At 46.6% G+C, this 126,336-nt stretch overlaps 6 protein-coding genes and 1 long non-coding RNA gene across 19 annotated transcripts in view; 4 read left to right on the top strand and 3 right to left on the bottom strand.

The window, feature by feature from the left end:
• The window catches only part of PPP1R26 (protein phosphatase 1 regulatory subunit 26), a 7,452-nt gene extending 4,355 nt beyond the window's left edge, over positions 1 to 3,097 (top strand). For all 3 annotated transcript variants that reach the window (XM_083423476.1, XM_083423477.1, XM_083423475.1), the window contains exon 2: positions 1 to 3,097. This exon is cut by the window's left edge and continues 1,730 nt beyond it. In XM_083423476.1, the coding sequence (XP_083279602.1) occupies positions 1 to 1,742 (1,742 nt within the window). In that variant the 3' untranslated portion in view covers positions 1,743 to 3,097.
• Positions 3,098 to 3,898: 801 nt separating this feature from the next.
• Positions 3,899 to 6,877, bottom strand: PIERCE1 (piercer of microtubule wall 1). The gene is made up of 3 exons (XM_083424087.1): positions 6,599 to 6,877; positions 5,915 to 5,993; positions 3,899 to 4,417 (listed from the first exon to the last, which is right to left on the bottom strand). The coding sequence occupies exons 1-3, from the start codon at positions 6,742 to 6,744 to the stop codon at positions 4,229 to 4,231; spliced, it is 414 nt and encodes a 137-aa protein (XP_083280213.1). The 5' UTR covers positions 6,745 to 6,877; the 3' UTR covers positions 3,899 to 4,228.
• Positions 6,878 to 8,257: 1,380 nt separating this feature from the next.
• On the top strand, positions 8,258 to 13,760 carry MRPS2 (mitochondrial ribosomal protein S2). Its single transcript, XM_083422747.1, has 4 exons — positions 8,258 to 8,375; positions 9,933 to 10,037; positions 10,615 to 10,744; positions 11,741 to 13,760. Exons 1-4 carry the CDS (start codon positions 8,336 to 8,338, stop codon positions 12,276 to 12,278), a joined length of 813 nt encoding a protein of 270 aa, XP_083278873.1. The 5' UTR covers positions 8,258 to 8,335; the 3' UTR covers positions 12,279 to 13,760.
• A 3,235-nt stretch (positions 13,761 to 16,995) lies between these two features.
• Positions 16,996 to 21,144, top strand: LOC310669184. Its single transcript, XR_014507070.1, has 3 exons — positions 16,996 to 18,184; positions 18,352 to 18,517; positions 19,103 to 21,144. It is a non-coding gene; the product is annotated as an uncharacterized lncRNA (long non-coding RNA).
• A 550-nt stretch (positions 21,145 to 21,694) lies between these two features.
• DIPK1B (divergent protein kinase domain 1B) lies at positions 21,695 to 39,934 on the bottom strand. 2 transcript variants are annotated; one of them, XM_083422761.1, is made up of 5 exons: positions 39,801 to 39,934; positions 26,364 to 26,498; positions 25,347 to 25,454; positions 23,705 to 23,881; positions 21,695 to 22,753 (listed from the first exon to the last, which is right to left on the bottom strand). In XM_083422761.1, exons 2-5 carry the CDS (start codon positions 26,418 to 26,420, stop codon positions 21,941 to 21,943), a joined length of 1,155 nt encoding a protein of 384 aa, XP_083278887.1. In that variant the 5' UTR covers positions 26,421 to 26,498; positions 39,801 to 39,934; the 3' UTR covers positions 21,695 to 21,940. The 2 variants fall into 2 exon arrangements, with proteins under 2 accessions (XP_083278887.1, XP_083278886.1); XM_083422760.1 differs by lacking the exon at positions 39,801 to 39,934 and adding an exon at positions 30,614 to 30,962.
• A 1,357-nt stretch (positions 39,935 to 41,291) lies between these two features.
• Positions 41,292 to 73,492, top strand: AGPAT2 (1-acylglycerol-3-phosphate O-acyltransferase 2). The gene is made up of 7 exons (XM_083424026.1): positions 41,292 to 41,583; positions 42,647 to 43,180; positions 62,362 to 62,495; positions 64,345 to 64,520; positions 66,353 to 66,448; positions 68,029 to 68,101; positions 68,749 to 73,492. Exons 2-7 carry the CDS (start codon positions 42,984 to 42,986, stop codon positions 68,913 to 68,915), a joined length of 843 nt encoding a protein of 280 aa, XP_083280152.1. The 5' UTR covers positions 41,292 to 41,583; positions 42,647 to 42,983; the 3' UTR covers positions 68,916 to 73,492.
• Positions 73,493 to 74,326: 834 nt separating this feature from the next.
• EGFL7 (EGF like domain multiple 7) lies at positions 74,327 to 95,387 on the bottom strand. 10 transcript variants are annotated; one of them, XM_083424029.1, is made up of 10 exons: positions 95,099 to 95,387; positions 92,452 to 92,523; positions 83,416 to 83,598; positions 82,662 to 82,784; positions 81,852 to 81,967; positions 79,651 to 79,746; positions 78,573 to 78,728; positions 76,814 to 76,884; positions 76,057 to 76,219; positions 74,327 to 75,350 (listed from the first exon to the last, which is right to left on the bottom strand). In XM_083424029.1, exons 3-10 carry the CDS (start codon positions 83,493 to 83,495, stop codon positions 75,328 to 75,330), a joined length of 828 nt encoding a protein of 275 aa, XP_083280155.1. In that variant the 5' UTR covers positions 83,496 to 83,598; positions 92,452 to 92,523; positions 95,099 to 95,387; the 3' UTR covers positions 74,327 to 75,327. The 10 variants fall into 10 exon arrangements, with proteins under 10 accessions (XP_083280155.1, XP_083280156.1, XP_083280153.1 ...); XM_083424030.1 differs by having other exon boundaries at positions 95,103 to 95,350; XM_083424027.1 differs by having other exon boundaries at positions 92,452 to 92,526; positions 95,103 to 95,350.
• Between the last annotated feature and the right edge of the window lie 30,949 nt (positions 95,388 to 126,336).

Below are 126,336 nucleotides of genomic sequence, written 5' to 3' on the forward strand. Positions count from 1 at the left end.
CTGGGCAACCCTTAAAACTGTCACCAAGTCAAAAAAGGAAACCCAAGGCAGGAAGCAAGCGAGACCAAAGCACACAACTGATGCTGTCAAATACACCCCAAGGGGAAGGTGGTCGGAGCATACTGAAAAACAGTAAGGTTGGAGGGGCAGTGGCTAGCTGCCAACAAGATGCTGTATCCATTGCCAGTTTAATAGATTTTGGAAACCCTTTGTCACAAAGACAGCTTGGTGCTAGAGAACTTTTTAAAAGCATGGCATGGGAACAACAGAAGTACATCATAGAGGATAAGAGCAGTTCTTTGGACAGTGATGAGGACCTGGACACAGCTATCAAGGATCTCTTGAGGTCCAAGCGAAAGTTAAAGAAAAAACCCAAAGACCAAAGAATCCCGTGCAAGAAGAGAGTCCGGTTTAGTGAGACAGAGATGCAGATTCTGGAGGATAAAGAAACAGACTGCAAACCTAAAGCTCCCACCTTGCTGAAAAGTTGCCTCATGAGCCCCAGAATAAACTTTGGGGAAGAGGATGCAAAGAAAGGGCCCCGAAGTATCATGAAGTCCCAAAGTCCAAAAGCCACACAGTGTGTGTTGGAATTTAAAAAGGAATGCCACACTAAGTCAGTGGCAGGGCCCAAAACTCAGGATGGAGCAAAAAGCAATCAGTGTCTTTGGGCTGCCACATCCCTGACAGACAACAGCAGTTCCATGGATAGTGATGACAGCATTGAGCAAGAAATCCAGAGGTTCTTGGCAGAAAAGGCTAAAGATTCCACAGAAGTACCCAGAGCCAATGGGATTGTTGAGAACTTGCAAATTGATAAACCCCAAACATCCATATCTAAAGCCAAGCGCCAGCTGTTTAAAGATGGAGGCAATGCCTTGCTGGGATGGAGTAAAAAAGCAAAGAAGGCAGGTCCACTTATGGTTGTGTTGAGAGGTTCTCTGAAGGCTGAAGAAGAGACAATTCAAAATTCTTCTCTTTGTGACATGCAGGTGGTCTCATCTGAGTGGGATCTGTTTAGTCAAGGTACTATGCAGACAAAACGATCCGGTTTACCTGCAAAACAGGCAGTGGTTCAAAGAAAGGTTGGCTATGATAGCAAGCTTGACCAAATAAACATTCCACCTGGGAAGGGCAAATCTGAGAACTTTAAATCACAAAATTACTTTAAGCCATTGTCTTCTTTCAAAAGGAAAAGCCCATATGAGTTCAAAGTTTCCAGCAAGTTTATAGCAGGCATCAAAAGAACTCAGAATAAAAAAAACCCTATGCTTGTGGGGAAAGGGCAGGGTGAAGATCTGTCATTCAAGAGGCAGGGAGGTGTCCCAGTATCAGATTTGCTTGGTAAGAGGCAGGTGGTGAGACTGCAGAGAGGGGGGGTTCTAAGATCCAGGTGTCAGGCAAGATTTAAAGAGGCAGATTTATCTTCAGGAGGGCCTTGTCCCTTTTTGACTGAGAGGCAAGGGGAAACAGAGGAAGATTATTTATGTAATGAAGCAGTCAACCTAGCAGCTAGTAAACCTTTGGAGCCTTGCTGCAGGAGGGACTCCAGCCATGGTCTTCCTTTGCACGTACGCAGCACAGCTAATGAGCAAGGGGTCAGAGTTAGCACAGTGTCCCTGCGTGCTGAGTTCCCTGATGGGGTAGAAGAAGGGAACACCCAGGAGCTTCACACCAGTTGGGAGGAGTGTAGTAAAGTTCCCAGCAGCTGTTATAACTTGCAACAGATGGAGAATCCTTGATTGGCCAGGATAGGATAGCAGAGGAACAAGCCCAGAAAGATTTAGAGGAAGGCTGTGCAGAATTTGTAGGTGTAACCCCAATGGAGTATGCACACTGGTGAAAAGCAAGGACTTCAGTTTGTAAGGGCTTTATTTTTTACAGCATCCGTGTGTGGTGTGTTTTTTTAAGGTAAAAGCCTGCATTACAGTTAGGTTTTCTGACATCTTCATTAATCTCCATGCTGGAAGGGGTGAGGATTTTGTTACAACATTATGAAGACTGGGTGAATGTTCTTTTCCTCACCCTCCCCTGCATCATCCTTGAGTTACAAGGACAGAATCTTATAATTGTAGAGTTTGAAGGAATCCAAAGGGTCATCTAGCCCAACCCCCTTATCTACTCAGCACCTCACGACTCATCCACAGTGGAAAACTTATGCCTCCCTCCCCCTCCGACCAAGAGATTTATCCTTATCAGCTAAAGAAAATGTAATCTTTATTAAGCAGCCCAGAGTGTCGTGGTCTTCAAAGTATTCAAAATGGAAAGAGAATTTGGGACAAATGCAGACAGTATATCTTTCCATTGAAGGAATCTGTCGCCTATTACATGGACTTGATTCCCCTCCCCTCCCCACTTTTTTAAAGACTGTTCTAAGTTATTTTAAAAGTGCTTTAAGTGAGTCTTTTTGTAACAGTTTATAGAGCACCCCTAACTGCAGAGAACTGTAGTTCATGTTCATTGTACTACATCAAGACGGGAAAACTTGTGGGGTCTCCATATGTTGCTGGAGTAAGACTCCCATCATCCCCAGCCACTGGTCATGCTGGCGTGGAGCTGATAGGAGTTGGAATCTAACAATATCTGGAGGGTGCAGGAGTTCCCCACCTACTTATCACAGGCAATGAAGATAACTCTGGTCTGAGACTTTCGACTTTATTCTTAGAACAGCCTTCCCCAACCTAGGGCCTGTGCTTCCTGGAGTTGATGGGAGTTGTAGTCCAGAACTTCTGGAAGGCACCTGGTTGGCGAGGGCTGTCTTAGATGCTGCTTTTTTAAAAAATGCTGCTTTCACATCTCATTTTACATTGAAACCTCATGGCAATCTGCCTCTTCTCACTATAAACCTTTACTATACATTCTTCTATTGCTCTTTAAATCCCCAGATCAGTTTATGGGGACCCTCGGGGTGGGAGGCAGGGAGAGAGGGTTCATCTGTATTCATCAGTCAAATTGCAGTACTTTGTAGCTTGTGGTTTCGATTCTGTCTGACTGAAAAAGCACTTTTGAACTTGTTTTGTATATAAGAAATGGTGTACATTCATACATTTATAAGGTTTAATAAACTGGGATCAGAGTTTGAACCATGAAACCAAAAGTGTTTTCTTTTTTTATGTCTCAGGTGTTTCAAAGAGATTTAGGTCCACAGCCACCACTTGGTCCTCTGTCGTTTATCTTACTCAGGCTGTTTCCAAAGGGGCTTTGTCCACCCTCTTAAGGTGTCAGCGGAAAGGAACAGTTGTATTCTGTACCCCAGTCAATAATAGAGCCTACTAGATCAGGCCAGAGGGGTCCCATCTAGTCCAGCATCCTGTTCTAACAGTGGCCAACCAAAACCCCAATGGGAAGAAGCCCACAAGCAAGACCAGAGCAAGAGAGCAACTCTCTCCGCTTATGATTCCCAGCAACTGGTATTCAGAGGCATTCTAGCTCCCAACAACAGAGGAAGAAAAAAAGAAAAGCCTGCTGGAAAAGCACCTGTCTGGTATCAGTAGCCAAGGTGTTCCAGAGTGTAGGTGCTGCCATACTAAAAGATGGATTTCTTACAAATGGGGAATGAGTATTATGTGGCACCTCTAACAGTGCCAATTTCACAGGTTGATGTGGTCGTGTGAGCATTTACGGAGTAAGGTAAACCTATCCCAAGTTTCTGGACCTCATTGTTCTTAATTAAATAGGAACATAAGTGGCCATATTCCAGCTCTGACTGTTGGTCCACCTAGCTCAGTATTGCCTACAATGACTGGTCTTCCCAGAGTTGCCAAAGTCTTTCCAGGGTTTCAGGCAGGGCATTCCCAGCCCTAGCTGGAGATGCCAGCAGGGATTGAACCCAGGACCTTCGACATGTTCCACCAATGAGCTACAGCCCTTCCCCAAGTGTGAAGTCAGACAATACATGCAGATTGCTGCAGATTCCCAACATTTTAATGATGGACACAATACTATTGTTACACGGTAACCTTAATTAAACCTAACAATGATATTCTCTGCAAGCTCTTTGCCATGGATGCAATCCAAAGCCATTTAACCCCACTTGTTGATGCCTACAAGAGTTTTCTAGATAGAGAGGAGCAGAAATTGTTCACTGAAACTAGATGGGAGCCACAGGAAAAAAGTTGTTTTTTCAGGAGCTTCAAAATAGTCGTTTCCATAATCATTCCTTGGTGTCGTTCGTTAGGATGAAGGAGTGAAAGCTTAAATGGGCAGCAACTTGGCTTCCAGGTGTCCCCTACTCGCAAAATGATGGACCCCCAGTCCTGTAACTGGGATGGAAATTCAGTGTGTCAAAGCAGGTGATGAAGTTTTCTGCGCCGGTCACATAGCTCTTCTCTGTGTTGGTGTTGATCCCAGTATTCCGGTATGGGCCAAACTTCACAAGGTGGTTTGAGAAGGCATGTGGGGAAACATGGAAGCTGGTCTGTTGGGAAGAAAGTGGGGTGTGAATGATTATCTGGAACCCTGAGGCTAGTGAGTTAACTTGAGTAGCTCAGACCACAGGCAACCCCATCTAGGCAAACAAAATGAAAGTTTTGTTTAGGAACCTGTGCACTAAGGACACTGACTCCTGCCTAGAAGGCAGGGAAGTCACCCTGCAGTCTATATAAGAACATAAGGAGACCCTGCTGGATCAGAACAAAGGGGGCCCGCCCAGTCCAGTTTCTCATTCTCACAATGTCCTACCAGAGGCCCACTATGGGAAACTCACAAGCAGAATTCCTAGTGTTAAAGTCTTCTGCCAGTTGGCAATTCCCAGCCATGTGTTCAGAGGCATTCTGACTCCAGCACTAGAATTAGCATGTAGGACCTAAGAACCTAAAAAAGAGCTCTGCTGGATTAGGCCAAAGGCATATCTAGTCCAGCATCCTGTCATCACAGTGGCCATGCAGATGCCCACTATCAGAACTTCCCAAGCAGGACCAGAGCACAAGAGCAACACTCCCATCCTGTGGTTTCCAGCAACAGGCATTCTGAGGCATTATTGCCTCTTAGCTTATAGAGGCAGAGCATAGCCACTTTGGCTAGTAGCCTTCAATAGCCCTCTTCTCCATGCACACTCAGTTGTCCATGTACCTAATGATCAACTCACCCACAATTATGGCACGCCAGAGGACTATCATAATGAGGATAACTTCTCTCAAAGAACGGGTCCTTTTCTAAGGGGCAATTTCCCTCTTTCTTAGGGACAATTAGAAGTAAGATTCCAGCTGCATTTTGAGTGCTCTTCTCATGGAGCAACTCACAATATTTTATTCATTATTATAATATCTGTAGGCCACACTTCCTTTAAAAATGCAGCAATACAAAATTGCTGGTGTTTCTGCTTATCTTCTTGTAAAAACATCAATACATACTGATTGCGGTTTTTTTAAAGCCATGCTCTAAAGGCCTGTCTGGATAACATCATTTTAAGGAGACATCTAAAAAAAGGAAAAAATGATTCCTACCAAACCTCCACTGGCAGGGAGTTACACTGGGCAGGGCCTCCCTAATAAAGGCTGAATGAACCAGTGTTGTGTAGTGGTTAGAGTGCTGGAGTAGGACCTGGGAGGCCTGGGTTTGAATCCCCACTCGTCATGAAGCGCATTGGGTGTTATCTTGAGCCAGCCTACCTCAAAGGGATGTTAGGAAGAGAAACCGGGGACATGTACAATGCAGTGCCAGGCCCTGCCTATCACCCAAATCTACATTGCAGGGTTGTTGTGGAGATTGAGCAGAGGCAGAACCAAGTATGCCACCTTGAGCTCCTTGAAGAGAAAAAGCGGGATATAAATAAAATACATAACTTCAGTGATTAAGGTAAAGCATAAAAGGATCAAGTGGTTCTTAAGGTGTACTTAGGCCTCATGATTTCCTGGACTCTGGACCATGAACCTGTCTGGGGCACAACTTAACAATTCAGCAAAACTGCTCATACCGGCATTTCATGCACCGTGGGGGGTTTCCCACCGTAGTCCATGTTGGTGGTCCTGAACAGTGGGTTGGGCTCTTTAAATCTGAAAGACAGGGTTCCAGTTGAATGTAGGTAATCACACGTTTCCTATTACTATTAGAACAACCAATGTTGGCAGAAGAATTGGTCATATATATGATCTTGGCAGCTCGGACAGTAATTGCAATTAGTGGGGGGAAACCCCCAAAACTGGCACTGGACACTCAGTGCCACTCACTCTGGAAGAGAGCTAAAATGGAGAAAATTACATATAATTTGAGATTCCAACAGGGACTAGAACTTCCAGACACCTTTTATATGATTTGGCATTCCTTTATGACGTAAACAGCAGAACCATCTCATCACAATCCAGGCAAATGTGGAAGTAGTCTTTACTAGCAGTTGTGCATCTGGATTTGTCATGTGCCTACTTTGTAGTTCCATTTTTCATGTTTTAATTTGCATCTGCTGTAACTGTTCTCTTTGTTTTATATACATGATAAAATGATATTTATTCATATTTACAAAAAGAAAAAACCAGGCACTGACTGGCAGCTGCTTTCCAGAGTTTGAGGCAAGGTTCTTGTCCCCCCCCCCCCAACCTGGTGATTCCTTGAGGGGAGGGCACATCTGTTTGCAAAGCAGGTTCCCACCATCCATCCCTCTCACCTGTAGCCCCGGAACCATCCAGGGTTGTTGAATCGGCGAGGCAGGGTTGGCTCCACTCTGTAGTAATCAGAGGTTCTCTGGCCCACCTCCCCATCCTTTTTCTCAAGGGAGTCTGTTGCATTTGGGCAAAGCTGTTCCTGGGACATTGCAGAGAGAAGGGGCTGGGGGGGTGGTGGTTGTAACTTTCTGAAAGCCAGCAGTGAGGGCGGGGGAGTGGCAGGAAAGAACCCAGACCTCAAAGATGGTGGTTGGTTCTTGTGTAGAAACAAAGCCACTGGGTTGCTAGGAGACCGTACCAAACAGGAACAGCTCTTAAAGGGACCACCGTCCGATTTGGACACCTTTCCAAGAATATCAGGACAGATTTGACACCCAGTAATACTAGGCAGTGTTGTGTGGTTGGTAGAGCAAGGTTCAAATCCCCACTCAGCCAGGAAGCTCATTCAGTGACCTTGGGCCTGACATACTCTTAGCCCAATCTACCTCATAGGGCTGTTGCACACCACCTTGAGCTCCTTGGAAGAAAGATGGGCTGTAAATCAAATACATAATACATAGGACAGGACCACCAAGTCCCACCCACCTCCACCTCTGGATTGATAGTGGGTCAAACCACTGGTTCATCTAGCTCAATATTGCAGATGCTGATTGGCAGCAGCTCCCCAAGGTTTCAGATGGGACGTTCTTAGCCCTATCTTGAGGTGCCAGTGGGGACTGAACTTGGGACCTTCTGAATGCAAAGCAGGGGCTCAACCACTGAGCTATAGCCCTTCCCCTGAAAATAAAGTAAAATTCTAGAGCTCCTAGCCCGGAAAAAAGCCTGCATTAGAAAGGAGCATGGTTCCATATAGCTGGGTGCTGTCTGCACTGAGTGGCAGCAGCTTCTCAGGGCTTCAGGCATAAGGCATCCCCCAACCCTACCTGGAAATGTTTCAGTGGGCATTGAACCTGAGACCTTCTGCATGCAAAGCAGATGCTCAACCACTGAAATATGGCTTCTCCCCTGAAAATGAAATAAGATTCTAGTCCTCATGGTTCTGAATAAAAGGCTGAATTAAATAAGAGCATGGGAAGCTGCATTAAACCAATCAGGACATTTGTCCATCTAGATTAGTATTGTCAGCACTGACTGACAGAGACTTATTTATATACCGCCGTATACCCGGTTGCTGCTGATCTTTTAGTGGGGCAGGGTTGAATTGGATCTGCTTAATAATATATATATTAAATTTGGGGAAGAGTTCTAGTTTGGTGGTAGATAATCTGCTTTGAGTACAAAGGGTCCCAGGTTCAGTCCCCAATAGCATCTCCAGGTAGCGCTGAAAGAACCTCTCTCTCTGAAACCCAGGGGAGCAGCTGTCAGTCAGTTGTCAACACAAAGCAAGATGGAGCAAAGTCTTGATTGAGTATAAGGCAGCTTGCCCTGTTCCTATCAATAAGATGTATTATTTGATTACCCTTTCGGGTTGTTTTGAATGCTTGTTTTTCTAAGTTAGGTCTCTGAGCCAGGCGTGACAAAAAAAGGGGGGGGGGCTTGGAGATCCGCATTCACCGCGCACGATTCACTTCGTTCTGTAAAGCTGCATTGGCGGGGAGGGAATTGCGTTTGAGTCCGCTTTGCGCTTTTGCAACAGCAGGTGGAGCTGCTACGCGCAGAGACAGGCGGCTTCTCCCTCCCTCCCTCCCTCCCTCCCTCCCTCCGACCTTCCTTCCTTCCTTCCTGCGGCCAGGAGAGGCATGATGGCGGCGCCCAGGCTCCTCCGAGGAGCAGCGGCAGGTAAGAAAAAGGAAGGGCAAACGCGGCGGGCAAAGGTTCCCCCCCGCTGGGCGCCCCGCGCAAAGCAGTTTTTACGCCTGCAACGCAGGAGGAGGAGGTGCAAAATAGCCTGCCTCCAAGCGCGATTCAGAACCCAAGCCCCGCGTGCACGCGTGTACGGAAAGGAAAAAAGCACGTTGTACATGCTCCAGAACTGCTGAATCGGGGTTAGGGGGGTTCTCATACTCTTCTGTAGGGAAGGAAATTGGAGACGGGGCTACAAACCATAATCCATACTTGACGACTTAAGAAGTGCCTGGTTGCTGGATTAGGCCAAGGGGGGCCCATCTAGTCCAGCATCCTTTTCAGGCAGTGGCCAAACTTCCCTAAAAACCTAGGGAGCTAGATAGACTCCCTCTGGACCTGGACAAATATAAGATAAAGGACACCTGTCTTGCCAGTAGTATGTGTGAAAAGGAAGACTTATAAGACTACAAGCTGAACAGGAGTCAACAGTGTGATGCAGCAGCAAAAAGCACTAATGCTATTCTAGGCTGCATCAACAAAAGTATAGTGTGCCGACCGTAGAAAGTAATAGTCCTGCCTTATTCTGCCTTGGTCGGACCACACTTGGTGTACTGTGTCCAGTTCTGGGCAATATCATTTAAGAAGGATATTGACAGTGTGCACAGAGGAGGGTGACCAAGATGATGAAGGGTCTGGAAACCAAGCCTTATGGTGAACAGTTGAGGGAATTGGGTATATTTAGCCTGGAAAAGAAACCAAGAGGACATATGATAGCCATCTTCAGTTATCTAAAGGGCTGTCACATGGAAGGTGGAGCAAGCTTGTTTTCTCTTGCTCCAGAGGCTGGGAACCAAATCAATGGATTTAAGTTTAGCAGAAAGACTAAACATCAGGAAGAGCATTGTGACTGTAAGAACTTTTCGACAGTGGAACAGACTTCCTCAAGAGGTGTTGGGTTCTCCTTGGAGGTTTTAAAGCAGAGGTTGGATGACCATCTGTCATGTATATTTTAGTTGAGATTCCTGCATAAATTCTGTGCTGCGCCAAGAAGTACAGTGGTGCCCCGCAAGACGAATGCCTCGCAAGACGGAAAACCCGCTAGACGAAAGGGTTTTCCGTTTTGGAGGTGCTTCGCAGGACGAATTTGCTATGGGCTTGCTTCGCAAGACGAAAATGCCTTGCGATTCCTGGGTTGTTTTTTTCGCTCCCCACCCCCTTTTTCTAAGGCACTAAGCTGCTAATAGCCTTTTAGCAGCTAATCCGCTAATCCCTTAAGCCTTTAATAGCCGCTAATAGCCGCTAATAGCGCTAATCCGCTAATGGGCTTGCTTCGCAAGACGAAAAAAACGCTAGACGAAGAGACTCACGGAACGGATTCTTTTCGTCTTGCGAGGCACCACTGTACTTTTATCTGTCCTGAATCTTCCAACAGACTTAGCTACCATGCCCGTCTATTTCAGAAGTTTGTTGTGACTTACCTTCTACAAAATTGTGATGTGTCCCCCACCCTCACCCCCACCCCGGTTTCTTTCTACTCTCTGCCTGGATCAGTCCTCCCCAGACTTTGCAGCTTGGGCGCTTGGACCAAGAATCCTCCCACCCTTCAGAGGCTTTATACGACTCTTCCAGCAACAAGTCCAGAAGAAGCTCCCACTGGTGAGCATCGCTGGGGAAAGAGGAGGGTGGGATTGCTGCTGATGGGAGTGCTGGGTTTGGCCCTGGGATTCAAAGCCACTCCAGTCACAAGTTGTGGCTGGACTGAGGTGGGGGAGGGATCCTAGGCCATTTCAATCCTCTCTTCCATTCAGAAAAGGGCGGGGAGCGGGAGGTGTTGACGAAAGAAAAATGGGGTGAGTGACCCTATGAGAACTGGTCCTGCTGAATCAGGCCCAAGGGGGCCTGTCTAGCCCGGCATCTCTGTGGCCAACCAGATGCCCCAACAGGAAGCCCGTGGGCAGGACCCAAGCACAAGAGCCCTCTCCCCTGCTGTGGTTTCCAGCAACTGGGATTCAGAAGCTGCATAGCCATAATGGTTAGTAGCCATTTCTATGAATTTCAAAGCCACGGAAAGGTAGCCCTAAAGGGTGTGGGGTGAATAGCTGGCAAATCAAGAGGAGCTGTGATGTTTTTGTGCAAGGTTTTGATGCAATTCCCAAAGATTTCCTCTGCTCCTGTGCTATGTCATTTGGCAACTGAGTTTGAGCCAATTAGCCACTTTCCCCCCCTCTTTCAGTTGATTATGACAGGCTCCTAGGGGAGCCCCTGAAAAACCCTGATTTCTTCAACGTGCAAGAGCTCTTCTCCTTAAGGGACCTCTTTGATGCCAGAGTCCACCTGGGCCACAAGAAGGGTTGCCGTCACAGGTCAGTGATTCTACCAGTTTTCTTGTAAACAGTGGTTTAATAGCATGTCAGACCCTTGATCCATAGCTATGGCTTGTTTCCCAAAAATAAAATAAGATTCTAGTCCTCATGGTTCTGAAGAAAGGGCTGAATCAAACAGAAGCAAAGGTCCATCTGGCTTAGTACTATCAACACTGCCCACTGCCTACACTGACTGGCAGCAGCTCTCCAGGGTTTCAGACAGGGGACATTTTTGGCTGAAAAGTGGCCCTTCCCCTAATAAGAAAATAAAACTCTAGTCCTCATCATTATGAAGAAAAAGTTGGATGAAATAGGGATATAAGAACTGCGTTGTACCGAGGCAAGCCAGTTGCCTATCTAGCTAAGTATTGTTTACACTATCTGGCAGCTGTAACTTGCCAGGTTTTCAGATGGAACATTCCCTTCCCTACCCAAAGATGCCATTGGAGACTGAACCTGGGGCCTCCTGCATGCAAAGCAGATGCCATGGCACTGAGCCATGGTCTTTTTCTTAGACACTAAGTAAGATTCTTATCATTCTCAATAAAAGACTGAGTTAATGGATTGCAGCCTGTGGCAGTTTTTCTCGTCCTAGAACCACAGAAATGAATGGGCTCAAACAGCTCCTCCGCATTTCATCCTCACGAGAACCCTGTGAGGTAGGTTAGGCTGAGAGCGAGTGACTGGCCCAAGATCACCTGATGGCCGAGTGCGGGGGGGGGGGGCGGCCCTTGTCCTACACTCTAACCACTACACCACACTGGTTCTCATGCATTAAGACACCCTGCAGGTTGACTGGTCCCAAGTTGTGAAGGGCTTTATGTTCTGATAGATAGATAGATAGATAGATAGATAGATAGATAGATAGATAGATAGACAGACAGACAGACACGAGAGAGAGAGAGAGATTTTGAGATGTGTCAGGTCTCACATGGCTTTACGAAGACCAAAAGCCAATCTGCACCACTGCTCATGTTTGGCCTCTCTCTCCTACAGATTCATGGAGCCATACATTTTTGGGTGCCGCCTCGATCAGGACATCATCAACCTGGAGCAGACGATGGTACACCTCCAGCTGGCTCTCAACTTCATGGCTCACGTCGCCTACCGCAAAGGCATAATCCTCTTCATCAGCCGGAACCGTCAGTTTTCCCACCGGATAGAGACCACCGCCAAGGAATGCGGCGAATATGCTCACACTCGCTACTGGCAGGGTGGCCTGATGACCAATGCCGATGTCCAGTATGGTCTGGGTGTCCGCCTGCCTGATCTCATCATCCTCACCAACACCCTCACCAACGTCTTCGAGCCCCACATGGCCATCCGGGACGCAGCTAAGATGAACATCCCCACGGTGGGCGTGGTAGACACGAACTGCAACCCAACCCTTATCACCTACCCCATTCCGGGTAATGACGACACCCCCTCGGCTGTCGAGCTCTACCTCCGGCTCTTCAAGATGACCATCATGAGAGCAAAGGACAAGCGGAGGCAGATGGAAGTCTTGTGCAGAGGGCAGGACAAGCCTTGCTAAGGAGGCCGGAGCGGCTTGGTGGGAAACCATCCCCACCCCACTCCTGAAAAATTCACTAGCTGGTCCCAGGTGCAAAATCTGTCAGACTGTCTTGGCTACAGGCAACTGAGCCACATTCACAGCATGTGTTTAAAACACCATGGTGCCATTTTAAAGCCATGGTTTCTCAAAAGAATCCTAGGAACTGTGGTTTGTTAAGACTGCTGAGAGTTGCCAGGAGGCTTCCTATTCCCCTCCCAGAGCTACAATTTGCAGAGTGGTTTAACAGTCAATCCCTCTTCCCAGGGAGGTCTGGAAATTATAGCTCTGTGGGAGGGAAGAGGGGTCTCCTAACTCTCAGCACCCTGAACAAGCTAAAGTTCCCACGATGCTCTGAGTAAATCCATGACTGTTTGAAGGGGTATCACAACACTTCAAACATCTGGTGTGAATGTGGCTTGTGTTAGGTCCTGTCCATACATTTCAAAGCATTCTTCACACCACTTCAAACAGCTGCGACTTCCCCCAAAGAATCCTGAGAACTGAAGTGTGTTCAGATTGCTGTGAGTTAAAAAGAGACCATGCTGTTCCCCCTCCCAGAACTATAATTCTCAAGCTTTCCCTGTGAACAAGGATTTATTGTTAAATCACTCTGGGAATTGTAGTTCTGAATAGGGTGGAGGGTGTCTCCTAACAGCTCTCAGCACCCTTAACACACTATTGCTTCCAGGATTCTTTTGGGGGAAGCCATGAATGTTCAGAGTGGTAACAGAGCGCTTTAATTGTGTGTTTTAAGCGTGGCCTCAGGTTGTGATTCAAAGCATGCTTGCAAGAAAGCAAACGGATGCATACCACGTATAACTCTGAGGCTATTTTCCCAGGAAACTTCGCCCTAGAATGCAATAACTTTCCTTCAACCCCACAAGATGTGCCATTCCACCTCACCTTAGCTGTACGTCTTGACCAGGCTTCCTCAACCTCTGCCCTCCAGATGTTTTGAGACTACAATTCCCATCATCCCTGACTACTGGTCCTGCTAGCTAGGGATCATGGGAGTTGTAGGCCAAAAAGCATCTGGAGGGCCAAAGTTGAGGAAGCCTGGTCTTGACTGTCCCATCATCAGTTTTAAAGCAACAGCAGCTCTGAAGCAGGACGTGTATCTGAAAAAGTTAATTGTGAGAAGAGGATAGCTTACAGCATTTCCTAGGACAGCAGGAGTGGGAAACATCTGGGGCCGTGCAGGTGCTTCTGAACTACAACTCCCATCATCTCTGACCGCTGGCCATTCTGGCTGGGGCTGCTGCAAGCTAGAGTCCAGCAACATCTGGAGGGCCACAGATTCCCCAGACATCCCAGACTGTCCCAAAGTATGGGTAGAGAGCAGTGGTAGACTGGGCCAAATGCCTTTGCTTCTGCATTGGAAGTTGTTCCAATCTCGCACCCTTTTTTCAACTTCATGTATGTTTTCCCTTATAAAAAATAAAGATATGTTTGCAAACAGAAGCATTTATGTATTTAATTAACAACATAAAAAGAGCCCTGCTGCTGAATCCAAAGAGGCCCATCTAGTCCAGCATCCTGTTCTCCCAGATGCCACTTAGATGCTTATTATGGGGAGCCCCCAAGCAGGATCCAAGCCCAAGAGCAGCCTCTCCCTTCCTGCAGTTTCCAGTGACTGATATTCAGAAGCATCACTGCCTCCAGCCATGGAGGCCAAAGGATGGCTACCATGGCTAGTAGCCACTGACAGCCATCTCCTCCCTGAATTTGTCCAGTCCTGTTTTAAAGCTATCCAAGTTGGTTATCAATACCTCCTGTGAGAGCAAGTTCCACAGTTTTAACTGGAATAATTAATCTAATTAGTTTGGGGGGGGTTAAATACCTTGTCCTTTCTCAAGGCAGCGTTGAAATAAGGAAGCAGGGGAGATGTGCCAGTTGTTTTCAACATTGTGTATTACCTGGAATTCCTTCTCTCATTTTATACCTGCTGACCAGAAGCCTGTGCTCCTCTTTCTGTTTTCCGATTCTGCCTTCTGTTTATCTACTCCAGCGTCAAATGGCTCTTAGCACCAGAAAGTTACTCCTAAGGTTTAGTTGGTTGGAATCTCCATTCTTGCAATTTGGATCAGTTGGTTCAGGTCCTTCGCTCTGGAGCAGCAGGATTGCTGGGAGTCATTTAGGTATTGTTACAGTATTCCATGCACTCTGGTTTCCATCACAGTGTTCTGTTGTGCCAGAAGCGGTTTAGTCCTGCTGGCCACATGACCCAGAAAGCTGTCTCTGGGAAAATGCCAGCCCCCTTGGCCTGAAAGCAAGATAAGCACCACAACCCCATAGTCGCCTTTGAGTAGACTTTGCCTTTTTACCTATTACAGTAGGTGTCTGAACCCACCTGCATGTCCAAGCACTCATGTGTGTTCATACACACACACTTACAAGAGGTTTAGGATCCTGTCAGTTAGGACATGCACTTGTTATGAATATGTGTTTACCTTTAACCTTATGCCAAAAATTAAGCTTTCACACTAAAGGAATAAAAAGCTTGGTTTGTTATATGAAATAGAAGTGACAGAATGTATATAAATGCTGCTTCAGACGGCTAAATATACAATTTGTGAGGCAACATCTCACAATAAATACATACACACCTTGATGTAAAGAGTAACAGAAATACCTAATTTCAAAAAGCCTGTAGAAAAGTGAGCTTGGCAATTTTGCCACTGAAACCCACACTAAATAGCAAAGCAGAAATGGAAAGGGAACACTGTACCTGTTCTTAAGCACGTGTATGCTGATCTTGAGAGCCTTGCATAAGTTCTGTTGAAGCTAGCAAACTGACTACTTGTGGGTTTAAAATACAATGGTACCTCGGGTTAAGTACTTAATTCGTTCCGGAGGTCCATTCTTAACCTGTAACTGTTCTTAACTTGAAGCACCACTTTAGCTAATGGGGCCTGCTGCTGCTGCCGCACCGCCAGAGCACGATTTCTCTTCTCATCCTGAAGCAAAGTTCTTAACCCGAGGTATTTCTGTTTTTTTTTTTTGTTGTTGTTTAGTCGTTTAGTCGTGTCCGACTCTTCGTGACCCCATGGACCAGAGCACGCCAGGCACTTCTGTCTTCCACTGCCTCCCGCAGTTTGGTTAGACTCATGTTTGTAGCTTCGAAGACACTATCCAACCATCTCGTCCTCTGTCGTCCCCTTCTCCTTGTGCCCTCCATCTTTCCCAACATCAGGGTCTTTTCCAGGGAGTCTTCTCTTCTCATGAGGTGGCCAAAGTATTGGAGCCTCAGCTTCACGATCTGTCCTTCCAGTGAGCACTCAGGGCTGATTTCCTTCAGAATGGATATTTCTGGGTTAGCGGAGTCTATAACCTGAAGCCTATGTAACCCAAGGTACCACTGTAATATTGAACTAATGCCTCCTAGTAGGGAAGTGAGGGGCTTTGAAATGAACAGTTCCTGCCCATTTCTCGCCTTTGTCCATCCTAGTGAAAAAATGGCTAAAACTGGTCATCCAGTTTGCTTCCCACTCTGATGTTTTGCTTAACAAAAGGATGAAAGCCTGTGATAGTGAGCCATTAACTGTACCTGGCCATTTCTTCATCTGCTCTCTGGCTTATCTCTTTCCTGCTGGTGAAAGTGCTTATACACGTAAAAATAATAGTGCAACACTTTTGAGTTTGTGGGGCTTACCCTCAGGTAACTGTCCTTGCAGGATAGCAAGAAATGGCGAAACTTACCGAAAGAATAAGCAATCAAGATAACAAACTTTTTATAAAAGAATGGAAATTGAATATTTACAGATAAATTACAGATAAGATCATTCATTGGCAGGATAAGATAACAGATAAGATCATTGGTAGGATTATTGTAATAACCTGCATTTTTATAAGAGTATATATTTAAAGTAGATGACTAAATGAGCAAATTAAGTTAATTTGGATATGCAGAGGATATTAAAAATGAATTTAAGGAACCGCAGAAAGAGGGGGAAGGAAGTCAAGCTTTTAAATGTTAAAATGATTGCAAAATTAGTGAAATGTATAAAACTAGTGAAATGTTTAAACTTGAAAAGTATAAATAAAAATTGTAAAATTCAGGGGGTGGGGAGAACAGGCTTCCACGCTCGGCCAGATTTTTCCCACCTGGTAACTTGGAGGCTGAAAAGATCTGGTTCATCCTACTAGGCTTTTCAGGGCTGGCCCTTGATGCCTTGCTGGATTCTAAAATGGCATCAACCAATCGTATTTGCAGCATGTCCTGGAAGCCTTACCTGTCTCCTTGTTCACAGTTAGGGGTGTAGCCTTTCCCTCGCAACATTCCTGGTTTTCCTCAGTTTCTTCAGGAAGGGATAAATAAGGAGCTTAATGCCAGCATCAAAAACCAGCCACACAAATACAATCACAAACAACACGCCTTAAGTTAATTATATGTTCCAAAGTTACTCTCACTGGTTTCTCAAAGGTGATACTTCCTTGCCAGAGGTGACCTGATTAAAGCGCTCTGGCTGATGTGCCACAGTTGTGTCAGTAGGTGGCAGAAAGGAACAGACTGTGTCTACGCTCAGTGTTCTGCAACCTGTGAGCATTCAGAATGATTAGTAGCCTGACAGGTGTCCCCAACTTCCTCAAATGTGATGTTAAGGTTCCTGAAAAAACAATGTTCTGTCTGTCCAAAATTGAGGGGTCTTAGCAAGTTTCTAGTCTTCATGGTTCTGAAAAAAGGGCTGAATTAGATAGGAACACAATAAACTGCATTCTACTGAGTCAGCCCTTTGCAGTCCACCTAGCTCAGTAAAGTCTGCTGTGATTGGCAAGGGCTGTCCAGAGTTTCAGGCAGGGAGTCTTTCCCAGCCTTTCCTGGAGTGGTCAGGGATTGAACCTGAGACAGACATCTGCACACAAAGGAGATGATCCACCACTGAGCTCCAGGCAGTGCCGCCCACAATTTCCCCGCCCAGTAGAGCAACTTTCAGAGCCTGAAAAAGTTGCAAGTTCACCTCTCTTCCCTCTTGTAAAATGCATGTTGCTGAGTTTAACCTGGGAAGTTTCTGAGTTAGTGAGGAGAAAATAGTGTTTTTATAGACTGTGTTCCAGTAGATAAAATGAGCAGACAACAAGGACCTTTTATAATGCAAGGCTGCAGATCTAGCTTGCTTTCACCCAGGCACCAGAGTTGTTAAAAGTCCACCCGCCAGGGATATTTGAGCTTCATTCTGTATAACTACAAACTAAAGCAGGAATATCTGGCTTGCTCCAGGTCAAATAAATAACCACATATGATTTGGAATGGGGATGCAGATTTCTTGTGCTTAATGCAGCACAAGCCTTCAGCGGCCTTCAATTTCAGCATATAATTTCAGGGTCTATGGATTAGTTAGTTTAATATCCTATTTTCTTCCGTTCAAAGGAGAGTTGCTGCTGGATTTCTGCAGCGGATATTTTAATGCACAAGGTAAGACTGGCAACAGGTTCTCCAGACACAGATCGAAGAACTTTGCTGCCAAGCAGCAGCTTTGTAGAGTTTGCACTTGTAAGATTAAAAAAATACCAGGGTTTGTTTTAGGGTTTTAGGGTGTGTGTTTTTTTATAGTGACCCAGATACATGCAGAGTGGAAGCAGCCAGGTACACTTGGCCCAGGCCTTGGAGGGCTAAATTGGCCAGGGGCATCACTAGGGGCCTGCCAGACTTATAATGTCATGCCAAGAATGCCCTATGCCTTCCAGGCAACCGGGGACTTACTGGGCAAAACAGCCATGGGCAAAGCACCACGCCTGCCTGCCTATATACACTGCAAGGCTTTGACAGTAAAATCTGGACCTGCATTACTGTATACAGTACTAACGTGTAGCATCAGATCAGATTAGCCAACAGTGCTGCAATATCACATCTCATGTTTGTCAGGGCTTGGGTAAGAATGAGGAGTGTAGAGTTAGTTTTCAAGCATGGTTGAGAAGTGCACAATACTTGTTAAATCAGTGTAGAATGTACAAGGTTTCTGAACTTCCATTTTTTCTCTGTTTAAATTTTAGCTCAGCTGGAACAATAAAACAGGTACATCCATCAGGGGTGCAAAGGAGGGGAAAGAAGCAGATGCTCAGAGAGCAAGTCAGTTGCTCTCACACTGGATTCGTGCTCATGGGCAAGACCAGTGTGACCAGGACAACTTCAACAGCTGCACCCAACAACAATCCACAACAAGGGACTAATCATGAAGAGTCTACTGAATAACCAGAGCCGTTTGAGAGACCTGATTCTGGTAATTTTGGGTGCGTCGATGAAAGCGATATAGGTTAGATTCTCACGTGTATTCTTCAAGATATGCATCTTCTTGCAGAGCGCAGTCAGACAGGAACGAAGAATACAATTATTGTTTTCAGCTATATGTTAAATAGAATTCAAAATGAGTTGATTGCAGCATATGTGGTGAGCCTATTGCAAAAGGATTTGGAGATTTCTACTACTACTATAGCGTCATAGTTGATGGTATACCTGATTGCTGTCACAAGGAGAAGCATGTGTTTTGGGTTCATTTTGTGGTGAAGATCAAAGAGCAGTGAGGAGTTGTCGAGTGTTTTCTGTGCATGGAAGACTGTAGCAATAAGATTGCTAAAGCTATTGCTAGTCCAGGGCATGGACATTTCCAGAAGGCATGCCCGGGCCAGATATTGCTGCAACCATGTTTTGAAGTTCATAAAGGCATTCAAGCACGAATTGTTCAGAAAGTGCCCAAAGCTTTCTTTTCAAATTCTGTAATGCACTTAATTTTTCAGTATGCCATGATGCACAGACCAGTATCCAAACGAAGTTTTTTCAACTATGTGCAAAATACATTCACTTGCAGTCCACCACTTTGAAAAATACTGGAGCGAGTCCTCAACACATCACTGCATTCAGCGAGCGCAACTCGTTGGAGTTCATGCATCAATGCTATGTGACCAGTGTATGAAAAGCCAGCAAATATAACTAGAAAAGATAACTTCATTCACCAAACTCTCAACTGGAGAGCCTGTTACTTCATTGAGTGACAATGTCTTGAAAAGATCTATCTACTGATGTGTATCAGATGACACATAAGGACAGGAAAACTTCCCACAGATTTGGTCCTTCTTGAACTTGCTCCAGTGAGTCATTCAAAGTGGTTAGGAACAGCAAACAGGCTTGGTCGCACATGGGTTTCAAAGCATGACCTTAAAGGCAAAACCCTCCACAACTTAAGACTGATAGAGGAATACATCTTTTGTGTGTACTACCAATGCCGGTTCAACATCAAAATAAAATACTCTTGGGATGGAATGCCCACATCTTGTTTCAGGTGCAGTGAGTTAGGCTGCAAAAAAAGGTTATAGTGGGTGCTGTTTTGCCACCCATCCAACTCTCAGCATGGTATGCATTCAGGAAGATGGTAATTCAGACACTCTTGTGCTCAGATGACAGTGAGAAGAGCTGGTGTCCGAAAGATGATTGACTTGAGGGGTGGAGATCATGACACTCTGGGAGATCTTTCTGTAAATCTCAGGAAAATATCTTTCACAAAGCCCAAGTGTTTTGTCCCTGTTGGGACTGATAGATGAACCAATGCAAGACTTGATTAAACTTGTTTAAGTTTCTTATTAGCTGATGTCATTACCTTGTAATTAGAAAACATTAGAAAGTAATGTTGTATGTTTAGTAGGATATGTTTTATGTAGAGAAACTAAAGGTTTTATAGGATTACCAGGCACTTTCAGAAGTTAAACTTAAACTGCTCTCAGAAAACCAAAGAATTTTATGTGCTTTTTAGTGAAATGTGGATTGATCAAGCTAAATGTTGTCCAATCACAAAAATAATAGCAGATTTTAATTCCCCAGACCCAAAAACATATTTTTAAGATCCCTCACTGAAGAAATTTGGAAAAATTAACTTTCAGTCCTTAAAATGACATGCCCTAAATTGTGGTGGGCAGCTTGCAGCATTTTGAATTGTGATGCTTTTGTAAACTATTAAAAGCACACAATAAAATTACTAAAAGGGGGGTGGGGATGGGGTTGCATAAGCAATCATTTTATCCCAGAAAGCCATTGTTGCTCTGGGGGAGACCAGAAGCCACCTTCACACCATACTTTAGTATGCTATGATACCACTTTAAACAGCATAGCTTCACCCAAAGAATCCTGGAAGCTATAGTTAAGGGTGCTGAGAGATGTTAGAAGAACACCTGTCTCCCTCACAGACCTGCATTTCCCAGAGTGTGTGGAATAGGGGCCTCCTAATAACTCCCATACTCTTAAACTATAAGTATGATTCTTTGGTGAAAGCCAAGACTGTTAAAAGTGGTATCCAGTGCAGTCATAAAATTCTAGGAGCCCCCAAAGAGTCCTGGAGTTTGTCCAGAGTTGTTAAGAAGACCCCTATTCCCTCCCCTCCCCAAGCTACAATTCCCAGGTGGTATACAGCAATCCCACATCCCACAGTACTTTGGGAAATGTAGCTTTGCGGGGGGAATAGCAGACTCTCTTAATTCCCAGCACTCTGAACAAACTACAGCTTCCAGAATTCTTTAATGGAAGCTATAACTATTTAAAGTAGTATCATTGCCTTTTAAATGTCTGGTATGAATATGGTCATATGCACAAGCAGACAAGAAGAGCTCAGATAGGTTAGTCCAGGATCTGGCTTCTCCCTGTTTTTGTACTGGGACTCTAGCAAAAGAATTCCCACCCACCACCCCCAGTGTTGTTCTGCTTGCATCAGTTGCCAGCCATCCCTTTTTGGGTTTCTCTTGCAGGGTGAGATGTTGTCGCCACCCAAATATTTGAGAGTGCAGCGGTGGTGTTTATGTGTCATGTGCGGCATGGATCTGATTGTCAAAGCTCCCCAACCCCCAGGCAAAATTAAAAAAGAAAAAAATGTGTTGATGTTGTAAGATGTGACAAGACTGGTAAGATTGGGGAATTGCCCAAACTAGCAAATTCTAGTTTCTAGGAGTGAAGCATGCTAAGACAGCATTTTGCAAAAGATCTCTGCACCCTGTCCAGAGGCCATGAGGTTTGTGGCTCTCTTGGAGCTTGTGAAGACCCAGACTCAAACCCTGGCATTGCCAGCAAGTTGCTCGGAAGCTGGGGATGGGTGGTAGATCAGTGGCCCCGGGGTCAATCCCTTGGAGCATCTCCAGGTGAGACTGGGAATGTCCCCTGTCTGAATTGCTTGGGAGCCGCTTCCAGCCCTTCTGGACAACACTAAGCTAGATGAACCCAAGGGTGTGACTCTGCATAAGGAGACCAGGTTTCAAATCCCCTACTCAGCCATGAAGCTCACTGGCTGACCTTGGGGCAGTCGCTTGCTTCTTAGCCTATCCTGCCTTGAAGGGTGGTTGTTGGGATAAAATACACTTACTACCTTGAATTTCTTGAAGGAGAGGTGGGGCATATAAACCTAAGGATGAGGCCAAAGAGATAGAGAGAGCACTATTTATTTACATCAGAAGCTGTTCATCCAAAACAATTTCCTTTGCTTCACTGACAGTCTGTCCATCCAAAAGGGAGGAGGACCCACTGGTTATTCCACTTGTCCTTTCCCCCCTGGTGCTAAAACTTCCTGCTTGCGTACTTTTGGGGGCGGGGGGGGGGGAGAGCAGAGTGCTCCCTGGCCCTCTTCCTATTCTGTGATCCTCTGTGTGCAGTGGTTTTCGGCATCCCACACCTATGAATATTTGGTATTTGAGATTTTCTTCCACAAGAGTGTCTTGAGGCTGCTGAGCACCAGTGAGTGGTGGACCTCCATCTGGCTAGCCAAGCCGCTGAGGGTTGTGCAGGTCTTGAGCTGCTTCTGAAGCTCATCTTTCAGATCGGAGGGCGCCCCGTGGAGCAAGTACTCCTGCAGAAGCCCGCACACCTTGGCCAGGTTGGGCTGGACCACGTCACTCTTGCACTGCTTCATGAGCTTGTCGCAGGGGGCCACGCAGTCCCTCCCATAGGTACAGTCCACGTTCTGCTCGCAGTGGCGCCCTTTGAGGAAGCCGCGGATGGTCATCTCTGTCGCCACCTTCCGGAGGTCCACCATCTTGAAGTCATGCCTGTCGTTGTAGCCCATGTTCTTGAAGCCCGCCTCGCAGATGTAGAAGTTGCCGTACATCCCGTGGAAGATCTCCTCCACAAACTCCAAGAGGCCAATGGCGATCTTCGCTCTCTGCGGCCAGGCTGGGGAGAACCACCGGTGAAGGACCCTGTGGATGGCCGCGGGCAGCAGTGGCTGCAGGAAGCGAGGGACCTCCACAGTATAGAGGGAGGTGTGGCGGATCTTCTCGGTGACGTACAGGTCCCCACAGTGCCCCAGCAGTTGGGAGGTGTGCTCCTTCTCATGCAGGGAGAGCGTCAGCAAGAAGTCGTTCAGCTGCAGCAGCGCCCAGATGGATTTCGCCTCCGCCAGCGACAGTTTCCCATCTCGACTGACATCCGCCATGGCCATTATCTTGTTCACTAAATTGGTGAAGGAGACCTGGTCGCCTAGATTGGACTGCAAAAGACAGATAGTTTTTCATTTCATTTTACACTCATACCTCACGTTGCGTTTGCTTCAGGTTGAGCGTTTTCAGGTTGCGTCCCGCGGCGACCTGGAAGTACCGGAAAGGGTTACTTCTGGGTTTCGCCGCTCGTGCATGCGCAGATGAGCAAAATGACGTCATGCACATGTGCAGAAGCAGCAAATTGTGGTCCGCGCATGCGCAGATGTGGGTTGCGTTCTGCTCATGTTGCGAACGGGCCTCCGGAACAGATCCCATTCGCAACCAGAGGTACCACTGTACTTCATTCCTTTTTTCTATCCTTTCCCCCCCTTTTGCTTCTAGCCTTTATTACCATTACAGTGGTGCCTCGCAAGACGAAAAGAATCCGTTCCGTGAGTCTCTTCGTCTAGCGGTTTTTTCGTCTTGCGAAGCAAGCCCATTAGCAGATTAGCGCTATTAGCGGTTTAGCGGCTATTAGCGGCTATTAAAGGCTTAAGGGATTAGCGGATTAGCTACTAAAAGGCTATTAGCAGCTTAGTGCCTTAGAAAAAGGGGGTGGGGAGCGGGGAAAAAAACCCAGGAATCGCAAGACATTTTCGTCTTGCGAAGCAAGCCCATAGCAAATTCATCCTGCGAAGCACCTCCAAAACGGAAAACCCTTTCGTCTAGCGGGTTTTCCGTCTTGCGAGGCATTCGTCTTGTGGGGCACCACTGTATTAACAATCCTAAAATTGCAGTAGTAGGGTATTACATCATCCCATATCCAAAGCAGAAAAACAGGAAATAATACTGTTATGAGCTCGCTGGCTTCCCGCCGCTAGCCCCACCCCTGCTGGCAACAGCCCCACTCCTTTGCCCTCCTCCCAGGACTTCCAACAGCTAGCTCTGTTGTTTTGGATCCTCAGCCCCCTGAAAACAAGAAACCCTTTCCCCATACCCTGCTGGTGCAGTGACAAACTCACTTTTAAGAAATTCAGGAGCATCTCCTTGAACTCATCCATCGATGTCCCCCGTGTCGGCTTGCTGAAAAGGACCACATCTCTCCTGGGGGCTGAGTCAGGGTTGCCATCGGCTTTGAGGGCCTCTTCAATGCCACATTTGATTATCACCTCCTTCTCTTTCCAGAGGCCGCTGTATACCTGCACCGAAGGAGAGGAATGTAACTTAGAGAGACAAACTGGATCTGCAGGACACAGATTTATTTGACAGGTGCCCAAAGTTCACAGAATGTAGCATTGGAAGGGAAGACACACACACACACACACACACACACACACACACACACCACACACTTAGTCCAACTCCCTGCATCGCAGGATTCACAGCTATGTTGACCATCTGAAGTCTGTGCCTGTCAATATCAGAAGAAAGATTCCAAAAAGGGTGGCCTGAATGATCAGGTGGATGCAGCTCAATGTGTAAAGTGATGCAGGCTGGGGCAAAAAAAAACTTTATTCAACACACGCGCTCCTGGGGTCTAAATTGGACGTGGCGGACCATGAGCAAGAACTTGGTGCCATAGCAGAGAGCTCGATGAAGGTGTTGGGCCAGTTTGGTGGTCATGAAAAATACAAACCAGGCCTAGGGATCATCATGGAAGGAATTGGAAATAAACTGCCAGTGTCATTGTGCTGTTATACAGATCTAAATTGCAACTGCGTTTGGAATATTGTGTGCTATTCTGGTTGCCTTGCCCCAAAAAGGATATTGTATATTATTATTATTTTAGAAATCATTTTTATTGGCTTTACAAATACAAAGTACAAATAAACAGAGAATAAAAATGTATATATAAAGATATTCTCTGAATCTCAAGACTTCCCCTATCCCCACCATGGGGTATCATTTTAAATAGCTACTACTGCATATTCACCAATACTCCATTTTTTATATCAAATCATATTATCCATCATAATTTTTACACTACAAGTGAAATCAAAATCCTGCCTTTGCTTCCATCTGCTTACAGTGGTCTCCTAAATAATTTATAAATTTTTCCCATTCTTTTATAAAGTTTTTGTCCTCTCGGTTTCTGAGTTTTCCAATCATTTTTGCCATCCCAGAATAGTCCATCAGCTTGGTTTGCCATTCTTCTCTGGTAGGGAATTTGCAAAAAGGATATTGTAGAGTTGGAAAAGGTTGAGAAAATGGCAAGCAAGATGATCGAGTTGATGACGGAGCAACTCCCCTCTGAGGAAAGGACTTTTAAATTTTGAGAAAAAGATAGGCAATAAGATAAAAAAATTACAAAATTATACATAGCATGGAAAGAGGAATGGGTTTTCTCCTTCCCTCATGGACATTCAGTGACGCTGAATGTTAGGAAGATCCAGGACAGACCTAAAGTCTTTCATGCAGCACACAATTAAGCTTTGGAACTTGTTCCCACAGGAGGCAGTTGCAGCTAGCAACATGCATGGTTTTAAAAAGAGGATTGGACAAATTCACCAATTTAAATGACCACCTTCCCACCAGCATACAGCGAGACTTAAGCAGCCTGCCCAGCACTGTAATGTCTCCACCTCATCCCTGCTCCCTGCCAACAACTTGTGCCAACTTCAAAGTCTTTCCATTGCTCTAGCCAATGATGGAAGGTCAACCTACCTGCTGGGTGGGAGAGGACGAAAGGCAGTGCTGGAACACCAGTGTATGATCCTTGCAAAGGTCTTTACACGTCGACCCGGAAATTATTCCTTTATTATATTGGTCACACTGGAAAGGAGAAGGGGGAAAAAACAAAGGAATCAATAACTGTTAGCTACCATATCCCACCTTTCCTCAAAGGAATGTGAGGTGGTGTATGTGGCTCTGCTTCCCCTGTTTACCCTCCCTGGGATAAGGCTGAGAGACAGTGGCTGGTCCAAGGTCAACCAGTAAGCTTCATGCCCTGGGGTTGGTGTCCCCTCAAACACTGCAGTTCTATGATTATACAGCTCAGTTTCTTCAGCAAAGCAATGCGTTCCCATGTTACTTCCTTCCCTCCTGAACCAGGCAGGAAAGAGGATGTCATATTTGTCAGGGGAAGGAGAATCTCACATTTCTTCACTGCGGCCAAAAGCCCCTCCTGCTCCTTCCCCAGCAGTCTGGGACCATTCCTCATTGAACCATCATTAAATCAGAGCTCAGAGAACTCTTCATTAGAAGGCACCACTCTGGGCAAATAGCAGATGGCAAACAGCAGCCATCTGGCCATCGAAGTTCCTCTGGAGGCTCCTTAAACAGCAGCCAAAAGTTCCAGGCTTCTCTTCTGCTCACTCGGCTTCAGATCTATTATAGGTCCAAGTCCATGCAGCACCCCAGCTGAAAGGGAACTTTTTCCAATGGAAATGCTATCACCATAGACCTTAAGAGAAGCCAATGGCACATCTAGCCCACCATCCTGCTCTCACAGGGGTTGACCAGTTGTCCCGAAAGGAAGCCCAGAAGTAGGACCCGAATGCCTAGGACCTGCAATTCCTAGCAACTGATATTCATGCAGTCCTAGAATTGTAGAGTTGGAAGGAACCCCAAGGGTCATCTAGCCTCCAGCAAAGGAGACCCCACTGCCTTCCGATGTAATATTAACCATAGTAATCATAGTAATAATAAATAATTTTGCAGATGTGGATGGGGGACACTCACGATGATCATCTGGCAGACATGTCCTCTGCAGAGTTCTGAATAGGACGAGTAATGCATGTAGACCACCCAGCTGCCCACAAAAATGCCCAGCCAGGCAAAAAATAGGTACTTGACCTTGATGCCAGGAAGACGGCTCTGCGGGGTTGGGAAGAGAGAGCAAAAGAAATTTAAGGAGAGCCAAAACAGGTATGGAAGGATATACCTATATATACACAAAACCCACATCTGTTCACGGGTTACAGGCAAGGTGAAGGTCCCAACCCACATACAGTGTCCCGGGCCCAGGAAAAACCCTGCTGGCACCACAACAGCTCAGGAGTAAACCCAGAGTTTCATTTTTTCTTTTCCTCTTTCAAAGTCTGCCTGGATCGGCACCTGCACATGCCAGTATGCCAGTTTGCATGGCATATTGGTTAGAGTGTCAGACTGCTAGTACCTGGGAGAGACCAGGGTTCAAATGAGAAAGAGGTTCCCTGTCTGAAACGTTGGAGAGCTTCTGCCAGTCAGTGTAGACAGTACTGAGTTAGATAGAACAATGAGCCCAGCTTGATAAGAGGCAGTGTCTTATTTAAATTGGCTTATTATTTAGAACATGAGGACTAGAGCCTTATTTTTTAGGTAAAAGGCTCAGTGGTAGAGCACCGGCTTTGCCTGCAGAAGGTCCCATGTTCAATTTCCAATGGCATCTCTAGGCCATGCTTGAGAAGACTCCTTGAAACCCTGGGAATCCACTGCTGCCAGTCAGTGTAGTCGATACTGAACTAGATAGACCAATGGTCTGAGTCGGTTTAAGGCAGCAGCCTTATTCAATTCACCTTCCTTCAGAATTTTAAGGAGGAGAATTTTGCCATGATTGAGGAAGAGAGGGCCATAGCTTCCTATGTTCTTGTGTTAGAGGACTGTAGCACAATTAGTCCTTGTGGTTCTAAACAAAGTATTGAATTAAACAAAGGTCTGAGAGACTAGAGGTTTGAGTTTCCAGACAGATTTGGGACGCAATGGCTGTTTTTCTTATAAACTCTCCAACTTCAGTAATAATAACAACAACTCTTAACATTTCCACCCCTAGGAAAGGTAACCATATTTACATTTTGAAATCAGGAAAGCTTGCACACTATGTTGTGAAGTTTCTGGTTAGCCTAATACAGATTTTGGATTTATTTTTACAGATTACCTTTATTTTACTTTGTGACTCTTAGGTTGGAACTTGACTGTGCTGATTTCTTCATGTGAGTTTTGGGACTGGCGGTGGCAGGGGAAGTTGTCGAGCTATCTCAACCTTCACCAACCTGGAGCCATCCTGATGTTTTGGACTACAACCCCCATCAGCACCAGCCAGAAACACACAAACATCTGGCAGGCAAAGGTTGAGCTTAGATGTATAAGTTCTGATGGAAGAACTGGTTGGTTCCTCCCCCAGTGGAGAGTCAGCACTCTGGATTGTGGACTTTGCAGTTATGTAATGCACATTTTGCCTCTTTGGGGGCTTACTGGATGGAAATTCATGCCGCTCTCACTGATAAAGGCCATCTCAGTCTTGCAAAGCAAAGGTGAATTATAATATTTTCAGCAGCAGGTTGGGAGTCCTCTATTCCCAGACATTTGGTGGGATAGTTTTTTAATCTTGGCTTTGTGTTGACAATTATTCCTGATGTGTTTAGCGAATAGGAGGGCTGCTTTGGTTTTAACTGTCTGTATCATTTTAAAAATTTGTGTATTTCAATGACAGAGATTACTTGATTCTTTTCCTGAAAAAGGCATCAAAGAAATTAAACTGGCAAAATATTCTACTGAGATGCTCCCAATGCAAACTGATAAGTCTGATTTGGCTCTGGGGCTGTGAACATTTCTTTCCTTACTCGATAAGTACTCCTTACTCCTTTCGACCTGAGAGTTAAAGGGCACCCTAGCCTAACCTTTTCAGGTGAGAAAGAAAGTCTGTTGCCATTTGGCTAATTGAAGAATGGAAAGGAATCCCACCAAGTTTAGTGGGTGTTACTCCCAGGTAAGTATAATAAAAGATTTTGGCCTTTCTCTTTAACCATGACCTCTACCTCTTCAGATGAAGTTCCTAAAGCATCTCAAGAAGGTAGCCACTATTGAGGTTTTCACAATAGGCAAAAAATGTTGTTGTTGTTTAGTCGTTTAGTCGTGTCTGACTCTTCGTGACCCCATGTGAAGCTTAATTCATCTGCCTTGTCACTGTTTCATCAGCTTAAAAAAAAAATCCAACACGCTTGATTGACATGGCCCAGATTATCTCGATTTAGTGAGGGGGGTGTGGGGAGAAGTTGCAAAACAGTTTTTAAAAAATGTCCCTTACAATGCAACCCTATATTTGTTTAGTCAAATGTAAATCCCCTTGAATTCAATGGAGCTAATCGTCCAATGTGCATCTAGTCCAGCCTCCTGTTCTCACCATGGGCAACCAGATGCCTCCTCTGGGAAACCTGCAAGCAGGATTTGACCATAAGAGCACCTCTTCCCCTCCTGTGGATTCCAACAACCAATATTCTGAAGAATCATTACTGCCCCTAATAATAATAATTGATAGCCCTTTCTTCCATTAATTTGTCTAATTCTCTTTTAAAGCAATTTAAGTTGGTCACCTTCCTTTCTGTGGGAGTGAGTTCCGCAGCCTAAATGCACTGGGTGAAGAAGGATTTTCTTTTCCCTACCCTAAACCTTCCAACATCCAGCTTTGTTGCATGCCCACAAGTTTTAGTGTTATGAGAGAGGGAGGAATTATGCTATGCATAATTTTATAAACTTCTATCATGTTGCATCTTAAACTAAAAAAGCCCCAACCTTTCCTCTAGGATAGTTGCTCCATGTCCACTTTCAGTTGCCCTTTTCTGAACCTTTTCCAATTCCCAGGCCAGAACTGTACACATGATTCCAAAACCGGTTCCCCCCCCCCTTAAGTCCATTGGTCTTTGCACTTGGGAAAGAGATGCCCCCTATTCTAATACATGCACAGACCTGCCGGGAGGAGAGCAGCCTAGCCACAGCCATGCACTATTTCTTACCATCGTCTGCAATGGATGTTGGGAACACAGGAAGCTGCCTTCTGCAGGGCCAGACCCTTGGTCCATCTACTGTACTTCAGTATTGTGCACACAGACTGGCATTCACACTTCCCCACACTTCAGGCAGGGCATCTTTCCCCAGCCCAACCTGGAGATGCCATTAGGGATCGAACCTGGGACCTTCTGCATGCCCAGCAGCTGTTCTGCCACTGAGTAGAAATCCTCTGGAAATATTTTCAACACTGACTGGCAGCACCTCTCCACCCATTCTGGCAGGAAGTCTCTTTCCTTTGCCCTACTTTGGATATCTGGACACTACTGTCCCTCTCCTGAGAATGGCAGGATTCAAGAGACGTCTCACTGCCATTTCCAAGCCAGTTTTCATTCTTCACACACACACACACACACACACACACACACATCCTTGCTTGATTTGAAGGGCACTTTGTGTTTCCCTGCTGCAGCATTTGCCTGGCATTTGGGCACCAGAGATGTTGCAGTGCAGAATGCCCCCAAACTCTTGGCCTTTTGCAATTGCCAGCTGGCCTGGCTGATTTGCATGGCTGCCTCCAAATGGGCCAGATATTATTCTCCAGCGCTCAGAGGCATCCCACAGTGTCTCTGGCCTTTCCTCAATATCTCTCTCTCCCCCCAAAACCAGTCCCCCAGGTTCATTAAAAATAATAAATACACGTGCTTCGACAGTGAACACACTTCTTGCAGAGGCTTCTGCTTGTAGAAGCTAAAACCCAAAAACCAGAAAAGGACGGGCGGGTGTACTAGAAAAGCAGATGAACTGGTGCAGGAGTTCTCCACCTGCTTGTGGGGCCAACCAAAGGGGGTCCTCCTTCGCCCCCAGGAGGTTCCTCCTGCTTTTTTTTTTACCTGCTGCATCAGGTAACGCCCAAGTACCCCTTTGGCGCTTAAGCGGTAAATGGTCCAGTGGTGGGGAAGAAGCTGCCTTTGACATTGACAAGCTTGTCAATTGCAAGAGGCAAAGGCGCGTGGCGCCCCTGTATACAATCTCCAGCAAGAAGGGCGGCATTTTTTTATCGTTATTTTTTTGCTCCGAAGCCTCATCCCATCTTGAGAGATCAATTCTCCGCCCCCGCCCCCACGCAGTACCTGCAAAAGGCACTGAGCTTCAGCTCGGAGGCCAGAGACACACAGCTCTCCCTTTCCATCGTTTCTCTCTCCATCCGCGCCCGCCTTCGCTCTCACCTGCAGCCCCATGGAGAGGGGGCAAAAAAGTACCAGCTGCACAACCCTTCTCATGCTGGGCTCCGGCAGTGCCGTGGGGGGTGTTTCTTTTGTTCCAAGCCCCCCCTGGAAAGAAGGGGGGGAGGCGCTGCGCTCACGCCAGACTGGACAGGGCAGGGACTAGGGGGCTCGGTGGGTCCAAGGCAGTGGGTCTTCCAGGCTGGCCGAGGTGGGGGCCCCTGCTGCCTCCCCGTTTCTGCCGCATCTTCCTCCTTCTTCCTCCTCCTCCTCTGGATGATGCTGCGGAGACGCTCCTTAAAGGGGACGTCTGCCCAGGCACATTTCTGCCCGCCGATGGAAAAAGAGACCCGAGGGCGAGCTTCCCCCCTCCCCTTCTCCTTCCGTCCACAATCGGGTCTCCAGCTTCCGCTTATAAGTCTTTGTGGCATCTTCAGGCAGGAGGCAGGAGGCCTTTTTGGGGAAGAAGGGGAGCCCAGGCCCCCCCAAAAACATCCCTGGAGGAGAGAAGGGGGTCTCCCAACCCCAGGAAGCGCAGCTGGCTTGCCACATTTGGAAATGGATGAAGTGGCGTTGGTACCTTCTGCATAACACACTTGGCATCCTTCAACCTTAAAACTCGCTCCTGCAAGAGGCTAGGAGGACCAACCACCTGGGCAGCGATGATCTTATTACTCGCCCTTCACCCTAAAGTCCGAGGGCATGTTACAACCATTTAAAGTATAATTTTTAAAAAAGGAAAAAAATAAGAGCATTTCTGAATCAGGCCAGTGGCCCACCTAGAGCAGCATCCTCTTCTCAGTGACCAACCCAGTGAGAAACCTGCAGGCAGGACCCAAGCAGAAGAGCAACATTCTCCCCTAATGTGGTTTCCAGAAGCATTGCTGAAGCCATTGTGGTTAGTGGCTATGGATAGCGCTCTCCACCTCCATGAAGCTGTCTAATCCTCTTTTGATGTCATCTTGCTTGGTGACTGTCACTGCCTCCTGTGGGAGTGAGTTCCACAGTTTAACTATTTAAAAAGTTTTCCAAAACTTATAGTTACAGGAGGTACTATAGCAAAAAAAAAAGCATTAAATAAAAATAGCATCTAATAAAAATTAAAAGAAGTCCATACAATTGCTTAGATTTTAGATTTCCAATCTTTCTGCATCAGAAATCTACAAAGCTTGAAAGAGGGTGAGACCAATTGGAGGAGGAGGCTACTGATAGCTACTAGCCCTGATGGTTAGGTTTTGTGTGTGTGCAACAGGTCCTCCACTGCAGGATGCTCTTAAGACAGGATGCTCAGTCTAACCCACTTGTGCAGAAACAGAGGAAGCTGGCTTAAACTAAGTCAGGCCACTAGGTCCATCTAGCTCAAGACTGTATACACTGATGAGCAGTGGCTCTCCAAAGTTTCTGGCAGGGTTTCTTTCCCAGCCTTGCCTGGAGATGCCAGCAGGGATTGAAGCTTGGACCTCCTGTATGCAGGACAGGTGCTCTGTATCTGTATCTACAGCCCTTCCCCTAAAAATAAACTTAAGGTTCCAGACCTCATGATTCTTTTTTTTTTTTTTTTTTTTTTTGCAAATTAAATTTTTATTGATATTGCATATATTTACATAGGAACAAATACAAAATTCATAGCATAACCTACGCATATCACATCAAATCCACAAATCATAAATATAATACAAAATTCTTTTAGGCTCTGCCGAGCCTTAGACTTCCTTCCACACTTTTGGTAAGTATCAAATAAATGTTACAATCTTGTATTTTGTCTCTTTTATTCTAGATTATTTGCTGTTAGAGTTAATTCAACCCCACGAGTGTCGTCTAGAATTTAGTTCCAAGATAAGTCAGATATTTATTCCAATTATCATGAAATTTCTGTTCGTCTTGATCCCTTAGTCTTCCTGTTATTCTAGCGAGCTTGGCATAATTTATCACCTTAACCTGCCAATCACTTATACTGGGTATATCTTCTGTTTTCCAATTTTGTGCTAGCATAATTCTTGCGGCTGTAGTGGCATATAGAAATAGTATCTTATCTTCTTTTTTGATTTCTTTGCCCGTCATTCCTAGCAGAAAGGCTTCAGGCTTTTTGGGAAAGGTATATTTAAGAATTTTTTTAAGTTCATTGTAAATCTTTTCCCAAAAGCCCTTCACCTTGCTGCATGACCACCACATGTGGTAGAGGTCCCCCTCTGCCTCTCCACATTTCCAACAACTCTTCTTTTTCAACTTGTAGATCTTGGCTAACTTCACTGGCGTGTGATACCATCTATATATCATTTTCCATAGGTTTTCCCTTAGTGCCATACACGCCGTGAACTTCATGTTAGTGTTCCACAGTTCCAGCCACTTCTCAAAATCAATATTATACCCAATATCTATTGCCCATTTAGTCATAGCCTCCTTCACCTCCTCATCTTTTGTATACCACTCCAATAAAATATCATATAACCTAGTGAGTATTTTATTCTTACCTTCTATAATTTCTGTACTAAATTTAGATTTTTTATCCTCAAATCCTAATTACTTTTTGTCTTCTTTTAACAGATCATTTACCTGGTGGTATTGTATCCACCCAGTAAATGAGTTTTTAATTTCTTCATATGGTCTGAGTTTAATACGTTGATCAGTTTTCCGTATAAGTTCTTCATAGGTGGCGTTCTTCCCTTCCATATTAGTTTTCTTAACAGTTAGGACCTCTATTGGTGAGATCCACCAAGGTGTCTTCCTTTCCAACAGATTTTTATTTCTTTCCCATACTTGGAATATTGGTCCTCTAAAAATATGGTTCAAGAAGCCTCTGTGAGCCTTCACCTTTTCGTACCATAGGTACGCGTGCCACCCGAACCTATTGTCGAAGCCCTCCAAGTCCAAGATGTCTCTATTTTCCAGTCTTATCCAATCTTTCAGCCACAGTAGACACGCCGCTTCATAATATAGACTTAAATCTGGTAGGGAGAAACCCCCTCTCTCTTTTTTATCTACCAATATTTTCATTTTTATTCGCGGTCTCTTTCCCTGCCAGATGTATCTCGCTAAGGCTCTTTGCCAGTCTTTGCACTGCTTTAGCCCCTTAAGTACAGGGATAGTTTGAAACAAAAATAACATTCTAGGCAGTATATTCATTTTAATGACCGCTATCCTCCCCAGGAAGGATAATTTCATTCTCTCCCAAATTTCTAGATCTTTCTTAATACCCCTCCAGGTGACCTCGTGATTCTTAGTGAAGGGCTGATTTTTCCAGAGCTTTTTGGCAGAGGGTCTTTCGCCAGTACTGTGTGCAGATGTCTCTGGGGACTGAGCCTGGGGACTGAGCCTTCCATGTGCAAAGGAGATACCATACTCTACCCCTTCAACATAAAATACGATTCTAGTCCTTGTAGTTCAATTGAACAGGAATGTGGGGACCTGCCTTCTATCTAGTCAGACTGTTGGTCCATCCAGCTCAGTACTGTATACACTGGCTTGCAGCAGTGGCTCTCTCCAGGGTTTCAGGCAGCGGTCTTTCTCCCCCAGCCTCTGGAATAAGATGGATCCAGAGCAGAATGGATTCTGAGTAGACTCAGTTGCCTCTGGAATAAGACCTCAGCCAATCCTCAGTCTGATGTTTTCTTTTCCTTTGAAATATTTTTGCCCTCTTAAGTGTCTCATCTCTGCACACCACAAACTGAAGGAGCTCCCAGGAAAGGGTGCACAGGTCAAAACCACCACCCACCCTTCAAGAGAACAGCTGTGTTGGAGCGCATCTCCCACAGAGGGGTTGGCACACCTGACATAGCCAGTAGGTGGCATGTTGAACACAAGAAAAATAAAGTCTCCACCTGCAGATAGTTTGGAGTTAAAAGGAAATAACATATTTACTCAAGTCTAATGTGCCATCGAATCTAAAGTGCACCTTAATTTCCACAACGTAATTTGGCCAAAAAAGGTGAGCATTAGATGTGAGTAAAAATGGTAGTTGTTATGTTTTTCTGTTTCTACTTCTGATGGTTATGCCTTAGAAGTATAAAATCTCTAATAAAAGCAAAGTTAATAGGAAAGAAGGGGAACATTGGTGCAACTTCAGACAGACTCCAGCTCCCAGCAGCCACTGCAGATCATCTGCTTTGGTTGCAGTCAGCCCCAAGTTTCACCAATCGCATCTCCAGGTGTTCCCTGCCCGAAACCCTAGAGAGGCACTGCCAGTCAGTGTGTGCAGTGCTGAACTAGGTGGACCAAGGGTCTGACATGATCTAAGACAGCCTCCCTTTGCCCCTGAGATTCTGTTTATTAAAAGTCACCTTATTGTGATCTTTATCAGTGTAACATTCAGAACAGCCTAAGGTCACCAACAGTTCTGTGCCCCAAAGATCATACAGAAGGCATAGCAAACTCAGCCCTCCAGATGTTTTGGGACGACAACTCACATCATCCCTAGCTAACAGGACCAGTGGTCAGGGATGGTGGGAATTGTAGTCCCAAAACATCTGGAGGGCCGAGTTTGCCTAAGCCTGTCATACAGTCTACATGAGGAAGAACTTTCTGATGGCAAGAGCAGTTCAACAGTGCTGTGGAACAGACTCCCTCAGAAGGTGGTGGACTCTCATTTCCTTTGAGGTTTTTAAGCAGAGGTTAGATGGCCATATGTCAAGGATGCTTTAGTTGAGATTCCTGCATTGCAGGGGGTTGGAACAAAATGACGCCACTGCCAAAGTCCTAGCTCCACAATCCATTGGAGGAAAAGCCTGACCCCATAGACGCAGGTTTTGGACCACTTCCAACATCCCCTCTCTCTTCCAAAGGAGGCATCCTTGATATGTGCATAGCCAGTCAATGGGGAAAGTGGTTTCTGGGAGGGTTTCAGGCAGGGGACATTCCCATTCTCACTTGGAGATGTGAGGGGTTGAGCCTGAGACCTTCTGCATGCAAAGTGAGTGTTCTGCCACTGACCTTCCTAAGGGAATGGCCCAAGCACAAGAGCATTCTGCCCTTCTTTGGCTCCCAGGAACCAGGATTCAGAAGCATTACTGCCTCTGATTGTGGAGGCAGAGCATAGCCTTATCCTCCATGAATAGCCTCATCCTCTATGACAGGGATGTCCAATTTCCAAGAGACTGCGATCTACTCCCACTATAAAAACACTGGCAGTGATCTACCCATTCGATTGACCAAAGTTGTTGAGCTTTTCTTGGGGGGGGGGGGGGACTCAAAGTTGTTGAGCTTTTTTGGGTTTGTTTTGTTTTTTGGTCAATCAATCAATCAGGATTAAGCGATCGACCAGGATCGACCAGGAACACCCCACGATTGACCGGTTCATCACGATTGAATAGTTCTATGACATAAGAAGAGCCTGCCGGATCAGGCCAGCGGGGCCCCACCTAGTCCAGCCTGCTCTCACAATAGCTAATCAGGTGCTCCCATGGGAAGCCCGCAAGCAACAGCAACTCTCCTATTGTTATTCTCCATTATCTGGGTATTCATATGTAGACTGCCCCTGGGCATGGAGGTTCTGCAAACACAATAGACCTCCTTAAGAAGAGCCTGCTTGCTGGATCAGGCCAGTGGCCCATCTAGTCCACTGTTCTCACAGTGGCTAACAGGATCCCTATTATGAGAAACCCACAATCAACACCTGAGCACAGAGCCCTCTCCCTTTGTGCGGTTTCCAGAAACTGGTATTCGGAAGTGCAACTGCTTCCTACAGTGGAGGCAGAGCATAACCACCATGTAGTAGCCACTGATAGCCCTCTCCTCCTCCATGAATTTGTCTAAGGCTCTTTAAATGCCATCTGCGTTAGTTGCCATCACTTCCTCCTATGGGAGCGAGTTCCATAGTTAAACTACATGCTGCATGAAGAAGGACTTCTTTTTATCTGTCCTGAATCTTTCAACATTCAGCTTCACTGGATGCCCACGAAAGAGGAAGAAGGACTTCTTTCTATTCACTCTCCATGACATGCATAATTTTATGAACTCTCTTTTACTTGCCTTTCCTCTAAACCAGTGGTTCCCAACCTTTTTTTGGCCACACCCCACCTAAGCATCTCTAAAATCCGGAACCACCACCCCCATTACATATAATTCTTATTATTCCAAAAGTGAACTCCTATTCACGTGGAGGAAGCCTAAAAGGCCTTTAACTTGGTCTAACGTTCTTGAATCCCCCCCCCTTAAAAATCAAATTGCCCCCCCTGTGGGGCGTGTGCCCCACGTTAGGAACCACAGCTCTAAACCAAAAGGTCCCAAACTCTCAGGAGTCACTCAAGATAAAGCAGGGTGCCCCAGTTCTAGAGCCCTAGCAACTCAGCTCTTATTAGCCTAGAACACCTGTCTTGCCATTGTTCCCTTCCTCAGCCTGCTCCAGTTGCCAGGGGCTTGAGTTTGGTTCTCCAGGGAACTGGGTGCCTGATGGTAGCTGAGTCAGGCTCCTTTTTTCTCCTTAAAGCACGGGTTTCCACATTTTGCTGAGGCAAGACCTTTAAACCTTGTGATAGAGGCAGCTGATCCAGATTTCTGTATTTTTGTTTCTGAGCTGGCCTCGGCAACATTAAGTGGAAGAATTTCTGCCTGAGATAGAGGGAAGGGCTTGTTCCAGTTGCTTGGGGGGTGGAGGATTTTTCTATTCCAGCTAAACTTAGTGTGATGCCTTTGCAGAGGTCTCTGGTGGTTTGCTCAGTCTGGTGCTGACCACAAGCAGTTCCTGGCTGAACCTGCAAAAATGTGCAATCCTACTTTCACTCTTGTTATAGATGGGGGTAGTGGCTAAACCCAATAAACTAACAATTTTTCTCTTCACTGGCTGGCCTAGTGAAGAGCAAATCTGGGCCAGGAATCCTTTGGTCTGGGGAGACAGATGTTGCCAAGGTGATGGGGTGTGTGTTTGAAGTGACAGGAAAAGAGTTTTTAGCAAGGTGTTCTGCAAAAGAGGAGGAGGAGGGAAAGACTGGGATCCATGTTGGGCAGGCTGGCTGAGGGCTGGCTGCGAGAGATGCCTTGGATTACAGGGCTGCTCTGCTGTGGTGGACAAGCCCCTCTTGAAATGACCATCTGGACTCCCTCCCTGCAGAGTGAAGGTGTAAATAGGTGAATAAACTATATTTCTTAAAACTATGACAGTCTCCGTCGTGTCTCAATTCTTCAAAGGAACACAAACCCTGGGTGAGTGCTGGGAACTCCCTGGCCTCTTGTTACTGCTTAGCAGAGAGAGGGAAAGGGACTTTGAATGAGAGCTGAGTTGGGAAAGGGCTGTAGCTCAATGACAGAGCACCTGCTTGGCATGCGGAGGATCCCAGGTTCAACTTCTAGTTTCGCCAGGTAGAGGTCCTCCATCTGAAACCCTGGAAAGTCACAACCAATCAGGTGTGAACATTACTGAGTAGATGGACCAAGGGCCTCAGTAGAAGGCAGCTTCCTATGCTCCTATTTAACTCAGAACTATGAAGACTAGAATCTTACCTAATTTTTAGGGGGAGGGCCATAGCTCCGTGGTAGACCACCTGCTTTCTGCCTGTGACTCTGGGGAGTCACTGCCAGTCAGAATAGACAATGCTGAGCTAGGTGGAGTGATGCTCTATAACTCTGTGTCATGCAGCTTCTTATGTCTGATCCTTCAGTGGCTTTGCAAAGGATTTTGGCCCTGAAAAGCAGCCATAACTGGAATGAATGAATGAATGAATGAATGGACTAGGTGTTTGGAGAGCAGTGGCGTGGGGGGAAATCCACTGACCAGCCTTGCAAGCTCAGCAACTGGTTGGCCTCCCCACTCCCTGGGGTTGTCCGTACTATCAGCACAGCATCTTGCTGGTAGGCACAATGGCTATGCTCTTGCTCTGCAGATGGAAGCAGCAGGAGAGGAGAGGGCTCCTGTGCTCAGGGTCAGCTTGGAGGTTTCTGTTTGGAGCATCTCACTGGCTACTGGTGATAATAGGATGCTGGACTAGGTGGGCCATTGGCCTGATCCATGAAGGCTCTCCTTATCTTTTTATTTAAGAGGCGCCCTGCTAGATCAGGCCAAGATGGGCAACCCCACCAAACCCAGAATCCTCTTCTCTACAGGAACCCAGGAAGCTCCAGGAAGCCCACAAGCCAGGTATCTCTTTGCATCTTTACAGGGGGACATCCCTAGGTGCCTGGAGTCAAGAAAACATAGTTTTGTGGTTGCTTTTAGGTGATTGTTCTCATTTTAATAACAAGTTTGTCCTGTAGATGATGATAATTGCATAAGAACCAGCCCCTGACTTTATCAAAAGACAAAGAACTTGGCTGGCTGCCTTTCCCAACACACCCTGCTCTTGTTTTTTGATGTTGTCAACCCTTCACCCAGCTGGGGAAATTTTTGTGTTGAAACCAGAAAGTGTTTATGCTGGTGGTTTAAGTACAGGGAAGCAGGAGGCACCCTGTGGTGGGCAGAGCCTCTTTAAGAACAGCTTATTACCGAGTGAAATCTGGGCTCTGGAATGTGAAGCAAGAAGAGACAACAGTGCTCCTGAGCCACGTGCAGACTGCATTTCCCTCCCTGCCAAGAAACCGAGAGTCTCATTTACATCAGGGAGAAGGATCACAGTTGTGTGTGTTTTCTGGAAACGTTCTGGGTCATGCCATTTCTGCTGGCCACACCCATAGCCCTATATCAGGTCAGATCCCTAGTCCATCTTGATACATATTGTCTGCACTGACTGGCAGCAGCCGTTCTGGCTTTTAAGCAGGGGGCTCTTTACCAACCCTATGTGGAGATGCCAGCGGGGATTGAACCTGCGGCCTTCTGCATGAAAAGCAGGTGCTACACCACTGATCTATCTGCTAAAAATTAATAGATTCCAGTCTTCAAGGTTCTGAATAAAGGGACTGAACCTGAGGCCTTCTGCATTTAAAGCAGCTGCTCCGGTACAACAGAGGTACTGCATTTTCCGAACTGGTGTTTATACTGGCAGGCTATGAACAAGGGATAATTTTGAAAAGCAACATAGACTCAGTGCAGAACATGGAGAATTCCCACACAGACCTACCCTTTTTTTTCCTTTGCAGATTGCATTCTACAGAAAGGAATAAAACAAAAACTTGATGCTCCCCCCCCCCCGCTTTCTCTTTATAAGCTGCCTTAGACAATATTTCCACCAGGGGCATTAAATCAAAGCAAACACCACCAGGTTCTGTCAGTGGGGGCCAAATCTCAGCTAAAATGCAACCCAACGAGCTTCCCACCCAAAACTCTCACCTTCCCAATCTGTGTTTATGTAATCCTGGCTTTCAACAAAAGCATCCAAAGTCCATCACCACGGAGAGGCCCTTAGGACATATCCTGCCACTGCCTTTTGCCAGAGTCACGATGGAGCAGTCTAACCTGGGAATGCACTTTGGAACACAGCAACACACCCATCAGTACACAAGCAGAGCTGTCACATATAATAAATGATGCAAATTTAGGCCAATACTCAGGAACCTTTGGATGCCAGATCTTACTCTGAGGAAAGGGCTGCCAGCATGATATTATGGGTCCAGCAGGGAGGGTTTTTTTTCAGCCTGAGGGTCACATTCTCTTCTGGGCAACCTTCCAGGGGCCATGTGCCAGTGGTAGGTGAAGCCAGAGGCAAAAGTGGCTAGAGCAATTCATGCAATTTTACCTTTTGACAGTAAGCTAGATTCTACACTTGTATGAAGAGCCTGCAGGATCAGACCAGTGGCCCATCTAGTCCAACATCCTCTTCTCACACTGGCCAACCAGGAGCCTCTTCTAGGTGGCCCACGATCAGGACCTGAGCACAAGAGGCCTCTCTCCTCCTGCACCTGGTGTTACAGAAGCATTGCTTTCTCCAGCTGGGGAGGCAGAGCATAGCCACTGTGGCTTTTGGCCATCGTCAACTACCTCCTCCATGAATTTGTCTAATCCTTTTTTTTTAAAGCCACCTAGGCGATCTTTTCCCAGCCACCTAGCTTTTCCCAGCAGTGATGTATGATGTATTTTCCCAGTAGTGATGTATGGAAATGAAAGCTGGACCATAAAGAAGGCTGATCGCCGAAGAATTGATGCTTTTGAATTATGGTGCTGGAGGAGACTCTTGAGAGTCCCATGGACTGCAAGAAGATCAAACCTATCCATTCTGAAGGAAATCAGCCCTGAGTGCTCACTGGAAGGACAGATCCTGAAGCTGAGGCTCCAATACTTTGGCCATCTCATGAGAAGAGAAGACTCCCTGGAAAAGACCCTGATATTGGGAAAGATGGAGGGCACAAGGAGAAGGGGACGACAGAGGACGAGATGGTTGGACAGTGTTCTCAAAGCTACCAGCATGAGCTTGACCAAACTGCAGGAGGCAGTGGAAGACAGAAGTATCTGGCGTGCTCTGGTCCATGGGGTCACGAAGAATCGGACACGACTAAATGACTAAATAACAACAACAACAGGCCATCACTGCTTCCTGGGGATGAGAGTTCCAAAGTCTAACTCTGCACTGTGTGAAGAAGCCCTTTCTTTTAACTGACCTGAATCTTCCAACATGAGAGAGAAACTTTTCTCTCCCCGCTTTCTCCACACCATTTTGGACACTATTATCATGTTGCCCCATGCGCACACACACCCCACAGACCCCAATAGGTCAATGTTTCCTTATGATTTTTAGTAGGACCAAAGAAAGCACTTGTGCAATGGGAGGAGTCAAGCTGCAGATTTAGAAGCCGCCCCAATTTGCTCTCCAGAACCAATGGCTATACTTGCATCTCTTCTAAAGCATTAAAGCAGCTTAGCAATCAGATCCTCTTTAAGAGAGACAGTAAAAATACAAGCTCAGAGAGATGCAGGGTTTCCCCTTCCTGGTCTTGGTGCCGGCAAAGGAGAGGTCTCTTATCTGGTGCAAAGAGCCGGAGAGGATTCTGCACAAGAGGTGAAGAGCAAGAGAGGATTTAACTAAAATAACCACACCCTGCTGGTTATCTGGGGCATGGCCTCTCAGGAATATCCCCATTGAATCAAGAAGGGGCTGGTGAGCTCCTTTCCATGTGGGGTGAGTGTCTCATAGAACAATGCTGAATAGTGGAAGATTCAGGACAGATAAAAGAAAGGATTTATTCATGTAGCACATTGTTAAACTATGGAACTCAGTGCCACAGGAGGCAGGGACAGCTTAGGTAATTTTAAAAGAGGATTAGAAAAATTCATGGAAGGCTGTTGATGGCTATTAGCTATGATCGCAATGCTGTCTCTACCTTTGAAGGCAGTAATGCTTCTGAATTCTAGTTTCTGAAAGCCACAGAAGGCGAGAGGGCACTTGTTCCTGAGTCCTGCTTACAGCAGGTTTCCCACTCGGGCATCTAGCTGGCCAGTGGGAGAACAGGATGCTGGACTGGGCCCCCTTTGGCTTGATCCAGCAGGCTCTTCTTATGTTCTTATGAGATCCTGAAAGATGGGAACGGTAGGATGGGAGAAGAAAGTGGGGGGAGGGTGGACAAAGAAAGGAAAGAGGAGGCACCTCCCATCTCTGAACCTTTGGAGAACCACTGCTGCCAGTCAGTGCAGGCAATACTGGGCTGCTGGGCTGGCTCATTTTAATACACTTTCCCATGTAGCTCAGTGTTGGAGCATCTGCTTTGTTTGCAGAGAGTACCCTCTTCAGTCCCTGGAACTTCCAGGTACAGCTGGGATTATCTCTTAAATCTGAAGCACTGGGAAACCACTGCTGCTAGTCAGTGTAGTCACTAGTGAACTAAATGGACTGCATTTAGTCCATGACTCAGAAGCATCCAGCTTCCTGTATTCCTGTTTGATTCAGACTTCTTCAGAACTATGAGGACTGGAAACTTTAGGGGAAGGGCTATAGCTCCGCTGAGAATGTCCCCTGTCTGAAACTCTGGAGAGAAGCTTCTGCTGTCAGCCAGTGCAGCCAGTCCTGAGCTTCAGTTAATTCAGAACTATGAGGACTAGTATCCTAACAAAGGCTCCTCCAGAAGCCCCGGAAAGACACTGCTGCCAGTCTGTGTAGACAATACTGAGCTAGATCGACATGTGCTTCTGTTTAATTCAGCTATTTCTCCAGAGTCGTGAGGACTAGAATCTTTCTTTCTTTTCAGGGGGAGGACCTGATCAAAGCTCTGACTCAGCCCTAAAGCAGCTCCCTCTCTTGCAAAGCCAAGCCCGGGCGCCGAAAAGCAACCGTGAGCGAGCAAAAGGAGGGCGTGTCCGCCGGGTGTGTCCGCCCATTAAGGGACGGGACGGGCCCGGCTGAGCCGCCTGGAGTTGCGTGCCGTCACTGCTGCTGCCACTGTCACCTTTCCTTCCGCGCCTACAACGTTTCGCGCTCCACTACGCGGCTCTCCCGGTCTGTGCGCTGCGTGGAATCCCGCCAGCTCCTCTCCACAGGACCCGCAAAAGGGGAGAGCGAGCCCCCGGCGCCCTTTTGCGCGCAGGATGGAGACCCAAGGCGGGTGGCTCTTCTTCTGGGTGCCCCTCATGCTTGTTCTGGTGGCACTGGCGCTGGAGCTCAGCCCACGGGCCAAGTTCAAGGCGAAGATTGGCTTCTACTGCGTCCTCTGCGTGGTTGCCTCCACCTTCACCGCCCCCGTCTGCCTCCTATGGAACCGAGGAAGGACTGTCCACAACATGACGTGAGCTTGGAAGCTTCCCCGCTTCCCCGATCTCCCTTTATTTATTTGGGGTGTTCTTTGCAATAATAGCTGAGAGTTTGGGCTATATATATATATATATATATATATATACATACACACACATGCATCATAGCGGGTTGGACTAGATGATCCTTTGCGTCCTTTCCCATTCTACGATTCTGTGACATCCCTCCCACCGTTTCCTTTCCCGGGTCGGGATTCCTTTCCCCCCTCAGGGCGCGGAGCTCTGCGCGCGCTCGCAAGCTCTCCTCGTGCTTTTCTTTCACGGATGTTTAGCAGGCAGTTTGCAAAGTGTGGCAACGTTTGGAGGCTCCCCTCTGCCAAGGACAGGCTCCTTGTTTTTCCCACACACGTGCCTTAATACAAGTGACTGCTTTTTTAAAATTTATGTTTTGCCGCCCTTAAAATATTTGCAAAAATCCACAGAACGCGGCTCAAGCAATGTCTTTGGAAGCCCGTTTTCTCTGCCGCCTTCTAGCAAAACTCTTAATGCAAGCTTTCCGTTTTGGTGACTTGTGGAGCGAGCCTTTTCAGAAGGGAGAGTTTTCCTCCTCCGCTCTTCCGGGTTTGCAAGTCCTGCCTCTTCCTGGAGAGTAGAGAGCAAGCTAGGATAGAGAAATCTCGCTTTAAACCAGCGGTCTCAACAGGTTGAGAAAGGCTGCTTTTGCTTTCCATTCTCTTAAGAAACCTTGATCCTTCACTTCCTCAAATCTCACGCGCGCACACTTTACAAGAGCCCCAAATCTCACACCTGGATGGGTGGGGGGCGGACTCTCTGTGCATAGTCTAGAGCAGCGCTTTTCAAACTTTTTCGGCCACCGCCCCCTTGACTCCATAAACTCAACCCCAGCGCCTACTGCCCTACCCTATACAAAGACATTGTTCAGAATTTTTTTGTTGGCATCCATCTGTCTCGAGAGACAGTGGAATGCGCCTCCGGGGGTGAAGTCAAAGTGCTGTAGAATCACGGTCCCAATAACAGACAATAACAGTAAAACTCAAAACAGCAACAATTAATTGCACATTTACTCAAAATCCAATTAAAACTCTTTGGCTTAATTGGAGGAACTTGATCCAGTGATAGCAGCTTTTCAAAGTGTAATAGTCATTTACACCTTCAGCGCCATTCTGCCCCCCTCTTGTCTCTTAGTGCCCCCCAGGGAATCAGCCTCCTCTCGCCGCCCCGCCCCCCCATGTTACTGCACACTTTGGGAACCACTTGGTCAGGGTGTCTTTTCACACCTCTACCTCCCCTTGCTATTGCAAAAAACAACAATCCCAAGAACAAAATACGCAGCTGGCTGCTCAGAAGACTGCCCCCCCCCTCTAGACTTGGGAAAATTGTGCACACCCACCCAGCTATGACATTTGTCTCCAGCATTCCTTCCTGACTCCAGTCTAAATTAAACCTGCCCAAAGCATTGATGCGTCATCTGTGTATGTTTAAAAAGTTCAGACCCTCCAAGTGCCCCTATTTTCCAGTGACGTTCCTGGTTTAGAGAAGCCATCCTGGTTTCCGATTTGATCCCGGATTGTCCCACTTTTCCTTAGGATGCCCCTATTTTCATTGGAGAAATGTTGGAGGGTATGGAGTTATCTGACCCCCCCCCCCCAGCCATCTGAAGGCAATCCTGTATAGGGAAGGTGTTTTTTTTTTAGTTTAATCTTTTATTAGGTTTCAAATATGCTGGAAGCTGCCCAGAGTGGCTGGGGCAACCTAGTAAGATGTGTGGGGTATATATAGTAAAATTATCATTCTGGAATGGGATGTCCCTATTTTCATCAGAGAAATGTTGGAGCGCATGAAAGTTGCTTTCTGGCTTGCATATGCACCACATATTTAGAGCATATTTCTACCCACCCACCCCTGAAGAATCCTGGGAACTGTAGTTTAAGGGTGTTGGAAATTGAAGTCTTGTGAAATATAGTTCCCACAATTCTTTTGGGGAGGGGTGTTTTTAAATGTACAGTATAGCGCGAATTTAGCCTTTTTATAATAATAATATTTTATTATTTATACCCCGCCCATCTGGCTGGGTTTCCCCAGCCACTCTGGGGAATTTAATTTTTTTTAAAAGTGGAGATGTGAGTTTGGACTAGCTTCTTACTATTCTCTCTCTCTCAAAAAAAAAAAGAAAAGAAAAGAAAAGAAGAAGAAGACTGAGATCTCATTTCTCTTCCCTTATTAGTTTAGCATAATCCAATGAAACATTAATGAAATCGCCAGCATCTACTTTGCAGGCAGTTTCTTTAAAAAAATAATAATCAGCATGTCACCCAACATCTTCAGAGGCGTTTCATCCAACAATATCTCCTTAGAGTAAACACACTGGAATTAAAGGGCGTGACTGATTTGGGTCCATCAGTGTCAATGGACCTATTATTTAACGTGTTTATATTTATACCTGCTTCCTCCCAAGGTGGTATGCAAGGCAGCTCATAGCATTCAAAAGCAACATTCTAAAATACAACTATACAATAATTATAATACATCAAAGTTGAACCACAACTCCACTTTAGTTTTGGAAGCCAGCTTGTGCTACACAGAACAGGGGTCACAGTTCCCCCTTCCATGAACTTGATTTCTTTCTCTGCAAGAGATCCATGATATATTTTCCCCTAATTAAATGATGTTGCGTAGTAGCTGGTCTAAGGGAGCTGCAGCAAAGATAATGAGCTGCTATTTTGAATCAACTCTAATTACAGCACTCTTGCTATGTGTGGTTTCTAGAATCAGGCCCTGCCTGGCAGGTGGCAGGTCAGTCTGGATTTCCACAGCATATTTTTTTTAAACACATGCTAGTATCCATACTGCTGAATAACCAACTGCAAAAATATTATGGCAATTTAAATGTTGCCATTATTTTGCATGAAATAACTAGGCCTGCATTTCCATTTCAGAGAGAGTGAGAGTGTTGGGTGGATGTTTTAGTGCAATAGTGTGAGTTGAGGTGTCTTCGTCTGGCTGCACATACTGACTTCTGAGCAAGCAGAGATCAGCATTCCAGACCCACCCAAATTTTACTTCTGTATAATGCTTTAGGGCATCTAGGTCTGTTGAAAGGGGTGAGAAGAAGATAACCTCTCTTTGTGGACCTTCACTTCCTTGGGTGATCAAGGGACACAACTTGAATTATTTCAAGCATCTAGCCCTCATGGTTACTGAGAGAATATTGAAATTCATGCAACAGCCTTTTAATTATTATTATTTTAAAGCCCAAATTAACTTGCATTTCAACTGGTTTTGATGCTGGCTTTATTGGGACATTTCAGAATGTAATGTGCAGAAGTTCGGAAGTTGGGCATTGGAACAAAGCCACTCCTGTCAATCATGTGTCATGAAGTGATTGCTAATTGTTCTGCTGGTGTGTTTGCAGAAAATGTGTGTGTGCATTCCCTTTACTGCAACTGGAAATATACTGCACCAACATGGCTGTTCTCCAAACATGTGTACCAAAGTGTTTTTATGCAACAGACACACATATTCCTCTTGTAAACAGTGTAGGAGAAATATAGTACAGTGGTACCTTGGTACTCAAACTTAATCTGTTCCGGAAGTCCGTTTCAAAACCAAGGCGCACTTTCCCATAGAAGGTAATGCAAAACTGATTAATCTGTTCCAGACTTTTAAAAACAACCCCTAAAACAGCAGTTTAACATGGATTTTACTACTGAGACCATTGATCCATAAAATGAAAGCAATAATCAATGTACTGTACTGTAAAATAAATAAGATAGTATTGTAGATGATAAAAATTAAAATATAAAAAAACTCTAACCTGTACTGATGATAATCATTGTTTGGATGGGGGCTTTTATCCATTTCCGCAGTCACACAGTCAATCAATCCATCAGTAGCTGAACTGGGTTGCACACAGTCAAAAAACAAATTAACCCAAAAAGCCTCAAAAACAAAACACAAAATAAATAGCAAAAAGAAAAGCGCCAAACTTAATCCGTTCCGGAAGTCCGTTTGACTTCCGAAATGTTCAAAAACCAAGGTGCAGCTTATGATTGGTGCAGGCACCCCCAAAACAATAGCCAACAGCCACATTGGACATTCAGCTTCCGAAAAACGATCGAAAACACTTACTTCCGGGTTTTCGGCATTTGGGAACCAAGGCGTTTGAGAACCAAGGTGTTTGAGAACCAAGGTACCACTGTATTAAATAAAAGACCTCTTTATTTAAAGTTTCTTTAAACACTTTTCCTGAAATGCCCTACATGGGAACATGGGTGTAGTCTGGATTTTTGTTGAAAGGACAGGCCTTTTGTTTTCTGGGGGGCAGAACCTCAGTTAGCTATGTATTTTTATTGATTTTGGAGGGGCAGCTGCCCCTCCCTGTCCCCCGTCCCCCCGAGCTGCACTCATGGGTGGGAAAACTGAGCTGGTGTGAAAGGGAACCTCAGTTCCACTCCACCCCCACCATCCGCCATGCCAACTGTTTTCTTTCATCCAAAATTGTCTGTCCCTTTCCCTGGTGGATACAATACACAGAAATGACTGCCTTAATAGTATTAAGTTCAGGGTCTAAATTAACTTGAGCTGCACCACCAGCAGTTTCGTGGTGTAGGCCTCCCCAGTGTGCTCTGCCTAGCCACCCCCACCCCACCCCCCAAAACCTGTGGTCACTTTTGTCAGCTGCCAAGATGAATGCAGCCCTTTCTTCAGTACTATGAGGACTAGAACATCGATATATATATATATATATAGAGAGAGAGAGAGAGAGAGAAGAGCTGTGGCTCAGGGACAGAGCAGTCACTTGTAGAAAGCTTGTTGGAACCTCCATATATAGCTGGGAAAACATCCCCTGCCTCAAACCCTGGAGTACAGCTGCTGCCAGTCAGTGTAGACAATATGGAGCTAGAATGGACCTGTGTTCTGACTCCATAAAAGGCTGTGCTCCTATTTAATTCAGCCTTTTCTTCAAGCCCATGAGGACTAGAATGTGAGCAAATGTGAGATTTCTCTCCCCCTCGAGCAAAAATAAATGTGCCGGGTTGTGAGTGGGGCATGGGATGTGGGTGTCAGAGTTCCCCTTTCACACCCCTTTCCTCCTTTCTTGTGTTGCTCCACACCCTGACAGACTGGAATTGTTTGGGTCCCATGAGGTATTCAGAGGTGTGTGAGCTCCAAACACACCTCTGTCTGTGTGTGTGTGTGTGTGTGTGTGTTTGTGTTGCTCTAATGATGCTTTCATGTCAAAAGCTTTACTTAAAGGAGACAAGTTGAGGCAAGAATTTTGTTTAGCAGGAATGCCTGTGGCGAGGCCTGACACTTTGCCACATGGTCACTTATTTGCATGTTTTTTACAAGGACAACACCCACCACACAAAGGGCAAGAGGTGAGGAGCCTTCCTTTTGCGAACCCCCCAGGTGCGCATTCCCTTACAGGTAACATTCCAGGGGCTACAGGCCACTTGTAGGTATAGCTGCACACAAGTTGGAGGGTTAGATATGGAGTTAGTCATGTGCAGAGTAAAGTAAAGGTAAAGGGACCCCTGACCGTTAGGTCCAGTCGTGGACGATTCTGGGGTTGCAGTGCTCATCTCGCTTTACTGGCCGAGGGAGCCGGCGTACTGCTTCTGGGTCATATGGCCAGCATGACTAAGCCGCTTCTGGCGAACCAGAGCAGCGCACGGAAACCTTCCCGCCGGACCGGTACCTATTTATCTACTTGCAGTTTGACGTGCTTTCGAACTGCTAGGTTGGCAGGACATGTGCAGAGTAGACCTGTTTAAATTTTAAAAATGTGGCCTGCAGACACCCCATGCCTTTGGAGTACATGGTTTCTTCCCCCAAAGAATCTTGGGAAGTGTAGTTTTGCTCCCCAGGGAGCTACAGTTCCCAGTGCCTTTAACAAACTGGTGCCTATAACTCTTTGGGGAAAGCTAAGTGCTTTTAACTTTTTTATTTCATAAAATCTATACAGCGCTTCATGATTTAAGAAAGAAAAACTTTAACACAGTTAACAACAGAGACAAAAACAACAAAATTATGAACAGGAAGAATTAACAATAATTTTAGACATTCGAACAGTTAAAATAGCAATAGACTCACATCTGCTTTCTAAATAGCTGCATAGGCTTGTCTACATAAAATTGTTTTTTGCAGGTGCCGAAAAGAGTATATCAAAGGTGCCTGACCAATATCCATAGGCAGGGAGTTCTGGGGGTTAGAAAAAATTGAGTTCTGAGAGATGTGGGACGGGGATGAACAGCCTAACACTGGCATGTTAAATATAGGATAGATCTGCACCCTATATTTATCTATTTGGACTTCCCTTAATGAATCATGGGAACTGCAGTTCACCCTTCACAGAACTGCAGCAGGGGTTGTACCTTGGAGCAGCAAACCTTCCCCTAAAAATGAAGATTATTGTCATGGTTCTGAGTAAAGGGCTAAATTTAATAGGAGGTTGCTACTTATATTTAACTTAGGAAGATGCCTTCTACTAAGTCAGACTCTTGGTCTACTATCTACAGTGGCTGACATCAGCTTCACGAGGGGACTTCTGGAAGGGAGTCTTTTCCCAAGACCTACCTGGAGGAGATTTGCTGGGTGTTGAACCCAGGACCTTCTGCAAGCAAAGCAAGTGATCTGCCACTGAGCTGCAGCCCTTCCTCATACATTTGGTGCCCTCCAGGTGTTTTGCACTAAAGCTCCCATCAGTCCCAGCCAGCAAGTCAAAGCCTTGAACAATTCAGCTAAATGCTTGTTTGCAGAGCCTGTCCTAGAAATATTGGCTGGCTCTCCTAGTTTGGGATCCTTCTGAGACACAGGAACTCTCTGAGATTGTCCTGCAGGCAGGACAGCAAACAACTGGTTGCTCAACCAATCTGTTCCCCACCACCACCCCTTTCTGCCAGTCCTCACGTTCCCCTCCTAGCAGCTCTTCCCACAGGCCCAGCCAGATGAAGCCTGCAAAAGAAGGAGCAAAAGAAAAATCCTAATGTGTGAGCATTAGCCCCAGAAGCCACTTAAAAAGGGATCAAGGATGCAGCGTGGCCCACATGCAAAGGGGCAGTGATCACACTTGCTCATCCTCTTAGAGCCTATAAATAGAAATCCTAGAAGCACATTCACCAGGGGTGGCAGAGTTTATTTATTTGCAGGGCATAGTAAGTTCTGGCATCAAGCAAACACAAAGGCCATTAAACAACAAGAGATTTTAAAGTCCCAAAGCAGCAGCTGGAAACTTCTCAGGCCACATGTGGCCCTTTGGCCCTCTCTGTCCAGCCTCCAGTGCTCTTTCCTTGACCACCCCTCTGCCCCCAACCCTCTCCCCATGGGCCCTGCTGCTCCTGGAGTACATGAGTGTGCTTGGAATGTGTCCTTGAGCTGTGACAACACTGCTGGCCTGCCTGAACTGAGACATGTCTATATCTGTATATCTATGTATAGAGCAACCTCTGGGGCTGCAGTTGATGAAACTCTACTCAGAGTAGACCAATGAAATTAGGGAAGGGCCGTGGCTCTGTGGAAGAGCCCCTGATCTGCATGCAGAAGGTCTTGGGTTCAATCCCCAGTGTCATCTTCAGGTAGGGCTGGAGAGTTACTGCCAGTCAGTGTAGACAATATGGAAGTGAATGGACCAATGGTCCAATGACTCAATAGAAAGCAGCTTTTTATGTGCCAGGTTCGCACCAGAGGAAAAGACTCCTGTTCATTATCAACCAGGGTTCCAGAACAGCCTCAGAACTTAACAGTGTGGTTCTAGTTTTGCAGTTCTGGGGTTGCACACTTTTTGCAGCAGCCGGATGCCAGGCTGAATAGCGAGATGCCAGTGGACCAGTTTTGGGGATACAGTTTGACATTAAAAAAAAAAAGTAGTAGTAGTAATGTTGTTTGTTATACAACCTTAGTGTACCAAGGGGTTGACCTGACCCAGAAAGGCCACCCTGGCCAGTAGGTCACCTCCAGAAGGGATTGATCTACTCCTGTGCCACAATTTAGTGGCTAGTGTGGTTCTTTGGAGCAGGTTCTCTGGCCTCCTTGGTCATCAAATATCCCTGCCCTGAGATTTATATAAGCTTCAAAGGGGGTTAATCTGGCCTTGCCCACAAAGGCTGTGATCTAGCTAACTTTGGATTCCATGAGCCAGGACTGGGTTTGTGTATAAGGCTATGTACACACTGCAAATTTAAAGCAACCCACCCAACCCCCTTAAAAAGAAAAAAAGAATCCTGGGAACTGGAACGCTGTGAAAGGTAAAACAAAGTCCCCAGGGCTCTTTGAGGGAAAGCCATGTGCTTCAGATGTTTGGTATGTACACTCAACCAATGGAAGGGAGCCTGTTTTGTTGGCTGGTTCTTGTTTTACAATAATCTTGTTAAGTTTATATTGCTCCTTATTCCTTCCTAGAATGGAGCGGCTCCCCTTTGAAGAAAGTTTGCAGCAATGGGGACTTTTTAATTTAAAGAAAGCCTTTCTTTGCACAGCACATAGTTAAACGATACTTCCACAGGAGGCAGTAACAGCCACCAACCTATGCGGCTTTAAAAAAGGATTATACAAATACATAAAGGAGGAGAGGGCTAATGAGGGCTACTGGCCATAATGGCTGTGCTCTGCCTCCATAGGTAGATACCCTTTGGGGTATCAGGTTGGTCACTGTAAGAACAGAGCACTGATCCAGCTGGTGGTTTGTAGAAATAATAATAATAATAATAATAATAATAATAATAATAATAATAATAAATTTTATTTATACCCGGCCAGAGCCAGGCTCAGGGTGGCTAACAGCATTAAAATTTCAGTAAAAAACATAAGGGGGGGACGGGACGCCAATTTAAAATACAGGTTAAAATGCAATTTAAAATGCAGCCTCATTTTAAAAGTAGCCCATAGATCAAAACAATAAGGGGAGGGAAACATAAGGGTCAGACTGAGTCCAAACCAAAGGCCAGGCGGAACAGCTCTGTCTTTCAGGCCCTGCAGAAAGATGTCAAGTCCCGCAGGACCCTAGTCTCTTGTGACAGAGCGTTCCACCAAGTTGGGGCCAATACTGAAAAGGCCCTGGCCCTAGTTGAGACCAATCTAACCACCTTGCGATTTGGGACCTCCAAAATGTTGTCATTTGTGGGCCGTAAGGTCCTCCGCGGGGCATACCAGGAGAGGCGGTCCCGTATAAAGTGATTCAAGGCTGCATAGATGGGTCTTCTGCATTAGCCCTTCCAATTTTATTCTCACAACAACCCTGTTGAGTTGAGAGTGAGAGGGGTTGCTTCAGACTTCACGGCACCTGGGCCTCCCTTTGTGCTGATGCTATGAATAAAGTGTGGCATTTTCATTTGGGCCTTTTCTGAGGAATCCTCAAAGTCCTCAGAGGTGAATGACCAAGTTGTGTGGCAGTGCTGGCTACTCCTGTTTTTCAGAGAATTTGGTGCCTTGAATCAGGCTTACTGTATGAATTTATGGTTGAGGCCTTGTCAGAATGAGGCCGCCCACACAGGCAAGAATAAGGAAACAAAACCAAAAAAGGCATTCTACATACCTAGGGATGCTTTTGCCTTTTATTTTTTTAACTGTTTTCTTGTGGGGAGGGGGTGGATTTCCTGGTGCAGCCGACATCTGTGTCATGAGGAAAATGTTGCAATGCTTTCTGATAGGGCTGTGGTGGTGGTGGAGCTGAGTGTAACATCATGACCCTTTCGTCATTTCAGTCCTGGGTGAGGGTTCGAGATGCTGTAATCAGAGAGTGACTAAAAATCATGACATAAGGAGGTCAGAGGAAGTTGACTGTTGCAAAAACGCTGTGTTGCTTTTTGACAAACACCGTTTCCTGTGTGCAAAGTCTGTCTCTGTGTGTGTAAGGTTGTGTGAGTGAAGGGGGAGGAGGGAGAGGTGGAAGGCAGCAAGTCTGCTCTGGACTCGCCCCGGCAAAAAGAGAGGCTGCCTTAGACTGAGTCAGTCCATCTAATTCAGTGTCACCAACACTGACTGGCAGCAGCACTGGCTTTCCAGGGTTTTAGATTGGAGACATTCCCAGCCCTACCTTGATATTCCCAGGGGATTGAACCTGGGCCCTTTGCATGCAGAGCAGGTGCTCCATCTCTGAACCCTGGTCCTTCCTCCTGGACAGAAGGTTGCCACAGAGCAGGGGTCAGTAAACTTTTTCAGCAGGGGGCTGGTCCACTGTCCCTCAGACCTAGTGGGGGGCTGGACTATATTTTGAAGAAGAAAAAAATGAACGAATTCCTATGCCCCACAAAAAACCTAGAGAGGCATTTTAAAGAAAAGCACACATTCTACTCATGTAGATTCCTGGACCGTCTGCGGGCCAGATTTAGAAGGCGATTGGGCCGGATCCGGCCCCCGGGCCTTAGTTTGCCTACTCATGCCATAGAGGATGTTCCTCCCCCCTGTCTGCAAAAAAAAACCCTAAAACCCCCCTAAAAACTAGCATGCTCTGTTGATTTTGCAAAGGAGGAGATGGAAGTGCCATGGCTTGCAAAACTGCAATGGATTGGCTCTTACTTCAGAACCATGGAATGGAGTCTTTCTTCATAGGAGTGGACCATTGCCAGAGGCAGGGCATCTCCAGCTAGGGCTGGGAGTGAGTCCCCCCCCCTGCCCCCGCCCCAGTTTGCTCTGATTCAGTGAATGGCAGCTTCCTAAAAAGAAGAATTCCACCTCCAGTGTTTCTAATGCTCTTGGGGTGGCTAACTGTGAAGCAAGGGCAGAAATTTTAGCAGTGCTTTACAGTGGTACCTCGGGTTACATACGCTTCAGATTACAGACTCCACTAACCCAGAAATAGTACCTTGGGTTAAGAACTTTGCTTCAGGATGAGAACAGAAATTGTCCTCTGGCGGCGCGGCGGCGGCAGCAGCAGGCCCCATTAGCCGAAGTGGTGCTTCAGGTTAAGAACAGTTTCAGGTTAAGAACGGACCTCCGGAACGAATTAAGTACTTAACCCGAGGTACCACTGTATTTATTTATTTTCCTCTGGCAACAGAAAAAAAGTTCGTTTCATGGTTATTAGAACTGGACGTCCTCCCATTAGATGAGGCTAGGTACAAACGCAAGCATACCTGCAACAGATCCTGGAAGTCCGTTTTTCCTTAGCTGTGCTTTTACTGTACTAGGCTACGTGTGGACATAAGATGATCCTTGGTGGATCAGGCCTAAGGGGATCTTAGAGTAGTCCAGGACCCTGGACCCAATAAATTCGCTATGCAAATTACTCTAATTTGCACATGAAGAGTTTCCAGGAAATTCACGTAACCAGATTAAGAACATAAGGAGAGCCCAGCTGGATCAGGCCAGTGGCCCATCAGGCCCAGCATCCTGTACTCACAGTGGCCAACAAATGCCCCCAATAGGAAACCTGAAAGCAGTTGGCACGAGGGCACTCTCCCCTCCTGTGGTCTCCAGAAACTGGCATTTGTAAGCATTACTGCCTCCAACTGTGTATGCAGAGCATTGACCTCAGAGTTAGTAGGCACTGAGCACCTCATCTCCTCCATGAATTCATCCAATTTTCTTTTAAAGCCATACAGGTTTGGTGGCCATCAGGGCCTCTTGGTCCTGGCCCACTGATGAGGCTGTGGGAGACACCCACCTTGAATGACAGACGGCCAGGGAAGTGGCACCCACTTTGCCTCTGTCTCAGTGGAGAGGCGTCACCCTCAAGTAGCACAAATTTCTGGAGAGGTCTCTTTTAAATATTGCGAGATCTCATGGAGCACGTGAGACTTTACAAGACTTTGGCGGTATCTTGCAAGATGATATCTTGCAAGATAGATGTCAGAATCTGCATTCAAGAAATTGGATACATGGGTCCAAACTAACAAGAGCTCCACCTGCTCAACTGCTTAGAAGAGTGAGGGAAAAGCAGCCAGGCCGGTTTCTGGGGACGCAGCTTTATTACTGATGAGTTAATTTGCTGCAGAGCATCTAAGGGAGGAAAGGCTGTTCCAAACCCCAAAGCACCATGTATATTTCATGACTAAAAAAATTCCTTCCAGTAGCACCTTAGAGACCAACTAAGTTTGTTATTGGTATGAGCTTTCATGTGCATGCACACTTCTTCAAATACAGGTTTACTACACCTATCAGCTAATCACCCATTCCCACCACCCTTCTGAGTAATACCCCTCCCCACCCTCTCACTATATACAGTGGTACCTCGGGTTACATAAGCTTCAGGTTACATACGCTTCAGGTTACACACTCCGCTAACACAGAAATAATGTTTCTTTTTTTTTTTTGAATTAATTTTTATTAACAGGCCAATCACATCACATTGTTCAAATCACATTAATTCCAAATTATACAGCCAAATTTTAAAATTTTTGGGGGGTACCCATACATCAAGCTCAGCACGAGTCCAAAATTCCAGATGACTCCAGACATCACTTATTTGCTGCTTTTATTAAACAGTTCCATCCAGTTCGATTCGGATAGATCTTTATTACCTTCTTTCTCTTCTTGTTGTTATCATTTATTCCTTTCTTTGCGATCTCTGATGGTTTTCACAAACAGATTGAAGATTTGGCGTCTCTGTGTGGGTTTTATACTCTGCCAAACTCATATTATTCAGGAGCGACCTCTCGGTCGGTCCATTATTTTTCCTCAGGCTAGCCATAAATCAGACATTATCAGGGGCTCTGTCAGGTCAAACTTGCATTCCAGCCTTCTTTCTTTTTCAAATTCCTGAATCTCCTCCCCCTCGTCTGTTCTCCTGCCAGCCTGTCTTTGCGAGACGCCATGTTTTTTTAACTGCGTCATAGGAATTTTCCTCCTTCTCGCCTTTCAATCTTCTCGTATTGTAGTCATTTCCCCCACACAGTTTTAAAATTCTGTTTATGTTTTTTTAAAACGCGACGATCTTATTTCTTTCTAGGGTGGAGGATTATTGTAGTCATATCATGCAAAGGAATTTAAGAGGGTTTTTTCCTCCACCCCCCCCCCTTCGTTCCAGCCTTACGTTCTCATGGTGGTAATTCATCAAGAGATTTACTTATCCATCCGTCACTCCCGATCACAGAGATGCATTGGTCAGCAGTCCTTATCTCGAGCCTTACTTGATATATGTGCTTCAGCCTTTCTTCCGATCCGTTATTGCCAATTAGTCCAATTATAATTCCAGGCTGAAGCAACCAGCACGCGCTGATTGGAATCGGCGTCGGGAAGATCTGAATCCATCGAGGGCTTTTGCCAAGTGTTCCACACCCCCGTCTCTCGGATCAGGGGGTGCATTATGAACACCGCTGGCAGGGCAGCCCCCCCCATACCCTTGGGGGGGTTTAGGAAGGCTGCCTACTTCCCATAGCAGCCCCTTAATACCTCGTATGGGTCAGAGAGATGTTATTGTCGGCCATCTTCCAACGCGCCACCTAGTGGCCCCCAACACAGAAATAATGTTTCAGGTTAAAAACTTTGCTTCAGGATAAGAACAAAAATCAGGCTCCGGCGGCAGCAGGAGGCCCCATTAGCAAAAGTGGTGCTTCATGTTAAGAACAGTTTCAGGTTAAGAACAGACCTCCAGAACAAATTAGGTACTTAACCCGAGGTACCACTGTGGGTTAAAGCCTCAGTGCCTAGGACTTGCCGATCGAAAGGTCAGCGGTTCGAATCCCCGCGGCGGGGTGCGCTCCCGCTGTTCGGTCCCAGCGCCTGCCAACCTAGCAGTTCGAAAGCACCCCTGGGTGCAAGTAGATAAATAGGGACCGCTTACTAGCGGGAAGGTAAACGGCGTTTCCGTGTGCGGCTCTGGTTCGTCAGAGCAGCGATGTCACGCTGGCCACGTGACCCGGAAGTGTCTTTGGACAGCGCTGGCCCCCGGCCTCTTTGAGTGAGATGGGCGCACAACCCTAGAGTCTGTCAAGACTGGCCCATACGGGCAGGGGTACCTTTACCTTTTACCTTTTACCACTGTATAAGGGTCTGGTGACTTCTGTTTCAGTGTATCTGAAGAAGTGTGCATGCACACGAAAGCTCATACCAATAACAAACTTGGTTGGTCTCTAAGGTGCTACTGGAAGGAGTTTTTTAATTTTGTTTTGATTACGGCACACCAACATGGCTACCTACCTCTAACTATTTCATGACTGTTTATTAAGTTTCTGTCCTAGGATACAAGAAAGGTAGTCTCTCTAGCAAAAGATCACCCCCAGTGAGCTTCAGGACTGAGTTGGGAGGGATTTGAACCCTGGTCTCCATCAGGGCCTAGTCCTCATTTAATCCCCACAACAACCCTGTGAGGTAGGTTATGCCGAGAGAGGTAGTTACTGGCCCCCAAGGTCACACCCATGACCTTTGTGACCAAATGGATGGATTTAAATCCTGGTTTCTCCCAGGGCATAGGGATGTGGGTGGCCTCTTGGGCTTGCCAATCAGAAGGTCGGCGGTTTGAATCCCCACAACAGGGTGAGCTCCCGTTATTCGGTCCCAGCTCCTGTCAACCTAGCAGTTAAAAAGCACGCCAGAAAGTTCGATTAGATACATAGGTACCGCTCCGGCAGGAAGGTAAACGGCGTTTCCTTGCTCTGCTCTGATTTCGGTGTTCCATTGCACCAGAAGCGGCCTAGTCATGCTGGCCACATGACCTGGAAAAAACTGTCTGCGGACAAACGCCCGCTCCCTCAGCCTGTAAAGCGAGATGAGTGCCGCAACCGCAGGGTCGTCTGTGACTGGGCTGAACTGTCAGGGGTCCTTTACCTTTACCTTTTGTCTCCCAGGGCACCCTAACAACTATACTCCAACACACTACAGAGGCAACAGGCCGTTCTGGGCTTTTGAAGCTGGAAGGTGGGGCAAGTTACACATTATCCCAAGAGTGCACACTCATCCACCACTCGTCTGCTCTCACCTGAGAGAGGGCAGGGTCCACTCCACTGCTCTCATGTGCCCAGGGAGGAGTTCTCTGGAGAGAAGCCAGCTGCAGAAAGGAAGAGGCTTGGTGCCTCGTGAACCAAACAACTCAGGACCGCCCTGTACTCCAGCCAGGGTGGCAAAGCACTTCATGCTGGTCAGTGTAGACAACAATACCTCACTAGATGGACCAAGGGTTTGACTCAGTATAAGGCAGCTTCCTAGGGACGCGGGTGGCGCTGTGGTCTAAACCACTGAGCCTCTTAGGCTTGCTGATCGGAAGGTTGGCAGTTCGAATCCCCGCAACGGGGTGAGCTCCCGTTGCTCTGTCCCATCTCCTGCCAACCTATCAGTTCAAAAGCACGCCAGTGCAAGTAGATAAATAGGTACCGCTGTGGCAGGAATGTAAATGGTGTTTCCGTGCACTCTGGCACTCGTCATGGTGTTCTGTTGCACCAGAAGTGGTTTAGTCATGCTGGCCACATAACCCGGAAAGCTGTCTGGACAAACGCTGGCTCCTTCTGCCTGAAAGCGAGATGAGCGCCGCAACCCCATAGTCGCCTTTGACTGGACTTAACCATCCAGGGGTCCTTTTACCTTTACCTATGTACCTTCCTATGTTTGTCATCATCACCAATGTCAATATGTTCCTGTATAATTCAGCCCTTTATTGAGAACCGTGACGACTTGCTTGTTCTTCTTAGGGGAAGGGCTACAGCTTGATGGAAGCACATCTGCTTTGCATCTCCTAGGTTCAATCCCAAAGGCAGTTACAATGCAGCAATAATTTGTGTTGTCATGATTCAATACAAATCCAGCTGTTGAGAGGTGTCTGGGGTGTTGGGGAGTACCACTGGTGGGGGACATGCTGTGCTCCTTCCGGGGATAGTCTGTCCACCTTGGGTCCCCACCCTGCACTCAGCTCTCACCTGTGGCCCCTAGAAGCTGCCAGCATGCAACAGCAGCTTCAACTGGCCAGCTAAAGCAGGTGAGGAACTTCCCCTGCATGTGAAGACAGCTGCGGTGGACAAGACCAATAGTGGGTCCAATGGTCAAGAAGGTTTGAAGGGAGACCATCTAGGAGAAGGAAAACTTTGATCTTATACCTTTGCTGCCTTGCGGGACATCTTCTGGAAAAGAGAAGACTAAGCAGTAAACCCTACACAGTTCTGGAGTGAAGTCTGTGGGACAGTTGGGTGGCACCTTGTATGCCTCCTTCGGGCAACTCCTTCAGCCAGACTGGTGCCAAACATATAGCTCTGGCAACTACCAGGTGGCTTTAAGAGAGGATTGTGGAGAAAGACAAGACTTATCAATGGCTAGTTGACATGATGGCTATGCTCTACTGGAGGCAAGATGCCTCTGGACACCAGTTGCTGGTAATCACAAGAGGAGAGTTTCTGCTGTTGTGTGCCTGCTTGTGAGCTTCCCATTGGAGGCATTTTGCTGGCGACTGTGAAAAGACAACGTTGGATGAGATGGGCCTTTGGTTCAATCAGCAGGACTCTGCCTGTGGAGGACTACTGTGTTTGCAGGCCTTCCATCCCCAGGGGCAGTCTAGCTCAGAAGGGCAGTTGCCGGGAGGTACAGGTGGGGAGAGTTGCTGTTGCATTTGTGTCCTGCTTGGCGACATCCCTTTGCAGCACCTGGTTGGCCACTTTGAGGACAGAATGGTGGATTAGATGGGCCATTGGCCAGATCCAGCAGGCTCTTCTTACCTTCTTAAGGTGGGTGATGTAGATTTCCTGGGAAATTTTCATGTGCAAATTAGAGTGATTTGCATAGTGAATTTATCAGGGTCGCTAAACTTTAGCCTTACTGAGATCATCTGGTTGGCTGTTGCTAGTTCTCCTGCATGTTGAAGAGGCCAAGCTGGCCTACGTTAACATCACAGAATTGAAGAGTTGGAAGGAAACAGAGGGTCATCTAGTCCAAACTCCTGCAGTGTTAGAAGTTGGCCATTTATTTTCTCTGCTCCCATGTTGTGCAGAGCAGTCTTCCAGCAGAGATTCCTCAGGCACCCTCACTTTTGACTTTCAGGCATCTTTGTTTTGTTTTGTTTTTATGCTGGCAGGTGTTTGCTGTCCTTTTATATTTTGTGTTGGGGAAGTCAGTCTGGATGATTCCCCAAGTCCCTTCTGATTCTGGGGTCCCGGGCCCAGTGAGGGTTAGAATCTAATGGAGGAGGTTGCTGAACAGGTCAGACAAGTTTCTTTGTAAGAACTTAGCTCAGAGGTTTTCAACCGTTTTGTGTCCATGACTCCCTTGACCAACTACATTCTTTCTGCGGCTCCCCTGTGGGGAAACATGCTCTGAGCCTCAGAAGCCGTTGTGCCCACCCTTGCCGGCAGCCCCTCACCCCTTTTTGAACACCCTCCCTTGTGGAGTGTTCACTTGGCTTCCTGTCCTTTCCCCCCTTCTTGGGAGTCTCCTGGGCAGCAGCTGCAGCCGCCCCAGTCTCAGAACCGCCAAAGGAGACTTGGCAACTGTGAATGTGAGGCTTGCACCTTACTCACCTTGGGTGGCAGCAGTGGGCACCACTGGGCCTGCCTGGCAAGCCTCCCACTTGTCCGCCCATTCCCAACAGCCAGGGCTGGCTGGCTGGGCTCCCTCATCCACTTGCTTCTTACTCCGAGGCATCCTCAACTCCTGACAGCCAGCACCCCCTGGCCAGCCCCAGAGACACCATTCACCTGTGGAGCTTGTAGCCAGGGCTGCTGCAACAAACAGCCATGCAAGCAGAAATGCGTGGAGGGAGGGAGGAAAGGAAAGGGATGGAGACCAGTGTTCCCTGTGGCACCCCTGACCATCATTCAAGGCACCCCAGGGTACCACGGCACACTGGTTGAAAATCCCTGCCTTTGCTGGCCACATACACATACACATCCTCATCAGCATCCCCAAAGAATGAGCCAGGTTGCAAGAACTACAACTAAGCAATGGGGCCCTCCAGACTAATGTGGGGGGGGGGTGAGCTTTCCTCCACCCCTTTCACCTACTTGCAAGGGGAAAACAAGAGCCAGAGAGGTGTGTTATGAGCTGAGCTGGAAGCAGCCTGGAAGCTGGAGATGCAGAGACTTGCTTGCTTTGTGTTGGATCCAAAGCTGTGACTAATGGAAAAGCAAGATTTGTTGGCGTTGTAATAATAATAATAATAATAATAATAATAATAATAATAATAATAATAATTTATTATTTATTTATTTATTTATTTATACGTACTCCACCCACTCTGGGCGGCTTCCAACAAAGATTAAAAACACATTAAAATGTCACACATTAAAAACTTCCCTGAACAGGGCTACCTTCAGATGTCTTCTAAATGTCAGGTAGTTGTTTATCTCTTTGACATCTGATGGGAGGACGTTCCACAGGGCGGGTGCCACTACCGAGAAGGCCCTCTGCCTGGTTCCCTGTAGCTTTGCTTCTTGCAGTGAGGGAACTGCCAGAAGGCCCTTGGTGCTGGACCTCAGCGTCCAGGCAGAACGATGAGAGTGGAGAAGCTCCTTCAGGTATACTGGGCCGAGGCCGTTTAGGGCTTTAAAGGTCAGCACCAACACTTTGAATTGTGCTCAGAAACATACTGGGAGCCAATGTAGGTCTTTCAAGACTGGTGTTATGTGGTCTCAGTGGCCGCCCCCAGTCACCAGTCTAGCTGCCGCATTCTGGATTAGTTGTAGTTTCCAGGTCACCTTCAAAGGTAGCCCCACATAGAGCGCATTGCAGTAGTCCAAGCGGGAGATAACTAGAGCATGCACCACTCAGGCGAGACAGTCCACAGGCAGGTAGGGTCTCAGCCTGCGTACCAGATGGAGCTGGTAGACATCTGCCCTGGATACAGAATTGACATGTGCCTCCATGGACAGCTGTGAGTCCAAAATGACTCCCAGACTGCGCACCTGGTCCTTCAGGGGCACAGTTACCCCATTCAGGACCAGGGAGTCCCCCACACCTGCCTGTCCCCCAAAAACAATACTTCTGTCTTGTCAGGATTCAACCTCAATCCATTAGCCGCCATCCATCCTCCAACTGCCTCCAGGCACTCACACAGGACCTTCACCGCCTTCACTGGTTCTGGTAATGCTATGAGCCCCTCCATCCTATGCTCAGGTTGTGCGTATGTGTAAAAAGAATCACATATCCTGAAGACACCGCAGGGTCCACTGACCTTCATTCCAAGGAATCCAAACCCATGCTTAAGCACTTGGAATCCCTGGAGTCTCTCACTATTTGGAGATTGGGGTGGCATGTAACATTTTTTTCCAGTCGCTTTGCATGTGATTTTATTTGTTTAAAATGCTCCCATTACCTGACCTCTCATTTCCTCTTCTGCCCACAGGATCATCAAAAATGTTGTCCGGAGCTTCAAGTACTTATATGGGCTGAGGTTTGAAAAGAAGGGCCTAGAGCACTTTGAGGTCGAGGGGCCCTGTGTCATCGTCTCGAACCATCAAAGCATCTTGGACATGATAGGTGAGAATAGCCAGAAGAAGCTTCCCCTTGACCCAGCACTCAAAACTGGTTCACAGGATAATGACATTTTCCCAGAGTAGAACAGAAATACAGAATATAAAATGCAACATAATTTGTATAAAGTTGAACAGCTAAGTGAGGCAGCAGTAACTAAGCAACAACAACAACCAGGGCGCACCTAGCCCAGAATATAAAATACAGTTCATTGCACAGACTGCCTGAAACATGGTATTCAGAGCCTTTTTCGAAGAGTTGTTTGTGGCGATGTTCAAGAGGTTAACAGGCAACAAATAGCAATGAACTACAAAGCTGTGGAACCACCACTAAAAAAGGCACCCTCTCTCTAGATTCCCCACCAATTTCACTACCCAAAGGCAGAGGGCAAATGACTAGGGCCAACGTTGCCAATCTTTAATGTGCAGGCAGGTTGAAATGTGTACAAATGGCCTTCCAAATAATTGTTGTCCCAAAGCATTTTGGGCTTTAAAGAATTACACACACAAAAACAACAACAGTGCTTTGAATTGAGCACCTAAGCACACCAACCAGCAATACAGTGGAGATGATAAAGGCATTTTGTGCCCCTATCAGAAGTCTGGCGGCTGCCTTTAAAACCGTCTGAAGTCTCTGAGCCATCTATAAGGGCAGCCCCATACAGTGCTCGTAACAGAAGTTAAGCCTAGATCTAATTAGAACACAGATGGCTGCAGCTAGGTCCACTGTAAGACATTTTAAAAAATATATATTAGTTGACTGAATATCTGTTGGCTGCTCAAGCACAGATGTCTAAAGATTAAATCAGGGCAAGGAACCCTTTTTAACTTGAGGGCTGCATTCTATTAGAAACCCATAAAGGGGTCGCATGATGGTGGGGGGTGGAGCCATAGTCTAGGACCTGAGTATTACAGCAGATGTGACTCTTAACCTTTTGTCCAGTGAATCCTGCGAAAGTTGAAAGTTTCGACAAAAGGACACCCTGCACATCTCTACATCTTCTAAATTTAGGTCAGGGGTTGGCAACTTAAGGCCCATGGGCCGGTAGCGGCCCACAGGGCTTGTCTAACCAACCCATTGCGACCCCTGCTGCCCCCCTAGCCCGCTCTTACCGGCGCAGCGCAGGGACTGACTTCTGGGTTGATGGCGTCTGTGCACATGCGCACAGGTGCTCCTCTGACCTGGATGTGCACTGGAAATAGCGTGTGTGCACGGGCGCTCCCCCGACCCAAAAGTGCGCACGTTCACACACGCTCCAGCCCATCCTCCGAAGGACGGAATGTGGACCGGCCCATCATCTGGTAACCTTGCTGACCCCTGGTTTAGATCCTATCAAAGCATTAACATAGTTTTGAAAGATGTGCAAGGTTTATCCTGTTTGCTTGCTTGCTTGCTTGCTTGCTTGCTTGCTTGTTACCTCCCCTTCACCCCTGGGCCCCAGGACGAGTTACAAAATTAAAACAGTTTAAAACAACATACAACTATAAAAATGAAGTGGGTCCTTATGCACAAAGAAGACCCTCTCTGTTAACCTCAGCACCCAAGAGGGTCTGTAGGGAAGGAGGGTGTCTTTCAGGTATTTGGATCCTGAGTTGCTTTAGGGCTTTGAACACTAAAGTGAGCACCTTGAATTGGGCCCAGAAATGAACTGGTAACCCTCTCATCAGCCCTGTAAGGTAGGTCAGGCACGAGCAGAGTCTTCCCTGTCCAAATCTAACACTGTGCCTGCCCTGTGTTGCCGCAACACCTTCCCTGTGTTGCCGCAATGGGGACTCCCTGATAATGGAAAGGGAGAGGATCCATACTGGACCACAGAGCAGAACTCAGCATCCCGCCTGCTCTCCTGTCCTTTTAGGCTTGATGGAGATCCTCCCAGAACGCTGCGTCCAGATCGCGAAGCGGGAGCTCCTCTACTTTGGCACCGTGGGCCTCATCATGTACCTGGGTGGTGTCATCTTCATCAACCGGAAGAGAACCAGCAACGCCAAGTCTGTGATGGCCGGAGTGGGCCAAGCCATGATGAAAGACAACGTGAGTTGCAGGCAGGAGGCGGGTTGCAAATATGTTAGCATGCGCTTGAGGATTGTGTTGTGGCATTTTGCCTCCAGTAGAATATTTTATTGGTTTTATACTAAAATGCCGCTGATCAACTCAATGAAACCTACAGAGTATTATCTGTGTACATCAGTCACTTGTGAGAAGGACAGTTATCCTTTATTTCATTGTATTTAAACTGTGGCATCTTAAACTCAAGCGGTGGGTCCTGCAATGAGCGCATGCAGTGACACACAGGTGGTCCTTCTGACTTTATTCTATGTTTATTCTTCCGTGGATATCCTTCTTACCCCCGGCCAAGGAGCTCAAGATGGCGTACTTGGTTCTCCCTTCTGCCTCATTTAATCTTCACAACGACCCTGTGAGGGAGGCTAGACTGAGAGGCAGTGACTGTCAGCCAAAGTCACCTCCAGTGAACTTCACTGCAAAGTGAGGAGTTGAACACTGGTGTCTCTCAGGTCCTAGCCCACATTTAATCCCCACAACAGCCCTGTGAGATAGATTAGACCGAGAGACAGTAAATGGCCCAATGTCACACCCAGTGAGCTTCAAGGCTCAGTGAGGATGTGAACCATGGTCTCCCAGGTGCTAGTCTGACACTAACCACACTGGCTTTATAGGACATCATCTCAGTACAGTGGTGCCTCAGGTTACATATGCTTCAGGTTACATACGCTTCAGGTTACAGACTTCGCTAACCCAGAAATAGTACCCTGGGTTAAGAACTTTGCTTCAGGATGAGAACAGAAATCGTGCTCTGGTGGCGCAGCGGCAGCAGGAGGCCCCACTAGCTAAAGTGGTGCTTCAGGTTAAGAACAGTTTCAGGTTAAGAACGGACCTCTGAAACGAATTAAGTACTTAACCCGAGGTACCACTGTAATCCTAACAACAATCCTGTAGGGTGGGCCAGAATTATTTCTTGTCTCCCATCTTGACCACAAACTTGACATGAGCCAACAGTGTGACGCGGCAGCTAAAAAAGCCAATGCAATTCTGGGCTGCATCAATAGGAGCATAGCATCTAGATCAAGGGAAGTAATAGTGCCACTGTATTCTGCTCTGGTCAGACCTCACCTGGAGTACTGTGTCCAGTTCTGGGCACCACAGTTCAAGAAGGACACTGACAAACTGGAACGTGTCCAGAGGAGGGCAACCAAAATGGTCAAAGGCCTGGAAACGATGCCTTATGAGGAACGGCTAAGGGAGCTGGGCATGTTTCGCCTGGAGAAGAGGAGGTTAAGGGGTGATATGATAGCCATGTTCAAATATTTAAAAGGATGTCATATAGAGGAGGGAGAAAGGTTGTTTTCTGCTGCTCCAGAGAAGCGGACACGGAGCAATGGATCCAAACTACAAGAAAGAAGATTCCACTTAAACATTAGGAAGAACTTCCTGACAGTAAGAGCTGTTCAACAGTGGAATTTGCTGCCAAGGAGTGTGGTGGAGTCTCCTTCTTTGGAGGTCTTTAAGCAGAGGCTTGACAACCATATGTCAGGAGTGCTCTGATGGTGTTTCCTGCTTGGCAGGGGGTTGGACTCGATGGCCCTTGTGGTCTCTTCCAACTCTATGATTCTATGATTCTACGATCTTGTAGCAGATGGTAGACAGAGGGATATTACTCTCTTAAGACAAAGTGAAGTGAATTCATAGGAGACACAAGGTTTGAACCAAAGCTCTGAGGAGCTGAAGTCCTTCTAAGCATCATGGCAGAGTGGGGGTTTGAACCCTGGCCTCTCAGGTCATGATCTAACACTCTAACCACTAGGACACACTGTCTGACTTTGAGAGCTGTATGTGTCTTTCCACAGGTCAAGGTGTGGATCTACCCAGAGGGTACCAGGAACGGGAATGGGGAGTTGCTGCCATTCAAGAAGGGAGCTTTTCATCTTGCCATTCAGACACAGGTAACCAACAGATTTGTTCATGCAAAGCATGCACAGTGGTTAGAGACCCTGCCCCATCTTTACTCAGCATTTCGTACTTGTTTATGGGGTGGTTACAAGCAAACGAAGACTCATCCTGATTTGCTTGTATTTAGTATTTACACAACTTCCCATTAATCCTTAGTTTACCACACTTTAAAGGTAAAGGGACCGCTGACTGTTAGGTCCATTTGCAGACAACTGGGGTTGCGGTGCTCATCTCGTTTTACTGGCCGAGGGAGCCGACGTTTGTCCGCAATCAGTTTTTCTGGGTCATGTGGCAAGCCTGACTAAGCCGCTTCTGGTGCAACGGAACACCAAAACCAGAGCAGCGCATGGAAACGCTTTGGCTTTTTGGTGTGCTTTTGAACTGCTAGGTTGGCAGGAGTTGGGACCGAGCAACGGGAGCTCACCCCATCGTGGGGATTTGAACCGCCGACCTTCCAATCAGCAAGCCCTAGGCTCAGTGGTTTAGACCACAGTGCCACCCTTAAACCCCCTTTCATTGCATGAAATTTGGAAAGCAATAGAAGAGTGCGCCTTTGTGGGTGAAGTCAAACTTTTGGAGGGTTACAGTGCCGGCTGTGGCTGTAGAGACCGATGCAGGAGAGACATGTTTTGTTGCAGCTGGGGCAGACAAAGGTGCTTGGTTGTTATGCTGCAGGTGCAGCGTGGCATTTCTTCTCTGTGGTCATACCAGCGGTCATTTCTCCTCCACTGGTCACTGATATGGATGCACAGCTTGTCTGTCTCTAGGCACTGCTGTCATCTGCATGGGATTCCCACACAGCGGGATTCATGTTGCCAGCCTTCATGCCATGTTTTCAGACATCTTTTTAATGTGGAGTTGGTCTGCCTGACATTATTCCTCAACAACAGAGGTAGACTGCCTCTGAGCATGGAGGCTCCATTTTCAGCTATCATGCTTCCTGCAGTTGTATCAGGCCAATAGCCCATCTAATCCAGCATCCTATTCTCTCAGTGGCCAACCAGATGGCTAAATGGGGAAACACACAAGCAGGACAAGCAACAACAACTCCTCACACCTCCACCAGTTTCCAGCGACTGTTATTCAGAAGCATTGCTGCCCCCAACTGTGGAGGTGAAGCATAGCCTTTATGGCTGCTAGTGCCCTTCCATAGCCTTCTCCTCCATTCATTTGTCTAATCCTCTCTTAAAGGCATCTGCGCTGATGACATTGCTGCCACTTCCATAGTGTAACTCTGCGCTTTGTGAAGAAGTACTTTCTTTTCTCATTCAGTTTTATTGGGTGTTCTGCCATGCGGAGGGAGTGAGGAATAGTTTTTCTCTATCCACTTTCTCCACGCTAGGCAACATTTTGTAAACTTCTATCATGTCGCCTCTTACTTGCTTTTAATTGCACTGCTGTTGCATCAGTGTCACCTTGCAGAAGATGCCCATGCCAAAATCTGTGAACCCAGAGGGATCCTAGGGCCAAAAGTGGGGTATAAATCCTTTTTTAATATGCATGCAGTAGCAACAATAGCAGACCTCTTTGAGGTCATTTGCTAACCATCCTCCATTCCTTCTCTTGTCTCCAGGTCCCAGTAATTCCTGTGGTGTATTCCTCCTTCTTATCGTTTTACAATTCGGAGAAGAATCTCTTTACATCAGGTATGGTAGTGGCTGGTCTGCAAACTGTCCTCTTCCCACACCCTGTGCATTATTTTTAAAAGGATAGGTCTGCCTGGTGGTCTGGACCCTTGCACAAACTAGCCAATATTCCAACGCCCTCTCAGGGTTCATTCAGGGGGGTTGTTGCCACTGGAGGCTGCCCCCATTGACAGGGACTTCTTGGTGTTGGCTCCCCGTTTTGTGTAATGCCCTCCCTGGCAAGGTGCGTCTGTATCTCTCACTACTGATTTCCAGGAAGAATGTTTAAACATTCCCAGTTATCCAGGCACTTGATGGCATTTTTTAGTGTGGCAGCACCTGCACATTGGAACTCCCCGCCTATTGACATCAGACAGAGACTTTTGTAGTACTCTTTTTGGCACCTGCTAAAAGCATTTTGATTAGACAAGCTTGCCCAGATGTTTAGAAAGTCGATGCCACTTTTAAGCTGGTTTTAGTGTATTGTTATCTTAACTTTTCGGAAGTCTTAAATAATTGGTTTTTTCTCATTGATAATTTAGTTATTTTATCTTTTTTTACAACCTCTTTGGTGGTTTTTTTTGGTTTTTTTGTTTTGTTTTTTTACAGTCAAGCAATGTATAAATTTGACAAAATAAATACATAAATAATTTGTTTACCCTCACCAGGCAAAATCCAGGTCGAAGTCTTGCCCCCCATCCCAACCCAGGGTCTGACTGCCATGGACGTTGACGACCTCACCGACAGATGTTACAGCAGCATGAGGGCGACCTTCCTCAGGCTGTCGGGGAGGACCAGTGAAGTCAACGGAGAGGCATCCAGCCTTGCACAGTGACAACTTTTTGAAGGCCCCAGTGCAAAAGATGCACACCTTTCGAAACGACCTGTTGCCAAAAACGAAACTTTGCGGTGATTCTTCTTTGCTTAGGATGGAGGGGGAAAGTTTGCAAACTCTTCCTCAAAGTCCTAGGGAAAGGGAGATGGGGAAGGGAACGCCTCTGCGTATATCTATCATTATCATTCCTGTTCTCGTCTTCGGCTTCCCTTCCCCAGACCAGCCACCACCAACGCACAGATTAAACTCTCCAACTTGTTGCTGTGACCCTTCGGAGTTTTGGGGGAAAGCCCCTTTGACTGTTCAAAATCCAGGCAGAAATGTGTTCATTTTTTCCCCCCTCTCTCTCGTTTGCTTGCTTGAAAGGGCTTGAATCTCACCTGTTCAACCATTCCCTATGTTATAGGGTTACTGTTCCTTCAGCCATGCCCCATCTCCATGGGGCTCTAGGTCCCGCCCCCAATCCCTTTGGAGGTTGAGAACAGTGTTAACAACTTTGCCTCAAGTTTGTATAACTGGACAGGGAATTATGAAATAATGTCTCTCAACCCTGTGGAGGTTTTTCACTGCTTGGGGTATGTGTTTTCCACACACACATTCCTTAGACACGCAATGTCTCCCTTCCTAAATATCAGTTCACTTCCAACAGTCTGGGGCCCACTTCTCATTGGGTGGGAGCAATGTCCCGAAATGGGTTTCTGTACAGAAACAAGTAGTAATAACGGGAGGTGCTGGCTTTTTATCATTTTAATCATATGTACTTTAGGGGATTTGGGTGCAGTTCCAGGATGGGTTGGAGGGGGAACCCCACCGAGGACGGTCTCTGTGAAACTCCAGGGATGGAGGGTCTCCATTGGAGTTGCAAAAACGGGCGACCTTAGCTTGTCCTTTTGTGTTGGTTCTCTGTTTTATGTTGTGGAGGGGAATGTCTCTGGGAAAGGGGTATTGGAGGTGGGAGAGCTTTGGGCTTCAAATACCAGAGTTTCTGTTAACTTGGAAAGTCATCCTTGCTTTTTAACAGGGTTGGGGGAATCTGGATGTAGTCGGATTTCCATCTGCTCTAACCACAGTGATGGATGCTGGGAATTGTAGTCTCGTCAACATCTGGACAGCTACAGATGTTAGCCTTCCATGAGGTCAGGCCAAAGGCCCATCATTATGATGGCAAGCAAGTGACATCTCCCCATCTGTTGGGAGCAGCGGACGTCAAATGGATGTACATGTCATGGGAGTTTGGTAGCCAGAATGATGCTCAAACTCACTCAAGAGCAGGGTAGCATTTGCTTAAACATTTGGCTAAGTTCCCTGCACTGCCTGCCTTCTTTTGTTTAAAGGAAGGGAAACACTCCCAGTAAGTTGAAATTGCAGGTGGACCCAGCAAAAATCTCGCATTTGCATTTTGCTTCAGGGGTGTGATCCCACGGCCAGCGTCTCTTGGCCAGGATCTTGTGATCTTGTGTAGGGCGATACTTCCAAAGGATTTGTTCCATTCTGTTTTTAGGGCACAATCTGGGCAAGCTCCACTATGCAGGTAGCTAACCCTGCTCACCCACCAGAGATTCTTGGGGCTTCCCATCAGCCAGCATGGCCAGTGGTCAAAGACAACAATGATGGGAGTTCCACTCCAGCAAAATCTGGAGGGCCACAGGTGTTATTCGGCACTTCTTTCATACATAAGAAATGCCCACGAACTAGACTTGTTGGTGTTCTTTGGGGAGGGGGCCTTGTCACGTGAGTGTGTCCCTCTGGCCTGAGTTCGTGGCCTGCTTAGTTCACCATCTCTGGGCACAAATCATCAGTTTGGGTGTCATTATAGGGAACAGGTGTGTGGTGAACTGGACTGGCTCGTCAGATGGGCAGGGATTGCTCAAGGTCATGCTATGTTTTAATGTTCTTAGATGGCAAGTTGGGGAAATTTTGGGCACTGTTTTTGTTGAAAGGGCTGTGTGTGTACAGATTCGCTCTGATTCCTAAAAGACCAGCTGCTCTTCAAGAGTGCCTGTAACAGGTGCGCAACCTTGGAGCAGATGTATTTTCTCCAAATGAAAAAAATAAAATAAAATAATATTGTTAATAGCTATAGGATTTGAGAAACTGAAAAATCTCCCCAAGCACTTGAGTGCTTCTCTTTCAGCTGGGGAAAAACCCAAAGCATTAAGTGTGGGGCACAAGATCTGTAGACAGGTTGGCAGTACGGGGGGGGGGGGGGGTTTGCTCCTGTTAACATGGTGACTGGTGGGGCACTTCCTTCTGCACCATGAAGGGGGGCAGCCTGTGCCAACCTCCATGTTTCAGACTTCAAACACTTATTATCATCATCTCTGAAACTTGGCGACCTTGACTGAGAGCTGATGGGAGGTGGCATCCCAACACCATCCAGAGGGTACCCGCCCCCACCCAGGCTGAGGGGGGTACCCTTCTCTATTTGGGTGTCATCAACCAGGACACAGTACCACCCTCCCACCCAAATACAACCCTGGGAATAATAATGGATTTTTGCTTAAAAGAAGGCACACACACACTTTCCGAAGTTCTTTGTGTAAAGGGTGTCCTCAGCATGGACTTGAAGGGCCATCAGCAGGTCCTGATCCATGCTCAACCCTCTCTTCAGAGCAAGTGGGGCTTATCTCAGTTGCCCTCTTGTTCCACATATAAAGCAGGAATGCACTCAGGGAAAATAAGGGAAAAGAAGCCCATAGGCCCTTGAGCAGAGCTGCCCCCTCACTCCAAGAACAGAAGGAGGCTTGAAAACCAAATTGCTTCTGGGGTGTGTTTGTTTTACAAGACTTGTTCTAGTTTTACAAACATGTTTGCACAAAGGCAACTTAGGCAAAAGCGTCCAGCCCAGGCAAAGTTTCTGCTTTTTTGGCTCTCAGTTCCAAGTGATAATTTTGTTTCCAAGCCACAAATAGGATGTGGCCGTGGTCTCTCTCTTGCTTAGCGGCAGGTGAGCGCTGGAGTCTTCATCTCTGTGGCTGGGCATGGGCAGGGCAGTGTGGCACAGGGCACCCAGTTGCTGAAACTGCAAAACCCAGCAGATTCTCTGCAGCCTGCCTGCCTTTCAAAACAGCTGTGCCAGTTTCCACCAAGTTTGATTAATAACCCCACTCAAGCTGGAGGAATAGGGAAAACTACTTCCACCTGCCTGCACCTTCCAGGTGTTGCTGGACTCTCAGCCCCCATCACCCTCTCTGGCTATGCCCATGGGACCAACGGCACTTCAGAGTTCAACTCTGATATTCCAGAGGGTGCCAAGTTGGGCAAGGCTGCAAGTAAGTCACACCCCTTGAAAGCATTTTTGGGTGGGAGGAAATAAAGGACTGTATCCAGCATTAGCCCTAGACCAACTGAACAAACTTGATTTTCCATGGCTGTAGTTGGATAAAGCCTAGAGGTTTTCTCTGTTTCAAGTTAGGAGTGTAAGATTAAAGACACAGGACCCCCCCCCCCCAACTTGGGCAGCTGAGATGCTTTGGCACAGATGATGCAGTCCGCAAACTGGTGCCCTTCAGGTGCTGTTTGTTTCCCCAACTCCCATGAGCCCTTCCCAGACTCCCATGGCAAATGTTCTGCAGTGGTGATTGGAGTTGCTGTTGAACACCTGGAGGGTACCATGTTGATGAGCAGCTGATGTGGCCAAACCTTCATAGTCCATTCTGAGGGCTTCCTAGCCATGGGTCAGAGTGGTCTTCTATCTTCCCCACTGCTTTTCCACGGAAAACCCACTCTATACTAGCTTCTATAGGAAATAACCATAAAGGTGTTGTCCTTTTCAGTAGCTCGATAACTTGTCCACACTGTATAAACTACTTATACAGTTGGTTATACTGTATAAGTATAATCAAGTATAACAAAAGTATATACGGAACGCCTTACAGCTCAAACGTTTTGGCTCCCCAACACCGCAAACCCAGAAGTGAGTGTTCCGGTTTGTGAACGTTCTTTGGAACCCGAACGTCCGACGGGGCTTCCACGGCTTCCGATTGAGCGCAGGAAGCTCCTGCAGCCAATCGGAAGCCTCATCTTGGTTTTTGAACGTTTTCGGAAGTTGAACAGACTTCTGGAACAGATTCCATTCATCAACCAAGGTACAACTGTACCATGATTCAAAAGTCAAAGAAAACCAAATGGCTGTTTGCTGCACAAGGAGTGGGTTTTCCAGAGGGAAAGTAGCAAGACAAATCAAAGTGTGGGTCAGATCCATGTGTTTATGTACAGGAAGTGGCCAGGGATGGGGGGGCTGTCACCCTCTGACCACTTGTGTTAGGAAGACAAGATTAGGGACTAGCTGCTTGTTCCAGGCCAAACTGTTCCACTTCCAGGCTAAATATATTTTTTCCAGTGATCATTTTGGGGGATGTTAATGGGGACCTCCTTGGACTGTGCAATCCGGGACACTGTGTTTGACCCTGACTGCAGGACTGGGGCTGCGTTCATGCACAGATCCTCTACATGGGGGACAGGGAAAGAAATAAATGCCTCTAGCAATCAGTGGCTGCATGCTGTTGGTGTTTGACGTTTTGAGGGGGGGAAATGTGTGGTCTGATTTTTATAAAGCACAATTTATTTAAAGAGAAGTGTCTCTGATGTGGCGTGGTTCATTTTGCAGAAAGAGCTTTGCTGTTTGGGGCAGCGGGAAGAGGTCTGAAATGCTCCCTTGGTGTTTGCACAATTAGGCTGGATGTTCCCCACCCAGCAATGTATTTAATGGTTCGAGATGAAATGATTGGCCTTAAAACGGTATGACTTTGAAATTTCATACTAGGATTATCACATCTATCCAACAGAGCCTTATTCCACCTTCCCCCACCCCCAAAATTTGCAGATATATTGCCACTGAATGGGGAGGCTCTATGAAGTTCTAAAATCCTCTACTCTTGAGGCCTGTGTTTATTTATTTCATAAAATTTATATACCACTTGATTGTGTAAGAAAACAAAAACAAACCTCAAAGCAGTTCACTAAAAGGGTAAAATAATAAAATTATCAAGACGAAAAATTAGCAACAATAATTTAAGTCTTTTGAAAAGTTGAAATAACAATAGATTAAAAAGAGACTAAAACTGGCACCTGTATAGGCTTGTCTAAACAATGTTTCAGAGGGCACCCATGGGGTGTCAATAGACAGGGAGTTCCAATGCAGGCACTCATTATCAAATATGAGTGGGTGTGTATACAGCCACTAAATTGAATTGGAAGCTCTATGGATTTCTTAAAATCATCTACTTGGAGCCCTGAATGTTGGTAACAGCCACCACCATTTCTGGCAGTAAATTCCCCCAGTACAGTTACTTGTCTTCTGAAGAGAGGTCACACCCAGTGACCCTATTTCTGCACATGGGTGCTATGCCACCCTCCTCTCCTGAAGCCCATTATTGCAACCTCTTCCCAAAGAATAGCATTTAACTCTCTTTGTGTGTGTGTCTTTTATTGGAGAAAACAAAACAACTTATTTCCAAAAGGAAAAAAATAATAATATTGCATCAGGTCATTACTGGTGTCAAGCCTTTGCACTTTTGAAGAAGAGTGGGTAAATTGTACCATTAAGTTCTCTCTAGGCAATTATTTTCAAAATAGGAAGGTTTTGAACACACTTATGGTGGCAGAAGAAAACAGGAGGCATGGCTCAGAGTTGGGTGGAAAAATGCAGCTCTCCAGAACATAAGTATCATAGAGTTGAAAAGTTGGCTCCCAAGGATCATCTAATCCAATGCAGGAATCACAGCTAAGATGCCACTGGACTCTTGTGAGGATGCTGAACTAGACGGGCCAATGGCCTGATTATGTTGCCGGATGCTTAACTCCCATCAGCCACCCTCCCACCCCAGCTGGCATGGCTCAAGGGCTAGGAATGATGGGAGTTGTAGTCCCAAAGGTATCAGGTTTGGGCAGAGCTGCTTTAAGATAGCACAGCCTTCATCCTCTCTTCTCCTTCCACCAACCAAAAAACAAACAAACCAGGTAGTTTACTGAGCTAAAAAGGCCAATGGTCTAACTTGGTATAAGACAGCTTCTTTTGTTGCTACTTGAGTCCTTTATACAAAACAATGAGGTCTAGAATCTTGCTTAATTTTCAAGGAAAGAACTGAAACCCTGGATAGCCGCTGCTGCCAGTATAGACAATACTGAGCCAAATGGACCAAGGGTCTGACTCAGTATAAGGCAGCTGCCTATGTACCACATTTGGGGATGAGGGTTGCAAGCTTCTCTATTACCAGAAGCTGCAGCTTGCTTAATTTTCAGGACGCCAATAAGAGTTCCTTTCTAGCTCGCATCCTGTGTTTCTTTATCGCCTGATGGCTTCACTTTGCTTCTTTAGTCCACAAAGTTATTCGCTGCTGTACAGATGCATATTTTGGTGACACAGAAGAGGCTAGGAGTCCGGCTCCATTTCAATCTTCTGTTGTCTTCCTTAACGTTCATTTTTGCAAGAACCTGCAAGGCGGAGAGAGAGAGAAGTGATCAAAGCCATCAAAATGATATTCCCATCTGTTTGAAATCCAACAAGATGTTGTCCCCCATCCCTGCCAGCTTTTATTGTATTATTATTATTATTATTATTATTATTAAATAATAATAATAATACCCAGCCTACTTCCAGGATTCAACGCAGCTAAATCAACACACAATTAAATCAATACACGTAAAAATACAAAAAGCTACACACGTATAGAAGATTATTGTTAAATAGGAATTAAACTCTTAATAGAACTAAAACAATATAAAAGCAGATATATTAAAAGACAAAATCATAAAAACACGAGTGGGGATTTGAACCCTAGTCTACCAGCTCCTAGTCCTCATTTAATCCCCACAACAACCCTATGAGGTAGGTTTGTTTCAGAGGCAGTGAATGGCTCCCAAGGTCACACCCAGTGAGCTTCAGCTCCAAGTTGGGGGGGATTCGAACCATGGTCTCTCCTTGATCCCTAGTCCGACACTCTTAACCACTGGCTCTCCCAGGTTGTATCACCTTAGAAAAGACATTGCATTGCCCTTCTGAATTTGCCACTACGCTCCTGTGCGTTTCCCATTTCCCAGCATTTGTTGAAAGGGGAATAAACAGGGTTAATGAAAGGGAGGCTTGTGCAGTCTGCCGTCCCCCCCCCCCCCCACCAGCACACACTTCATTGCCACTTACAAATCTCCAGCCGCTCCTCCAGGAAAGAGATCTGCTCACTGAGAGAGTCGATTCTGTCCAGCTTCTGCAGAGAGTGCACCAGGAGGGCGATGGGGTCAGCAGGGGTCCCCTCCAACCCTGGTACCTCCACTTTGAGGAATGGCGCCAGCGTGAGCTGAAATTTCTACCCAGAGAAGTTTGGCAGGCCGGGGGTGGGGGGGGGGAGAGTGGTGGAAGAGAAACAGGTAAACCTTTAGTGAGTAGGTGAGCAACAGGTATCTACCCACAAAGACCAGGTGTGACCCCCAGCTGCCGCTTTTGATTAAAAAAAGAAGAGGAACCATTGCTGCCATGGTTAACTAAGGCATAACTACATCAGGAAAGCCACTCATGGAGAGGTTCATAACCAAGACCAGCCAACAAGCCACTCAAAACCCCCACACCAGGAACCCTTCTCTCACCCACCACAGCATCTGTTAAATGTAAGAACATGAGACGAGCCTGGCTGCCGGATCAGGCCAAAGGGGGTCCATCTAGTCCAGCATTCTGTCCTCACAGTGGCCTCACTAGCAGCCCTGATGGGAAAAAGTCTCCAAATGCAATAGCAATTCTCCCCGCCTGTGGTTTCCAGCAACTGGTATTTGCAGGTAGACTGCCCCTGGGCATGGAAGTTCTACCATGACAATAGTAAATTACGTGCTAAGGGCCAGGAGCCTGTTCCCCACCCTTGCAGAGGGACCCTCTTCCCAGCCACCAGGAACTAGCAGAGAAGACTCACTTCCTCCAGAGCGGCCATCCTGGTCTTCAGCTGCCGAACTTCATCCTCCACCATCAGGTTGGTGGTCCTAGCTGCACAGGTTTCACGGCAAAGAGAGAGAAAAAATGCAAGTAAAACGGTGGTTCCTTGAACAAAAGAAACTGAAGATTCAATCAATCAGTCTGGTATTCATAGCTGGACTGTCCCTGGGCATGGAAGTTCTTCGGTAACAGCAGATCTATGCAGAGTCCTCGTGGGTCTGGCCAAAGGGGGTTCATCTAGTCTAGCCACCTGTTCTCACAGTGGCCAACCAGGTGCCCAAAGCAGGACCTGAGCATGAGTGTGCTGCCCACCTTCCATCATCTGCACAGGAAGGGTTTCCATTGACCAGTCCCGCCCAGGCAGAAGGACATCTCTGTAGGCCACGGGTGGCAGCATGGGGTCGTTCCCACGGCACTGGGGGATGTCCTCTGCAGCACACCTGAGAATCTGAAGACGATGTGTGGGTCCTCTCACGTCCTTCTGGCGCAGGTGCTGGGCTTCCGCGCATTATTACTCACGGTACGAGTTTGAAGTGGCACAGCGCGTACCAAAAGTAATAATGGGCGGCAGTCAGCCTTGGCTCGGGGTGCTTCTCTTCTTCCAGGAGGCTAGAGGGCAATTGAGGCAAACAGACTATGGGGGAAGCAGTTCCTTCAGCCCACTGGAGCTCAGACTGGGCACTTAAGAGGAGTCATGGCATGCTCACACTCGGAGCCGACTACACTTGGCAAGGCCAAGGCCACGCACGGATGTTATGCAGAACAGGTAGGCAAAGGTGACGAAAGAGCACGTGGGCTGTCCCAAAGCACAACTTATGGATGAGAGGAGAAAGCTGGTTTTCTGCTAGTTAACAGTGTGGTGCAGCAGCAAAAAAAAAGGTAGTGCAATTTGAATGCCTCTGATAACAAAAGGCAGAACATGAGATGAGCCTGCTGGATCAGGCCAATGGCCCATCTAGTCCAGCATCCTGCTCTCACAGGGGCCAACCAGTCGCCCCAATGGGAAGCCCACAAGCAGGATCAGAGCACTGGTGTGAATGGATCGATGTACTCCAAAGGCCTGGGTGATATCCAGCTTGAATGTTGGAAGATTCAAGATAAAAAGAAGGACTTCATCATGCAGCACAGAGTTAAGCTAGGGAACTCACTGCCACAAGAGGAAGCGGCGGCCCATCCAGTCCAGCATCTTGCTCTCCCGGGGCTTTTCTACACTTCCTCTTGTCCCACCGCTTACCCCTGGGGAAATGCGCTGTTTGCTGCTGAATCGAAACCAATGCCAATCAGTTTCTTCTGCAGTTTGACTTTGTTCCGATTCAGTGGTAAACAGAAGTTTTCCCTGGGGGGAAAGCAGCAGGGCAAACAAAAAGACCCACTCAGACCCATGCTTTCTAGGCACAGGACAAGTGGAAGTGTGGACAAACCCACAATGGTCACACAGAGGTCCCCATGGGAAGAAGACCCCAAACAGGACCTGTGACTTCTAGCAACTGGAATTCAAAAGCACTACTGCCTCTGACCATGAGGGCAGAGATTAGCCAACCTGGCTAGTAGCAACTGACAGTCCTCTCATCCGTGAAATTAGTTTAATCCTTATTTAAAGCCATCCGAGTTTATGGCTGTCTCCTGCAGAAGTGAGTTCCACAGTTTAACTTATGCACCATTTAGAATAATAACGGCTGAAATGCAAGGCAAAGCTACAAGGCCACCCCAAGAGTTCGCCTGATCTACGTTGGCCTTACCTGGGCTCACGGCATCCGTGGGCACTCCCAGAGCCTCACAGGTCCTTCCATCCGCACCGAGTTCGTAACCTTGCTGGCAGGTGCAGCGGTAACTCCCAACCACATTGTGACAGGTGTGGCTGCACCCATGTCTCCCTCCAGCACATTCGTCCACATCTGAAACCACGAAAGGAATTGTGTCCTAAAGGATGGGTTCTTAGTCCAGACACAAGAGCAAAGTCACAAAGCCCCAAACTATATACCACTTGATTGCGGGGGTTGTACTAAATGACCTTGGGGTCCCTTCCAACCTTACAATTATCCGGTACTACGATCTCAGCCAGCTTCCCTTGCACGTAGCTGTTCTCACCACCATCAGAGCAGATACAAGTACAGTGGTGCCTCGCAAGACGAAAAGAATCCATTCCATGAGTCTCTTCGTCTTGCGGTTTTTTTCGTCTTGCGAAACAAGCCCATTAGCGGATTAGCAGATTAGCGCTATTAGCGGCTATTAAAGGCTTAAGGGATTAGCGGATTAGCTGCTAAAAGGCTATTAGCGGCTTAGCGGGCTTAGTGGATCAGCTGATAAGCGGCTTAGCTGAAGCGGCTTAGCGGCTTGGGAAAAGGGGGGGAGGGGGAAAACCCCCTAGGAATCGCAAGACATTTTTGTCTTGCGAAGCAAGCCCATAGCAAATTCGTTTTGCGAAGCACCTCCAAAACGGAAAACCCTTTCGTCTAGCGGGTTTTCCGTCTTGCGAGGCATTCGTCTTGCGGGGCACCACTGTATGTTTCTCATTGCAATCATAGAATGGTTTTAGTTGTAAACTGTTTTTATATGCTTCTAACTGGGGATGAAGGGCCAGGCTTATTCACGAAATAAACGAATTCAATCTTTTTAAAAAACCCTGCTTTTGTTTGTTTGTTTGTTTGCAAGGGAAGTTGAGATTGTGACCACCAGAGACCTGCACCCGCAAATTCATTCTGAGCACCCATGGAAGACAGCCCTGCTGTATTTGGATAGACACATAGAAAGGGAGAGAAAATGGTTAGAAAGGTCCTCAAGGACCAATTTGGGGGGGGGGCAGGAAGTGGCCTTTACCTTTCTGGCAACTCTTTCCGCTCCATCCTGAAGGGCAAGAACACTTGTTAGGAGACAGACACTTCCCACCATTCTGGCAAGGGGGGCGGCAGATTGCTGGAAGAGAGCAGGCCATGGTTAAAACAGGGGTGTGTGGCAAGGAAGATCCTTAAACGTGGCCCAGGAAAATGTTTCTGTTTTCAAACTGTGTGTGTTGCTTCTCAAAAATCAATTAGTAAAAGGCCACAGTGGTCTGTGGAACAGACTCCCATGGGACGTTGTGGACTCCCCTTCACTGGAAGTTTTTAATCAGAGGCTGGCTGCCTGTCTGTCAGGGAAGCTGTAGATGTGATTCCTGCCTTGAAGGGGTTGGACTAGATGACCCTTGGGGTCCCTTCAAACCCTACAGTTCTATGTTTCTATGAACACTGGACCCAAGACTGACCATGGTTCAACCCCACCACCACCACAACTTGGCCCGGAAGCGCAGTGGGTGTAACACAAGGAGGCAGTCACTGCCTCTCTGCCTGACCTACCTCACAGGCTTGTTGTGGGGATTAAACAGGGAGGGAGAGAACCATGCAGGCCACCTTGAGCTCCTTGGGAGTAAAATGGTGGGGTTTAAGTGCAACAAATAAACAGATACTGGCAAATAGTGGTGTCCCCACTGCTCACTTGCAGCCCGAGCAAATGGGCATGCATTCTTTATATACAAATCAGCATACATAATTTCATCTGACTAAATGAACCTCCTAAATGGTTCTTTTTTTCTGGGTTCAGAGCCCAACACCCCAAACCCCCCAGATAAGGATAACATCAAAGCAAGCTAATTAGCTTATATCAAAGCAACTGAATATAAACATATATAAGCTCATTGCTGCATCCACTACCAATTAATTGTGGGGTTATCTTGACTCCCAAGATGGTATTGTCCCTTGCATAGGGAAGATGGAGAAATGCTGCTGGGTGACTGAGAGAAGGCAGAACTATTCAACCCCTACTTTGCCTCTGTCTTCACCCGAAAGTAAAGCAGTGTCCCACCTAGCGATAACAGAATAGAAGATGCAACGAGGGAGCTGCAGCCTAAGATAGGAGAAATGGTGATAAAGGAACGCCTAGTTAATTTAAATGAATTCAAATCTCGACATCCTGATGAGCTAAACTCAAGGGTACTAAACAGGTTGCAGATGTAATCTCAGAGCCTCAGATGATTCCTCGTCATCCTGGGGGAAAGTGACAAGACGAATGCCACAGGGTTCTGTTCTGGGCCCGTTGCTGTTAAACATCTTTATAGATGACTAGGTGCAGATGGCAAACTGGGGAGGGGTAGCTAATACCGCAGAAGACATAATTGGAATTCAAGATGGCCTTGACAGATCAGAGAACTGGTCCAAAACTAACAAAATGAATTTAAATAGGGACAAATGTAAGGTTCTACACTTTGGCAGGAAGAACTAGCGGCATAAATATAAAATGGGGGACACCTAGCTTGCCAGTAGTACATATGAAAACTATCTAGGGGAATTAGTGGACCACAAGCTTCATGTGAGTCAACAGTGTGATGCAGCAACAAAAAGACCTAATGCTATTCTAGGCTGCACCCACAAAGTCTAGTATCCTGATCAAGGGAAGTCACAGTTCCACTCTATTCTGCCTAGGTCAGACACCACCAGGAGTCCTGCGTCCCGTTCTGGGTGCCACAATTCAAGGATATTGACAAGTTGGAACATGGGCAGAGGAGGGTGACCAAGATGATCAAGGGTCTGGAAACCAAGTCTTATGAGGACTAGTTGAGGGAGATGGGTATGTTTAGTCTGGATAAGAGACTAAGAGGAGATAGGATAACCATCTTCAAATAACTAAAAGGGTGTCCCATAGAAGAAGGAGCAAGCTTGTTTTCTCCTGACCTGGAGGGTAGGACCCGAAACAATGGCTTCAAGTTACAAGCAAGGAGATTCCAACTAACATCAGGAAGAACTTTCAGTAAGAACTGTCTCACAGTGAAACAGACTCTCTCAGAAGGCGGTGGACACTTCTTTGTTGGATGTTTTCAAGCATACGCCTGTCACATTTGATCTCGTTGAGATTCCTGCATTGCAGGGGGTTGAACTTTGGGTGCTTTCCAACTCTACAATTCTATGAGTATATGGTTCTATGATTCTGTGCTTGGGAAACCAAGTGAAGAATGAATGAATGAATGAATGAATGAATGAGAGGCTTACCTATACTGCATCCATGCCCAGGGGCACTGTTTGCCCGTCTCCACCCAGGACAGCAGGCATATGTTGGATAGGACTGCTTCCGATAGGCTAGGCGCTGGGCAGTTTTGTAGATGGTTCTGCAAATAACGCCAAAACACAAAGATTTAGTATTCAGAGCCTGCAAGGCTTTTTAAAAAAGAAATGGCTATTTTTACCATTTCCACGAGAAAAAGGAAACAAAAGCATTCAAAAGAAAGTAAGACGAACATCTGGATGGCCAGAAGAAGCCCATCCAGCCCAGCATCTTGTCCTCACAGTGGCCAACCAGATGCCTCATTGAGAAGCCCCCCAAGCATGATTTGAGCACAGGAGCCCTCTCCCCCTCCAGCAGTTGCACGTAAATGGTATTCAAAAGCACTGCAGAGGCAGGAAGAGAGTCCCACAGTTTAGCTATGTGCCGACTGAATTAAGTCCTTCCTTTCCTTTTATCTGCTCTGAATCTTCCAGCATTCAACTTCATTGGATCTCTGCCATTTCCAGTGTTACTTAGAAAGGCAGTAAAACTTTTTTCTTCTTCTATCCATTTTTCCCCATGCTGTGCTTAATTTGATAAAACTTCCACCTCTTATTTGCCTTTTTTAAAAAAATCAGGGTTTCCCAAACTTGAGTCTCATGTTGCTTCTGGACTACAGTTTCCATCATCCTTCACCACTGCTCCTGCTAGCTAGGGATGATGGGAGTTGTAGTCCAAAAAAAACACAAAAAAACATCTGGAGACCAAAGTTTGGGAAACCCTTGTCTACACTAAAGAGGCTGAGGATTACTCCATACCTGTACATACTGCAGAGCCTGTATCCCTGGCACAAGGTGAGGTAAGGCTGGTACATAGGTTGGGCATGGGACACGAGGTAGGACACCACCTGGCTCTTCAGCCCCATGGAACACACTCTGGGCCTGCAACAGAGAAACCAAATACAGACCCCCACATCAGGTTTACAGCAGCACAATACGAGCCCCGCAACACGTGCCACATCCTGTCCGTTTTGCACTTGCAAGGATCCCTCCTCCAGCGAGGAAGAAATTTGATTTGAGGCAGGGGCCTGTTTTTGGCCTAGCTGTGAAAAACCTCCTCCCCAGGCATGCAAAAGCTGATGTGTATTTTAATATGCAAACTTGTTTTCAACGTCCGATTTCCCTGGTAGTTTTAGTGCGTTTTTTTTTTTTTGTATTTTACGTAACCCACTTAAATGTTTTGATGATTATGCAGTATATAAATCCAGCTAAATAGTTGCATATGTCAGAATCTGATATCTGGCCTCCTACGCACGCATTTACACACACATGTACATATTTTTAAATTACTTGTGGAGCCTTCCTTAGAAAGGAAAGGGAAAAGGAGAGCCAGTGAAATCAAGTAGAAAGCAACACAATATCCCAGCCTTCTTGCAACCTACTAGGCAGTGTGGTGCAGTGGTTAGAGTGTCAGATTAGGATCTGGAAGATCAGAGTTCAAATTCCCACTTGGCCATGATGCTCCAAGCAAAACAGCCTTTAAAATGGGGCCCCGAAGAGAAAGGACACTTACCCTGGTCTAGAGGAACACTCAGCATTGATCACAGCAAGGATGAAAAGGACCAATGCCAGAAGGCAGCTGATCCTCCTCATTTCCTATCCTCTGCTGGGCCTTTTCTCCCCCACCCCTCCAGTGTAGCCAATACAGGTGTGGGTGGGGGGTGTTTCACAGCAAGGGGCTCTTCAGTGCGCACACCTGGAAACAAAAAGAGAGAGAGAGAGATGAAGGAATTTGACAGCACTTTGCATGCATGCAGGAGACTACAGCTGAAATGAACAGGGGTTGTATGTGTTTGTGTGTGTGAGAGAGAGAGAGAGAGGGAGAGAATATGTCACACTTGCAATCCCAGCCTCTGAAAGGGAAAGCAATACGACTCATGCAACACGTTGGCGATTAATATACACAGAGCAATAATTATATATACTTTATCAACCTTCTGAGAAAAATACAAAACATTAAACAAAGCCACAGAGACTTGCGAACTACCCAGCCTAAAATGAACTTATAATGTCTGGTTTCAATAGATTTTTCAAATGCTTACCGTATTTTTTGCTCTATAAGACTCACTTTTTCCCTCCTAAAAAGTAAAGGGAAATGTGTATGCATCTTATGGAGTGAATGCAGGCTGCGCAGCTATCACAGAAGCCAGAACAGCAAGAGGGATTGCTGCTTTCACTGCGCAGCGATCCCTCTTGCTGTTCTGGCTTCTGAGATTCAGAATATTCTTTTTCTTGTTTTCCTCCTCCAAAACCTAGATGTGTCTTGTGGTCTGGTGCGTCTTATAGAGCGAAAAATACGGGTAACTCAGTCTTTTAGATAAGTTCATGAAGATACCAACAAAAGGTAAGTTCGGTGTTATTCACAATACTGAGAGATACTAGTGGGGTTGTAGATAGATGTTAATAAAGTTGTAGACAATGAAGTTGTAGACGAAAGGGAAAGGGCAGGTAAGAGGTAAAAAAAGATGCACCTGCCTGTGGGTTTTCAGGCACTCAGTCAAAAACAATGAAAAGTCAAATAATTGAGCACCTATTTAAATCACCAGAGCCAGCAAGAGGTGACACAGAATCACAGAACTGTAAAGTTGGAAGGGGCCCCATGAGTCATCTAGCACAACCTCCTGCCATGCAGGGATCCCAGCATTTGTAATAAACATGACATGATAATAATAAAAAATAAAACGAATGACAAACTACATGGCAAGTAAAAGGTGGACGGGGGGGGGGGGAGAGACTCCCCTTTTCTCCCTTTCCCATAACACTAGAACTTGTGGACATCCAATGAAGTTGACTGTTGGAAGGTTCAGGACAGATAGTTAAACTATGGAACTCCCTCCCACAGGAGACAATGATAGCCACTGACCTGGACGGCTTTTAAAAAGGGATTTGACAAATTCATAGAGGGCAAATTCATATTGAAGGCTGCTACCACAATGGCCAGGCTCTGCCTTAACAGAGGCAGCGATGCTTCTGAATCCTAGTTGCTGCCAGAGAGGGGAGAGGGCTCTTGTGCTCAAACCCCGCTTGCTGGTTTCCCTTTTGAACACCTAGGGAGCCACTGTGTAGAACAGAGTACAGTGGTACCTCAGTACCTCGGTTTAAGAACTTAATTTGTTCCCGAGGTCCATTCTTAACCTGAAACTGTTCTTAACCTGAGGTACCACTTTAGCTTATGGGGCCTCCCGCTGCTGCCGCGCCACTGTTGCGCGGTTACTTTTCTCATCCTGAAGCAAAGTTCTTAACCCGAGCTACTATTTCTGGGTTAACGGAGTCTGTAGCCTCAAGCGTCTGTAACCCGAGGTACCACTGTACTAGATTGGAACCAGCAGGCTCTGCTTATGTTCTTAATTATCTGACAAGGCAGCTTCTTCTTATGTCCCAAGGGGAACTGTCCCATCAGGGCCAGACCTCCACACTTTTAGGGAAAAGTTTAGCAACCCACAAACAGAGCTGATGGTTCAGTCATGAGCACTATCGTGCTTGCATCCTGCTCACTGTGGGTTTTCCAAGGGGCATCTGCCCGACAACCAGACGCAGGATGAGGCAGGCTCTGGGTCCAATCCAGCAGCCAGACTCCTCTTAATGTAGAGCATGGGGGATTTTTGATCAGCACCTGAGAAAATCTGCAGGAAACTGTTCTGCAGAGTAATTTACACTCCTACATATAAAGCATTATTATTAACTTGGGAAGAACCATGGGAGACAAAATATTCCTTAATGGAGTGGTGATAGATAGATAGATAGATAGATAGATAGATAGATAGATAGATAGATGATAGATAGATAGATGATAGATGAATTACCGTATTTTTTGCTCTATAAGACTCACTTTTTCCCTCCTAAAAAGGGGAAATGTGTGTGCATCTTATGGAGTGAATGCAGGCTGCGCAGCTATCCCAGAAGCCAGAACAGCAAGAGGGATCGCTGCTTTCACTGCGCAGCGATCTCTCTTGCTGTTCTGGCTTATGAGATTCAGAATATTTTTTTTCTTGTTTTCCTCCTCCAAAAACTAGGTGCGTCTTGTGGTCTGGTGCGTCTTATAGAGCGAAAAATACGGTATATGAAATGTGCGAAAGTTTCACCCCCCAGCTGTCAGAATTCTCCAGCTTTGTAAAGGAAGAAGCACTAACCCACCCCACCCCAGGCAAATGAAGAGATTTGAACATGGAAATAAACTTTAACTGAAAGATAGCATACATGCTGAATGCTTTTTAGAAACCAGATGGCTGAAAAGACTTTTTGGCATCTCACATTTGCCACTGTCACTGATCTCCTGGCTTTGCCCTAACCGCTGTTGCAGCTGTGGTCCAGAAGTTCAAACCCTGATTTCTGGACATCTGGCTAACTGGACATCTGGTTAGCAAAGCTGGACCCGGGAACCCGCTGCCAGACCAGTTGCCATCACCATAGAAAGCAGGGTGAAACTCGAGGTTCTTCAAATAACGGGGTGTCCCTATAGCACCCTGCTCCACCCAATGCATTTGGTGAGAATTTCTGATCAAAATAAGCCCACGAGGAATCACTTAAAGGCCACACTTGATTAAAACATGTAAAATGCATTTAACACACATTTAAAACACACCCGTGAATCCTGGAAACTGTGGTTTGTTAAGGGTGCTGGGAATTGCATCTCTGTGAGGTGAAAACTCACAGAGTGCCCAGGGTTTCTGAGGGGAAACCATGCGCTTTAAATGAATGGTGTAAATGTGATCCTGCACCAGATAGGGAGAACCCGAAGCGACTGATTCAAACTACAAGAAAGGAGGTTCTGACTAAACATATTAAACATTCCAGCTAAAACTTTCTAAAAGTAAGAGCTGTGAGACAGTGAGACAGTCTCCTTTGGAAGGTGGTGGACTCTCCTTCCTTGGAGGTTTTAAAGCAGAGGTTGGACAGCCATCTGTCCTGAGATTCTTGCATTTGGAGGAGGTTGGACTAGATGACCCTTAGGGTCCCTTCCATCTCTACAATTCTGAGTAGCACACAGCATCTTGGGAAATGTCAAATATCCAAGCCAGCCCCCCTTGGGGTCTGGACATTACTAAACATTCATAATGCATAGTTGGCGGTTAAGAGCCAGGAATTAGCAGCGGCTCACTGGAGATGTAAAAATCTCTTCCAATTCATGCCGAAACTGTGTTAACTCTCACACAACTCCCTTATGTGCATTCCAGGTCCCGTTCCTCCACTCCAAAACAATAAATAAATCCCAGAACACCATCAACTGTGCAGTCATGAAATTATGCTTGCAGGAAGATAAATTCCAGCAGTCAGCCCGACTCAGATCTAAATACATTCCCACAACATTCCTCTCCATCAGCGCCACTAACTAAATGAGAATGATGCCAGATAATGGGAAACATTCACAAATATCTCCACGTTATGAAGGGACAGTGCTGGTTTCTGAAAATTTGTAAGCAACGCCAATGTAGCACAGCAGCTGTGGTTCTTGAACTACAGGGGGTTGGACTAGATGGCCCTTGTGGATCCCTTACAACTCTACAATTCTATGACTCTATAGTAAATAGGGCACACTGTGGCTTAACTGCAATCCTAGGTTTCACTTAAAACCAACCCATTCCTCATATAGGTTGCAATCAACAGGGAGATGCTTGAGAGCGCCACTGCAGAGCTTACGTCCTGTGTTCCAGTCCTACCTCATCTCCAGGTAAGGCTCCCAGCAGCCAGACCACCCATGGTGAGGAAGGACCTTTGAACCACCAGCTCTGCTCCTGTGCTGCTAAACTTTTGAAGTCTGGCGCTGATGGGACAGTTCCCCTTGGAACCTGCTGTTTCAAATGGGTTTTCCATTATTTTATTGCCCATTGAGTGAACACTGTTTTTGACCAAGTTCTGGAAAACCCACAGACAGGTGCATCTTTTTACCTGTGATCTGCCCTTCTCCTTCAGAGGCTGAGATTCAAAGTGTGATTCTCAAACACACACACAAAACCAGTTCATTCCAGCTGCTCAACTTTGTGCTGGAGAATTATCTCCAGTCTCCTACACGCATGCAAAGTGCTTCCAAATTCGTTCAGCTCACTTGAACAGGACGGACACCTAGGAGCAGCGGGAATCTCTCAGTTACATTACTGAAGCTGATAATTAGACAATTTCATGGAGCAGTAAGAGGCTATCAACGGCTACAAACCACAGTGACTATGATCTGCCTCCACAGTCAGAGCCAGCAAAGTGAAACCACAGAATCATAGAATTGCGGAGTTGGAAGGGACCCCAAGGGTCATATAGTCCAACACTCTGCAATACAGGAATCTTAACTAAATCATCCATGACAGATGACCATCCAATCTCTGCTTAAAGGTAAAGGTAAAGGGACCCCTGACCATTAGGTCCAGTCATGACCGACTCTGGGGTTGCAGCGCTCATCTCGCTTTATTGGCCGAGGGAGCCGGCGTTTGTCCGCAGACAGCTTCCGGGTCATGTGGCCAGCATGACTAAGCTGCTTCTGGCAAACCAGAGCAGCACACGGAAACGCTGTTTACCTTCCCGCCAGAGTGGTACCTATTTATCTACTTGCACTTTGACGTGCTTTCGAACTGCTAGGTTGGCAGGAGCAGGGACCGAGCAACGGGAGCTTACCCCGTCACGGGGATTCGAACCGCCGACCTTCTGATCGGCAAGTCCTGGGCTCTGTGGTTTAACCCACAGCGCCACCCGCGTCCCTAATCTCTGCTTAAAAACCTCCAATGAAGTCCACAACCTCCGAAGTGAGACCATTCCGCTGTAGAACATCTCTTAGAACAGCTCTTGCCTTTAGAAAGTTCCTCCTCGTTTCTTGTAACTTGAGACTGTTGGTTCAAGTCCTACCCTTCAGAGCCGGGGAAAACAAGCTCACTCCATCTTCCATGTGACAGCCCTTTAGAGATTTGAAGATGGCTATCATATCTCCACTCGGTATCCTCTTTTCCAGACTAAGCATGCCCAACTCCCTCAACGGTTCAAGGGATCACATCCCTTCTCCCCCACAACCAATTTGATCTTACTAGCTCTCAACATCAGGCCTCCCTCGCAGGACCATTGTGAGGTCAAAGCAGCATTTTAAAAAAGCATGTTTGGTTTAAAGTTTTAAATAGCTTTTTAAAACTTTTTTAAAAACTGATAATCTCGTTGTTTTATTCTTTTTATAAACCACTTTGAGGTTGCTGTTCCCTTGCAATGCATATACCTATACATATTATTAAATAAGGAATAGATAAAGATTGGGCTTGAAAAACATTATTGGTCAAAACAGGTTGCATCAGCTATCTAAAATATCCTGTGCATTACTTTTTTTTAAACACGCGTAAATACTTTTCTTTATGCATTTGCTAAAAAATGAAGTTTTTCTATGTTAACGGCAAGTTAAACTTTTTTTACCACCACTAGGTGGGGAGGTCGTCTAATTGTCATACATATACAATACATAAATTTAAAGAGCTTTACACTTTGTGTAAAAGGAGTCTTCTGTGCAACGGGGTGGGTAGAGAAATAACTATTGTTCAAGCAACAGAAGCGAAGGAGATTCTCTCCGGGGGCGGGTTTGGAACCCATTCACAACCCGCCCGCCCCCGGTTCAGTCCTATTGTTTAAGCAACAACTCCTGCAACAAATCTGTGCAGGAGATTCTCCTAAGTTCTGCTGCCTTATCTGCCCTCTTCTCCACCTCTGCAAATTCTGCTTCCCGCGCCACCGAGAGGGACCCTTCGCCGCCCGCTGCAAAATTTTTTTGCAAAAGTTGCATTGCACGAGCGAACGAGGCTCAAACAAACAACAGGCACCCACCGCCCCAAACTCCCTCCCTCTTTACTAAAAAATCTTGCATTAGCAAAAAGAAAAAAAAGAAACCGGATTTTGGAATCTCACACACACACAAAACACCACACAGGTCCCTCTTTCTCCTCCCAAATCCAGCAGCTGATTTAAGTCTCGCTTTGCCTCAACCAAAGCGTGCAAACAAGAGAGAGAAATGGGGGGGGGGGCAACATTAAAAGCCCCCAGCAACGGTCCTTGCAGGCGCTTTTCCGCTTTCCAAAAAATAAATAAATGCTACTCACTTTTCCTGCAGCGGCGCTTTTGCAAACCGGCCGCTTCCTTCCCACCCCCCGAAGAAACCAAATCTCCTTGCCACCCCGCTTCCTTCTCCTCCTTTTCTTCCCGTTTTTTTTTTAAAGTAATATCCAGAATTGCTTTTTAACACACACACACACACACACACACACACAGCATGTCTACCTCGCCTTTGCTCGCTTCTGTCTCTCAGCCAGTCCACTGATCTCAAGGAAAGGATTATCAAGAAAAGATTTGAGCTCTGCACCATCCTTGGACGGAGCGTAGGGGGGAACCGTCCACTTTTTTGCAAAGAGGTTGCAGATTGCAAGAAGAAAGGAAGGAATTCTTTCTGCACTGTTCTCTCCCTCCTCCCCCCATTAAAGATAAGAAACTTGCCTTCAGAAAACTGTCCCAAGAGGACAGTGCCTCCTCCTCCTCCATAAACCGCCTGAACACGTGTTTGTGTTTTTGAACCCCGGGGTTAAAAAAAAAAAATGAACAGGGAGGTTACTTCTTCAGGAATCAAGAGAACCAGAAACTTAGGTCTGGGTAACAGCAGGTGAGAAAGCTCGTGAAACTGGTCCTGAGTTGCTATCTACAGCCAAATCCTGTCCACTCCCCCCCCCCCCATAAGCTCTTCCTTGTTACAATGGGACTTACTCCCCAAGGGGAAGCTAGAACGTTAGGGCTGAGAGCCTACAACGTGTGAACAAGGTACAGTGGTACCTTGGGTTAAGAACTTAATTAACAAAAATCCATTTTGCATTACTTTGGTTTTAGAATGCTTTGGTTTTGGAACAGATGTCCGGAACGGATTAAGTTTGAGAACCAAGGTACCACTGTAAACAAAACAAAAATTTAAAAGGTATCCATTACAGTGGTACCTCGGGTTAAGTACTTAATTCGTTCCAGAGGTCTGTTCTTAACCTGAAACCGTTCTTAACCTGGAGCACCACTTTAGCTAATGGGGCCTCCTACTGCTGCCACGCCGCCGGAACACGATTTCTGTTCTCATCCTGAAGCAAAGTTCTTAACCCGAGGTACTATTTCTGGGTTAGCGGACTCTGTAACCTGAAGCGTATGTAACCTGAAGCGTATGTATCTTGAGGTACCACTGTATCAGGTTTGGGCCTTCAGTTGGACATCTGGGAATGGGGTGCAATTTTGCAGTACATCTTATTTCCCCTTATGAACAAAGCCCTGCTCAAACTTGACCCCATGAAATAAATGGACCTGCTAGCAATGCCCATTCATTTCCGTGGGTCTACTCTAGATACAACCAGGAGCTTGCATCCCACCCTTTCAACATTTTTAAACATTTGGCAAGCAATACAATTAAATAATAATTTTGTTATTAAATCAGGGCATCATCGCAACAATATATACCGGTAGCTATTTTTGAAAGCACTTGTGCATGGATCCTTGTGGCGATCACAATGAAAAGCATCTACACACCAAAAATTACTACTACTATTACTACTACTAATAGTAATAATAAACCGCCCTTCACCTTAAGACCCCAGGGCCAGTTGCAACAATTAAAATAGTTTTAAACAATTGTCACTGAAATAAGTTAGGTCCTAAGCACATTCTTTCCTCTTTCCGAAAAGAATCTTGAAAACTAGTTTGTTGAGGGTGCTAGGAACTGTAGCCGTATGAAAAGTAAAATGTGCTTTAAATATCAAGTATGTGTCTGAAGCACAGTAAATTCAATATCTGACAACAGATAAGCAATTTGTGGCAGATCATGAGAGACCCTAGTCCTCATGAAACCCTGGAGAGCTGCTGCTGATCACAGAAAATGTTATTGGGCTAGACAGACAGTTAGCTTAAGCCTCACAAATTAGAGTCTACATACGGCAGCCTCGCTTGGAACAGAAGAAGAGGCCAGTGGCACATTCAGTCAATCCTCCTGTTCTCACATTAGTCTAAAGGTTGACTGTAGGAAACAAGCAAGCGGAATTCTAAGACAAGAGCCCTTTCGCCTCCTGTGGTTTCCAGCAACTGGTATTCAGAAGCATTGCTGCCTCCCAATTGTGGAGGCAGAACATAGTCTTTATGGCTAATGGCCATCAATAGTCCTCTCCTCCTCCATGAATTTGCTCAATCCTCTTTTAAAGCCATCCAAGCTGATGGGCATCACTGCCTCCTAAGGGAGTGAGCTCCACAATTTTGCTCTGCGCTGTTTGAAGAAATTATCCCTTTCATCTGTCCTGAACCTTCCCACCTTCAGCTTCATTTGATGTCCCTGGGTGTCAGCCTCCATGCTTTCTCCATGCCATGCGTCATTTTATAAACTGCCATGCCTCTTCCTTGCATTTTCCATAAACCCAAAAGTCTCAAATGAAGCAGCCTTTCCTCTAAAGGTGGTCATTATATCCCCTTGATATTTCAGTTGCCCTTTTCTGAACCTTTTCCAGCTCCACAATATCATTTTAGCCTTGTTTTATTTACTTGGCAAAAGGTTAGGGGCTGTATTGCAGCATCTAAAATGACTCACCTGAAGCATCTTGATCCGTCATCTGTCATTAAACCAAAGTGGATTCTCTCCAAAGGGCACTTTGACTTCTTACTGCTGGAGCAAGAGGAAAAAGCACAGTTGTGCATAGTCTAAGAGGTGGTTTTACAGGATGCCTTAATCAGGCATCCATTAATGGGACGGCTAATGCATACAATTTGCTCAAATTGCCAACTTTCTGACTGACTCCTGCTCCTGTGTTTGGTTTGGTTTGGTCTTTTTTACAGCAGCTGAACCACCACCCCACTGCAGACATTAATAGGTGGCAGTGCTTCATTCCAGCTGTGAAAAGAGTCCCTTGCTGGTTTCTGCAGAGCACATTAAAGGCATTAAAGGTTGGGGACCCTGGACTTGAACTCACATCTCCTCTGAGGGTTGGCCATGCTCTCTCTTGGGCCTGATGGGAGCTGGAGTCCAATAATATATGGGGGTGCAAAAGGCCCCCTTCCCTGATATGCAGGAAAGTATTTCAGCTACCGAGACATCCTTTTTGTACCACGGATGTCAAATATTAAAGAAAATTAGGAATATGTCAGGAATTCAAAATCTGCCGTAGCATTTTAGAAAGTCAGCCAAGAACATTGGCAGAGCCTTTTCATCTCGCTTACAGGGGAGGCGGATTTGCTCTGCCACTTCCCTCACTCAGGTCCAAAAGAGAGTGGCAAAAGAAACAGTTGTGAGGGGCTTGGCATGGGTAGCCAGGGGTTGTCACACCCACACCCACCCACCATCCTACTCTCTGCTGCTTTGACCAGATGCAAATGAGACGGCCAGCCCCCCTGCCCGCTCCCCTACTGTATCTCACAGTAACATCAAATTTTAGATCTGAAAAATCATCTAGTCTAACCCCCTGCAATGCAGGAATCACAGCTAATCTTCACGCTCTGAAAACAACAAAAAGATGACTGGAAAGAGTCATGCAAGAGTTTCTGCTTGCCATGCAAAAGAACCCCGGTTCCATGCCTGGCATGTCCAGATGAAGCTGGAATCCTGTCCAAAATCCTGGAGAGCCACGGCCAGTCTGTGCAGACAACATCGAGCTAAAGGAACCCATGGTCTGACTCTGACTAAAGTAGCTTCCTGATTTCCAGTTTGTTCAGAACTATGAGGACTAGAATCTTTCTTTATGCCTAGGGGAAGGGCCATAGCTCTGTGGTAGACAGCACTGTGATATATCACCTGCACTAGCTTAGTACTGTCTACACTGACTGGCAGAAGCTCTCCAGGATTTTAGGCTGGAGTCTTTTTCCCAGTCATTATGTGAAGAAGCTCAGGATTGAACCCGAGACCTCCACACTACAGTCCTCTTTTTTTTTCTTTTTTTTAAGAAAGCTTCCTCAAAGCTATTTTTCCTTTTTTTGTGCAAAATTTTTATTAAACATTGAAATATTTACATACCAATTCCAGCTTTTAAGTTTGTTATACACTTCTCTTTAAACTTTTACTTCCCACCTTTCCTTACATGCCGTTCTTCATCCCATCCTATCTACATAATGCATTCTAATAAACATTTAACCTAAGACACATTCTTCCATTTCAAATATTATCATTTTTCTTCCACAGCTCTCAAAGTTATTTTCCTATCAAGTCAGATCATTGGCATCTCTAGCTCAGCATTGGCAGTAAAACTCTAAGGTTTCCAGGCAAGGTACTTTATTTATTCCCAGCCCTACCTAGAGCACCACTGCGGATTGAAGTTGGCACTTTTGGTATGGAAAACAGGTACTCAGCTGCTAAGTTATGGGTCTTCCTATAAACATAAAGTAAGCATCTAGTCCTCATGGTAAGGGCCAAATGGCTGAATTAAACAGGAACACGGGAAGCCACTTTACGTTGAGTATCTGGTTCATTATTGCCCGCATTGACTGGAAAGATTTTGGAGAAGAGGTCTCTCCTAGCCAGTCCTGGAGATGCCATCAGAAATTGAACCCGGGACCCTCTGCGTGCCAAGCAGATGCTCTGCCACAGTACTACAGACCTTCTCCCCGAAACCAAATAAGCTTCCAGTCCTCATTGTTCTGTATAATAAAGGGCAGAATTAAACAGCAGCATAGGAAGTGCCTTCAAACACTATGTTCTGCTCAGTTCTGTCTACACTGAGCAGCCGCAGGAGCTCTCTAGGATTACCAATAAGGAATGACTCCCAGTCCTACCTGGAGTTGCCGCCAGTGGGAGGGGGGTGGCTCAAACCTGGGACCTTCTGCTCTTCCACAGAGCTATGACCCTTTCCCAAAAAATAAAGTAAGATTCTAGTCCTCATGGTACTGAAGAAAGGACTGCATTATATAAAGCCACAGGAAGCTACCTTATAACAGAGCCAAACCACTGGCCCATGTAGCTCAGGACTGCCAGCACTGACTGGCAGCAGTGGCTCTCAAGGGATTCAGGCAGCTCATGTTCCCAGCCTTGCCTGACAATGTCATTGGGTATTGAACCTGGGTCCTTCTGCGTGAGAGGCAAATGCTCTGCCACTGAGCAACAGCCCCTCTCCTAAAAATAAAAGACCACAGTCCTCATAATTCTGAATAAATGGACTGAACCTCGCACCTGCCACTGAACGACAGCCATCCTCTGTGGTCTGGCTCCCCAAATAACCCCAAGCCTTAGAACCTCAACAGTCATACGATACCTGCCATGTGTCCTTGTCAGCTGTCTGTGCCCCTCTGCGGCGGCCAGGCAAGGTGGGCCACTCTCTGTCTCCCTAAGCAACTCCCATCGAACGCAGTTGCCACCATGGCCAGCACCACCTCTGCCGGCCTTCGCAGCTCCATGGCGGGAGGCCTGCCCTCCCCAGCCGGGGCTGCTTCTGTGCTTGCTCCCTCTTTCTCTCCCTCCGTGGTCCCACTGTGATGCTGTCTGGAGACAAGAGGTCCCTCTGGATGGGGAAGGGCAGCCTTTTTATTCCCGCCTTCCTGTGCAAATCAGGACTGGGATGGACAACCTGGGCAGGAAATCCCTGCGGGTGTCACTGGCTGATAAGGAGCTTTGCAAGCAAAAAAAAACACACAAGCCAACTCAGGAGGGACCTGGAGAGAAGGAATTTAATACCTTCTCAGTCTGTAAAGGGATAGGAGAGTTGAAAAGACTCCCTTGGTAGATGCTGGGCTCTCCTTCCTTAGAGGTTTGTAATCAGAGGTTGGCTGGCCATCTGTCATGGATGCTTTAGTTGACATTCCTGCACTGCAGAGGGCTGGACTAGATGAACCTTGGAGATCCCATCCAACTACACAATTCTATCATTCCATGAGGAGGCAGATGGGACTTGTGAACAGGGGGCCAAACTTTCATCCCCAGGGGGGTGGCACTTGAGGATTGGGTGATCGGAAAAGCATCTGCCAGAGGCCATGAAGAGCTACTGATGGTCAGAGCTGGAAGAGTCAGGCTCTTGGTCCATCCCTCTCAGTATTGTCCACACTGACTGGCAGCTCCTCTTCAGAGATCAAGACAGGGGTGTTCCTATCGCTTCCTGGAGTTGCAGGGATCAAACAAGGGACCTTTGGCGTGTAAACCAGATGCTCTGCCACTGAGCTACAGCCCTTCTCACCAAAATATAGTGAGATAGCATAGTTGGTTAGAGCATGGTGCTGATAATGCCAGAGTCATAGGTTCAATCCCCGTATGGGATGGCTGCATATTCCTGCACTGCAGAGGGCTGAACTAGATGATCCTCAGGGCCCCTTCCAACCCTACAATTCTATGATTCTATTATTCTAGTTCTCACAGTTATGAACAAAGAGCCTTTTCCAAAGGCTTGTTGGTATCTCACCGTGGCTGCTTCGATTTCAACAAGCATTGGCCATGAAATCTCAAATGCTATCTATCAGGATCACAGTTATACTGCATGTTTAAAACTGAACACTATCCAGGGCCAAATTTTGAAATCAATCGCCAAATACTCAAAGCAAATACAATCACATGTCAAATATCTAACAGGCTGCTGCATCTGACAAATGCATCATTTCCTGTGGTGAGTCTGTGCTCATCTCTTTTATCCTGATATTGTCTCTCCTCAAACAGGTTCTGCAGGTTTTGGTAGTGCTTGAAAAACTTGCAGAACTGTTTTAGCGAGAGCAAATTCTAGGTGCGCCTATCGCAGGGGAAATGTGTGGGGAATATCCAAAATATTCAGAAATGAGCTGAGGCTTGGATAGCTCAGTTGGTAGAGCATGAGATTCTTAATCTCAGGGTCGAGGGTTCAAGCCCCACATGGAGCAAAAGATTCCTGCATTGCAGGGGGCTAGACTAGATGATCCAGGTGGCCCCTTCCAACTCTGTAATTCTATCACCCTGTGAACATTCAGCACCAAAATTAGAGACCTTTTTGAGGAACAAATTCAGTGCAATTCTAAATTGGTATAAGATTATGCATGGCCTGGAGAAAGCAGATAGAGAAAATTTTCCTTCCCTGTCTCCTAACTGGTGGATATCCTATGAAGCTGGATGTTGAAAGGTTCAAGGAAGGAATGCAGAATGGAAGTGAATATAGCATATACATTTAATAAATAACCACCCCAGAAAACAAGGCACAATCCACACTGTACATTTAAAGCAAATTCCCCCTCAAAAGAACCATGAGAGCTGTCGTTTGTTAAAGGTGCTGGGAATTGTAGTTCTGCCAGGCGTAAACTATAGTTCCCAGCATTCATATTGGGAAGCCGTGTGCTTTAAATGTATGGTGTTCACTCAGCTTGAGACAAAACTAATTCCACGTCAAAGCAGTCTTAAATTAAGGGTTGTAGCCACATTCAGTGGGAGTGTTCAGTAATATTAATGGGCCCTACGAACCAAGCCCATTCATTTAAATGGGTCTACTCTGAGTAAAAAGCAATGGGATACAACTCATTATCTGTTAAGAATTAATGGAACAAAGATTTATGCAGCAGGCCATCTGAAAAAGCCCCCACCCACTGCCCAGTGTTTGGCCATTTCTGCTTCTTAAGAGTTCCACAAGTTAATTATACATTAAAGGGGCACCACTTTGGGTGGCTTCTGAGTTTGTATGAAGGAAGGAGAAAGAGATTCCCCTAACCTAAGCGTTTCTTTATTTCTGGTGGCTGTGGGATTGTGTAATAACAGAGGAAGTGCTTTGCCCAAATGCAAGTAGAAGGCACCTACCCTTTTCCTCTGTGGGTGGTGGTGGTGTCTGTGACAGTTGTCAACACACTCATGGATAAAATTGCATAAATAGTCAGTCAGTGGCGGTGCTTTCTAAGAGCATAAGAAGAGGCTTCTGGATCAGGCCAATGGCCCATCCAGCCCAGCATCCTGTTCTCACAGTGACTAGCCAGATGCCTTTTTTCTGGGAAACCTGCAAGAGGAGTTCAAGCATGAGCAACGAACTCTCCTCCCGTGGTTTCCAGCAACTGGTATTTAGAAGCATAGAGGCAAAGAATAGCCATCAGGGCTTGTAGCCAAAAAACACCCTGTATCACAATACCCTGCATTTAGACCCTGCTAAGCCTCATTTGAAAGATGAACAGCACCAGAAGACCCACCCAGAAGCCCACCTGTATACAACACGCCAACACCTTCTCACTTTTACGACTCCATCAAGTTTTCTTACAAAGAATAATCTCCAATTTCCTGACTTCCCATGCTAAAGGCTGCACTCAACCTTAAAATATAGTTAAGAAAGAATAGTGAGGGTGTGTTGTTGCTGCTGCTGCTGCCGCCATGTGCCCCCCTCTCTTTGATTCTCCCTCAACCTCTTGGGTTCAAGAGTATCTAATGCACACTCACATTGTTTTAGCCACTTATCTCTCTTCATCAGGGGGCGAGGGAAAGTGGGGAGGAGAAAATGCTATTATTCTGGTGAATGCACAGTCAGTATTTTTAAAAAAACAATGATTATTTTGGGGAGCGAAAACTTCCTGGTTCAGCAGGACTCTTCTGGCAGGGTTGCTTTGCAAAGTCAGGAGTTCAAACCCTGAGAAGGCTTATTTTATTTCTGCATATGTGCATTTTAGTAAAGATTCCTTTAAAAAAATCATTTTATAATGCATATAAAACAGAGAGAACTGTTATAAGAACAGATGGGAATTAAAAGATGGAAAAACAAAATTAGAAAACAGGCGTGTAGAATTTGCTCGGTTGCACATGGAATGAAATGACAAAAGTCCAAGTAAGGACTATCAGTGTTATCAGATTATCAATTCCAGTTCCAGATTTGCCAGATTTGGGTCAAGGGTTGTCATGAAAGTGTATATGTCATAAAAGAATGCCAGGTCTCATATAGAAATGTCTGGGGGTTCTATTCCTCAGCTCTATGATCCTGTGATATCTGAAAATATGCATAATTTTCTCCATTCTGGCTCAGTTCCAGAGTGAGTGACACTAAGCACCCAGTGTAAGATTTTGTGCTGATTTCTGCTGAGTTGCAATTACTATTTGAGCTGCCAAAATCATACATCGGATGATCAAAATCTTTTTGACAACTTAGCTACAACATGTCTACTTTGGCATCATCAGAAATATTCAGTGATATTAATTACGGACAACAAACAATAGCTTCTTTAATAATAGTACCCTTAAGAGTAAATACTTTATTATTAAGAGCATAATAATAATATTCAGGATTTAGGTACCAGTTTGGGGAATCCATGGCTCTCCAGATGCTGTTGGACAACTCCCATCAAAGGAGGCTGCCTTATACATTGGTCAGAGCATCACTGAATACTAGAGGTGAAAGTGACCCTGAAGCTCATCTGTTCCAAACCCCCCCCCCTGCAATGCAGGTCCACTGAGCACCTCAATGCTGTCTACAATGACTTGCACCTGGAGGTGCTGTTGAGGATTGAATCTGGGACCTTCTGCATTCAAAGCAGGTGCTCTGACCCTGTGCTATGACTCCCCCACTCCCCCGAGTATAATAAGGTTCTATTCCTCATAGTTCTGAATAAAGGGATGAATTGAAGAGGAGCACAAGCAGCTGGCTTATACAGAGTCAGGCCCTTGGCCCACCTAGCTGAGTACTGTCTACGTTGTCCGGTAGTGGTAATGTTAATTTTGGACAACAAACAATGGTGTCTTTAATTTATCATACCTTTCAAAATTAAATCTCAAAAATCTTGCTAAGGGTTATTTTTATTATGCTGGAAGCCACAAGGACTTTGTTGCTTTAGAGTTATTCAAGGCCTTTCCCCCTTCAAAAAAAAATATGCAAAGGGATGAAGATTTGCAATGAGGGATTTCAGCTCATTCCGTTCCTGCCCCTTGCTAGTTTGCACCCTCGACTACAGCTCGAATAACAGTTCACGTACCCCTAGAAATATCTGTTTCTGCCCTCTGTCAGGAAACAGGAAGTGGATGTGAGAAAGAGATTTGGAAGTCTGCTTGGGAGAACAATTAGAATCTCAACAGAGAGGAAATGGGAACTGCGTCAGGAGTAAAAAATCACTTTGTTGGTCAGGGAAGAGAGAATGACCTTTGCAGTCCAGAGCCCGTGGGGCTGATGGAGCCCCTGCACAAATATATAGCCTTAAAAGGCCTTTTTCCTGGAGTGGGGGGTGGGGGCTGAGCAACCCACCACTCTGGGAGAGCCACAGTCCTCACTACCTGAAATTCAACAACGACAAAACATTGTTTCATCTTATCTTTAAAATTAGACTTCTAGAAAGCTGTCAAGACCATTTGCTACAAAAATGCCACCTCTAAAAACAACAACTGGATGGTAGTAGCTCAGAGGCAGAGCATCTGCTCTGAGTGCAGAAGGTCCCGGGTTGAATCCCCAGCAGCATCTCCAGACAGGGCTGAGAGAGATTAATGCGCAAAACCCTGGAAAGCCACTGCTGCCAGTCAGTGTAGACAATGCTGAGCTAAATGGACCAAGCACCTGTCTCTGAATGAGGCAGCTTCCTATGTGCCCCTTTAACCCAGGCTTTTCTTCAGAACCATGAGGACTGGAACCTCACTTTGATTTTAGGGGAGGGCTTGCAGTTCAGTGGCAGGGCACCCGTTTTGCATGCAGAAGGTCCCACCTTCATTAGCTGGCATCTCTAAGTGAGGCTGGGAAACCCCCCGGAATCTGAAGCCTTGGAGAGCAACTGCTGGGCAGCATAAACAATACTGAGCTGGACCAGCTGTGTATAAGGTATACTTGGTATAAGGCTGCTTGCTCTGTTGTTATGAGTGAAGGTCAGAGCTTTGCATGCAGAAGGTCCCATGGTCACTCCCCAACAGCATCTTCAGGTAGGGCTGAGAATGACCTGAAATCTTGGAGAACCACTGCTGCCAGTCAGTGTAGGCAATACAGAGCTAGATGGGTCACAATGGTCTGGCTCAGAATATGACCCCTTCCTCCACTCTTCAATATATAGTACAGGATGAGTCTGAAGAGAGAGGCAATACCCCCTCAAAGATGTCCAACTCCTCCATTCTTTACCATTCATTTCATAGAAACATAGAAGGGGTACCAGAGGTCATCAACCCCCTGCAATGCAGGAATCACAGCTAATTTCACAACAAGAACAATTGACAGGGGAGCAAGGATTTGATCTCTGTGATTTAGGACCTTAATAGCCTTTGTCATCCCTTTACTTCTATATATATATATATATCTGGAGTCATAGAATCCTAGAGTTGGAAGGGTCCCTGAGGGGATATTCCTGCAATTCAGGAATATAATTTGATTTTGTGTTTTTAATGCATTACTGGTATATATTTGGTGTTAGCTGCCCTGAGCCCGGTCTTGGCCGGGGAGGGTGGGGTATTATTATTATTATTATTCACATGCCCCATACAGGGATCAAACCTGCCACCTAGGCATTATCAGCACCACATTCTAACCAACTGAGCTATCCAGGCTTGTTATCTGACGGTATGTATATGACAGTAGATAACTGTTCCAGCTGGAGAAGATTCTGAGTTGTACCTTTTGACCAGCTATAGCCCATTAATCCAGTGGGTTTGCACCAAGCAAAACTTGGGATATACATGCTCACATACAACAAATCATATTTCCCTGACAATGAAGCTTATCGCACATAGAAACAAAAACCTTATCTGTCTCCCTATTTATAACTTTCAAGAGCCAGAAAGTCTTAGTTCGAGGACGGGTCCTCCACAAAGCCAGAAGTTAAGCAGGCACCACCCAATTCTCTCTTTTTTATAATGGTCTTTAAAGTTGATGATAAACTTCCTCTGAGTTCAGTGAAACAAAACAGGAACCTTGGACCTTTTGTCAACAGGAATGAATGGCTGGATGAAGCCAGCCAGCTTTTGCCAGAGCCACGTCTCAGGGGTTGGGAGAAGTGTGAGGAATCTCACTCACTACCAGATGTGTAGGCTGACAAAGAAATGCATTTCTGCATATTGTCTTCACCAATATATAATTTTCAAATGCACATTTTCTCCCCCTAATGCATACATTTTTATGTATATATATTCTCTGATTGGAGAATTGCATTGCAAAATTCAGAGAAGTGTGATGTGGTTTCCAGAAACCAGTTTTGAGAAGCGCTTGTGCCTTTGACCATGAAGGCAGAGCATAGCAAACATGGCTAGTAGCCACTGATAGCCTCCTTCTCATTCATAAATTTGTCTAATCCTTTTTTCAAAGCCATTCAAGGTGGCCATCCCCCGCTTCCTGTGGGTGTGAGTTCCATACAGTAGTTTAACTGTGTGCTGCATGAAGAAGTCCTTCCTTTTATCTGTCCCGAATCTTCCAACATTCAACTTCAGTGGTTGTCTACCAGTTATGAAAGAGGGAGGAACACTGTTCTCCATCTGCTTTCTCCATCCCATGAATTCAAAGCACAGTTATACTACTCTAACAAAGTGCGGTGGCGCTGTGGGTTAAACCACAGAGCCTAGGACTTGCCAATCAGAAGGTCGGCGGTTCGAATCCCTGCGACGGGGTGAGCTCCCGTTGCTCGGTCCCTGCTCCTGCCAACCTAGCAGTTCGAAAGCATGTCAAAGTGCAAGTAGATAAATAGGTACCGCTCCGGCGGGAAGGTAAACGGTGTTTCCGTGCACTGCTCTGGTTCACCAGAAGTGGCTTAGTCATGCTGGCCACATGACCCGGAAGCTGTATGCCGGCTCCCTCAGCCAATAAAGTGAGATGAGCGCCGCAACCCCAGAGTCAGTCATGACTGGACCTAATGGTCAGGGGTCCCTTTACCTTTAACAAAGCACAATTATGCTACCCATTACCTTATTCCGGAACCATTTACATTGCGTTATGAGTCGGCTGGGGGGCCCTGCCAGGGACTAGCTGCTCTTTTTTTTAGTTTATAACTTTATTCAGAGAAGACTCCTGCCCCAAGCCTTACCCAAACTCTGCATGGGCAGTTAAATTGGATGACAGACTCCTAACCTGTGGACCCAGCTTCCCATGTTCAGGAGATTACCTGGGAAATGTGCCATTAAGAGAAGAAAGCAAAGGTAATGAGCCGTTAAGAAAGCCAAGGAGAGGGAGCTTTATGTCAAGAAGGCAAATTGGTGGGGCTCCTCTTTGAGCTCTGAGATACTTAGAAGAACAAAAGCCAGAGGTGTTTTTTTTCCTTTTTTCTTTTTTTGAGTTGGGAGTTGGCTGCGTTGTGACCGAGAGGAAGAAAGGTTGCAGGCTGGTAAAAACTTCTGCTTCATTGACTATGCAAAAGCTTTTGGCTGTGTTGACCACAGCAAACTATGGCAAGTTCTTAAAGAAATGGGAGTGCCTGATCACCTCATCTGTCTCCTGAGAAATCTCTATGTGGGACAAGAAACTACAGTTAGAACTGGATATGGAACAACTGATTGGTTCAAAATTGGGAAAGGAGTACGACAAGGCTGTATATTGTCTCCCTGCTTATTTAATTTATATGCAGAATTCATCATGCGAAAGGCTGGGCTGGATAAATCCCTAGCCGGAATGAAGTTTGCCAGAAGAAATATCAACAACCTCAGATATGCAGGTGACACAACATTGATGGCAGAAAGTGAGGAGGAATTAAAGAACCTTTTAATGAGGGTGAAAGAGGAGAGCGCAAAATATGGTTTGAAGCTCAACATCAAAAAAACGAAGATCATGGCCACTGGTCCCATCACCTCCTGGCAAATAGAAGGAGAAGAAATGGAGGCAGTGAGAGATTTTACTTTCTTGGGCTCTATGATCACCGCAGATGGTGACAGCAGCCACGAAATTAAAAGACGCCTGCTTCTTGGGAGAAAAGCAATGACAAACCTAGACAGCATCTTAAAAAGCAGAGACATCATCTTGCCAACAAAGGTCCGTATAGTTAAAGCTATGGTTTTCCCAGTAGTGACGTATGGAAGTGAGAGCTGGACCATAAACAAGGCTGATCACCGAAGAATTGATGCTTTTGAATTATGGTGCTGGAGGAGACTCTTGAGAGTCCCATGGACTGCAAGAAGATCAAACCTATCCATTCTGAAGGAAATCAGCCCTGAGTGCTCACTGGAAGGACAGATCCTGAAGCTAAGGCTCCAATACTTTGGCCACCTCGTGAGAAGAAAAGACTCCCTGGAAAAGACCCTGATGTTGGGAAAGATGGAGGGCACAAGGAGAAAGGGACGACAGAGGACGAGATGGTTGGACAGTGTTCTCGAAGCTACCAGCATGAGTTTGACCAAACTGCGGGAGGCAGTGGAAGACAGGAGTGCCTGGCGTGCTCTGGTCCATGGGGTCACGAAGAGTCGGACACGACTAAACGACTAAACAACAACAACAAAAAACAGAAAGCTGAAAAGCGAGAAAGGAGAGCACAGTGTTTGATGAATCCAAGGCTGTGGCTATAGGAGAAACAAGACCTTTTTGGGGTGTTGATGCTGTAAACCCCTCTATCATAGGCTTAAGTTGTATATATGTGTAAATAAACCATATGTCACAAAGACACAACGGTCTCTGCTGTGCCTCATTCCCAAAAGAAAACACGAACCCTAGCTCAGAACCTGGAAGCACTCAAGAGATTGAGGTTGTGTGCAACAATAAACACTTTATTTCCTGAGCAATTTTCCTTCCAGGGAAAATATTTGTTCAGATCTCAAAACTATTCCTGGATAAGATCAGCAGTAAAGTGGATGTTACAAAATGATAGTTAATTATGAACTGCGTTTCCCCCATTGCAATCTGAAGTTAAAGACCCCCCTAAGTGGGTGGGTGCAGCTGGCCCAAATTAGACACTATTTTGGCTAAAATGCGTTGAATGCTAAAGACTTCCATTCCAGAAAAGCTGATTGCTGCAGTTGGCTGGAAGACCTGAGAGCTAATTTGGGGCCTGTTTCTTGCACCAGAACGGAACAATTAAAATTTCACAGAGCCCTGGAAGCTGTTCAGGAAGAAACTAGCTGCACTAGATATTTAAAACGGTTCTAACTGCCATTCCGAAGAATTGATGCTTTTGAATTATGGTACTGGAGGAGACTCTTGAGAGTCCCATGGACTGCAAGAAGATCAAACCTATCCATTCTTAAGGAAATCAGCCCTGAGTGCTCACTGGAAGGACAGATCCTGAAGATGAGGCTCCAATACTTTGGCCACCTCATGAGAAGAGAAGACTCCCTGGAAAAGACCCTGATGTTGGGAAAGATGGAGGGCACAAGGAGAAGGGGACGACAGAGGACGAGATGGTTGGACAGTGTTCTCGAAGCTACAAACATGAGTTTGACCAAACTGCGGGAGGCAGTGGAAGACAGGAGTGCCTGGCGTGCTCTGGTCCATGGGGTCACAAAGAGTCAGACACGACTAAACAACAACAACAACAGCCATTCCTTCTCTCTAGAGCAGGGGTGAGGAATCTCAAGTCAAGGAGGGGCAGATAAAGCTCCCTGGGCTTCTGTGCCTGGACTTCCCTGGGGCCATGCTCCCTCTTCCCAGACCATGCCCCTTGCAAGTCCCACCCATGGCTGCCTCCTTGAGGGCTTTTGGCTTGTTGGACCAGAATACATTCAAAGCACATCTCACTCCCCACCCCACTAAGAATCCTTGGAACTATAGTTTGTTAACGGTGCTGGGAATAGTAGTTCTGTGAAGGGGTTAACTGTCATTTTTATTTATTTTATAAAACTTTATACACCACCTGATTGTAAAAAAGAAAAACCCCGCAAAGCGGTTTACAGTTCTATTGGGGAAGCCATTTGCTTTAAAGGTGTTGCGTGGAGGCAGGGATGAAGAGATGGGGTAACAGAAAACATTTGCCGCTTGGCCCACTCTCATTTCTGGCCGCTCCCACCACTGCCCTGCAGCCCCCCAGAACTGTTGCCTGGGAGGGGGCGTGGCGTCAGGCTGGAAAACTTTCCTAATTCCTGCCATAGGGAATTCCAGGAGTTGCTATTCTGCTGTTGATGACTGGGCATAAGACTAACAAAAAGCTGTCCGAGGAATGAATATGTGTTTCTGTTTGTGTGAATGATTAAAATGGCAGAGTTTTGAAGCTTTAATCCTGGCAGCTTTACGAAGGGTTGGCTGAACACAAGCAAAGCCTTCACTTGTGACATGATTAGAGGACTTGCAAGCCGGACAGCGAAACAGGATCTCTCCTCCACCCTCCCCCCCCGGCTTTGTTTCTCCTTCACAGCCTTAATTAGCTCAGGGCTTTGTGTTCAGGGCCCAAGCGGGAACTGTGAGCTCAGCATTTCCAGACAGAGGCCCCCCCCCCTGTTTTTTTGCAGAAGGCCCCCTGCAACACAGGAAGCTGTTACTTTACTGTCCAACTGTTGGTGTATCTCACTCAGGGTCATGGGCACTGACTGGCAGCAGCTATGGCTCTCCAGGGTTTCAAGCAGGGAATATTTCCCAGCCAGTGTGGTGTAGTGGTTAAGAGCGGTAGTCTCGTAATCTGGGGAACCGGGTTCGCTTCCCTGCTCCTTCACATGCAGCTGCTGGGTGACCTTGGGCCAGTCACACTTCTCTGAAGTCTCTCAGCCCCACTCACCTCACAGAGTGTTTGTTGTGGGGGAGGAAGGGAAAGGAGAATGTTAGCCGCTTTGAGACTCCTTAAAGCGAGTGAAAGGCGGGATATCAAATCCAAACTTTTCTTCTTCTTCTTCTAGCTGGGCATTGTCAGGAATTGAACCTGGCACCTCCTGCATGCAAAGCATGGGCTCTGCACTGATCTATGGCCCATCCCCTGAAAATAAAGGTTCTAGGCCTCATGATTCTGAAAAAGGGGCTGAATTACATAGGAATGAATGAAGGCATTGCATTGCAGAGGGGTTAGACAAGATGACCCCTGGGGTCCCTTCCAACTCTACAATTCTCTGATTCTAAGGCACCTTATAGAGAGTCAGACCATTGGTCCATCTAGCTCAGTATTGATTACACTGACTGGAAGCAGCCCTCCAGAGTTTCAAGTATGGCATATTCCCATCCAGCAGGGATTGAACCTGGGACCTTCTGCACGCAGAGCACATGCTCTACCCCTCAGCTCTGGCTCTTCCCCAAAAACTAAAGAAAGATTCTAGTCCTTATGGTTTTGAAGAAAGGAATACAGGAAGCTGCCTTGCACCAAGTGAGAACCCTTGGACCATCTAGTTCAGCATTGTCTACACTGACCGGCAGCAGCTCTCCACAGTTTCAGGAGGAGCCTTTGTTAAGACACTAGTCCTCATTGTTCTGAATAAAGAGATGAATTAAATAGGAACAATGGAAGCTGCCTTATACAGTGGTACCTCGGATTAAGTATTTAATTCGTTCCGGAGGTCCGTTCTTAACCTAAAACTGTTCTTAACCTGAAGCATCACTTTAGCTAATGGGGCCTCCTGCTGCTGTCGCGCCACCGGAGCACGATTTCTGTTCTCATCCTGAAGCAAAGTTCTTAACCTGAAGCACTATTTCTGGGTTAGCAGAGTCTGTAACCTGAAGCGTCTGTAACCTGAAGCGTATGTAACCCGAGGTACCACTGTACTTAGTCAAACCATTGGCCCATCTAGCTGAGGACTGTACACAGTTATAGGTAGCGGCTCTCTGGGCTTTCAGATAGGGAGCCTTTCCACAGGGCCACCTGGATATGTTGCAGGGGGTTGAACCAGGGACTTTTTCCTGACAAACCAACCAGTCTTAGACTGAGCCAAGAACCTTCCTTTGTGCATCCTAAGAAAAGCAAACTCCACTAAAGAGACTGAGCTGGGGAGTGGGGAGGTTACCCTCTTTGTTTTGGTAAGTGGTTTTGTTTAGTTCTGGTGGTGGCGATGGTGTTTGTCCTGCTGCCTTTCAGAAAATCCTGGTTCAAATGACAGGCTATATAAACAACATGAGACCCTCCAGACAAATGGTGAGGGTTTTTAACACAAAGTCAGGACACAGCATTCACTGGCCACGACTAGCAAAACATGTCAGGGCTGGCAGGGTGGGGGAAGAACCCAAAACAAATTAAACCTTTTCAGAAACATAAACTGGTTGGCTTTAAAAGAGGATCAGACAAATCCATGGTGGAGGGCAGTGGGGTCTTTAACATAAGCGCCGCCAGGGTGCAACGATCCGTCCAGCTTGTGAATGACAAGCTGACGCGGCGCATCTTTGGTAAATGAGTGTACAAAGTCGAAAGTCCTTTAGTGAAACAGTAGGTATACATTTCGGTAATACCTAGGTATATATGTATTTTGTTTTTCTAGCTTGATCAAAATTATTTATTAGTTCATAGTTAAGAGCTTAGGCGGCTTCAGCGGTGGCCGCCTGGCGCCCCCCAGAATTTGGCGCCCGGGTGCCCCATACCCGCTGCACTCCCAGGTAAAGACGGCCCTGGAGGAGGGCCATCAGTAGCTACAAGCCATGATGGCTATGTTTTCTCTTGCCTGTCGGAGGTCGCGTGCTTCTGAAGACCCGTTTCTCGAAGTCATGAGTGTGCAGAGTGTGGCCATTGTGCTCAGGTCCTGCCCATGGGCTTCTCATTGAGGAATCTAGTTGGCCACTGAGAGTACAGAAGGCTGGACTCTGGCCTTATCCGGGAGCAGGTATCTCAGTATAGAAGTCTACTGTGACAGCAGAACTCCCATGCCTGGAGCAGTCTACTCCTGGATACCATAGGGTGGGGAACTGGATAAGGTCAGTGGCCCATCAAGTCCATCATCCTGTTCTTACAGGGGCCATCCCATTGCCCCCAAATAGGAAACCCACAAGCAGGACCCCAGCACAGGAGCATCTTTAATGTCCTGTGGTTTCCAGCAACTGGTATTCAGAAGCATGGCTCCTGTGGGAGCGAGTTCCACAGTTTATAGTGAATGAAGGAGTTATTCTTTTTCATCTGTCTTGAATCTTCCAATGTTCAGTTTCATGGGGTGTTCAGATAGTTGCAGTGGTAAACGCTTCCCTCTCTCTCTCTCTCTCTCTCTCTCTCTCTGTGTGTGTGTGTCTCTGTGTGTGTTGATTCAACTTTTGTTGCTGGAGAAATCTAACTAATTTGGGGGGGGGGGGTGCCAGTTCTCAAACTGCAAACCTCACTGCAAACGTTAAAACGCCATGGCAGGAAGCAAACTGTAGGAGGAGGGGAGGAGGGTTTCCTGCCTCTCTGGAGCGAAACAGTCAAAAGATCCCATCTGTCAACAGCCTTTGCGAGTGCAGCCCCAAGATAACTCCCCAGCAATCCTCCATCGCTTCCGCCTTTTGTCCCCTGAATTTTTTCAGGCTTTCCTGCCCAGGAGCGTCCAGCATGGAAAGAATTTTATTTCCTCATGCGCTGGCCTGCTATGCCTTTCAATTCTTTCCCCCCCACTTGTCAATAGCATTTATTACCACTACTCCCACCACCACCGAGTCATTGTGCACAGACCCCTAAGTGCATAGAGCCCTGACAGCCACCCGTAAAAACACCCAGTTTATTTTAAGGAACGGGGAACAGGAGTGAGCAAGGGGTTCTTAATGTTAGGCCAGGTGGGTGGCTGAAAGCAGCACAGATCAGTGCGCCAGGTGAGCCCAGTTCAGGCCACAGGTGACTGCACTGAAGTTTTGGGGAAGTTATGACTCAGTGGCTTCCATAAACATGAGATTATAAGACAAGCTTGCTGGATCAGGCCAATGGCCCATCAAGTCCAGCATCCTCTTCTCACAGAGGCCAGTCAGATGCTGGCAGGAAACCCACAAGCAGGATTTGATCATTCCTGGTGCTTTCAAGCAACTGATATTCAGAAGCTTTGCTGCCTGGAGGCAGAGCATAGCCATTGTGGCTAGTAGCCATCATGGTTAAGGTAAAGGTAAAGGTACCCCTGCCTGTACGGGCCAGTCTTGACAGACTCTAGGGTTGTGCGCTCATCTCACTCTAGAGGCCGGGAGCCAGCGCTGTCCGAAGACACTTCCGGGTCACGTGGCCAGCGTGACAAGCTGCATCTGGCGAGCCAGCACAGCGCACGGAAACGCCGTTTACCTTCCCGCTAGTAAGCGGTCCCTATTTATCTACTTGCACCCAGGGGTGCTTTCGAACTGCTAGGTTGGCAGGCGCTGGGACCAAACAACGGGAGCGCACCCCGCCGCAGGGATTCGAACCGCCGACCATGCGATCGGCATGTCCTAGGCGCTGAGGTTTTACCCACAGCGCCACCCGCGTCCCTAGCCATCATGGTTAGTGGCCATCAATAGCCTCCTCCTCCCTGAATTTGCCCAATGCTCTTTTAAAGTCACCGAAAGTGGTGGCCATCACTGACTCCTGGGGGGGGGGGGAAGTTTCATAGGCATTGTGTGAAAGATTTTTATTTTCTCTGTCCTGAATCTTCCAACATTCAACTGCACTGGATGTCTGCAAGTTCTAATATTATGAGAGAGAACAGAAAACTTTTCTCTAACCACTTTCTCAGTTTCATTTCTCTCTGATCTCATTGCTGACAGTTCCACTTTCACCTCTCTCTATACCTGCTTTGTCCAACGTGGTACACTCTGGATTTTGGACTAGGTAGGACGCTGTCTTATCCCAAGCCAGACCACTTGTCCATCCCACTCAGCCCTCTCTATAGAAATCCAGACCTTTATACAGAATCTTACTTTATTTTTCAGTGGAGCATGAAAAAGGTTGCAGGTCAATCCCAGGCCGCATCTCCAGATTGGGCTGGAAATGTCCCTGTCTGGAATCCTGGAGGGCCACTGCTGCCAGCCAGTGTAGGCAGCCCTGAGTAGGATGAACCAATGGCCTGGGTCAGTATAAAGCAGTTTCTGATGTTCCTACATACATGACAATGTGGAAACCAATGGTGGTTGAGACAGTACAAAAATGTTATGAAGAACTGCTGATCTCATAATGCCGTTATACAACTCTATGGTGCAGCCATATTTGGAATAAAACCATATACAGTACAGTTCTGGTTGCCTCACCTCAAAAAAGGATATTGTGGAGTTGGAAAAAGATTCAGAAAAGGGCAACCAAAATTATCAAGGGGATGGAGCGATTCCCCTATGAGAAAAGGTTGCAGAGTTTGGGGGTGGGTTGGGGTTTGCTTAGAGAAAAGCATGCAGGGTATGAAGAAAGTGGAGAGAGAGAAAACTTTTTCCCCTCTCATGACAACACTGGAACTCAGGGACATCCCACAAAGCTGAATGTTGGGAAATTCAGGATAGACAAAAGGAAATACTTTTTCACACAGTACTTTGTTAAACTATGGAACTCCCTTGCACAGGAGGCAGCGATGACTACCAACGTGGATGGCTTTGGGAATTAATTTGAGAAATTCATGGAGGAGGGGAAATTGATAGCTACTAGCCAGGATGTCGCTGCTATGCTTCCACAGTTGGAGGCAGCAGTACTTCTGAATACCTGTTGCTGGAAGCCACAGGAGGGAAGAGGGCTCTTGTGCTCAGTTTCCAGCTTCCCAGAGAGGCATTCGGTTGTCCCCTGTGAGAACAGGATGCTAGACTAGATGGAGGGGGCCCCAGCACAGTTCTCCTTATATTCTTATCTCTGAGAGTACAAGAGGGTGAAGAAAGAATCTCAAAGCTTGTCAACCAGGAGTAAGAGATCTCTTTCAGTCCAGGGATCTCAGTCCCTTGTAGGGAAGCTTCCAGGGGTCAGAACCGAAAGGGGCTGAGGCAGCTCATGTAGCTCTTTACCTTTGTACAGTGGGACACATTCCAGCTGCGAAAATGTCCCTCCACTTGGGGGGGGTGTGTGTGGAAATGAGTACTTAGAATCTAGTGAGGGCATTTTCACCAGTGAAGCATCCTGAGCAGTCAAAATGATTTCTGCACCTCCAACATTCCCATAAAAACAACAGCACAAAGTGCCTCCCTGCACACACACATCCAACTTATTAGGGACAGGGTGCCAGCACCCCCACCCCACCCCATTTGAAAGCTACACACACACAGAGAGAGTAGATGGTCAGAGAGAGTTGTCCAATCTTTAGGAGCAGACGTTTCCTCTGGGCTGTGCTTCACTCATCCCCTTTAATAAATCACTGATACCTCGTGGCCTGTGACTCGCCCCAGAGAGGAAATAGGAGCCAGGCAGAAAAAAGGAGGGAGGCTGCTCAGTTCAGGGGCATGGGAACAACACCAACAGCCCAGCAAGTATCAAGCACCCTTCCCAGAAAGAGGCACACAGATATTTGGAATGAGCAATGGTCCTGCCAAGCTGAGCACCTGTGTCAAATAAGACCACCACCCCCCTCCAACCCATCAACACACACTTTCCTGTGACTCATTATGGCCCAGCTGTTAATTTATATGTCTGAACATAACACAACTAGCATCTCATCTCCCGAGAGTCTGCCATCAGCAAAAGGCTCTTCAAAATTAAACATCCTGCCCACCTGGGGAGGGGAGGGGGTGCAATAGCCAGCCCAAGAGCTGTGAGATGTGGTCAACCTCTTTGCAAAAGTTGCCCAAGCAACAGGGATCCAAATACTTCACACCAGCCATCAGGGTAAATAAGTGGTTTTCAATCTTTCTGAGTCCACAGCTCCCTTGACCAACCACGTTCTTTCTGAGGCTTCCCTGCGGGATACAAGGGAATCCTCACTTATGCAGGGGTCCCGTTCTGGGCCACCACATGTGTCACTGGGATGCATGTAAGTAGGAATTCCCTCATTCTGCCCCCCCCCATACTGCCCCTGTCCCTTTTTAGCAACATTTTCTGCACACATATAAGTGGGAGCATGCAAAAGGGAATATCACTTTTTGTTAGTGCTTGCCAAACTAAAGAATCCATATTGCTGTGTTTTTAAGCGTGGGACCTAGGTGCAAGAAATTCTGGAAGCAGAAAGAATAAAATAGCTGGCAATATTAGGCCAAAACACACATCAGTTGGCATTGATTACTGGCAGTCATAAGAGAATGCCATCAGTGTTGACACCTGCCTTGATTTTACAGTTTTATATTTTATTTTTTCATCCAAATGGTTATATTTATTGCAAGATATTTTGTTGGGCAGCATGCAAATAATGGCAGTAAATAAATGCTTTATTATTTAGAACAGGGGTGGGATACTTTTTATTTATGGCATTGAACCAAAGCTGAACTGTTCCAGAAGCTTTGCTAACGCCAACTTGGTTGTCAAGATAACCCCACAATTAATTGGTAGTTGTTGCAGCCATGAGCTCATATATATTTATATTCACTTGCTTTGATTTAAGCGAATTGGCTTGCTTTGATGTTACCCTTAACTGTGGGGTTTGGGGTGCTGTGATCTGAGCCCAGAAAGGGGAGCCATCTGTAAGACTATGCCCTCATCTGGTTAGGTGAAGTGATGGGCAGTCTTGTGATGTATGCTGCTTTGTGTGTAAAGAATGTATGGACGTTTGCTTGTGTGTGGACAAGCCATCTCCTTGCTGCAGTGTCCGTCCCACGTCTGCAAAGGCTAGGAGAACTGGCAGGCTGCTTTGCTGTTAGCCTACACCTTCTCTAGAACTGGCCATTGTGAAGTTTTTGACATTACTCTTTGGTATCCCTGCACCTTCCTACCAGCCCTCCTTTGGGCCAGTGGTTCCGAACACTTGAGGCGATCCTGGAGAGGACCAATCATTGTGGCTTTTGGGTTACTGTTAATATTACCCAAGTATGGGCTCTGGCATATCTGTCCTACAGATGCTTTCACCTCTGTGGCTTTGCAATCAAGCAAAGAGCTCCAGTTGCCCCATTTTGAAGACTTAGGAAAACTGAAGAAAAAGAATAATGATCAAACCAACTGGGGGGCTGGGGCAACTTGAAGGCTTCAAATCCTCCACTCAGCTATGAAGTTCACTGGGTGGGGGCTGGTCACTCCCTCTCAGCCTGACCTACCTTGCAGGGTAGCTGTGTGGAGAGAATGTGTGGAGAGCTGTGTGGAAGTGAGAGGCAAATATAGCATTGTGATAATATACACACAATAGCCCTAAACACACAAGACACAACCAAACAGGAAGTTCTCCTGCACAAGGCCCCTTTCAAACCAGCAGGAACCCAAGGAGCACCACGGCTCTGCAGGACCAAGCTAATGCCCTTGTGTTCACAGTTTATAGGTTTCCCCTTTGGGACATCTGGTTGGCCACTGTGAGGACAGGCTGCTGGGCTAGGTGAGCTATTGGTCTGGTCCAGCAGGTTTTTCTTATGCTCTTATATTACATTCTTAAACTGTTTCCCACATATACATGCCATTGCTCCTCACTTTGAGAGCAGATTCCAGTTTGGGAATTTGAGGTCATTTCCAACAAACACAGAAAAAAAAAATCCCTTTTTCCTGCAGCAATTAATTGGATGGCCATGGAGGCAGACAACAGCCATTGTGTCTAGCGGCCATTGGCAACTTGATCCTCCACAAATACCCTAATCCTTCCTGACTTAAGGAAAGCCTGCTGGATCAGGCTGATGTCCCACGTAGTCCAGCATCCTCTTCTTACAAAATCTTCCAACATTCAGCTTCATTTGATGTTCATTAGATGTCACCCGTTTCCTTGTAGGTCACTGATCAATTCAAACCTGAAGTACTGTTCTTCATCTACCACATATGTTGCATTGCAATTTAATTCTGGTTTAGTTTTTATTTAAGCATGAATCATTTTTTTTAAAAAAGTTATAGCTATAACAGTGGGGTTTTTTTATCCAGGAGCATTGTTTTATTTTTCTCTTCTTCATTGTTGAGCTTCAGAACTCCAACCTCCAGCCCCACACCCAACAAGCACTTCCTCCCTCTCTGCTGTTGTATTTCTCCAAAAAGCACAATCCACAGGAAGAGATCTCACTGCCCCTTGGCTGGATAGGGAAGAGAAATCCATTCAGCATTCCCTGGGATGCAAACCAGCCTGACACTTCCTGAAACATGAGGCAGCCTTTGTGAAATTTGTACTTCTTTGAATTTGGCAGGACAATTGTTATTATTTCTCTCTCTCTCCCTCTGTGTGTGTGTGTGCGTGCGTGCGTGCGCACGTGCTCAAGGCAGTTTACTCAACTTAAATAAAGATAAAACACAAAAAGGTAAAAGCATAAAAAAGATTTCAAAGTAAGCGAACTCAAATAGAATTAAAACATAAAAAAACTATTAACATACAGATAATAAAAACTTTTTTTGTTGGAATGCGTCTTTCTCTGGAGACAATGGAGTGAGCGTGTAGGGGTGAAGTGAAACCGCTGTGTTAGCAGCACTGAAGTGACCTCCCAGGCCACAAACCCGGGCAATATCGAGGTTTTGGGCTGCCTAGACAACAAGACCCCCCCTCTAGACCTTACTAATGTGGTCCACAGGAAAGCTGAGCTATACGTTTGGCACTAACTTGGCTGCCAGAGTTGCCAGAAGGAGGCATACAAGGCACAATACAAACGCCTTAGGACTCTACTCTGGACTTGTGTAGGGTTTCTCCTTAGCCTTTTCTTCTCCCAAAGATATCCCACAAGGCAGTGGAGGTTTAGGATCAGAGTTTGCCTTCTCGTAGATGAACTACCTTCCCAGGTTGAGCAGCCCCATCTGCCCCTCACTTCCTTCTACAAACACATGCAGAAACCACCTTCTTGACCAGTAGACCCATTATTAATCTCATCTGCTCAATCTGCTGGAGCCTATCTTTGCATGCAGGGGAATTCCCTAACTCATCAAGGGTTTGAGACCCATCGGCTCCCCTCACCTAGTTTAGCCACCCAGTCGAAGCCATTTTCCAGGGTGTCTCCACTGTCTCATGCTGACAGCTTCTAGGAGCCACAGGTGAGAGCTGATTGCAGGGTGGGGGCCAAAGATGGACAAACTGATGTGTTCCCCCATCAGAGGAACTGCCCCTTCCTTAACACCCCATACAACAACCCAGCAGTGTTAAAGCCCTTTCCTTTAAAAAGGCAGTTCCTGGTCAGCACGGACAATAATGAGGTAGATGGACCAAGAGTCTGATTCAGTAGAAGGCAGCTTCCTTCACTGTGATTTTGTCCAGCCAATTATTCAGAACTCCTGAGAAATTATTTAGAATGTATAAAAATATTCCAAATACATGTTGGAAATGTAAAGAACATGAGGGGGCATATTATCATGCTTGGTAAAGGTAAAGGTACCCCTGCCCGTACGGGCTAGTCTTGACAGACTCTAGGGTTGTGCACCCATCTCACTCAAGAGGCCGGGGGCCAGCGCTGTCCGAAGACACTTCCGGGTCACGTGGCCAGCGTGACATCACTGCTCTGGTGAGCCAGAGCCGCACACGGAAACACTGTTTACCTTTCCGCTAGTAAGCGGTCCCTATTTATCTACTTGCACCCAGGGGTGCTTTCGAACTGCTAGGTTGGCAGGCGCTGGGACCGAACAACGGGAGCGCACCCCACCGCGGGGATTCGAACCGCTGACCTTTCGATCGGCAAGCCCTAGGCGCTGAGGCTTTTACCCACAGCGCCACCCGTGTCCCATGCTTGGTAGACATGTAAAAAAGCAACAACAAAAAAGCATACGAATACACACTTTGATATGGTGAACACTGAAGATTTTCCTGCTGGTGCTCATGGATATACAGTTAGAAAAGGACTATGGAACTTAGTTACAATTTATAATTATGGCTGCAAGACTTCTATATGCATAAAGATGGAAGGACCCATTATTACCAATGAAGGAAGAATGGCTGTTAAAACTAACTGTCTTAGTTGAGTTGGCAAAACTGACACGTTTAATCAGAGAAAAGCCGTTGTTAACATTTGTTAAAGATTGGAAACCTCTCATTTGGGTGAAAAAGAAATAATGATATCTGGATTTGTTGATTGAAGATAATGTTTGTTTATAGAAAGTGGCTTCACTGGGTCTTACATTGGATTGGACGAAGTATTGTTTTTATATAGAGGGCAGATGAAGAATCAGAAGTTCTTTACTTTCTGAATCTTATTTTTATATCTTTCTCTTTTAACCTCTTCTTTCTTATTTCTATCTCTATTTCTTTCTCTCCCCACCCCCTTTTCTGTTTTTATGGTATCTAGATAAAAGTCTTTGGTTAAAAAAAAGAGGGGTGATATTATGTTTTGTATTTTTTTCTCTATAAACCTTAATAAAATTTATTTTTTTAAAAAAACAGCTATGAGGACTGGAATCTTTAAGGGGGAGGGCTGGAAATGAAAGCCCTGAAGAGGTGCCCCCCCCCCTTGAATCCTTCCCTTTATCTATCCTGAATCTTCCAATGTTCAGTCTCATTTTATGTCCACTACCGGCTCCAGCGCTATGAGAGAGGGAGAGAAACTTCCCTCCACCACTTTCTCCATGCCTGCACTGCAACCTTTCCAGTTGGGGAATCGCTTCACCCTCTTGATCATTTTTATGGCCCTTTTTAAAAAACCTTTTCCAACTGTTTAGGGTGCTGGGGTGTTGTTGTGTGCATGGTGCATTCCAAGGGGTATGTGGCAACATCATGACCAGGCTAGCTGTTTCTGGTGTGCTTGCAAAGCCTTCTTGGCTTGGCTGGCGGAAGCTGCAGTCCAAAGCAGCCAGAGGGGGATGCCTGGTGGCCTGTGACATAAGTAGAGAGCTTTCTACACTGTGGTTTGGCCACTGGATGGCAGGCTTGCCCTAAAATCCATCCTTCACCTTCATCTGAAGGCAGCTTAGAAACACTGACCATAAGCACATAGGCAGGTGCTTTTCACTGGGCCCACCAAGCTCAGTATTGTCTACACCAACTGGCAGCAGCAGCAGCACTCCAGAGTTCCAGGCCACTGAGGCTGTAGCTCAGTGGCTGAGCAGCTGCTTGGTATGCCAATAGTCCAGGTTCAATCCCCAAAGGACTGGGAATGTCCCTTGCCTGAAACCATGGAGAACCACTGCCAATCAGGGTAGACAGTATTGAACTAGATAGAGCAAGGGTCTGACTTGGTTCCTATATAATTCATCCCTTTATTCACAACAATGAGGACTAGAATCTTAGTTTATGTTTAGGGGGAAGAGCTGTAGCTCAGTGGTGGAGTTTCTGCTTCTCATGCAGAAGGTTCACTCTCCAGGAGCATCTGCAGGCAGGGCTTAGAGAGAGCTCTGCCTGGTGAGCTGCTGCCTGTCGGTGTAGGCAATGCTGAGCTAGATGGGCCAAGGGTCTGATTTGGCACAAGGCATGTTCCATGACTCCATGCAATTTTCTGCTAAGGGCTGTGTTATGTACTAAGCTTGGATCCTAGAACAATAGGCAAGTATTGTAACGCACAGGGGCGCGTTCTGTGTCAAGTGGCTGCAATTTGGCATCAGCATGGCACCAGGCATATTCCAAAATCTAATGGACTCTCTCCTCAAAGGAATTCCCGGCGTCACCCCCTTCTTCGGTGATGTGTTGATCGCCAGGGCCACGCTGGGGGAGTTTGGGGACTGACTCTGCTCCATCCTGCACCGTTCCTAATGGCCGGCCTCAAGGTGAAGCGGGGAAAGTGTCTGCTAGGAGTGCAACAGGTAGATTTTCTAGGATTTACGGTGGACGCAGACAGAGTCCACCTGACTGGCGACAAGGTGCGGGCTACTTGCGATACCCTGGCACCTAAGGATAAGGCGGAACTCCAGGTCTTCTTGGGACTATTGAACTTTTACCATGCCTTCTTACTCCACAAGGCAGCAGTAGCGGAGCCCCTACACAGACTGTTGACAAGTGGGCCCCGTGGGTGTGGGGGCAGCACGAGGAGGCCGCGTTCCAAGCAGTCAAAGATCTGCTCGTCCTGGTGCAGTTTGATGAGAGGTTGCCGGTAGTGCTAGCATGCTACGCCTTGCCCTATGGTGTTGTTGCCATACTAGGCCACCAACTTCCGGATGGAAGAGAGGTGCCGGTGGCTTGCTTTTCCCAGACCCTCTCCACAACCGAGAGGAACTATTCGCAAATAGACAAAGAGGGCCTGGCAATCGTGAAGGGAGTAAAGAAATTTCACGATTTCTTGTATGGGCGCCCCTTTACTGTCACGACCAACCACAAACCGCTGCTTGGCCTATTCACCCCCCAAGAAGCAGACTCCTCAAGTACAGTCACGTGCATCCTCACGTGGTCGATTTTCCTCACTGGCTACCAGTATACACTGGTCCACTGGCCCGGGAAGGCGATGGGCCACACGGATGCCCTCAGCAGACTGCCACTACCTGAGACCGGCCCCGACCCAGCACCTGCACATGAGGTCATGAGCCTGGAACAGCTTTCTGACCGTCCCATTCAGGCACCAGAAGTAGTACGCCCCTCCATGAAGGACAGGGTCATCTCCCAGGTCCTGGACTGGGAGTTGCGGGGATGGCCCAGTAGCAATCCTGGGCCGCAAACACGAACTGTCAGCCCACAAGGGGTGCCTGTTATGGGGAAGCAGGGTGGTTGTTCCCCAGCCTCTGTGCCAAAAGGTCCTCACAGCCTTACATGAAACACACCCTTGCAAGGAGCTATGTGTGGTGGCCAGGAATCAACGGGGAGATAGAGGCCTGGGTTAAATACTGCCAGACCTGTCAGGAGCCCTGCCCAGATCCCTCAAGAGCCCCTGTCCAGCTCTGGGAGTCTGCCTGAGCACTGTGGTCCTGCCTGCATGTGGACTTCGCTGGCTCCTTCCAGGGAAGGACATTCTTCGTAGTGGTGGACTCATACTCCAAATGGCTGGAGGTCGCCCAGGTACCGTCCACTTCCATGGCTGTGGCCATCCGAGTACTACGTAGGCTGTTTGCAATCCATGGGCTCCCTGACACCCTCGTCTCGGACAATGGAACAGCATTCACGTCAGAGGAGTTCCAGACCTTCGCAAGGCAAAATGCCATCCGCCACGTACAATCAGCGCCATTCTACCCCACCACCAACGGCCAAGCAGAGCGCATGGTGCAGACCACCAAGGACGCCCTCCACCACATGACGCAAAGGGACTGGGAGTACCACCTCACTGCATTTCCCCTAGCCCAGCATAGCACCCCCAGCACAACGACCAGCCAGAGCCCAGCAGAACTACTCATGGGCCGGCATCTCACAACAAGACTGGACTGCCTTCACCCTGACAGGGCCCATGACGAGGCAGCAGTGGGGGAAGGTAGGAACCCCCAGACCTGTGACCCAGAGTACGCAAAGAACTTCAGTGTACCCAGCATGGGTACCCCCCACAGTCAGGGTGGCAATTTCCAGGGGGAAACTGCGAGGAGGGCTGGACAGAGGAATCCCAAGGGGTTAGCAGAAGGGTGAGGCCCATAGCGCAGGAGGAGTGGGTAAGGGAGGCAGAACTAGGAAGTTCAGAAGTGACCCCCAAGGCTGAGCAGCCACAGGAACCAGAACCACGACCGAGTGGACCAGCAGCGCGTAGCCCAATGGCCCAGTCACAACCAGCAGCCCCAGAACAAGAACGAGAACCAGGAACCCCTACCGAAAAACAACCGAAACCACAATGCATACGTAGGCGACCAGCATACCTCAATGACTATGAATGCAAGTAGGATCCTAGAATGCAACAACTGATTGGCTTGCAGTAAAAAACCAATCAGACTCTAGGAGGAAGTTAATCAGCCTTTTAGGCTGGTAGGAATGCAGAATGCAACAACTGATTGGCCTGCAGGAAAAGACCAATCAGGCTCCAGGAGCGAAGCAGAATCAGCCAATCAGATGGGACTCATTGTGTAAATAATGTATATAAAAGCCTGAGATTTGGGGGGGCAATTCAATCACTGTTTTGCAAGCTGCAATAAAGAGCATGAAATCACTATGTAAATGATCGGTTGCACTATCGCCAAATTAATGAAATGTTTAAAGAGGATTTAAAGAAAAGGGGATTAGGTTATACCAAATCGAAATTTGAAATGGAAATTTTAAATAATAATTTTAAAACATTGTCTAAAATGTATAAATTGCTGTTGGAATGGCATTTGAAAGATGAAGAGGTTAAGTTGGTTATGATACATTGGATACAAAGACTTTGGTTATAATATACAGTTTAAAAATTGGGAGAAATTGTGGAAAGAATGAATAAAATTTACTACATGCAATGCCTTGAAAGAAAATGTGATGAAAATGATGTACAGATGGTATATTACACCAGTGAAATTAGCTAAAATGTATAAAATAAGTAACAAATGCTGGAAGTGTAAGGAAACAGAAGGTACTTTTTATCATCTGTGGTGGGAATGTAAAAAGGTGAAAGGTTTCTGGGAAATGATTTATAATGAAATGAAAAAGATGTTGAAATATACATTTATAAAAAAGCCAGAAGCATTTTTCCTTGGGATTGTAGGCATGGATATTAATAAGCAGGATAAAAAAAACTGTTTTTATATGCGACAAAGGCAGCAAGAGTATTATTGGCACAGAAATGGAAGCAGGAAGAATTGCCAACGAAAGAGGAATGGCAGATGAAATTAATGGACTACGCAGAATTGGATAAGACGACAGGAAGAATTCGAAACCAGCGGGACCAGAAATTCCTGAAAGATTGGAGTAGATATGCGAGTTATTTGAAAAAGCAATTGTAATCAGCTGACTATGCTTGTAGGATTACAATACGATATGATATCTTTACTGTCATCAAGAAGTTTTGTAAGGAGAACTATATGAAATATTACAGAAAAAAATTAGGAGAATGGATTCTAAAGTATGGATTCTTAAAAGTAATAGTTAAGAGAAGGAGATGCAAGACTAAGAGATGAAGGTCGAAAATCACTAGACATGGTTGATGGAAGTCCTAGGCTTATAGCCAAAATGTGGTATAAGATGAGAGATGTTATGGTATGTTTTGTTTGGAAAATATATGTAAAATGAATAGAAATATATTTTTTTTAAAAAAGAAATCACTACAGGACTCTGAGTATATTTCAGGCTGTGAAGCGGCAATAACCCCTGGCTTCAGAACAGGGGCTGGAAAGGGCAGGGAAGGAAACCTAAACACAGAAAGGGAAGCCTTGGTGCAAAGGAGAGGCGTACATTGTGTACCTGCTAAAACCACAGTCATTTTTTCAAGCTTGCAACCTCATGACAAAAGCCTGGTGGTGATAAATATGAGCCAAGTTTGGCTGAAGACATTTCCGGGGCATACAGAAGGCATAAAAGGAGAGGCACATGAACTTCTGAAGCCACCTAGGGGCAACCTGGCTGGCTGTATCAGGCCAAAGACGACTGTTGGGAGTGCTCTAGGCCAGATTTTAAAAGTCTCCTGAATTAGTTGGAGGCAATTCACCCACAATTTCTGGGTGAAATGAATGTTTTGCTGAGTTCTGCAAGGGGATGCACTGAGTCTAAGGCCATACCCTCCAACATTTCTCTGATGAAAATAGGGACATCCTAATCTATAATAATAAGAAGAATGTTACTATTTACAGTGGTACCTTGGGTTACTGACGCTTCAGGTTACAGACGCTTCAGGTTACAGACTCTGCTAACCCAGAAATACCGTATTTTTCGCCCCATAGGACGCACTTTTCCCCCTCCAAAAATGAAGGGGAAATGTGTGTGCGTCCTATGGGGCGAATGCAGGCTTTCGCTGAAGCCTGGAGAGCGAGAGGCATCGGTGTGCACCGACCCCTCTTGCTCTCCAGGCTTCAGGAAGCTATCCGCAAGCCTTGCAAGCCCTGTGGGAGTTCCCACGGGCTCACAAGGCTTGCGGGGAGCAGCCTGCCGCCCGAAGCACGGGGAGTCCCCCGGAGGGCTCCCCGTGCTTCGGGCGGCAGGCTCCGGAGGACTCCCCGTGCTTTGGGCGAGTGTCCGCAAGCCTTGCGCACCCGACGGGAGGTCCCGCCGAGCGCGCGAGGCTTGGGGCGGCAGCCTGCTAGATGGGCCAAGGGTCTGATTTGGCACAAGGCATGTTCCATGACTCCATGCAGTTTTCTGCTAAGGGCTGTGTTATGTACTAAGCTTGGATCCTAGAACAATAGGCAAGTATTGTAACGCACAGGGATGCGTTCCGTGTCAAGTGGCTGCAATTTGGCATCAGCATGGCGCCAGGCATATTCCAAAATCTAATGGACTCTCTTCTCAAAGGAAGGTCCCGCCGGGCACGCGAGGCTTGGGGCGGCACCCTGCCGCCCGAAGCACGGGGAGCCCTCCGGAGGGCTCCCCTTGCTTCTGGCGGGTGTCCGCAAGGCTTGGGGCGGCAGCCGCAGCTGGGGGGGGGGAATAATTTTTTTTTATTCATTCCCCCCCCCAAAAAAAAACAAGGTGCGTCCTATGGGCCGGTGCGCCCTATAGGACAAAAAATACGGTAGTACTTCGGGTTAGGAACTTTGCTTCAGGATGAGAACAAAAATCGTGCAGCAGTGGCGCGGCAGCAGCGGGAGGCACCGTTAGCTAAGGTGGTGCCTCAGGTTAAGAACAGTTTCAGGTTAAGAACGGACCTCCAAAACGAATTAAGTACTTAACCCAAGGTACCACTGCATTCCCCACCCATGTGACTGTGTTGCAACTCTGAGCAGCTTCCGACATACATAAAAACATAATAAAACATTAAACATTTAAAAAAAACCTTCCCTATATAAGGCTGCCCTCAGATGGCTCAGGGGTTGGATAACTCCATACCCTCCAGCATTTCTCTGATGAAAATAGGGACTTCCTAAGGAAAAGCGGGACATTCTGGGATTATATCAGAAAACTGGGATGGCGCTGTGGGTTAAACCACAGAGCCTAGGACTTGCCGATCAGAAGGTCGGTGGTTCGAATCCCCGCGATGGGGTGAGCTCCCGTAGCTCAGTCCCTGCTCCTGCCAACCTAGCAGTTCAAAAGCACGTCAAAGTGCAAGTAGATAAATAGGTATCGCTCCGGTGGGAAGGTAAACGGCATTTCCGTGCGCTGCTCTGGTTTGCCAGAAGTGGCTTAGTCATGCTGACCACATGACCTGGAAGCTGTACGCAGGCTCCCTCAGCGAATAAAGCGCGATGAGCGCCGCAATCCCAGAGTCGGCCATGACTGGACCTAATGGCCAGGGGTCCCTTTACCTTTAAGGAAAAGCGGGGCATTCTGGGATTATATCAGAAAACTGGGATGGCTTCTGTAAATCTGGGACATCCTTGAAAAATAGGGACACGTGGAGGGTCTTGTAAGGCCCTGTGTGCACTGCCCATTCAAAGCAGGCCTTTACCATATTAAGCAGGCATGGCTTCTCTCAAAGAATCATGGAACCGTAGTTTGTTGAAGATCCTGAGACAGGGGTGCCAACTCGGTGGGGTTGAGGCCTTTACAGCTTTCCCATGTCTGTTGGGATGGGGCTCAGCCCCCCACTCCCAATCTTGAGGGGGCTGAAGAGGCCTGGCGGGAAGTTGCCAAGGGCCACACTGCATCAGGAGATGTTGCACAGCCTGGCAGGATGTTGCCCCAGACCACATAGCGTTGAGAGAGACCACCTGGACCAGTACGGCCTGGAAGACAAATGCTGCATCAGGAGGAGGCCTAGTCGGCCTCTCCCGATGCGACAGTCACAGGCATATGTGTGCTGCGTGCATGACGTCAAACCCTCCCCCCGCCCCCATGTCAGATGAAACTTGGCCCCTGTGCCCTGAGAGTTGTTAAAGAGACCCCTGTTCTCCTACAATTCCCAGAGCAGTTTAACAGGCAGTCCTTGATCCAGCAGGGCTCTCCTTAAGTTTTTATGGATTTCAAAAGCACTCTGGAAGTGATCAGTTGCAGCCCAAACCAACTGCAGGGTCCCACGTTGGTGAAGGCCATGATTCAGTCCAGTATTTCTCAGATGACAATACAGACATACTATAAGTTAAATGTAATGAAATAAAATATTAGCTGTAAGCTGCCTTGAGTCCCTGCCAGTGAAAAAGATGGGATTTACTGGTATTAGTAGTAGTAATAGAAACTGTGAGTAAATCCTATTGAACTCAGTGGGACTTACTTCTGAGTAAAAATGCAGTGCAAGGCTGCACAGAGTAATGGGAGTAAGCTCCATGGAATACAGTGGAACCTACTTCCGGGTAGACATGACAGTGTAATGCTCGATTTACAATAAAGGATTAAACACTCCAAGCATTTCCTACAAAATTGCTGGTTGCTGAAGCATCGCATTTAAGGAATTTAGAGTGGGTTGGTTATATTTTCCTTCAGAATTATAGGAAGGGCCTTGTATGCCATCTTCACCATTTTCTTCCTTTGGTGCAGGTATTTTATTTTCAGTATAAACGGGACTCTATTTTTGCACCTGCACACACACACACACAGACACACACACACACACACACACAGACACACACACACACACACACACACACACACAGAGCAAAGGCTCCTGTTTCCAAAAAGACCATAGTGTGTGTGTGTCTGATCTCTGCACCACTTTTAATTGTTCTGAGAGATGTGGAGAGGAAGAAAAAGAAAAACTGGGAAATTCTGAGATCCAATAAGAAACAGGGATGGTTTTTGTAATTCTGGGACTGTCCCTGGAAAATATGGACACTTGGAGGGTATGCTATCTCTAGGGGCACACAACACACACTAACCAGGGTGGCTATCGGAGCATGGGCCACTGCAGTCACCTCTCCCTAGAAGGAGGCATGGTTGGGGCGCACCAGCCACAGCTGGTGTTAAGACTTGCCACAATCTCGAATCACAACAAATATGAATCACAAGACCTTGTGTGGAATTGTCATGCAGTGGTGATTCCATCCCTGTCCAGGTCTCTGGAAAACAGATAAAGAAAAGTTTTTCTCCCCTAAAGCTAGATATTCAATGACGCTAAATATGGGAGGATTCAGGACAGATACAAGGAAGGACTTTTTCACAGGAAGCACAGAATTTAAGTATGGAATTCCCATCCACAAGAGGCAGTGTTTGGCCACCAATGCGGATGATTTTAAAAGACAAATTGATGAAGTAGAATAGGGCTATGGATGGCTATTCACCTTAAGTTGCAGTGCTCTGTATCCCCAGTTGGAGGCAGCAATGTTTGTGAATACTAGTTGCTGGAAGCGGCAGGGAGGGAGAGGGCTCTTGTGCGTGTGGGTTTCCTATAACCAGCAACTTGTTTGCCGCTGTGAGGACAGGATGCTGGACTAGCCCCCTTTGGCCTGACCCTGCAAGCTTTTCTGGTGTTCTTATGGGACACTGTCTAAATTAGTCAACCTGGGTGCTTAGAGCTGACTTCTATGCAATCCTTTCCCTGCCTTGGATTCTGACACCAGCACATGGTCCCTCAGAGGGGGCCAGAGATCCACGTTCGAAACCACAGGGAAAGGAATCATTGTTTGATGCGCACCGCCTGGCCTTTTCCTGCAACTGCTTCAGGCAGGGTGGCCATCTGGGATCTAAAAGCATTCAATTGTTCTCACCAGCCTTTCTTTTGAAGCTCTCATTCATCCCTCCAAGGTCTGCATTGATTGGAGGCTCCAAGAGGGCCTGCATCTGCCTCCCGCCTCCCCCCGCCCTTCAGCCTCCATCAATGCTTTTCCCACATTAATCTACTAGGTCTCTCGATAACCAAACTCTCATTATCTTCATCTCAGTCAAATTCAGCGGGGTGGGGGTGGGAGGCAGCAGCTGAAGAGGGAGGAAGAGATCCACTCACTGGACCTTCTGGCTGCTTCATTGTCCAAAGCAGAGCAAATGGCCCTCTAGAGGGTGCCTGTCTGTACAGTACAAGAGTCAGTGTGGTGCAGGGGTTGGAGTACCAGACTAGAACCTGGG

This window comes from Podarcis tiliguerta, assembly GCF_965153285.1.
Source record: "Podarcis tiliguerta genome assembly, chromosome: Z".
Classification (NCBI taxonomy): domain Eukaryota; kingdom Metazoa; phylum Chordata; class Lepidosauria; order Squamata; family Lacertidae; genus Podarcis; species Podarcis tiliguerta.

Coding starts and splice junctions, on each gene's coding strand:
- PIERCE1 (XM_083424087.1), bottom strand. CDS start 6,744: ATGTCCCAGGAACAGCTTTGCCCAAATGCAACAGACTCCCTTGAGAAA. Junction 5,994..6,598: donor GGATGGTTCCGGGGCTACAG/GTGAGAGGGATG, acceptor CCTGTCTTTCAG/ATTTAAAGAGCCCAACCCAC. Junction 4,418..5,914: donor CCACGGTGCATGAAATGCCG/GTATGAGCAGTT, acceptor TCTTCCCAACAG/ACCAGCTTCCATGTTTCCCC.
- EGFL7 (XM_083424029.1), bottom strand. CDS start 83,495: ATGAGGAGGATCAGCTGCCTTCTGGCATTGGTCCTTTTCATCCTTGCT. Junction 79,747..81,851: donor TGGGCATGGATGCAGTATAG/GTAAGCCTCTCA, acceptor GCTCTCTTCCAG/CAATCTGCCGCCCCCCTTGC. Junction 76,220..76,813: donor GGATGGCCGCTCTGGAGGAA/GTGAGTCTTCTC, acceptor TTCTCTGGGTAG/AAATTTCAGCTCACGCTGGC.
- MRPS2 (XM_083422747.1), top strand. CDS start 8,336: ATGATGGCGGCGCCCAGGCTCCTCCGAGGAGCAGCGGCAG. Junction 8,376..9,932: donor CCTCCGAGGAGCAGCGGCAG/GTAAGAAAAAGG, acceptor TGCCTGGATCAG/TCCTCCCCAGACTTTGCAGC. Junction 10,038..10,614: donor TCCAGAAGAAGCTCCCACTG/GTGAGCATCGCT, acceptor CCCCTCTTTCAG/TTGATTATGACAGGCTCCTA.
- AGPAT2 (XM_083424026.1), top strand. CDS start 42,984: ATGGAGACCCAAGGCGGGTGGCTCTTCTTCTGGGTGCCCCTCATGCTT. Junction 64,521..66,352: donor AAGCCATGATGAAAGACAAC/GTGAGTTGCAGG, acceptor GTCTTTCCACAG/GTCAAGGTGTGGATCTACCC. Junction 68,102..68,748: donor GAAGAATCTCTTTACATCAG/GTATGGTAGTGG, acceptor TACCCTCACCAG/GCAAAATCCAGGTCGAAGTC.
- DIPK1B (XM_083422760.1), bottom strand. CDS start 30,667: ATGAGAAGGGTTGTGCAGCTGGTACTTTTTTGCCCCCTCTCCATGGGG. Junction 26,499..30,613: donor CCCTCTCCATGGGGCTGCAG/GTGAGAGCGAAG, acceptor CCAACCCCGCAG/AGCCGTCTTCCTGGCATCAA. Junction 22,754..23,704: donor TGCTCCTGAATTTCTTAAAA/GTGAGTTTGTCA, acceptor TGTCTTTTGCAG/TCCAATCTAGGCGACCAGGT.